Genomic DNA, 125,198 nt, shown 5'->3' with positions numbered 1-125,198 from the left:
GCAGTGGCAGTCTGGTGGACCTGAGCTTTGAACCCATCACCTTCCGATCAGTAGTTTACATTACATTTTATATTTACATTATTTGGCAGACTCCCTTATCCATTATTGCTCTCTATTATTGGAAACATTAACTCTGGTTCACTAGGTTACATACTAAGGTACCATGAGTCTAAAACAATGACTTTTTTTTTGTTTTGTTTTTTGTTTTTTATAAACATATATACCACAAACAGGGAAAAAGTGCTAGTTGAAGTGTTTCATTTATAAGTACCTCTTCAACCGTCGTTTGAAAATAGCCAGTGACTCAGCTGTCCGGACCCCTAGGGGAAGCTCATTCCACCACCTCAGTGCCAGAACAAAAAAGAGTCTTGAAGTATGCTTACCTCTTACCCTGAGAGATTGTGGAACCAGTCGAGCAGTGCTGGTAGATCTGTGCAGGGTGCAGTGCGAGGAGTGATGAGGGCTTTGAGGTAAGAGGGTAGTTCAACACCTTAACCACTGAGCTACCACATCCCTCTTCACTGTGACTAAGAGGCCCAAACCTGTTTCAGCATATCAGGAATCCTGCACTGTAAACCCAAATAAGCATGCAGTAATCCAAAAAATTGAGGCAATCACAGTAAAATCAGAATAATCAAAAATCACAATATTTATATTATAGACCAAATCCTCTGGGGTTTGTAGTAATTGCCCCTGATGAGTAAAACTAAATCAAACTACTCATTTTACCAAGTCAAATACTTGGAGTTACTGTGAAATGTAATTTTTGATTACTTTGAAATTAAATTACTTATTATGAAAACTTTTTATTAAATGCAAAGTAAAATATTCACTTCACATCACTCATTGCAATAATTTAAAAGAACTAAAAACTGAAATTATAAAAACCAAGCATTTTGTGTAAAATGCATCATGCGTAAAATGCAAAGTCCATGAAGATATAGTTTTCTGATGTTGCCATTTTTCCATAAATAATCTATTTTGCATTATAAAAGTGCACATTTCAGTTTCCTCTACATTCACTTAACCCTGCTACCTGAACACATGATTCAATCAAAGTATTCCATAAGTCACACAGTCAACAAAAAGTTGCATCATTAAAGTATTCTGAAGATCGACAAAGAAGAAAAGTACATTTTCTCATTAAGTTTTTTATATAGATTTTTCATAATTAATAATCTGATATTAACTAAAATTGGAAATTTGGAAAATAAAATTTTCAAGCATTTTAAAGGTGGATGTCACTGGACCCCCTACAGTTCGCGTATCGTCCAAACCGCTCCACAGACGATGCCATTACCACAGCCCTCCACTTAGCCCTCACCCATCTGGACAATAAAGACACTTATGTACGAATGCTGTTCATAGACTTTAGTTCAGCATTCAATACAATCATCCCTCAGCACCTGATTGGGAAGCTGAGCCTGCTGGGACTAAACACCTCCCTCTGCAACTGTATCCTGGACTTCCTGACTGGGAGACCTCAGTCAGTCCGGATCGGGAACTGCATCTCCAGCACCACCACACTGAACACTGGAGCTCCTCAAAGCTGCATGCTCAGTCCACTGCTGTTCACTCTGCTGACTCACGACTGTGCAGCAATGCACAGATCGAATCATATTATTAAGTTCACCTATGACACGACCGTGGTGGTCTCATCAACAAGAACGACGAGTCAGCATACAGTGAGGAGGTGCAACAACTAACTACCTGGTGTAGAGCCCCATCCTGACCATGTTCTACAGAGGGACCATTGAGAGCATCCTGAGCAGCTGCATCACTGTCTGGTTTGGGAACTGTACAATCTCGGATCGCAAAACCCTGCAGCAGATAGTGAGGACAGCGGAGAAGATCATTGGGGTCTCTCTTCCCTCTATCATGGACACTTACACCACACGCTGCATCCGCAAAGCCAACAGCATTGTCGATGGCCCCACACACCCCTCACACACACTCTTCACCCTCCTGCCGTCTGGAAAAAGGTACCAAAGCATTCGGGCCCTCACGACCAGACTGCATAACAGTTTCTTCCCACAAGCCATCAGACTTCTCAATAACTGAACTGTACTATACTGAGCACAACATACACACACATCATCTATGGACTGCATAGACTCTCACAAAACACACACACACTGTTTTGCACACTTTTCTGCTGTTTTTGCACATACTGTCCAACATTTCAGCTGTTTTTGCACATATTGTACAATATCTCAGCCATTACGCACACACTATACAATATTTCAGTCATTTGCTGTTTTTTGCACAACTCTATATATTATCCAAAGGACCTGCTGCTAAGAAACTGTGTTCATTCTAATGTTACTGCACGAAATATTGTTTGAACATTCAGTATTTACACTGGTCGGTCGGTGCTGTTTGTTACTGTTTATTGTCTTTTGTGTATTGCATTTTTTGTACTTTTTGGATTGTCTTGTAACTTTATGTCTGCACTGTTTTTTGTCCTGCACTGTCTTTTGTCCTGCACTGTCTTGTTTGTCTTGTCCTGCACTTTTTGCACCAGGTTGCACAGTTGCATTTTATGTGGCTAAGACTACTTACATATCCTTAGCCCTGTCTTTGTTTTATGTAGCACTTTGATCCGCGAGAAACATTGTCTCATTTCACTGTGTACTGCAACAGTTACAGTATATATGGTTGAAATGACAATAAAAGCTTCTTGACTTGACTTCGTGACTTGAAGTGCTTACACAAGTGAAACCAAACAAAAATGTTTGTCTGGCTCACAGACGTGTTTGTGAGTTTGATTTTCTTTGTACTCGTAAGTGTGTATTGATCACCCGTAACATGCTAAGTGAATGTTTTTAAGCAGTGCTTTTTTATATCCAGTGACACCCACAAAACACCATAAAAGTGCAGACTGTTGGAAGTACAAAGGCACTGAGGCGTTTGTTTACTGCTTCTGTCTTAAGAGAAAAATGATTAGTTATATTCGTCTTTTTATTTATGGGTTTGTGTTGGCTCACTTTCTTTACTTTTTTATTTCTTTTAATTAATGGCAAGAATTTAAAACAAATACTTTTTTACAAAATATTATCAATGGTACTCTTAATTCTGTGATCTAGTGAACGAGCACAAGTATATGTGATTGACCTCAAAGCATTTTTATAAGTCAGTCCGTTTATGGGAATATGCTTTAAATGCTATAAAATGTAAACTTGACATGATATCCCATGAATAAGAGTACAGTAATCCAGTAGAATGATCACATCTGAAGTATATTAAGTCATCTTTTATATTAGTTAGTTTTATAATGTCTACATTTACACCAGGGGCGGCTCTCTCTCCTTTTTAGGCGGCTCCAGCCCCCCTGTCTGTGATCTCAGCCCTAAAAATAAAAGGATAATTTTTAATTTCATAAATAAAAGTTACGTTAAAATGCAGGACATGTCGTCGATAGGAAAGAAAATTATTTATTAGTTTGATCCATTTTTTTTACTTTGCTTTTATGCACGTGTGTTGTAGTCTTTCAAAAGTGCGTCATCAGCAGTCTGCTTTATTTGAACAGAGAAGCTCAGGCACGCGCAGCGTGCACGCGCAGCCAGAGCTGGAGGCATTTATCTAAAACGCTAATCGGCGGAAAACCGCAAAGACGGCAACCAAAGGCAGTGAAATTTCACTATTCTTATTAGCAGAGTTGTAGCACAAACGAAATATTACACAAAAAAATCCATTCAATACTGAATAAAAATAGCATTTATTGATTTGGTCTTAGTCTTGTGAATATATATATTTTTTTTTATTAATGACTGCATTCATTGGACACACTGTTTGTAGAGAATGCACAGGAACTGATTCGATTCAATACTGGCATCATTACATGCATACAATTTTGGTGTCCACTTTTGCCATTTTAAACAATACCATAACTTTTGGCTTACTATGTAGTCATAAAATATATAACTCTTCTTGTTTTAAATTCTCACTGAGGGCCAAACCCTCCTAAAGATGAAATCCTAGCACCACCCCTGATTTACACGCATACACAATTACGATTCAGCAGAGTTTTCTTTTAGGGATTTTTATGAATACCTTTTTTGTCAATACTAAATAACTTAATAAATCTGTTTCATAAATAGCTTCATGAATAAGATGTATTGGATAACATTACAATGCTAGTTAACTACATTTTGAATAGTTGCTAATTCTGTGATTAAGAAGCAACCCTGTTACTTTCAACCTCTTTACAGAGCAAAGAAGTCATTGTTAGCAAAGAAACCTTGTCAAATAAAATTCTTGCCTCAGTTAACACAATTTACTTTAAGATGTCTGTGTTAGCTTCATGCTAGCTAAGATTTGATAGGTGTTAGCTAACATTTTTTTATGTTCCGTGGTTCCTTGTTGAAAGAGCTAGCTAAAATCTGTGTGAATTGTGGCAGATATATTTTTCTTTTGCAAATTTTATTTTTTTACTTTCACTTGTAAGTTTACACATTTCTACTTTAACCTCAGTGAACAATTTAAAGCTGTATTTCAACGTTTACCCAAGTAAAAAGTATACTTTCACCATCTCTGCTAAAATGATCAGTCTTCAGATTAGATTAATACAGAGCAGTTTCTGTACTCTTTGGAATATAGGTGCTGAAAAGTGTGTAAAGATGTGCAAGCGAGATGCAGAAGTGTTTTTACACATTAAAAGGCACATCCCAATAACTCAAAATATGGTCAAAACACAGCATATAAATCAGATATAAATGATGTTGTGGCAGTTGGGATGAGAATGCTAAAAGACACCAGCTGCTATGTGATATGTTTACAGTATAATACTCCATTCTTCAGGAAGAAAGAAACCACACAAAACAAAGGACTTAGATGTTTGGAACTGCTGATTGTAACGGGACTGTAGTGAATTTCTGATGCTTTCTATTGTTCAGAAAAGTACTTTGGAATTTTTTTAGTTATGTGTTTTTACAGGAAAATCCTTGTGGAACAACATTTAACATCTGAGCCTGTAAAATGGACTTGTATTTCCTAGCCATTACACAATTACACAAAGAAAGAATGAGTGGATTATAATGTAATTCCCACAGGATGACGCCCATATTGTTATTAGGCTGAAACACTTGAGTGAATGGCATGTCTGTGGCGTTTTCAAAACAACTCATCAGAGTTTAATGATTTTTGGTTTTGCTTACATAATGGTTTACATAAGTTTTGTACTGACAGAACTACTCTTTTTCAAATCTTGCAGGAAACCTTGTGATTTTTTTGAAGTCAATCTTCTTTGGTATATGCCAATGATCATTTGTAAGTTAACCCTCTTTGGTCAGCTTTGAATTTGAATGACCTGTGTTTCTGCAATCCATGTACGAATTCCATGACCTATGACAGTGGTTGGCTCTGGGATGTTGATAGGAAGGTAGGGTTTCAAGCCCCAGCACTGCCAAGCTGCCAATTTTTGGCAACTGAGCAAGGCCCTTAACCCTCCTTGTATCACAGCTTCCCCTTCACTCTGACCCCAACCTCCTCAGTTGGGATATGCGAAGAAAAGAATTCCACCTACTGTGCTGTAAGGTATATGTGATGATAATAAAGGCTTCTATGCCAAAATTTCAAGAAATGTTTTGACCCAATGAGGTTTGGCTCATAAGCAAAAGAAATAATGTGGGAATCTGTAGTAATCTGAAAAGTAAAAAGTAAATTAATCGTTTCATAAACAGCTTTGAACGAACCACTGTTTGTATCTGTCTTTGAGTTTGGACCATCAGGGGGCAGCAGTGTCATTGTGGCTTTGGACCAGACCTCATAATATTAAGGTGACTATTATAGACCAAATATTGACTCATATATATATATAGACCAAATAATCATAATCAAATGAATAGTAATTAGCATCATCGCAGTATGCATGCATGTAAAGAAAGTCCAACCTTCAAAGCATGTTAAATAAGTAGCCCTTTATTTGTAGCAGCAGTACTTTGTCGTATCACTGATCCCTTTCAACCAACAACTCTACAACACTGATTATAGCCAAGCTCTTTTATTGCCTTAATTATTAGGGGCATGTAAAGGACACATATTATAGAAAACTAGATGTTACATGCTTTTTTATCAGTTTGTTGTACCATGTTGACGTTGATATATAATATAATATATAGAAACTGAAATGCATCCTGTGTCAGCATGTGACATCACTACCATGAAGGCATTTACATATGCTAATATATACTTTTAAGAGTCACAAACAGCTGGAACCAAATTCCTTGTGTGTGTAAACACACTTGGCCAATAAACCTGATTCTGATTCTGATATAACAGAGGATGTTGGCAAACACAGAAAAACACAGCTAAACTTTTTTGTTGTTCCCTAACCTTAAAGGATCTGGAAATGAGAAAGGAGAGGGACTTTTGTTTTGAGGAACATATGTTATAAAAAAATATATACTATTTTAATCTGTTTAATAAGTTTCGTAAAATTGTAAAACTTCCTGACTTTCGTAGGACGGAGAGGTTTTACAGTTTAATCTGGGCTACTGATGTTTAAGTCTAATTTAAAGTCAATATTCACAGGCTTATCTGGACATTTCTACAACTTTGTAATAGTTGACTCTAATGGTGGCTTAAGGTGACCAATTCACTCACTTATATTTCCATAATATTTTACATGTCACAAGCAAGCCAATCAGAACAGAGGTTATTTACATATATTGGTCTAAAAGGCACAACAGCCCATTTGATAGTAAGAGACAAAAGAAGTTTGAAAATGGTTTTTAAAAAGCTTCTTAATGCAACGCTATAGTCATATATGAATTTTAAAGTGCAAATAACCACAAAACAGTATTATACATAAAAATATGTAAAACATAATTAAAAAAAACATTGATGTATTAGATTAAAACAAAAGAAAAGTACCTTTGAACAGTGGTAATGCCATAGACCCGGCACTTCAATTAAAGCTTTTGTGACATAACATCTGTCAAAACTAGTCAGACAATAGACATTAGATAGAATAGCAGTAACCTTTTTTATCAGATAAATACTATTAAACACATAATGTAGTGGCAAGGTAATTATTATTACAGACATATTGCACACCTTGTCATCTAAAGCCTTGCACACGCTTGAGATCAATCAACCATAAAGCTGCGGTAAGTAAACCGCTTGTCAGAAGACCCCTGTGTGCTCAGTAAAAAGCCGGGTTGGTGTGTTCAATCACACAGCGTCTGCGGTGGCGTCGTATCAGCCGCAGCACCTCCGCAGGCACCTCACACTCCTGTACATTGAGCATCTGCAGTTCAGGACATCCTGTAGCTAATGCCTTTAACCCTCTGCCAGTTACGCTCTCACATCCTTTTAGACTGAGCCGTCTGAGCCCAGTGCAACAACGTGCCAACACCTCAAGTCCCATGTCTGACACCAATGGGCATCGGCCCACGTCCAGCGCCCGCAGCTTAGGGCAGCCACGAGCAAGATGGTTTAGGCCCTGATCCGTGATGCCTTCACAGCCCCGAGCATTCAGGTAGCGCAGACGTGGACAGTAGCGTGCCACATAGCGCATGCCTACATCAGTGATGCGGCTGCAGTGTGCCACACTCAGATGGCGGAGCTGACCCTCCATACGGGCCACCTCACGCAAGCCGAAGTCACCCAGTAAATGGCAGTCACTCAGGCTGAGCTGGCGCAGTGCAGGGCAATGAAGAGTCAGCTGGCGCAAGGCTTCATCTGTCAGCCAGGTGCAGCGGCGCAAATAGAGATGAGTGAGGAGCGGGCAGTGAAGAGCAATGGCACGTAGGCCTTCATCCTCCAGAGATGTGCAGTCTGTCATGTCCAGATAACGCAGGCCAATCTGCTGTCCGTGGAGTGGAGAGAGAGGAAGTGAACTCTCCTGGGTCAGATTTATACATGTCACTTTAGGGCAGCCTGAGGGGAAACAGAGATATGCTGTAAGTGCTTAAACCGATTCTAATGTTCTCTTTAGTTCCTGTTTAAACACATTTTCAGTACAATTATACTATACATAAAAACAAAAAAAAACAAAAAAAGAACGAATATACAATATCAATATCATTTAATACCAACAATAAAATAAATGTAGAATATGTAAATGGAAAATAAAGCCTTACATAGAAATTATTGTGATGGCAGATATTCATGCAAAATGTGTACATGAATATAGAAATAAACAGTAACAATGAATTAATGAATTAATTTCACTTCATCTCCCCTTGCTACTTGCAGCTCAGAAGCAGCTAATCAAGTTCTTTAATACGATTTGTTTCCTGTTTTTTTTGTCTCTAATGACATACATATCTACCCTCTTCGACATACATGAGCTCACAGACTCCCACGATTGGTTAGCCACAGTGACAGACAGAAAGTATGATGTTTAAGTAAGCACCCACAAATACACATTACAAGTTGTTTTATGCGGTCACAGTATTGCTAAAGACATTCTTCTGACATTCTCAGTCGATGTTAAAATTTAGATTATTATTCAAGGACTCTAAAGATTTTTGTGGTATTTTAAAATCGACTCATGTTTTACTTTTGCTTCGAAAAAAATCCAACAGAAACATACAGAAAGGTAGGAAAACACAGGGCACCATTTAATATCAAAGGAAACATTTCGGTGTCTGTTTTCTTTCGGTTTAAATTGATATGCCATCTTTCTTTTCTCACTTTCAGCATGCATGACCACAACTAACAAAGCCTATTCTTCTGACAAAGGGTTTACTTCCGTTTCTGAATGATGCAGCAGTAGCTTTGCCCACCAAGGATTTTTTTGAGTGTGTCACTGCATTAATGTAAGCTGCAGAACGGCCCTTCTCCTTGAGGCTGAGACTCTCAGAGCTCGGCAGACCTCTCCTTCTCCCAGGGGGAACCGAAAGACTGGCAGTAATTCCCCAATTCTTTAATGCTTTTCCCAGCTTTCCGAGCAAAGCAGCACTGCGATGAATTACTCTCCCAGCAAATCCAACAGTGTACAGCGTGATGGATGATGGCAGTGATTCGGCACCATGAAATACAGATTATATGATGATAAGTTCAACGTGTCTTCTAAGCCATGTTGGTGAATCAGCTGCACCACATGCCTAACTAATACACAACATGTAGTTCCCTTTAAAACCCTTTTGCATTTTATTTTAGTCATTTATCTTCAGTAAATGATTTATCCCGATCAGACTCTGGTCAGATCCGGAGTCTGTCCAAAGGGGACTCACCACAAGGTGGGAAAACACCATGGATAGGACATTAGTCCATCCAAGGGTAACATTCACACATTTATTGTATTCAATTGACCTGTTGGCATGGTTTTTGGTGGCAGGCAGAAACAAGAGAACCTGGAAGAAACCCACATGGACATGGAAAGAACATGCAATATTCCACAATAACGCAAGCTCAGGACCAAACTGGGGACTCTGGAACTAGGAGGTGATTTGAAGAAGTAGACTTCCTGTCTGTTAATAACTACGACTCAGTTATGATCTCCATGCTGCTTTGCTTACCAGAGACATCCAGGTGCTCAAGGTTAGGACACCGGGACACAACATCAAAGACTGCCTCGTTAGAAATGTTATAACAGCCTGCCACTTCAAGGTGCCGTAACTCAGGACAACACTGAGCTAGCACGCGCAGGCCACGATCAGACAGCTTCGGGCATCTGCTCGCTACCACCATCTCCAGTGTGAGACAGACATTGGGGGTGTCCTGGCACAGACGCTGAGTGAGGACTTTCAGGGCTCTGTCGGCATGGAGTAGTTCTCCGCTTAGTCGGATGGTTCTCCAGAGACGTGGGTCCCAGGCCAGGCTGTACCAGCGGTGGCACACTCGGGCACAATGACACAGTTGTGGTGTAGACAGGTGAGCAAAGATCTGCAACAAGATGGGGTCTGGAAGAAATTCAATGTGTGCATTGGAGTGAGGTTTGGAGGCTTTTTTGCAGTTTCCTGGAGGAGCATGGACTATAGCAACAGTTTCTCTAGGAATGGTGGGAGATGGTGATGGAGATGGGGATGAGGAGGGAGACTCATATCCATTGGGAAGAGTTTGAGGAGAAAGATGAGAAGGACTCAAGTTCAGGATGACAGCAGAACTCTTGGTGCTATGTGTCCTCATGATCAGGTCTGGAGAGAGAAAGAATGGTAGAGAGAGTTGTTAACACTTCTTATAACTACTTAAGCTTTGATGAACACATGCTAATGTATTCAAATGTAATGTGATGTAAGGTTTTACTGTGAAACACAGTCTGATTAACTTATGCATAATCATTTCAGCCTGGTTTACCAGATGTCATCAAATACACAAATGAACACAACTTTTTACACTAAAGCCTTTAGCACAGATCTGGAGGGAATTTCCACAGCTATCATCTTAATGCAACTTTGTGTTGATCATGTGTCACTTTTATCTTAAATGTCTCATCAGAGTGTTCAAAGGGAAAATGTTTGACTGAATGTGTGGTGTTTTGTGATTGGTCGTTATAAACACAGAAAGTTGTACTATCAGCAGATGTGATTGATTGCAGAGGTGGAGAGCAAACATATGTAGTAACCAGTGATTGCTTGGCTGGATCTCATCAACACCAATGGCATGAGATGAGGTCTCTCAGTCTGCATTAACATTGTTCTGATTATCTGATTCTCGCTTCAGAACTGGCTCTCAAATTCAGCATGCTCTTCTCCAGTGCTATCAGAAATCCCATGAACAAGGCTTTACACTGATTCTGAACTAAAATATTTGGGAATCAGATAATAATTTTTAGTCAAAAGACACGGCAAGATGTATCTGTGTAATATTTGAGTACTAAGCTATTTTCTAAATAAGGAGCTATTCTAAATTGGGAAAATTTGTATAATCTTTTCCTGCCTTTGCATTTGATATGTTTCTCCAAGCACAAAAAAAGGAAAAAAACACTCCTAAAGTCTGACTTGTACATATACAGTACATAGTCCCTGTCTCCACAATAAACTGCTCCATTTGCACAGTTTTGGGAGATGATCCTGCTAAGGAAATGAGGGTTTAAATGTGATATGCCTTTATGTAGAGGAAGTATCTTTATTATTGCACCTGGGATCCTCAAGGTCTTTTGGTAAGGAATCAGGATCAGGAATTAGTGAGGCATCTATAACACCAAGCCCAATAGCCCATCAAATTCCCCGCTACTCTGCCATATTTTGGTTACAGGACTGCATGAGGAAAACATTCATGCAGCTGTGAACCTACCTCATGTTTCTTTTTTCAGAAAATAAATTAGTGTCAAATTTTCATGTTAAAATTTTGTAATAAGCTGTCTCATAAAAAAAAAAACTAATATTAAAGTTATTATCTCTCACAACACTGGTTGAATTCATATGTGCAAGCAAGCACTCATACACAGTTTTAAGACGGTTATGGTCTGAATGGCCGGCTTGTAGACTTATGCATCACCATGGACAGATGGATCCTCTCCTTCACATTTTAAAGCATAAATGACACACAAATCGTCCTGTTTCTCTGCCTTGTAAATCTCTGTGACTATGGTGTGTGTATGTGTATATGTGTGTGCATACAATCTTGTCGTGTAGATTTATATTCCAGACATGACCCGAGACCATGTTGATTGGTTGCCAGGTCATGATGACATACACAGATTCTCTCTCCAGGGGGGCAAAATGTCTTTGCTGGGACAGCAGACAGCAATCTGAAAACTAACAAACCATTCAACCATCTCTCAGACATGTAGAGAAAAACCAGGGATTTACTCAGTACTCTCTTGAGAGTACTACTGGACAAATGAAAACAAATTATCTGTATGTAATCCATTATTGCATGTCTGTATAATTTTAAACCCCTGATGCCAAAGCATTTTTTATTTTTACTATTTAAACGTATTTATCTCTGTGAAAAATGCACATTCAATGAAATTCATTGTAGTCTAGACGTGTCTGTCCCGTGACCATGGGGTTATTAAAAGAAAGATTAAAAAGTACATTTAAAAAATTCATTTTAACTGTTCCTCTGACAGACTTAATCATAAACTGGTTTTGGTACAATGACAATATGGCACACTCCAGTGGAAATATTTGTCTAACCTTAGCTCACTTTGCTTTATTCCTTTTAGACTAATGAAAAATGTAGAGATGACTTTGGCTAGGGACACCAGATTTTATTCAGCCATATGTTTTTGACACACACTGGGCCTTATTTTTCAACTGGATATGAATGAATTTATTAATATGTAGGTCGCAAGAGCATTTAAACAAGAATTATGGTATTCATGATAATCCAGTTAGATTGATAAAATGTATGCATCCTACGACAGCTTGTGAGTTTGTGTAAATTTATATATAAGTAGACTCGCTAATGTGAACCTCGACTGATCAGCTTCGAGTTTTATATATTTGTCATGAGTTACACAATGTCAAATTTAAACAGCTTATTTATTTCAATAAATCTCCCTTTTAATGTAATATTAATGAAACTCAGTCAATGTATGTTAACTACTTGAAAGACATCAATCCAAAAGGTATCCATAAATTGAGGCAAATAACACAGGGTGTATGTCTATGGTAGCTGATGTGCTGCGATGGCTAAGCTACATTACTGGAAGATTTTATTATTATACTGTATGCAAATTATCTGTGCTGTAAACACGCTTGGTAATTTACAGATGTTTGGCATGTATTAAGATTTACAGCGCTGTTCCATTTGCAGTTAATAGTAATAGGATTTAAAAAAATCTCAAACATAAGAAATAATGATCAGGCTTTGCTCTTGGCTTCAAAAAACAAAATAGCCTTTTTTCCCACTCACTAATTTCCAGCCATTTTCAATTGCCATTATTTACGAGAAATCCAGTGCAGAATTATTCGAGACAAGAAACAGTGGACTTAAAGTTTCAGTGTCAGCGAAGCTATTGTTGTGCTGAGTTGACTGGCTCAGCTATTTAGTGATCTATTAGATGACAGGCATGATGGCTTTGACAGTGGTATTAGGTTCACTAAATATACAAAGACATAGGAACAAGTATGAAAAAAGAAGCATTAAAGACATTTTGGTAAATTTTGTGAGAATCTTTAGTTTCACCTGCATGGATATTTCTATATGACGAACTTTCCAGAACTAAATAACTGTAGTTATTATTAGGTCCAATTGATAGCAGCATTCCAGTGAGTGAGAGTGTAAAGTCAAACTAACAATGAAGAGCTTGTGTAATTAGGAGAAATTTAAATTCAGTAGCTTCTCCTACTTTTTGACTTCTGTTCAGTAGACTGAAAAAACAAACGTGCACATCAATTTTGCCCGAAGACACAATCAGCTTCAGCATAAAAGGAAAGCTGCAGAAAAGACAGATGATTGAAACAGGAGAGAAGAGGGATTAGGTCAAACCCTGCTCAATGCTTCAGCCCCTCTCCGTCCTGGGTGGTCTCGCTATGTTGCCGTTCCCATTGGATTAGTAGCATGTATCATATTCAACACATTATACACAGCTGGAATCAACCCCCGGAGAGGCAAGTTTATTTCTAGCATTGTGCAACAAGTCCTTTCCAAGCAGCAAACTGTCAAATTTCAGAATCACTATGCATTTAAAGAACTAAATGGCAGTGGCCACATCTGCCATGGGTTTCATGCTTGTCATTCTTGCATAAAAGATTTCAAGATGGTCACTCTGTTCTACAATCCTTGGGTTTATCCTCAGTCTTTATAAATTCTGAAGCTGACTTTGGCTCATATCCAGTGTTTAAAGCCATGTACGGTCACAGCCAGTTTATTCTGCTCGGCCAAATAACATTTACATAAACACAGGTCTATATACAACACACAATATACACTGTAGCCCAACTAAATTACACAGCACAATAATGGAAGCTGACATTGAGTCTTATATGTGATTCTTTACATAGTCTGTCAAATGTGAATGCATGTTAAAATACAAACAAAAAAAAATGTAATTAAATACATGTGATGTACTTAACGATTGTGGTATTGATTTATTTGTTAGTGCTATAGTTTTGTTATTCATATGAGAAGTCAGTGGTTATGTGCTACTCTAACATCACAGCAGAAGATTACATGCGCTGTTCCAATCGCAGTTAATAGTAGTAATAGTAATGGTATTCTAAATTATCTCAAAGATAAAGGATAGTGGTCAGGCTTTGCTATTGGCTTCTAAAAACGAAAGATTAGAAATCCAGTGAAGTATGGTTGAGACTTTGGACTTAATGTTCCAGTGGCAAGACGGCTATACAAAAGATTATCCTGAGTTTCGGTAGAGACTTGACTCAACTTTGAGCATGATGGCATTGACATGGGTATTAGCATGAAAGTTAAAGCTTAAACAGCTTCACTTATTATATACAGATGAGATGGTGAGACATACGGACTAAAGGATGGTGGTGTATGTATTTACTGCATATTAATGATTATGATGATGACGATGACGATGATGATGATGATGATTGTTCAGTTCAATTTACTTCAATTATATTTATATAGAATACATATCATACACAAGAGAAAGAAACCTCGAGGATCCAGGATGGAAATGAAGGAAACCCTTCTGGATCACATCAGATAATAAATGGATATACAGTAATAACACCAGTCAGTCCCCAGATATAATATGAACTGGGGACCTTCTAGCACAATGTACAGCTGTATGAATTTAACTTCACATAAACCCGGATGGTCAGTTCTGTGCTTCATATCTAAGTGGAACTGAACACTGACATGCCAGGATGACTGCTGTAAACAAAGCTGAATGATTATTAATGAAATAGGCAACAATTATGGGGGCTTAGAGATCCTCACAAATCAGTTCTACACATAATTATTTGTCCTACACAAATCTTTCCTTCTCACCAGCATTCACTATTTCCTCCCTTATATTGAAGTGTCAGGCACCCATAGTGACACGGGACTAGGCACCCATCAGTCACTGCACACCACATGTTAATGTCACATGTCAAGTCTCATGATCACAAACACCTATGTTTGTGATCATGAAATACAATGTTTATGCAACACTAGTATTGAAGCCATGGTACAGCACTCTTTGGTGGTGGTGGTGGTGGTGGTGGGTGTGGTTATGGTATCCATGCTAGTCTACTCTGTATTTGTTACACAACCCTAGTCTTTGTTCTTGTTTTAAGGATGCAGTTATTCCACTTTAATACATAGGACTTCTTTGGTACACTGCTCAATATGTCAGAATTAGTCCTATAGTCTCTATCTTATATTTTACAGGATCAGTGATGATGATGAAACCCAAATGAAATGCTCTACTCTGCTTTGTCCCATAGTCTTTCCAAAGTAAACCCCATTAACCTTTGTGTAATTGAAGCAACTCTAATTTTTTTTTAGTAAAAGACTAATTAATTCAAATTAAGTACACTGCACCAATTGTAAACCAATGGCTCACTACTTCCTAATCAACAGAATGTACTTAAACTTGGGATCCATCCATTTAACGCAGGGTGGCCAAGAAGCAGTTTCCAAAAACACTAATTAGTCTACACGTCTCCCTGATCAGGCAATGGTCCATAGTCACTGAATCAGACAGGAGATAATTAGCCCACCTACTTGTACTCCATCTTGTATCACAGCTGGCAGAAACATTTAGATCAAGACTAACTTTGGGCTTGTTTTCTTTAGCTCTATTCTGGGACTAAGTGGCTTGTTTTTTTTTTTTTCAAAAGTTATCTTCAGCTATCAGATGAAAGTCATGCCTGAGACTTCAATTACATTCATTATAAAATGTTTCTGAATGAAATTCCTGCATTTTTAATTCATAGAGCACATGTTATAGGTGATCTACAGTTGTACCTATGTATTTGCTGCATATTAATGATGATGATGATGATGATTATGATGATGATGCAGATGATGATTGTTCAGTTCAATGTACTTCAATTATATTTATATAGAATACATATCATCAACAAGAGAAAGAAACCTCGAGGAGCCATCCAGAGGTATGTGCTTCAGGTATGTATGTGTGTGGGGTGTGTGTGTGTGTGTGTGTGTGTGTGTGTGTGTGTGTGTGTGTGTGTGTGTGTGTGTGTGTGTGGACAGCATCTATGGAACAGCATCTATGGTTGTTCACAACAAATGCGGAAAAATAAGAATGCTCTGTTTTGTGCAATGGTTGCACGCGTGCAAATTCAAAAATTATGCTGAAATGCATGGAGAAACAAATCCAGGTAAGAATTTTTATATATTTTAATATCTGGAAGGTCCCAGTTTTAGGTAAAACACTGGGACGCTTTCAGTATGGTCTCCAAAATCACCAGACCTAAAGCCCGTTAAAAATACTTATTTAAAATGCCGATATAGGCACCAACAAACTAGAGCCGTGCCCAATCAGTGGAAGAGAGGACTAAAATGTAAAAAATTAAAGACACTAGCACTGACCAGTATTGTTTTTTCAGTCAACAGCAGGCATAAGCAAGTGTTAGGAAACAAATGACACATGTGACTAATGCTTTGTCCAGAAAGATTACGTATAACCAATTATCCTTCTGGGATTAAAAATAGAGTAATACAGTTAATTTGGTGTCATATATACAGTAATCAGTGCTTTTGACATCAGAACAGAGCAACTACAGTTTAAAAAGGAAATTACAACTTCAGCTTCAGTTTCATTCGTTTATTAAATATGACTAAAACCTAACAGCGGAGAAGAACTGAATCTTTTCCCAGCATCACTCTGAAGCCAGAACATATTAAAGTTTAACTGTACCCACTGGGTTTGTAGTGTGTGGAGAATTAGATTTGGGATTTAAATCCAAGACTGATTATCTCTTTAGATGGAATCGGAAATCAAATCATAAACTTAATCTTCATACCAAAACTAATACACACTCAAGAGATAAATAGAAAAAGAAAGCCAAAGCAACTGTGAACACACATGAGGCAAAACGTGAAAGAGGAGCCAAAACATCTCAGACAAAACAGAACTGATACATAGAAGCTGGAAACCTGTGCAAATTACAGCAAGATTATCAGAATCAAGACCTGCTGCAGCATGTATGATGTTCCCAATCTAACATAACCCAATCTGAATAGCTGAATTATTCTTAATATGGATGTTGTTTACATTTAATCAGACTGCTGTTTGTGAGCATATAATGAGAGTCATATCTCTTCCAGCAGTCTGACCTGAACATGAACCGCTAGTAGCTACACATGGTCGAGGAATCCACATGTTTGAGATATCAAAGAAAAAAAACAAGTTAAACATCTGGACTTTGGTTTGGATAGAGCACATTAAAGAGGGGAAAAATACATGTGAAAGAAAACCTTCTGCATTTCAAGTGGGTAACCACAGCAAGGTATTTTGGCTGCCATTATTTGCCAGTGATTGACAAACCAGCAGGGATCAGCATTTAGGCTCAAGAACGGGTGTCCCTACAGACCGATCATTAGCTACTATATTTCAGTGATTTGAGATGCAACTCATGAAGCTGAAGATAATGGATCGCACGCCATTAATGTGTTACTGAATATGATATTAAATGGACAATGGTGGGAAAGGCAAATATGTATGCCTAATGTGTATTTCAGAAATATTAAAAGAAGCATGCATTGGAGATTTTGTGAGTTTGAAGCATATTTCACCAGCACTTTGACATTTAAATCTTATTCCCAATTCATGGGGCCAAGTTGGAGACTTAGTTCGGAAAATTAAGTTCAAGGGGTACATCAGTAGTTACTCTGACATGTTCTCCATATAGAAGTGGCTAACATAGTGCTATATTTTTAATTCAGATTTTTTTAATAAACAAATTGTGCTGTAGAGCTTAAAAAACAAATCACGAGAAGAAAAAGATTAAATCTTTTAAAACGTAAAATGTAGGTGAATAATTTAAGACTGATCAATTGTTTCATTGAATTTTGTTTCATTGATTTTTCTTTAATACATTACATAATATTGCTCTTAAATCAGTGATTATTTTAGTTTGTATTTATTTCTGAATAAATCATGAATTTGAGAGTGAAATTTTTATTGTAAAAACAAAGACTAACTTATAGGTGCTGGACTAAATACTGCCTTTTATTACAGGGTGAATCCCTGGTAAAGACCTATTTCTTTCTGAGATAAATTAATTAAAATATCATTCTGTTTTTCCTCCCTTCAGAGTTTTTAGACTGATGGTATTCTGTGACCTAGTTAACCAGTATTGATTTATTCATTGATAAAATTCACTCTGGATTAGGATGACTGCCAAATGCTGTAATTTGTAAATGGTTTAATTCTGAGCTCGGGTTAATCTCTTTATTGAGAAAACATCGCCATGGGTTTCCTCTGGGTTCTCTGACTTCCTCCTTCCTTTCAGAAACTTCAAACATTTCATTTCCAAAAATGTTGTGTGTGTATGTATTTGTGCCTCATGTCGGGGATAGAATCCAACATTTTACCAGGATATTGAAGAAGAGTAAATAAATGAATAAAATGAGACATGACTTTGGTTTGGTTGAACTCCACAAGCAAGTATTGCGTGCAACTGTCTAAGCAACTGTCCAGAAATGAATTTCAGAACTGTCAGAAATGAATTGCCTCCTCACTGTGCATGTGTTACTCAACACTCTTAAAAAAATATATAGATGTTGTCCCAGAATGCTCTTGCTTCATCTAACAGGCAATAAATTGGCTACGGAACCACTGTCAGGTCTAATTAGCACATAAGTTGAAGATGATGTACAGAGAAAGGGAGGGTGTTTTTAAAATGAAAGACCCTTTTGTACTGTCACTATGCCAGTGCACCACAGTAAACCACTGTACAGCACAGAGCAGCTGTGAGTTGAGATCAACCCCACCACCACCATCCATCCAAAATTCTCGCGTGTTGTAAGTGCAAAAGCCAGCACTCGTGCCACTAATCTATTGCAGTACTGCTTGGCTAGACAGTCAAACTCATCAGTTTCATGCCAGCTTGCTTGTGACGAATTCCTTTCCATCTGCCTTTTTTCATACATTATATTCTGTCAAGGAGTGTCCATGAGTACAAGAAGATGTGAGAAGTTTCGTGCCACGTTCTGCTGAACTCTCACTAGCAAAAAAAAAAAACCTTGGATGTCACTTCTTCACAATAAGTTACTGAAGAAATAAAATGTGAGACTGAAAAATGGTGTGACACCATGATGAAAAAACACTGTTTTCTCGGTAATGAGGCCAAAGAAACCAACTTATAAAATGTGAGGCTTTATAAGTCTGTCATAAAACTCAAGATGGAGCGTTAAATAGATCCAGAAGAAAGTAAAGAGGCAGGGGTGCCGATGAACAAATATGATACGGAAATTGCTCAGGTAAACACAATTTTGTTAGCGTTCAGCAAAACATCCGAATAGATATGTGGACACTCTGGCCATCAAGTTTATAGCTACTTACTGGCAGCCACTTTATGCAATTCAGTTTGCAACTAATACCAGAGACAATTCATGAAATTAAGGTTTAATGTTTAACATACTGGAAGTGGTTTTACAGAGTATAGAAACAGGAAAAAATTAAATAAAAATGAATAAATAAATAAATTTCAAGTTTAAAAACGAGTTGTTATACATCTCTAACATCTATCTCTATCCGTAATGAGCAAGCAGGAGGCAACAGTGGCAAGGAAAATCTCCCTGAGATGATACAAGGAAGAAACCTTGAGAGGAACCAGACTCAGAAGGGAACCCATCCTCATTTGGGTGACACTGGACAGTAAATAATGTAAATGTAAATAATGTCCTTTCTACAACAGTTTAAAATTTTGCAACCGAGAGCCCCTTAGGATCTAACAGGTCATCATAAACTCTGAGTTAACCACAGACCACTAATTCAGAAACACTAATTCCTTCCTACCAAAGTCTTCATACAGCTGAGTAATGCAAAGGTTCAAAGAAGGCATGACAGTCTCCGGACAGTCCCACAGCAACAAGACTCTAACCAGGAATAGAACATCAGGCTTGACAAAGTAGGTCTGTAAGACCTACCTAAGTTCTTTTGCAGTCTTGGGATTTGTATTCAATTAATTTCATTTTATTTGTCACAGTCACACAAAATAGTCCTGGTCATGATCACAGTGGATCTGGAGCCTATCCAGGAATCTAGGAACACCGGGTGTGAGTTGGGAATACACCCTCATTTCAGATACTATGCACACTTTCACGCTTATCAATTTGTCAATTTATCATAGACAATATATCTCCCAGTATGTTTTGGGAGGTGGGAGGACACAAGAGAACCTAGAATAAAACCACTTAAACACAACAGAGAACATGCAAAAAACTCCACCGAGGCAGTAACTCGAGCTCGAAGCGGATTTAGAGAAAACAGAGTGTAGGTTTAGATCCAAAAAAGACATTTGTCGCAAAGAAAAGCTCCCTGAGACAATATGAGGAGGAAACTTTGAGAAGAACCAGACTCGACAGGGAACATCTTCTTTATTACACCTGATAGATCTGAAGATCAGGACAACAGCAAAGAACCATAACCACTAAGACACCAAATCCCATCCACATGGAACAGACATTTTTCTACTCACAACTCAGCATCAATTTTATTATGCAAAAGGCCTAGATCACAGTGACCGCACCAAAGAGCTTTCATGCCCACTCACTGGAGAAGGAAGGACAGCATCCAAACTGAGTGTGGGCAATCACAGTCTGTCTTCTGACATCTTGTTAGAAGCCTAAAAAAACAAACCCCACAGAAAATTCCATGAAGAGTGCTGCAAAGGCTTGCACGTTGCTTCCCACATTCTCCTCTTCGTTTTGATTTCAGATGGTCTTTAACGGTTCCACAGAGTAAAACTTGATTTGGGGTTCTTATCAGCAACACCATGTCATTTTGAGACCCACATGGCAGACTTTTTACCCTAAAGCAAGATTTTACTGTTTCTAAGCCAAAGCTGATTTAGTGCCTTAGATAAATGCTCACTAGATTACAAATGAGCTTGTGTGTGTAGCCTAAAGCTGAGCAGAATGCAACGGGCTGAAAAGCTGTGACATGATTTGTTTTGAAAGTTTTATGTTAATCTACCATGCCTAGGGCACATGTACTCTTACCCCAGGTCAGCTATGTTCTGTGAGAAGCATACTGTTATTGTATTACACATTTTAAGCACATTTCTTTAGTCTCTTGTGTAAGGAAACACCCAAGCACATAAAACCATGATAACTGTGATAAAATTTGAATTGGATTTAAGTGTATTATGTAGCAAAGTCACTCTCAGAAGCCTAAAAATGTAAAATACACTTGAAAATGTGTAACATTGATTGGCTGTGGATGTTCAAAGGGTGACAGTAACACAACTCATCAAATAAAACTACACTATGTTCATGAGTGGTGTCAGTGTTGCAGTGTATATGGTCCCTGATTAGATCTTCGGGTTACTATGTTCATTGAGCTCTATAATCTAACCTTGAGCAGACCAAAGTTGTTAATGAAAATGAATGAGTAAACAAATGGATGAATAAGTGAAAATATATCACTCCATAAGCAATGCACGCACGTCATACCGCACACACTAAACACCATGTACTTGCTAATAATATGAAACAAAATGTAGTAAAACTTACAGTAAGGTCTCTTTTTGGACAGAGAAGCCCAAATTCTGAAATAGATGAGGTTTGGATATGAGTTTTATGTCACGCAGAGCTAATTTTTGACTCCCCTCTAACCATAAAGTCATTGTAAAATATTCCATGAACAGTCTTCAGGCTATCAATTTAAACTAAGTTTAAGAACCCAATAACCTTAGAAATGGCAAACACTGAACGGTCAGATGAGTCGGCTGTAAAGACTCTACAGCTTAACGGACTGATATGTAAGACAGGGCGAAGTCTTGTCAAAAGGCTTTGATTGTTGATAAGAATTTGGAGACACATCCGAGGAGCACCCAAAACACGACTCGGTCACACATCATTCTGTCAAAAAACCTGAGTGAAAAAGATGCATAGACAATTCTCATGCCATAAATACAGACAGAGTACATTTGGTCCAAGCTTGTTGGAGCCAAACCCTCACTTTCCTGCTGGGCTCTTATATTCCTCCTCCAAATGAAGTCTTTCCTGATCCATGTCCAATGGGCTTATAATATTAATGTTAAATTAGATGGCTGAGACTCAAACTGAATGAAAACAAAAAAAGCGGTAGGTGTTACTTTCTAATAGATTACTGGGGTGTTTGAAAAGGTGTGGTTCTCGACTGAGCAATATAACATCGTGTAATAATTGGATTATAGCATGCACATATGGAAATGCAGGGAAACAGTGAAATACTTCTCAGGAAACTTTGCATGGCTTGACAAATTGAGTAACAACAAAATGTTCTGTAATAGTGCCAACTAGGAAGTTCAGGGGATATGGTTATAGTATGAAATTATGTTATTGTACAAGGGAGGTATTTCACCAGGAAACTGTTTACATGAAGAGGACGTGGCCTCACACTGAACATTTAGTTCCAAAGGGATTATCCTGTTATGCTTAGGAGCATAGTAATACTTTATTACTTTTATTGTATTTTAAGTTTGCTGCATGCAATTTCTAATAGATTTTGATCATAGCCCTTTTGTGTAGAGCGGCGTATATTCAAAATGTTTAGTGACCACATTAAAGTCTCCTGTAACAGGAGTCAGTTTGCATTCACACCGTCATAAAAGAGAAGCCATCTTCCTTACAGAACTTGCTCACGGTCTTTATGCATTCTTTTTGTTTAAATGAGGTAAACCCTTTTCACTCCTGCTTTCTCTCATTTAATCGGCTGCTGGCTTTTATTTGTTTCAAACAATCTGACGTTCTTGGAGAGAAAAGGAACAGAGGAGGGTGAGAGCTCAGTGAAAGATAAGGGGGCCTTGAGAAAGGGAAGAGGAGTTGAGCTTGTTACAGGACAAGAGGAATGTATCCTTATGCTTTATAATAAGAATGCTTCGTGAAGTTAAAAAAACATGACTTTTCATATGAAATGTGTTACCTCTCATAATAAAACGAGTCTTTTTCATTCATTATATTTAGAAGCTACTGTAAGATGCATAATAAGCGTTTTATCTTGAAGACAGCTGGCAGTAGAAGCAAACGGAGTCTCTGTAAACTGAAGACTAATGCTGAAACCTGATGCTGCAGTACATGATTTTAAACTCCCACTTAGTGTTATTCTTCAAATCAAGCTTAACCCCCTAAGCTTGCTATATAAACTTTATATTTCATTTTTTTATTTATAAATTATATGAGTTAAATTTTTTGATGTGGAATGTTAAATACAAGTTAGTTACTGTTATCAACGTCAAATCAAAAGGCATTTTATTGTCATTATGACCATATATAACCATAAAAATCAAATATATAAATAAGTAATAGGCAGTGGTGGCTCAAGTGGTTAAGGCTCCATGTTGCTGATCGGAGCCTCAGGGTTCTGTCAGGATTTCTGCTTGGACATTCTCTGCCAGAACATTAGGGGGCGTTCCGGCAGTGTGTTTTCTGTCACGTTTCTTGTCATACTCACCTGTTTGTTATTGGTTTAATTATTATGTGTATTTATTTCCTCAGCATTGCGGTTAGCCTCGAGGAGCCCCCCTACTTTTGTCGGCTTTTGTGGTTCGGTTCCTGGTTCATGTGTTTTGTTAATAAATCTGTTTTTACTTTGTTATCCCTGCATTTGGGTCTGCTTTTATCCCCACGTTCCCTGACAGGTTCAAGCCCTAGCACTTCCAAGCTGCCAACACTGGGCATGCCATTACATTTATGGCATTTGGCAGATGCTCTGATCCTAACCTTCCGAATGGTAGTCAAACACCTTAACCACTAGTCTACCACATCCCCTTAACAGTCTCTCTCTGCTCCTCCAAAGTGGGGTTGTGTTAAGAAAAATATTCCACGGTGTTGTAATATAATGTGTAGAAAGCTTCTTTAATATATTCAATTCAATTCAAATTTATTAGTATAATGTTTTAAACAATGGGCTTTGTCTCAAATCAGTTTTATAGAACATAAGTTATATTTGAACTTATATTAAAATGTGTTTGCATTAACCCCAATGAGCAAGCCTGAGCTGACTGAGGTGACTATGGTGGAGAAAAACTCCCTTAGATAAAAAAGAAAGAAACCTTGAGAAGAACCAGACTCCAAAAGGGAATCCATCCTCATTTGGGTGACACTGGAGGATGTGATTTTAAATAAACAGTCTGGCAATTGTGTATTGAACAAGGATGTTGTCCTCAAAGACCACATGTAGTTGGCATCTCCTCTTAGAATATTTAGGCGGTGCAGTACATAGTGAAATGAAACAACGTTCCGCCAGGACCATGATGCTACACAGCTACAGAAGACAACACAGAACTAAGTGCATTGACATTGATTTACATAAAGTGCATGTGTGCAAACAGTGCAATGCACTATAAGGCAATATAATACACAGAGCAGTGCCAGTTAGTTCTGCATCACTTTATTATTGCAGCCAATCGTTCCCTCACCGGTCCAGATCTATTTTTCCTCTCTCTTGAAGTTAATAAGACAGAAAAAAGTCGAGCTTGTCATGTAATGGGGAAAGTACAAAACACAAATTTCCCTATCCTTAGGCTTTGCTATGATGGAAAACTTAAATTTACAACATTCACATTGACTATTACAAGCTGCTGACACTTGAGATTTCCATAAATCCGTCCATAAATGCTAAATAAACACCTCATCACAAACAGCTTTATCTAATCAATGATTAGATAAAACACTTTTAAATGTTTCCCTCCTTATTGTTAGGTATAGTTTTTTAGTTTATGTGAAGTGCTTGACATACAAATGCCTATGGACATACAGTAGTTACTATATAAACAAAAGTGCATTAGAGGAAGGGTATTAAAACTTTTGATTTGTCTTGAAACTGCCACTATCATCAGACTTATAAAATCAGACTTATAAAAATTTTGTCAACATCTTCTGATCAATCAGATTTGATCATTTACAGCACTATAGCATAAAATCTGTTAGAGTTATTCACCATTTCAGAATAAAAACTGCCCTGAGATATGTCTAAAATCCATTGCATATATATTGCTGGACAAACACGGTCTTGATTTACACTATAGATCCTTCTTGAAAATTCCAACTAGTAAAGTAAAGACTGTCATCGGGCTTTGGGCACCATAACCATTTAATCAGATGTTAAATGATTGCAGTAGTCCCAAGAAGAAACATTTGTACCATGTTGTTTAATTGGTAAGCATTTACAGTATTCTCTCAATCATTCTTCACACTGTATTTACTTAAACTTCTTCGGCCATTTGCTCTATTACAATCAGGAAGTGTGATTTGTTAGAAACGCTTGGTCTTAGAAGTTTAATCTGATGTTATTTACAGACCTCTGATAGTAATTTGCACTGTCAGGACTCTATTTAAAACTCCATTACATTCAGAGCAGTTTTTGGGGCCCTGTAAAACAAACATCCATTCAGTCCTTCATTTTTTGGCAAGGAGAAGATCAACACTGACACTATGCACCATGGATATGTTTGTACTACAAAATAAATGGATGAAAGCATGGATCGTGTTGGCAGTTGGTGCGTTTACAAGCGGTAGTATGAGAGCATTACAGTATTACAGATGTATGGAATAGTCCTGAGAGTGTTTAGACTTTGCTTTGACATGCTTGCCTCCACTGACCTCACAGTACTGAGAAAAAAACGAAAAGGACTGTACTTATTACTTACATAGAAAGGACATGGTACAGTGAGTTTAATTACTTCAGATGGAAAGCTCTTGAAGAAGGAAAGGGATATCTGTTTATAAGACAAAAAGCTGCAATTTGCTCCAGCGTAGAAGAGGAAGTTAAGAGTGTGTTGTGTGGTGACTTTAGCAACGCGTCTTTTGAAGATCATCATTTGGTGAAGTAACGAACAAATGATTTAGTGTTCTAATGATGAGTGGTTCTTCCAGCTGTGCAGACATCTCCCACAATTGGAAAGAACACTTGTAATGATAAATCAGGTTTCAAAGATGGAACAAAGGACCCTGACATTTTAAAAAAGGATGTTATGGCCAATAACTATACTTAGAAACTGCTTGTTAATACCATTTATAACTGGCCCTAAAACCTTGAGAAGGAATGTTTCATTAAATGCACATCATTATTTATCTATTATATGACATTCTGCATATAATCACTAGGACCAAGGGTTGGGTTTTTACAGCTAATCAGCAGAAGTACAGGCTCCAGATCATGTGAAGCTTCTCCTACCACAAAGTGAACAGTGAGGATTTATTTCATTTTAATTTCTCAGAGATGGGAGGAACATTTTGGATGTGGTTGAACAACAAAATCCTTTGTGCTGAGAAAATCTCCCAGCTATGATGCATTCATGCATGAAACAATTTAATGTCCATAAATCTTTAGAGGCATTCTATTCAGTTGGTGCTATCCATTACAGTAAGATGGATTCTTTATGTTCAGATAGAAAATGATGTTTTTGACCTGTGGAGAATCTGAAACATGGCATTATTCTTGTCATAGAAATACCCTATTAGTGATGCTCCATATAAGAATTGGAAAATCACTTTTAACAATCATTCCTCAATTTGCCAGGTCCAACCCAGTAGCTAGATCCCCAATACATTTACAGCATTTAGCAGACGCTGTTATCCAGAGCAACTTACATTTTTATACAACTGAGCAATTGAGGGTTAAAGGCCTTGCTCAGGGGCCCAGCAGTGGCAGCTTGGTGGACGTAGGAATCGAACTCACAACCTTCCGATTGGTAGTCCAACACCTTAACCACTAGGCTACCACATCCCAATACATGACAGGAACCAAGGAAAGAACATAACATGTCCTGTGAGCCATATGAAACAAGCTATTGTAACGTTCTGACCTTATGTTACATCATGTAGCAAAGAAATGCATTAAAGCATCCTCTTTTTCATGCATTCTCATACAGGTCATCTTTGACATTAAGAGTACATCGCCAGTTTATCTCTCTTGGACTCAGTAAATAGATTTAATAGCAAGCAACATACAAAGTACAGTGTAGAGATAGATACGCAAAACCCAGAAACCTTTGGTCAAAACTAGCAAGGAGCAGTTTGGGAGTCATCTCTTATAGGTGAGTTGACTTCAGTGCTCTGACTCACTGAAAGGGTCAGAAATTCCATCACTATGACCTATGGTTTGAATCCAGTCAAAGCAAATCTTAGGGTTTTTTTTATGGTTGTTTTTTTTAGGGTTGTAAATAAGCACTTATGAACCAAGCAGTAAGTTCATGAACGTTATACAAAAGGATGCTCAGTTATATTATGATTACAGGATATTTTATATTATTGAGCTTAGATATTATAGCATGGGTCTATTTGACCTTTAGAAAAACATTAAATACACATAAAACAACTTTGTCTCGCTTAATATGTTGCCTTTTCAATGACTATAAAATGGTTCACATAACAATAACATGAAATAACAAATAGAAAAATGGGTTATGGTGCTACAAAAAAAGGCTAATAACCCAGGACCCAGTGCAGTGAGTTCCTTCATGTACAGTACTCTCTGTGGTAAAGCATTTTAAATCCATGCCCCGCTGCCTCTATTATGCCAAAGAAAACCATCGATGACAGCTCTTCCTAGGAAAGGCCAGAATTTATAATGCTTTCATTGAACCTGGTTTCTCCCTGAGGAATGTGCAGCATAGAGCCTGGGAGAAAATCAGACAAATTCTCATTCCTAATGAACAGCAAGATGTAAATGTGTTGATTTAGGTTATTAAACAATGTGAAAACAAAACAGTCTAAATGGTAAATGTTAATATCATCAAGGGGTACGCAGTCACTGTTCAGAATTGAGCAAACTGATATTTATGGATAACTTTGTTTTTCATGTAGCGCTTGAAATACAGTTTATAATTTTTTGAATAAGTTTGGTCTATCTGCCATCTGTTCTGTCCACAAGCTAAACAATTCAAACTGAGGGTGGAGGTGTTCAAAATCTGTGCTCGCTAAAGTGACCTCCAAGACCTCAATACATCATCCAGGAGTCTATGAATCACTCAAGACTAACCCAGAATTGCATGTTTTTGATTTACACATATTTATGTCAGGAAACATGAATGTGTATGGTGTATGGGGTGTACGGTGGCGTGCCTCATTATGTAATAGGAAGTGAGTTATTTTTAAGACCTGTAATTTCCATGTAAGTTGGAACAAAATTAAAAAGCCTGTTTTTTTGAAGTGTCTTGAAGCCTTTCATGCTAGCAGATCAGAAGGTCCGTCACATAACCAACCAACATTCACATTCATGGTCACAAAAACGTTTGTCCAAGATCTCCAGAGACATTTCTAGTGACTTATGAAGATCATAGCATATGATTATACACCTGTTTTCACTCATGAACACACTCAGTGAGCCTTGTGCCCTACTGATGGGGGCAGGGTTATACATGATGAGACCACTCCCATTAAGATAGAAATGTTTCATCATAGAATAAAAGTGATGAGTCGGAAGACCTTCGTATTGATTTCACAGAGACGATTACCTCTTAGGGCGCAAACCTTGCCAGCAAAAGTAAATTCCCCATCATAGCTTAAAACAGGCACTGGTGTACCTCCAAAAACTGAGATACAGTTCTCACTGAGTACCTGGCACTTATTATTGCAATTACAACAAAAGCACAAGACGATTGGGGCAAAATACAGAGTTGGACTCGGCCTTACTGGCTGGCATAATGCCTCGGAAAACCGAGTGCCATGCCATAATGAAAACAATGCCCGCCTGGAAGGTTGTTTTGCAAAGAGCAGTATTTGTGCCCAACCACACACTGCCCTTATAACTGCACCATTACAGCCACTATCAACAAGATGGCTTTCATTAGAGGGACTGATAGTGGTATAAAAAAGAAACACTGAATTCCTTGGAAAACTTTACTTTAAGTGAGGTTGAAGGAAAAACAGAGGCTCTGCAGCTAAGGAGTTAGAAAAGCTGCATGCTAGACAACACAGAAAATGTAGACATCTGGGAAATAATGCTTTAGCATGCTTGTTATTCAATGTCTTGTTTATGTTTAGTACATGGATGGCTTAAATATTAATTTAATATAATATCTATCAATAATTTGATAACGTAATCCCTATTAGGGATGATCTCATTGACAGTATGGTACAAATAATGTGGGGAAAAATTGTCACACACATTTAAAGGCATATAAGCAAAATGATGATACTAAATTTGTGCACATTGCTTCTTGCAATGATCTTTGAAAGCCAGGGAGGCTTGTACACACAGGAAGACATATTGAAAAGAATATGTATAACACAAGATCACATCAAAATCCTAATGCAAGATACAGAACCCTGCAACAGGAATGGGTTTCTAAGGTAGACTTTCAAATAGTCTACCTTATACGTTCTCTACATTTGAACATTCGTGACCGGAGAATTTTCTGAGAATTAACAAATTATTTGTGGGCTCATTATTCTATTTTCTTTTAAAGTACAGTACTATTGCATTTAGAATAGCAAATAAAACAAGGATGTTTTTCAAACAGAATAGATGATCTACATTTACATTTGATATTGTAGCCTTATTTAGCATCATAATATTTGCAAAGGAATTAAGGAATAATTAATTTTAGTTCAGTCATAATCTCACATGCAATCTTCCTTTAAGGAGCCAATTAGGAAACAAAATAGTTTCTTGCATTCCAGTGGGTCGAAACCCTTCACTGGAAAACTTGAAAGGACTCATTAAAAAGCTTTCAAAAGAGTACACATCCAGATAAGACAGTGTAGCTATAAAGTATATGTTTTGTTTTAAATGATTTGCTGTATAAACAGCCTACAGGTGCTTCGCTTTTGTGGGAACCACGAGTTTGACAATGTTTTTGATTTTAGGTTATCCTTGGAACACAAGCAAAAAAAAAAAGCATTTCATAAGATGGAGAGTGTCGAGCAAGGAGTTTCGCACATAATGAGGACCAGATGCCTTACCTTCACTGGCAGTTACATTCCTGGGAGCTTTAGTGGGTGTATGATCGGTGCCGGAGCTCACGTCGGAAGAAATGCTGGAGCTTCCTTTACCTGTGTAACCAAAACAGAGTAGAACATAATTCATCATTGTAAATGTCTGCTTAACTGAATGGCATCATACCTACATTTACAATGTCAGGGTTTATTGTGATGCTGATGCAAGACGGTATCTGATTAAAAGAGATAAATTATATAAAGACAGGGATTAAAGTTTCCAACTGCAAGTCAATATTTTAACAGATGCCCTAAAAATGTGATCAGAGATCCAAGCCTTGATGGCCAGCCATTTTTTGAATAATTACCAGTGGCATTGTGTGTTATTTTTAATCCAATGTGAGGTTTGAGGTTTTCATGATTAAGGACTTTGAGGAAAACTCATTAGAAACGCACTGGAGATAAAGCTTTTTCACGTTTATGCCTTCCTGCCAGTGAAAGAGCAGCCAGTATCTAGCACTGGAACAAAACATGGATAAACAGTAGTTTTAGGTATGTTAGCAGCACTGCTTTTTACATATTTAAACTTTAATAAACTCTTTGAGCTTTCTGTGGCTTCTATTCTGTGAATTTAGCTATAGCACATGCAAATCAGAAGAGCAAAAAGCCGGTCATATTACTCAAAGTATACTTTAAATTTGCAGTGGTGGCTCTAATGGTTAAGGCTCTGGGTTGTTGACTAGAATACTGGGGTTCAAACCCCAGCAGTGCCAAGCTGTTCCTTTTGGGCCCCTGAACATTGCCCTTAACCCTGTCTGCTCCTGCAACCATGTACAGTATCATGGCTGACCCTATGTTCTGAACCCCAGCTTCTGTTGGGATATGCAAAGAAAGAATTTCACTGTGCTATAATGTATATGTGACAAAATAAAGGCTTCTCCTCAATAAAATACTAACATCTGTATAAGGAAATCCATATAAAATGCATTACTTATATAAATGGATTACTTGGGAAGTAACAGAAAATAGGCCTGTCTTGCTGATGAAAATTAAAATTATGAAATTAAAATCATAAATGGAGCGAATTTGCAAGCATGTCATAGTATAGTATGTATTGAATAATATACATTAATTTATTCCTCCTTAGTAACTGCTTTATCTTGGTCAAGATGTGGTGGATTGTGGACACTTGATGAAAGGCCAGTCGATTGCAGTGCACCATACACACCGTCACACACACAAGTAGATAGAGGGGAAAAAACACATGAAGCTGCACTCAGACAGTAACACAAGCTCGGGATCAAACTGGGGACACTGAAGCTGTGAGATAATTTATTTTCAATTACTTGGCAGATGCATTTATTAAATTGATTTATGTGATTCAAAGAGGAAGCTGTTGAACTGTAACAGTTGAGAATCTTTTTACAGGGCCCAGCAGATTCTCTGGCAGTCCTGCCATTTGAACTCACTAGCGTACTAATCACTAGCTCAGTGCTAAGCCTCAACTGCCCACCATTACTGCAGTTTTGTTCTCTGAAGAAATCAGACGATTTACCAGGATTACAAGAAGAAAATATTGATCTTTATTTGTCTATAAAAAAAAGGCTATTTTATGGATTAAGAATATTAAACAACATATAATGATTGGTGATTGTTTGTCTTGCAAATTGAAGAGTTAAATCAAGGCCTTTAGAAAAACTCTGGAGCCACAAATGCAAAACTGGCAAAAAAATGTGTGTTTGTGTGTGTGTGTGTATGTGTGTGTGAGGGGCCTGTTTTATGGCAGACCATAAACTCAAACCACTAGTGGCTTCGTGCAAAATCATCTTGGGCCTTTCTTCCACATAAGGCGTTCACCATGTAAACAAGCCTTTCTTCACACGCTTTCTTCAAGTGCTCATCATACCTACGCACAAACATGCAAACATTTTACATGGCTACGATGCTATGTTGCACGGGTAACATTGTGCATCACCCACATGGGGACTAGAATTAGCCTTGCTTCATTTCAAATAAGCCTCTAATATTACCACTGCTGTTGCAAAGCCCACCTTATTGGTAACACCTACACAAATGCCCCATTATAATTCAGTCATATCCAGAATGGTACTGTACACCAACCAGTGCTGTATTGTGGCTAACATGAGACAGGCTCCCTTTATCATTATCATTGTAAGGCACATGGTGAAATCACTGAACTAGCACATCTGCTTCGTTTTCCACATCAAGCCCCAAAATGTGACTCACCATGCAAGTGGATGCAATTTGCTGTCTTGTCAAATGGGCTCAATTAGTTGAAATTATGAATACCCATAGCAATTTGTTCGAGCTATCCCATTCAGCACAGCTTCATAATGTGTGGTGAAATTTATTGTGTTAAAGATATAATTATATAGTTGACTAACTATCCATCTATGAAATTAAGAAACAAAATCACAGATATCTGGCAAATTATTTTCTCTCAGTGTTACTGTCTTTGCCACATACCATGAGCTCAAATGTATAGTAAGAATAAAGCTGTAAAAAAGAGTAATACAATACAGAGCAGTAGTAGGTATATGGTCTGAGTAGTCAGCTGTTTGTTGATTGTGCTCAAAGAAATTTCATCCTTTGCATGCTGTTCTTTATTCAAGGGCACAAGACTAACCTATTGAACTCAAAGTCCTAATGATTTAGTTCACTGTATCACTCATTCCTGCTTAACTACCAGTGGTTTTCTTCCATATTGAAATGCGTAGAAAAGGAGACAGTCTATCACGCTACACTCCACGCATCCAAGAAAGTGCTTCACTCACATAATATGAATAGGAATATCATTAGTCTTTTTGCCATTACATAAAGAGCTATTTCAGATCACTGAAAAATACATTGAAAAGACACTTCTGTGCGATGATCAGTCTGAAGACCAGCTAAGCTTTCATACTTTCTCATTTAATTGGGGTTTTATCATATTTCAGACATATACAGAAATAAACAGCGGACTCAGAAGCAATCACAAGTCTAATCCGATCACCTTGATTCTTTTCCATCGACGGTTGAACCTCTTAATGGAATCTAAACCTATCAACCTGAACATTATCCTCTTAGTCTGTTTAAAACACTTAAACATTTGGCCTTTTGATCAAAAGTTTGGCCTTTTCGACTCACTTCATTAGCAAACCTTTAATAAAAGGGCTTTTTGGCAAGATCTTCCAAATGATGTGTAAAAAAAATTCACATGCACAAACAATTCCATTACTCAAGAGCTTAGCACCCAGTGACAATTATTTTCCAGTAATCAAATGTGAAAATTTGAAACAGAGACACACACAGCTTGAATTCATAAAGCATAGGTTTGACTCTGCTTCTGTACAGAGACCACAGACACACCTGACCACTTTCTACTTAGAATGTTCAGTGGTTTCTGAATTTTGTTTAATTAAAACAAAAATCATGGGATCATTGCATGCACTCGGGAATAATTCGGATCTGTTTTCACAGTCATATTTCACTGGTCTTCCTATTTAAGATGCAGAAAGCTGGGCTGCTTCCCAAAAACCACTGACAAGGATTTATTTCAGTGGAATCCTTCCTATTTTCCTATTCAACCCACTTTTCCAGCAGATACATCCATGTCACAACTGACTGAGATGTGAACGTGAGAACACCCCTGAGAGTTTAGCACTGCGGTCTCCCCCTCCATTAACTTACACTCACCACGTGCCAATGACACATTCTTAAGAAGTGGTTTGGGAAATGCTCCAGGACTGCGAGACCTGTTTGCTTACTTTTCTGGAAAACAACCTGTCAAAAACTTTCACCAGTTTCCTGCCTTGTGCTTATGTAAGGTGCAAAGAGAGCTTTGCGGAGTGTTTGTTCACTAAGTGAAATTCAAGACGAGGTCGAGCTCAAGTACAGATGCTCGTGGCACGATGGAGAGAAATGGCATTTATAAACCCTTGATGAGGTATCACGTTGTGCAGAAAAAGCACGTGCAAGCCAAGTTACTCATACAAGTCTGTAATCCTGCCCAGCTTTAAAGTCTAACCTTCCTGTAGTAACTAATTGAACTGAAATCCACTCAGGCTAACATGAAGACTGTCTTGAGAAATGTGCAAGTTGTGAGCCAGATGCTACATTTTTAAATTTGTAGATAATAAATTCTAACCATGATTGGATCCATATGATCTTCTAGCTTAAGATGAAATGGATAAATCGGATTTGCATTTTCTTCTTTTTTTTTATGACAAGCAATTGGCATTTTACATTTTGCTGAAACATTGGGTCAGCATTTCACTTTGGGTCAAACTGGAAGTTAAAAGATCTGTATTTGGATGTGATTTGTTTGCTGCCTCAGGTCAAACCTCAGGCTGCCTTACTAAATGGAGCCTAAAACTGTAATTTTTTTAAACTAGTACAAGCAGACACTCTCGATGACAAGGAAAGTTTTTCCTTCTTCACTTTATTTGGCAGGTCTGTTGTTCACATATACTTTGTTTTTGCTGATTTTCTATCAAATGCTTGTAAGTATATGTTTCATTTCCACATATTTTCTTGTTCTTTATGAGAAGATGTGTACTTATACCAAAATAATCAACATCTTGGTATAATGTTTCCTGGCATCAAATGCAATTACTGTTACTACTCTGATTCATTTCCTATTACAACATGTTCTACATTATTCATTTCACACCACAACAATTTCCGACTATTATCTTCCTTGAATAAACAGCATGTTGTACTTTTCATCCTATTAATGTTGTGGAATGTCTGTAAAACAAGTTAGTTCCTGTTATCACTTATGTCATAGCAGCTATAAACAGTCATTCTCTTACCAACCTATCTTGTTTTTCTCTTCTTATTAAGACAATAAAAACAGTTTGTTTTGTTACAGACAAATTGGAAAAAGCCCTTGCCTTAAAAGCTGACAATAGAGACTCCTTCCTTAACTCTTAACAAGCCCATTATTCGGATAGCTTTACCATATCAAGTAATATTTTTTTTTATATGACAGCAAATTGCTTAATAGTTCAATTTGTTTTCTTATATAATCTTAACACATAAGATGTACAATCCCATATATAACAAACCTGTGACTTGTGTTGCAGACTAAACAACTGTCAGATCTTCTGTTATAGACAGGTTATGCAGTATCAAGTTATGTGGCCTGTTATGTCTTTTGAGTTTCTAAGTATTTATATTGTCGTATACCTATCTATCTCTCTTGTGATTATTACTAATCAGTGTAAAATGTCCATTGTTTGCCTGAATCTGCATGGGATAGAGCGTTACAAGCATTCATGCACCTAATTTTTTTTGTAGCTGCTTCTTTTCATTTTCTGAAGGAGGACAAGATTAGGGCAAAGTGTAACATGAATAAACTGTAGGCAAATTGAGTGTAGGGCTAGATTGCTGTAGTTCATTTGAAATGGTTGAATCAGAGAATGAGAGAAAGGAAAAACGAGAGTCAGAGAGAGAGAGAGAGAGAGAGAGAGAGAGAGAGAGAGAGAGAGAGAGAGAGAGAGAGAGAGAAGAGCATTGATGTATCCCTCAGGGTTTCTCAAGGACTTGAAGCTTAAAGTTTAAGTTGGCCAGTTAATTCACTACGTCTGAGTGGTAGGTTGTGCCACAGATGTGGATGTTTGCCTTGGACTGTTGAACAGTTTAACGTTTAAGCAAGTCTCGTGGCTACTCTAGGGATCATTCTGAAAAAGGCAAATCATGACAGGAAACTAAACTGTCTTTCATTTCCAATTCACTTGCTGTGAATAATTCACATTTGGAAGTAGCTCCTGTCTTGGTTGTCTTGGATCTCAGAATGGGGAACCTGTCGGTGGCATAGAGGAAGGAACCATGCTCATGTGTACCTTTTAAAGTGACAATTATTAAAATAGTTATAAGAAGGAATAGCAATAACGTTACTCAGATATAGGCAAATAATTATGTGTGTATATGTGTGAATGTAATGACATTTAAATAATAATAATAAACTATAGGAATAGTGTTTGGGTTCTGAAAGGTTCCAAAAAATTATAGAGCACTAAAGGCACCAAAAAGAAAGCTTATTGTGGTGACACATATTAGTTTAATGTGCTTAATGTTTGAATAGTTAATACAGTATTAAGGTAATAGATCACTAGTGGATATTTCTCACTCTGTAAACAGTGCAGTGCTGCAAAAAACGCTCTTTTGACAGCAAACATCAAGCACAATACTGCAGTGTTTGTTGGGGTTTTAAATAAGGGGTGAAGCGGAGACTGTAGACGAGTCCCTAACAACTTCGACTTGTTGATGTGTCGTTTAAATGGAATATTTAATGCTTTTATAAGCCACGTACCTTCACTTCCGCACTGTTTGCCGTTATTCGCTCCCATCCTGAAGCGCGCATTGTCTATCCGAAGCACACTGCAATACGCATGACGCTTGTACACTGATACGACTAGAAATTAGAAAAAAAAATCCTAAAAAATCTAATGCATGGTTTAGAAAAAAAAATTATGCATCCATTAATGTTTTTCTTCCGACTTCACGTGCGCGATGACGTGCGTAAAGTTGTCCACAACACCGGCAGCATCCTGTGTCCCTGAACTGAGAGCCGTATTTTAAAATTACAGTGATAACTTCATTCCCTCTACCTTGAGTTCAATACACACTGACTGATGTGAGCTGAGGGACCTCGACTTCTCTCTCTCTCTCTCTCTCTCTCTCTCTCTCTCTCTCTCTCTGACAGAAGGATGTCGGGGTTGAACAGACGGCTTTTAAAGAGACCGCAAACATTAACCCTCAATAGGCACAGTTTCAATTCATCCATCTCTCCAGAATTTAATGATCTCAAATTGTTCTCTCCATTTTCCTGACCAGCTAAGCTTACATGGTGACTCTGCATACATATGTGTCTGTAATTAAAAGCTTTTTTTTTTTAGTTTTTTGGGAAATTTTCTCCTTTCTCTTATTTCATTAAAATAATCTTCTATAGCTGATTTTTTTCTTCATTTTTTAAATCTATTTTTTTTCAAATCTAAGTTTTTTTAATGGTTTATTATTATTATTATTATTATTATTATTATTATTATTAGTAGTAGTAGTAGTAGTAGTAGTAGTAGTAGTAGTAGTAGTAGTAGTAGTATCCATACTGATTTACCGTTGGACAATCCACTTATTTTTTTTTTTAATGTCAAATTTCAACAGAATCAAAATGTATACCTTATTATTATACCCACAAAGTTGGAAGCACTCAATTGTAACGGATGGATTGAAGCTCCCCAAACCTGTTCCAACCTGACCCTGTGCACAATGTCAGCTCCATGAGGACATGGTTTGTAAAGGATGAACTGGAGCACTGACTGCTCCCCAGACCTCTTCATTTGACATCATTGCATGAGCTCACTAATTCACTTGGGGCTGGATGAACACAAATCCCCACAGCCATGCTCCAAAATCCAGTGGAAAGCCTTCTCAGAAGAGTAGAGGTTATTATAGCAGGAAAGGGGGGTCTATACATCTATGGAATAGGATATTAAAAAAACACATATGAGTGTGATTGTCAGTTATCCTCATATGGTTGGCCATACAGTGTACTTAGAGTAGGTTGTGATAACTATTGTTTTGCAAAGTAAGTGACACTATAGTCATAAGAAAACAATTCAATTTAGACCTCTGTGGATGCAGGAAACTAAGCATTAAATCATTCATTCATTCAGTTTCCATATCTGTTTTATCTTGGCCAGGGTCTAGGAGGATCAAGAGCTTATATTACAGGAACATTAGGCAAAAGGCAGGGAAAGTTACCCATAATGAAATGCCAGTCTCTCATAGGACACCATGCTCACACATGGCATTTATGACTAAAAGGGAAAACCAACACAGACACAGTGTGAACATGCAAGAAAGTACACATTAACCCAAGCTCAAGATCAATCCATGGATCTTGGAGCTGTGAGGTTTTATAATAATGAGCTGTGAGGACTAATAATAGTCATAGAGTCATACATTAGGACATATTAGTGTCACTGATGTAACCCCAATGAATTGATTTTTTCATGCATTTCCACCAAAATCGAGGCCATATGTTATTTATGATGTTCCAACAGCATAAAGCAAGTTGCAGGCTTAGTTACACAGTTCATTTCTTTGACTTTGTATCTTGTGGTCACATCAACATTCAAAACCTCAGCTGTGGTACGCTATTGACGGATAGCGACAGAGTTGACTGAACAGACCACACCCTCATAAAAATAACAGCATTTTACATCTGTTGAAAGAAATACAAAAACAATTTTAAGCCTCCTCTATGTCAACTATATTTTATGCATATTTGTGATAACCTCATATATTCATAATGTTTCCCTGCCGAGGAAAGAACTGAAAACCCAGTGACTGGCTGAATGATTGAAACTCACTTAAAGCAATAATTCAGTCAGTAAAATGGGAGATCAAATAAAATCAATTCAAAACTACAATTTACTGTAAGATGAGAATCTTACGTAAGGACTAAAACACAACATGGCAAACAGTTATAATAAAAATACAACTATTGAATAGTGTGTTTTATTCCATAATGTTTAATTCATACCATTTTTCAATTTATAACTACATGACGTTTTAAATAAGTTGCTTCACGTTAACATTTATGTCGAAGGAGCTAGAAACAGTTGTTTCATTGCCAGACTCTTTTTCCTCTTTGTTGCAGAAATGTTAAATATTTCCTTATGGAAAGCTGCACAGTCAATACCCGAAAAGTGTTTCATTATTAAGCAACAGCAATTTTAAAAAAAATCTGTTTACTGTTGGTTGGAGGTTATGTAGAGTATCCACCATACATTGCCAAGCATTTTCATATTCTTGTATGACTTTATCAACATTTGCAGTGTAATTACAAAATCTTCCCAAATTAGTTGTTTCTATGTGGGGCTAATTATACAGATTAAAAGCATAAAGGTGACTAAAAGCAAAAAGGTGACTAAAAGGATAAAGGTGTTCCACAAGAAGAAGCACCTCACTGACCCGACAATTACCTTTAGCCTTTCATCATACAGTACATCATACCAAGATCTGAGTCAACTCTTCTTTCTATTCTTTCTTTGCAATGGAAACTATTGGAATTTATATCGGTGGTAATCACACATACACTGCAGAGTGAAAAACAATGAAGTATTTCTTTAAGAGCCTTAAATCTGACCAGGTAATTTATTGGGTTGACTTAGGTTTTTATAAATCCATGCATAAAAACATGTATTTGTTGCTGCTCAGTTATTAAGTGATTTAAAGACATAAATCCATCTGATTTCTGGAATTCACATCTCTAAAATAAGTCTCACATAAGTTGAGACTAAGTCAGTATTTTGGTTCAACTAAGATAAAGCCTGATATCTGGATTCTTTTTAACTAAAACTTGTGTTTTTTTGGTAAACACGTCCTAAACATTAGGTACACACACAAAAAAAGGTATTATACATGTGTCAGGAAATCCTGATGATTAAAAACAATATGCTTTGTTAAAATGCTTTTGTTTGCACTTGTCATGTGGATGGGGTACGTGATGCTTGTTTTCTCTTTTTCCTGGGGTCATAGAGTACAAATGGTGCTCTATGATCCGATTTTATTCTTCACATCAACATGAATGATGTAACAAAGGACACAGGGAGAGATGATAGATTATCCTAGATCAGCATGCTTGCACAGAGACAATTATACGCATCCAAGGTCTACAAAGTATGCTATCAACCAAGGCTTTACTGTCTGCTCTATTGTAAGTCTCTTAAACTTCCTGAACGAAATTAAAATGGATGACCTCCTTCACCGGAAACTTTATTGTACTGTGAATTGCAAAACAGGAACCTGAGCATAACAAGTATGAAACTCGTTTTTTTCACTTTCATTGTTGTTGATCACAAAAAGACAAGTCTTAATACTGGTTTAGGAAGCGTATGCTGGGGCCTCTATGCACTCAAATATAAAATGTAAATATGTAAAAACAAAATCAAGTGCTAATGAAACAAAGATACATTTCTGCTTACCTGGTTCATGGTTTTATAACTGCATGAAGTCTGTAACATTTTTAATTGTTGGCAACTTTCCTTTGTGAAGGAACATATAATATGGCCAAACCACAAAACTTCTGAACTTTATAAATGGTCTTGGACGAACACATCTAATCATTCATTACAGATCTGAACACATTCTGTGTAGCATGTCTAATGTCTGAAGAGACGGTTTGTCCAGGAGCCGATTTGAGAAAATTCTATGTAAAACTTTTTTCTAGGTACTTTTTTCTTGTCTGTTTGGCTCGCATGGTACCAATCAGTGGTGTGTTGGCTGTCTGGAACAGGGTCAAATGCCAAGCCAAAGAAACCCTTAACAGCCAAATGCCTCAACTGCATGCAACAGAAGAATGCTGTGTACTTCCTCTTTTTAAGGTCTCTTGTATACAGATTACCAGGGGGTATATCGAATGAACAAAAACATACTGTATTAAGGGAGATCTTCAGCCTCAGATATCTCTTTTTAATTAACACAACCCAAAATATTTAAATGTTATGTTTTATTTTACTATGAAGACATGGTCAATGCTACACCATACTGGTTCATTATGTGATGATCAGTCAAGCATTATTTTAGATAGAACATATGCTATGTATTTGTAAAGAAATGTGTTTAGATAAAAAAATTAATAAAAATACTTTTAGCTGTCTGGGAAAATTCCAGATTATGTGACCATTATGATCTTCCACTTAAAACATCTTTATTAATGACTTTCTTCAAACAAATAATTGACTACACATCTCTCAGACATGATCGTCTCTTTCAACTATTCTAAATCAGCTTAGCTGGAAAGCTGCTGGCCACCCAGTTTGAATAGACACCCACAGAGGCACATGGGGAACGGTTAGCAATAACATCTGTATTAGCACCATCAACTGCCGAAGCAGCAGCTACAGACATGACATAGTGGCCAGAGGTAGTGGGAAGCTTGTCCTCCTCCATTGGCTCAGGGGAGAGCACAGCAGAAGGGAGGACCACTGAAGTGTTTTCGGGAGAACGTGCCAGGATAGAGGATGAACTCTCAGGATTCTTAGCAGAATCAGATTCAAGTGGCAGTGCTGGAGGCCTCAAGCTGGTTATCCTTTTCCGTATAGCCCTTAAAGTGATGGGGATAGACATGCATCTAGAAAGAAAGGAATGGATAAGCTCATGTATAAAAGTTCTGCTCAGATTCATTTTCATTAGGGCTGAAAAACATATCAATTTTTAATCATAAGAATAATACTGGCCTGATGTTGTAAACATTCCAATGGAAATGAACACTTTCAGTTTCACTTTCAACGAACCAGTTTCAGAGAAATTAAGAGTGGAATGAAATATCGAAAACAACACTCAAAATATTGACTGTCAGCCACCATAATGTGTTTTAGTAAAATGCGACCTCTACGAGTCACCAGAACATCTCCGGTGTGCCTTGGCGCAGATCCTACAAGTCTCTGGAACTGTACTATTGGGATAAACATCATGCTTCCAAAGAAATATTCCATCAATTGGTGTTTTGGTAGTGGAGAAGAGCGTTTTCTAAGCATCACTCAAAAATCTAGGTGTTTAATTGGGTTGAAATGTGGTGGATTTGAAGGCCATATCATATAATTCAAATCCTTTTTCTTCTCATCAGTTCAAAAGTGATCAAATAGAAGATCACTTTGTAATGATCTGCAGTAACAATTCTCTCTAAAAAGTCTATTTGAATCAGTTTTAAAATTCAGTTACATTTTTATTGTTTATGTAATGCTTTTAACAAGTTCTATTGTCACAAAACCACTTTACAGATAGATATAGAGTTAAACTTTGATCCCATATAAGCAAATCAGAGGCAGCAGTGGCAATGAAAATTTTCCTGAGATGACACGAGGAAGAATCCTTGTAAAGAACCAGACCTAAAAGGGAACTTGTGCTCTTCTGGGTGACTCCGGATGGTGGGATTGTAAATCATTACACAACTGCATACTAAAAAGATAAACAGTACCAAGTGTCTGGAAAGGATCATTGGTATGAGTTTAAGTTTTTTTTTTTGCTTCAAATCTGTAGTTGTGATGTGAAGTTATTCAATGAATAAAGTATGAAACGGGTAAAGATTTTTTTCAGTAAGCACAATTTTTCAGGCAGGGGTGTTCAATCTTACCAAGAAAGGGCCTGAGTCGCTGCAAGTTTCCATTCCAACCAATCAAATGCCTCATAGTATTTTAAAATCCAAGATCAACAAATCAAAAAGGTGAAATCAGGTGTGGCTCCTGCTTGTTTGAAATGAAAACCAGCACCCATACCAGCCCTTTGAGGAGAAGATTGGACACCCCTGCATTGGGCTATAAAAGTGAAACCATCAGCTGTTTAGGGTATCCCTGGGGTACCATCAACAGCAATCTTCAGGTTATCACTGTGCTGCTAAAAACAGCAAAAGATTCTGAGCTGAATGAAGGTCAAAGAATACGTAGAATGCATCAGTCAGTTCCAGAGGTCTGCAGGAGTCAGTCACTGGCATCTCACCAGAATAATGTGTTGGGAGAAAGAGAGAGAGAGACAGAGACTCTTCCCCCAGTCAGTTTTGTGGTATTATTTTCTATTTTTCCATTATAACCTGTTGATGGATACATGATGATAATTCATTTCTATAACTGTCTTTGTTTACTCATGTGGTACATGTCTGTCTGTTTTTTTGAATTGATGATTTGTTTTTGCCCTCGCTCAAATTTATCCTTGACAGGAATCATCTGTGTGGTCTTGCATGTCCTTTAAGCTCCTCCTAACACATCGATATAAAAGCCAGCTGTGTCAAACTATTTTTTAGACAATAGATTTCATTTTCATGCATGCAATAAACCGTGTCTTATTATACCCTAGTTTTTGGTGTCTTGCTTATTCAGTCATCTTACTGTGGATGGAACTGCAGTATTTGTTATCCAGAAAGATTTATAACAGATTCTAAATTATTTCTTAATCAATGAAATATATATATATACAGTATATATATATACACACACACATACACACAGTAATTACACCTTTTATAAATCCCAGCACATTCCAGTATCTATTTCCTATCTTTCTTACTGCTTTTAACAGTTGTCATCTTTATCTGGGAATTATCTGAGGAATCATTAGCTAATCACGCTGAACAATAAGCACATGATAATTATAGCCTAGTGTTCATTAGCTTGATCTGAACTGCCTAAAATACACCAATGTGTTTGTGCTTTGAGAATTGGGGGGAATAATGAAAAAGAGGAATCATTCAGAATGTATTAATAAAATGTAAAGCTTATTTGTAATGTATTTTAGTCACATCATTTAGTCCAAATATCCATAATATTATATAAAAAGTTTTATACATGGAAACATGCGATATAGTTAATAATTTAGTTTTCTATATTGTTAAATTTAATATGTGAGATACCTGCTATACAACTATAAAAATGTCTATTTGTGTACCGTGTGAGGACTCTGGAGATGTAGTCATCTAGAGCATGATCCACTGGACCAGGCATTAGGAGCCTGCAGCTTAGATGACGACAATCCAGCACAGAAACAAGCACTGCAATACAGAGAACAAGAAGTAAGTAAAAAAACATCAAACAGGAAGGTTGTGTGTAAACCATGAAATATTGAAATCGACAAGTTTCATCCACATCAGGTTAGCACATACAAACTGCCAGTGTCTCACTGTCCAGGATGTTGAAGGTCACAGAAAAGCTGCATTCAGACTCTGGTAAGATTTCACAGCTAAGGTCAAACTCTATCTCTGCCAGAAAGATGTTCATACGTTCAGGCAAAGATACTGGAGTATAAATTCAGTTAGTTTCTACATGCGTGTGTAAAATGGTACCTGGTTGGTGCATAAGGCTAGTGATGCAGCTTCTCAGTAGGGTGTTGATGGCAGACTGATACCGGAGGAGATCTAATATAGCAGGCACGTGGGAAGGATGGGTGAACGGAATTTTGTGAATCAGGGATCCTTTCCAGACATCACACTTCCATTCAGCATCAGCAAATAAATAGCTGTGAAACTCAGCATCTGGGAGAGACTAAGAGCAATTTCCAAGGCAATTAAGGCAACTGTAACTTTAAAGATATTGTATTACTCATTCCTCAGCGATGGGCAATTCCATGGCAAATGAAAGCTGTTTCTTATTCAAACCTTAATCAAATTTCAGTAATGTCACATGACTCTCACAGCACATTGGTGGTATCATGGTGCCATGTTGCATCCAAAAAAACCTTCACATTGACAGCTTTTGACATTCACTTTTGAAAATTATATATAGTTCTTAAAATGCTTTTCTTAACTGAAATATATTTGGCTTTTGCACATATCCCAGGCTCAGCTAAGTCTGTTTCGGTTAAAATTGCTTTGAAAAATGCTATTCCGATTTCACTGACTGTCTCACCTCTAACCTAATCTATTAATAGAAAAAAGTTCTCACTCTGATTAAGCCTCTGTCTCATCACCTGTGGTAAAAATTGCAAGCGGTGTTTAAACAAGAACCACATCATTGTTCCTTCACTTGACTGATTTCCTTTCTGTGCTAATGCCAGCAATTTTTTTTCATTAATTTTCCAAAAACTAAGCCACAGAAATATTTTAAGGGTTTTCCTAGACGACCATGTATACCAGATGCTGTGAAATACTTGTAGACATTTATCCATAGATCTAGTTACATAAATCAAATCAGGAAAATACAATTGGTTTAACAAATGTACATGAACACTATTATGTTTTACATACCACAAGAAAGTGAGCATCATTTCCACCACATGATCTCTTGTCCTTTAGAGCATTTGAATGGAGCAGCTGGAAAAGTGGCTCCCCCTGCAGGTCAACATCTGGGGGAATGTCTAGAGATGATTAACATGGACCACCATGAACATCCTCAAGGACAACTTCAAGGATATGATAATGAGTGCCAAAGCAATATTTTCTTCCTAGCTACTACACTCACATAAAGTTTCAGCTTTTTCCATAGTGTATATCAATCTAAACAAACAATATTTCATTAATGTAGTGCTGATAGAGACGGTGTCTAAGATAGATTAGTGACCTGTTATTTGGCTCATCTTGTGGATAAAAGAATTGAGCATGGGCACTGGTGGCTTGAGTTTGAGCAGGAAGGAGGCTGGCAGCAACTCTGAACATGTTTCGGACAGTGGAATGAAAGCGGGAAGCCTGAAATTGATTCAACAAGTGAAACGGATATTATTAAAATCCATTACAAACAGTCATAGAGAGTAAGAACCAGGCGGAGAGAGAAAGAGAGAGAAACACAATGATGCATGGTACAATTTTTTTTTCAGTGTTCACATAGATGGACTCAAGCGTCTCTGGTTTCTTGTTGCCTCCCAAAAACATGCTGTTTTTCATTCTGTGGGTGCAAATGTTCATGTAGTATTCTGTGATGTACTGGCATGCCAAACAGTGTGTATTTCTGCCTTGTGGTCAGTGTGCCTGGGATATGGTCCATATTCACTGTGATCCATAGTCACAATTTAACAATTTCATGTCAAGACTATTTAAACCAACCAGCAATTGATTTGCAAATGTAATTCCATACTGATTAGGACCTAAAGAACCCACAGACATTCTGAACTCAGGAGTCCTAGATCTAAATACGCACCCTTGTGAGTTCACTTGAGGTGGTGTTGGAATCAGAGACTCCATCTGCAACCTGTGTGTGGTGGCACTGGCACCCACGACTAGCACGGCAGTCTGGCTACCGCTGCCCTCCCCTGACACAGGAAAAAGAAATCAGCCAAGAACCTAGCTTCTATAAACTTATTACAGAACCACATACTGGCTTAAACTCCTATAAAATTAATTTGTGATAACAACCCTGAAAAAGCAGAAGATTGTCTTGATCTTGAGGTACCTGGTTGTAACCTCTCTATCAGAGCATCTGAGGGACTGATGTAGTACTCAATGCTCATTGGGCTTCCTAGAAAGGAATGGATAGCATTACATTCCATAACCACATCCAATCATCACAGAAGCATTGACTGAACCAAAAGCACTTTACCTTCACTGCTAGGTGTAATTCTCCCGATCCTGCCATTCAGAACCATATCAACATGAGCATCACTCTCTATCAAATGCCTGAAAATTAAAACACCAATTTTTTATTTTTTACTCTGGACTGGATTTACAATAAATTTCATCTGACATACCAAAATATTGCATTCTTTACACCTTGGTAAATTGGAGATTTTCAGTAGGTCTTTCTTAAGGTGCTGAAGGGATGTGTACACCTTTAGTTTGGCATCACTGTGGGATAAATACTTATAACAAACTTAACAAATAAAATTAAGTCAGTGTTATTAATCGACGCTGTGAAATAATACCCGTCGCCTGGTATGTTGTACAGAGAAGCAAGGTCATCCATTTTATGTGAGAATTCCTGAAATTTCTTCAACCTATATTGATATAAAAAGTCAGTATACAGCCAGTGACCACTTTATTAGGAACATCGATAACACCCGTTAATTCAGGCAGTTATCAAATTGGCCAATCGTGTGGCAGCAGTGCAATGCATTAAATCGTGCAGATACAGGTCAAGAGTTTCAGTTAATGTTCAAATCAAACATCATCATATGGAAAATAATATCACATGGATAATTGGATAATTTAGTTTCTTACTAATATTGTCTTAGGGAGTGTTTCCTTGCAGCAGTTACCTCTAGCTTGCTCACTGGCGATACATTTAAAATATATAATTTGTATATTTCTTTACATCTGCTTTGTGACAATGGCCATTGCTAAAAGTGATATACAATAAACTTTTAACTGAAATGAATACATGCATGAATGAGCAGGTGTAACACTTTAAAGCTGTTGGTTAGCTTAAAAAAATAAAAATCTGCATATTGCTTACATTTTTTTTTTGGCTTACAAAACAGGAATAATTTTTGCAGAAATTTCTTACCTTAGCATCTGAAAAAGTGATGCATTTGACTAAAAAAGAAAAATAAGTCATTGGTCAAACACCAAGAACAAGCAACTTAAACCGACTTCTCGTAATACTGTACATCTGCATTCTTCATACCTCAGGAGCTTCTCCTTGCTTAGCGACTTTCACATCCTCAACCTCTCCCCCAGGCAGCAGCAGCACTTCCACATAGAACAGATCAGCTGTCAGATAGCACGCAGTCTCTGTGGGACTCAAGTGGGAGCCCAGTCTACAGAGGTCAGACGTTCAGCATGTAGTTAAAAACTTGTGTATAAACTACACATGGTGGCTAGGGGTTTGGTTTTTCTCATTTTTTCTACTAAGTATACAAAGACATTTTTATGACCTCTACAGGAATCCCAACTCAAGGCAGGCTTACACTGACTTATCTCCACAATTCATATTACTCATATACAGTTTTGATAAGGTTCGAGATAAAGTTGACATCTTTTATGCAGATGGCTGAGTTTCTTAGCCAATGTCTAAGGCTTTAAAAGTGAAGTTTGTAATTTTTTTTAAAAGCCAGAGACAAATTTGATATAATTTCATGTGCATAGAAAAACAGCGATTTGGTATATTATGGCTGACTGTTGTGTGGATATTAGCAGAAAGATGACCAAAGATGGACAGAAAGGGAACAGACTGTTGCTTGTAATATAAAAAGCACTAGATTAAGTCATTGTGCATGCTCATGTTGTGAGGACGTCTACAGTGGATTTAGAAAGTATTCAGACCCCTTTACTTTTTTCAATATTGTTATGTTGCAGCCTGATACTACTGCCGATCAAATTGATTTTTTTCCTCATCAATCTGCACTTGGTACCCAATCGTGACCCAAAAGTGAAAACTGAATTCTAGAAATATCACATGTACATAAGTATTCAGACCCTTTGCAGAAACACATAAAATTATGCGTAGATGTCTCCCATTTCTCTTGATCATTGCTGAGATGTTTCTACACCTTGATTCAAGTTCACCTGCGTTATATTATATCGATTAGACATGATTTGGAAACGCAAACACCTTTCAATAGAAAACCTCACTGCTGACAATACATACAGCAGAGCAAAAACCAAGCCATAGGGTCACTAATGTCAGCTCAGAGACATGACTATTGCAAAGCACAGATCTGGGGAGGGCTACAAAAAAAAAATTCTGCTGCTCTGAAGATACCCAAGAGCACAGCAGCCTCCAAAAAAAAACAAAAAAAAAACTTTTGAAACTTTTTCATTAAAACTTTGACAACATACGCATGGCATCTTAATTATGTAACCTAGTGAACCAGCATTAATGTATCCAATGATAGAGATTTAAGCACTTATGTATGTCGCTCTGGTTAAGAGCGTCTGCCAAATGCTGTAAATGTAAATGTAAAAAAGCACATGAAGGACTCTCAGACTGTGAGAAACAAGATTCTCTGGTTTGATGAAACCAAGATTGCACTGTTTGGCCTCAGTTACAAATGTTATGTCTGGACAAAACCAGGCACTGCATATCACCTGCCTAATACGATCCCATCAGTGAAGCATGGTGGTGGCAGCATCATTCTGTGGGGGGTGTTTTTCAGCAGCAGGGACTGGGAGACTGGTAAGTATTGAGGAAAAGCTGAATTGAGCAAAGAACAGATATAAAAACCTGCTCCACTTCTCTCAGGACCTCAGAATGTGCCAAAGGTTCATCTTTCAACATAACAATGACTCTAAGCACACAGCCAAGACAACACAGGAGTGGCTTAAGGACAACTCTGAGAATGTCCTAGAGTGGCCCAGCCAAAGCCCTGATTGAAACCCTATTGAAACCTGAAAACGGCTGTCCTCTGACAGGTCCCACTGAAACTGACAGAGCTTAAGAGGATTTGCAAAGAAGAAAGAAAAAAATCCCCCAGTCCAGGTGTGCAAAGCTTCTTGCGTCATACCCAAAATGACTCGAGGCTTGATTCGCTGCCAAAGGTGACTCAGATGAGTAAAGGGTTATGTGCTTTCATTTTTTTTCTCCCTTTTAATATATTTACAGACATTTCTAGAATTCTGTTTTCACTTTGTCATTACGGGGTATTGAGTGTATAAAAATGAGAAAAAAAAAATTAAATTGAACGATTGTAGTATCAGGCTGTAACTTTGAAAAATAACAAATTGAAAAAAAGAAGGGGGTCTGAAAACTTTGTGAACGTGAGGAGATCCATATAAAATATATCATGCTCTGGCTCCTTGAATCTCTACTGCTCGTGCTCTAGAGCCTATGGTCTTCACTGTACATCCTTTCACTTCAACAGCCTAATGCTCTTTCTTTAACAGTCTCTGCTGCTCATGCTCTGACTCCAACAGACTCTTCTAATCAAATTATATTACTCATTTTTTAGGGTGGCTTTTAATTTGACCAATTGTAATTTTACATAGTGCTTATTTTATAGTCTATTTTTGTTGCTTTAATTTTAATCTTTATATTATGTGTGTATTTTTGTTGATTTTATTTTGCTTTTGTAAAGCGCTTTGAGATGTACTTTTAAAGGCGCTATAGAAAATAAAGGTTACTATTATTATTATTATGGCTCCTACAAACTCTACTACTCTGATCTCAAGACACTGACAGGTCATTTTTGGTGTCAAAAAGCTGAAATGGGAATCAGCGACATTATGCTGACTATTTTCCAGGGACAATTGACAAGAGATGCTTGCTAATTACATTTGTCAATAACAAATCTAATTTCCAGGCAGAGAGGAGAGTGCTCTAAAATTACAAACAGCTTCACAAACCAATAATGGTAGCTGTAATTAAAAAGTTACAAACCCTTTCTGCTTGGCAATCCTCTCCAGTCTGGACACCATGGCACTCAGAGATTTCACTACAAATTAATGCAGACACAAAAAGTGCACCTCATCATGAAAAGATTCATTATTGTTAGTCCCTGAATGCATAGAAAAAGGGTTCCTTGAAAAGTTCCTAGTAGAGTATATTGTTGTATAGTATGGTAGTGTTTGTTCCTTTATGAACAAAATATACATAATAATGAGATTTTATGGTTTTAAATACAGTCTTAATATTTCCCCAAACAGACAAGAAGAAATTTTTAACGCACTATTCTTTAAACTGCATTTTTCACTATTTCAGCATGACGGATGATGTGCTGGAGATTATTACCATTCTGAGCTTCCTGGAGTTTCTGCAGACATCTCATGACTGGCTCAGAGTCCCTGCTGTGTGTTCTAGCTTTCCCCTGAAAAGGCAGAGAATATATATATACCAATATTTTAAGATACTAATCAATTTGGTATATTTTATTAAATGACCAGCAGTTATGTAGAGGTATATTATGTATATGTAGAGGTGCATATATGAGCCTTGCTAAATGAATTACAGACTTGAAGGAGAATTTCATGACCCCTCACTTTAATATTGCTCTGTTTGAGTCTGTACATTGGGAGTAATCATTTCAGGGCTTTGGCTTAGCTGTTAATTCTTTTCCTCTGGGCAGAAACTCCCAGACCATTTAATGGTTATATTCAATAAAGTCAACAGATCAAGGCCAAATTACCCAGTAGAAACTTTTGGGGGGGCGCAGTAAGGTTAATTTATAACATTCATGTGTTGTAGTTAGCATAAATCAATGATTAAGTGCTAAAAGTCTATAACACACACATACTACGGTACTCTTTATTCTTTTCTGTTCTATGAGTGACATATTCATGTTTAAGATTCAGCAATCATTTACATGAAATCATATGAAATCCAATCATAAATGCATACAGTAAATTAAGGTCACCCTGGAAGTATGACTTCATATTCTACAGCAGCTTTGAGAGAAACGCCTTTATGAGCATGCAGAAGCAATACCCTCCTCTCCCAACCTCCAGAGAAGGAAGCAGCATGTTTACGTATTAGTTTGGCACACGGCTGTTCCGGCCACAATAGTCTTACTTAAGCCCTGCATCTGGAAGACATTTGTTAGCCTGTGCATTCAACTCGCTCAACAGCACAGCAGCGGTCAGAGCACCAGGCAACACTTGTGTAACTGGTTAAGACACAGAATATCACACAGAGGAGCATATGGCTGCAGATGGTCAGTATTACTTTCAACCTTGAGCTAAATTACACCTTAAATCCTCCTGTGTCTTGCAGGTTCTTAATATTCATGTAAGAGCATAAGAATGAGTTTTTTTTTCCTACCATGCATCTGTGCACCAACTGAAAGGTCTCGCTCCATGGTTTTTCTGAATATTTGGAGCTTAATTCAGATAAATAGGTCTTCTTCATTACTAGGGGGTCAAAATGACATTAAATGAGAGCACATATCAATTTCCCCCCTTTTATTCATGTGGTTATATAAATGAATGACTTGTTTACACACAACTGCAGATACAGTATGTTCCATATGTTGCTGAATGTTTGTTCAAATCCATAAAGTGCACTTGTTTCTCTTACCATCCACTTCTGATTCCATCACAGCTTTGTTTTTGATTTCTTCTTGAGTTTTTGGCTTCTTATGAAGAGTAAGCAAACAATGCATGTGCAATTAGGAATAAATCATAAAACTTTGCTGTAATGAAACAATACACTAATGCAATAGCTGATATACTGTCTTACTCTATTGCTTTGCTCATTCTAAATTAACTAATACATTGGTAACAGAGACAGAAATGCACAATAATCACCTATCACAACCTAAGCATGGCTCACGTTAAAGCCTATTTACGCATGCGCAGACGCGTCCTATCAGCGCGACTCTACGCTTGTTTCTACAGCTTTGCTGCTTCCTGTTCGAATCCAGGGATTTTACAGTCGACTCCGCTTTCTATCGCAAAACGTTTTGAATCAATAGAGTCGATTCAAAGAGTCGGCTCCACAAAATAAATAAATAAAAATCAGCCTAAAGATGAACTCACTGAACTTCAGGTCCAATGCTGAATAAACCCCTAAAGTACTTTTGCATTAGCGACGTTATTAGAGAAATAATAAAACTTTTATTTTTGTTACGAATTATGCATTTTCTTTTTTTTTTCTTCAAAGTGTAATACTACTGATGTTAGAAGCACGTAGGAGGCATTTGTCATAATGTTTCACCCATAAACCGAATAAAAATAAATATCTGTGTGGTTTTAACTGTAGAGTTTAAGAAACGACTCTCGATTCCCAACACCGGGAATTGGAGAATCGATTCATTCACAGAATTGACTCACAGCCTTACTGCTGTCTGACCCAACCTATCCCGAGGCTGTGGCGTTTAAGCTTAAAGCTAATGACTGTCTGTTTATACATCGGATTCGTGTCAGTTCGGATAAAAACTCGGCATTGATAAGAAGGTTGTTCATCAGTTTGGATCCAGGATGTTGGGACAGTGAGTGTATGTGGGTGTAGAAACAGCAGGGACAGGAAAAGCTTCTCCTACACATATTGTCTGCTAATTTCTCTCTTTGTTAACCAGCACATAAGAAGCAAAGGTAAGTTTGAGCATTGCGGTATATAAGCTCTTACATGTGTGAAAGATGGATGTGATAAACATGGTACATAAACAGATATTAGATACAGAAGGATAACATTAGCTAGTTAGCACTACAGTCACATAAAGCTAACCGGCTAGCACAACTCATGGGCTGAATGTCAATGGGGTCTGGTCCGAGATAGACAGATAGATAGACAGATGGATGGATGGATAGATAGAGAGACAAACAGACAGACTATGTTATAGATAGATAGATAGATAGATAGATAGATAGATAGATAGATAGATAGATAGAAAGATAGAAATGAAATAAAGACTGTTCTAGATAGATAGATTAGATAGATAGAAAAGAAAGAAAGACTCTGTTATAGGTAGATAAGACAGAAAGAAAGAACTTTATTGTCATTGCATAGTAGAGGCACACAGCAACGAAATACAGAAGTGTAAAGAGTAGCAACTGTGCAAATAGACAAGTGCAGTTAAATATGTAGCATATGTACAGAATGTAATATATATATATATATATATATTTGTGTGTGTGTGTGTGTGTGTGTGTGTGTAAACATATGTACGGCATGTAATATATATGTAAACATGTACAGTATAATGTATATATGTAAACATGTACAGCATGTAACATAATAGGTATATATGTAAACGTATGTACAGGATCAGAATCAGAAAGAGCTTTTATATGCCAGGTATGTTTTCACATACGAGGAACTTATTTTAGTGACAGAAGCTCCACAGTGTAACAGAATGACAATGATTAGACACGAACACATATATAATATAGACAGTTTGTATGTACAGTGGAAAAATGTGCAATTGAAATATAAATAAGTAAGTATGTAGTATGTAAGCATGTAATGTCTATAGGTATATATGTAAAGAAGTACAGCATGTAATATATATATGTAAACATGTACAGCATGTAACATAATAGGTATATATGTAAATGTATGTACAGAATCAGAATCAGAATCAGAAAGAGCTTTTATATGCCAGGTATGCTTTCACATACGAGGAACTTGTTTTGGTGACACAAGCTCCACAGTGTAGCAGAATGACATTGACAAGACACGAACACACACACACACACACACATATATATATAAATATAGACAGTTTGTATGTACCGTGGAAAAATGTGCAATTGAAATATAAATAAGTATGTAGTATGTAAGCATGTAATGTCTATAGGTATATATGTAAACATGTACAACATGTAATATATATATATATATATATATATATATATTTATATATATTTATATATATATATATATATATCAACACAAAAAAAAGTTTTGAAAAAAATAAAAATAAATAAAATTTATCATAATACTTGTAGGTGTCTTTATGGCATCATAACCAGGTATCATAACCAGGATTTATTTCCAAACGAATTTTTGAGAAAGCTGGCGTCACAATTTCGCTAGAAACCTGTGTGTTTGGAAAAGTGTTTAGTTTTGTCACTGTCTGTGAACCCATTTTTTTTAAATACTCATTGTTGTACTGGCAGAAGTACAGTTTCCTGTTATTGAAATTATTAAGATTTTTTTATTGTCTTTTTCTTTATTCTGACCGTATCTGTTCATTACAAGTGCTTTTAAAGAGTTGAATATGAAGATGCTTAAAGCCAGAGGAAATGATTTTACTTAACACTAATTTATGTTGAAAACTCTGAAATGAAATGCCTCACGAGGAATCAACTTCAGTCACTTTTTACACATAAAATGCTACAATATTTATGAAAAATATATTATTCATTTGTTAATGTATGCTCTTTAATTTAAATTTCATTATTGATATTATGCCTCTGTCCTCCTCTTCGGTGTTCTGGGTTCAGTTACTGTCTCTGGCCTGTGGTTCTCCTCGTGCTTTGAGGGTTTCTTCTTTGTACTCTGGTTTTCTCCCCCAGTCTGACACGTGCATTTTAGGCATTTTAGTACATGATTGGCATCTCTAAATTGTCCATGGTGTGTGAGTGTGTGTGATTGTGTTTTCCCATCAAGGGTATCCCCCACTTGTGCCCTGGGATAGGCTCCAGGTTCCCCACAATCCTGTGTATGCTAAGCAGTACAGAGGATCGATGGATGGAAGGATGGATGGATGGATGGATGGATGGATGGACGGATGTCATTGACATTTCCATGTTTGCCCGATAGTGAGTTTGAATCTCGGTGTTAGGGAGCCCTTTAAGAGGGGGTTAATGTATTACATGCTCTCCCCTGTCAGTCAAAGTGAGCTATGTATGTGAGGAAGAGGGCAGATGGTGCTTTCCCCTTGAGTGTGTTACACTGGCCTATGGCACAGCGTGAGCAGCAGTTTTGCAAATATGCGCTTGGCCGGCGTGTTTATCTCCATCTCATATGTATCTCCTACCGAAAAAGCAATAGTGACTGGCTACTAGCAGGTTGTGGGGATCTGGCTTGATCAACACTGCATCTTTGTCATTTTCTTATTATCGCATACCTTTAGTTGTTGGGTCACATAACAAAATGTTAAGAGTGATAAGATTCATTTCAGACACTTTAAAAATGACTATCAGACTGTGGAACTGTAAAAGTGTGAATAAGACATTAGAAACAATTGTTTAGACTTTCTGTGGCACATGCATAGTGTTTAAGCCTTTAGTTCTGTCATCAACTTTGATTAATTAAAAACATTTTTTTGCAGGTACACATCTTGGCCCCTGCACATTATCTCCACACTTATCTTCATCACATCTGTGACTTGTACCATTTCCTTCTTCCTGATCTCTCCTCACAGCTGCTTAGCACTCTCCTGTACCTCACTTATTCCTCCTCTCTAACCCTGCCCTCCTGAGTTGCCATGGCAGCCGCCAAGCCAAAAGGGCAGAACTCTCTGGCCCTGCATAAAGTGATTATGGTCGGAAGTGGAGGTGTGGGCAAGTCAGCACTCACCTTACAATTCATGTACGATGAGGTAAGAAATAGCAAAAAAATATTTTCAGACATCAAATTCAATCAGGAAAGATTGCTTTTTATATGACTCGGATGATTTGATTTACCAGTTTATCAGATATGACTGGAGGCTTGTATTATTCTACCTATTTCCACATAACTATTTTATATGCTATGTTAGCATATCTAAGTTCGGATGATTGCATCCAAAAGTGGAAGCATTTCAGATCGCTTCCAGTCATAACAACAAAACTGTAAAATGGAATACGATGAGTGTGTTAAACTCTTTGCTGCTGCTGCTCCAACCCCAGACATGAAGCCTTCACTTTTCGTGAATTTTAACATTTGTTTTCAATAAAATGTCGATGTATTATTGAGCTGTATGTTTTCCAGCAGGGAATGAAACCACAGAAAGAATCAGATATTAGAAACTATATGGGAAAAAGTATGTAGCCATCACAATGCTCCTATGTGGTTCTTCTCTAAACAGTGGCAATGGTGGCTCAAGTGGTTAAAGCTCAGGGCTGTCGGTTGGGGTTTAATCCCTGGCACTGGCAAATGTCAGTTTAAATATATAATGTATTAAATGCAGAACAAGAAACTATCAATAGCATTTAATTGGAGTTTTTTAGATGTTAATGAGTTCCTAGCACACATGCATGAATATTATTATGAGAACCTGCTTATGCACAGCCACAAGCCCAACGCCATGCAATTATAATGAAGCTCATAACAGATTACATTATGAGGTGTACATAGTATGCATTTGTATAACATTGGTGTGATGACCATAATGCAGTAGTAAGGTTGCAAAACAAGGCCATCTTTGTGAAATATTCTGAGAGCACTTACCCCATGCGAATCGAATCATTACTCCAGATGTACTCCAGCAACATTCATTACTTAACAGACATATGTCTGGAAACCTGAACTTGCACCTGATAATACTTTAGTGTAATTTGCATTGAACAGACACTGTGTTATCAGTAGCAGTAATTTTTAAAGGTGCAATAATCAATTATTTATTTATTCACTTTTTTTTTTTTTTTTGCTTGTACAAATAATCGGAAGATACATGATATCATGATCAAAAATAGATAAAGCCATGGCCTTAACGAGAAAAGCCGTTTAGAAAACAGTCTAGAATACTTGTTTGTCTTTTGATGCACCTACTGTAAGTAAATTCGTAAACACTATATTCTGTGAACCATGTAGATTCTTCATGCATGTCGGTGAAAATGATTCAAATATTATAGATCAACTCTCAACTGTCAGAGATCTAATCTTCAAAAAAAATGATCTTTTTCCTAATTTACATTTAAATTTCTCAAAATAATAAATCGACTGAGGGTTAGACAATCTACAAAATACTTGAACAAGAAGCCTTTTTCCACTTCTTGTCTCAGTTTGTGGAGGACTATGAGCCTACAAAAGCTGACAGCTACAGGAAGAAGGTCGTCCTGGATGGAGAGGAAGTTCAGATTGACATTCTGGACACAGCAGGTCAAGAAGACTACGCAGCCATTAGGGACAACTACTTCCGTAGCGGAGAGGGCTTCCTCTGTGTCTTCTCAATCACCGAGCTGGAATCTTTTGCTGCGACTGCCGATTTCAGGTAGAGTAATGTTGTACAGTGGCATTGAATGATGGATTGATGGCACATCTGTGCTGAGCATTTCCTACACTGTGCAGAGAGCAGATCCTGCGTGTGAAGGAAGATGAGAACGTACCCTTCCTTTTGGTTGGGAATAAATCGGACCTGGAGGACAGGAGACAGGTGAGCACAGACGAGGCCAAGAGTCGAGCTGAGCAGTGGGGTGTGTGCTATGTGGAAACCTCCGCCAAAACTCGTGCCAACGTGGACAAGGTCAGTATTCTGTGAGGGAACACCGACCAAGTTTAGGGTTGTTACAGTGATTGGTTTAAAGAGAGAGCAAACCATATAGAGGTCAGTAAAGGGAAATAGTGTACAGTAATTGGTGCAAGAGAAGAGCGATCTGAAAAACTTGGTGTCCTAAAAAAATTCTTAATAAAGATAATTGGAAATACAGAGGACAGTGCAAGAATGAAATGCTTGTATAAAATATTTTTTTTTATTATTGTTTCTTTTTTTTTGCATACCTTAATTCATTGTGTCAATGTATTTGTAGACGAATCTGAAATGAGGGAAAAATCTCACCTTACACATGTTTTCTTGAAAGAAAACAAGGCCATCATTGCTTTCCATGTCATTTGACATTGTTGCTTACTGTTTGGTATCGTGGGTGTTTTTCATCAGCCTCGTCTTTTCAGGTGTTCTTCGACTTGATGAGAGAAATCCGTGCCAGGAAGATGGAGGACAGCAAGGAGAAAAATGGGAAGAAGAAGAGGAAAAGTCTGGCTAAGAGAATCCGAGAGAGATGTTGCATTTTATAGTAAAAAAAAAAGAAAAGTGCTCAAACAATCATTCCCATGCTCTTCCCTTATGTTTTAAGTATGTAAATATGTCTGTTCCATATCTCACCACAGCCAACTAATCCAGGCGTGTGTATATGTGAAGAGTTTGCAGCTTTGTGGTCACAGTGAACGTGCGTCAGAACCAGAGTTGGTTTTATTATAGCGCTTTAGAGTTTCCCCTCAGATGAAGCTACTAGGAGTGCTTTTTTCACTTTTCGTCAAGTTATCTGTTACACTATATACCGGAAATCCACAATATCTTGTGGAATGTTCTTCGCCACATGTTGGCACCAGTCACTTTTCAAATCGCTCTTAATCCATCCAGTGATTTGAACAGGTTCAGCACAAACCCTGGAATCCTGCTGCTTGATAAAATCCTAAACCGGAACCAGTGGGTCAAAAAAAAAAAAAAAAAAAAAAAGCATACCAGTCAATGGGTTAAGATCTGTTATGTCTGGGTTATTTGCTCACTATTGTTTGTGAACAATTTAAGTATATTGTTGTTACAGGCAAACATGATTGGCTGTCAGTTATGCTTAATGGTTGCTGTTTGAAATAAAAGCACAGTAACATATTTGACATTGGGTTAATAGCTAGTAAACACTGACACTTAGAAAGTATGAGCCACTAGCTGATTTATTTACTGTGATGCTTTTTGCTAAGCTTAGGAGAAATGTGAATTGGAAAAGGGAAGTTCCTGATGCCTTGATATCAAATGTGAATGTGAAGCTCTATATTTAACCATTTTTTAAATCAAGGAATTGAAAGATATCGGAGCAGTAGTTTACAGGGAAGGCCACTTGCCCTGTATAACGTTCTTTTACACTGTTAACACTATACATAGCTTTATTGTAGTTTCTAAATGTAGTGTTTTGTAAGGTGTTTTCTCTGTCATAATATCAGAGATACAATTTACAAAAAAAGCTAACGCCCTATGAAATACCATTACAGATCTGTGCGGTAAGTGAAGTGGCAGTTGTGTGCTTTTACTTTTCTTTTTTCTTTTTTTTTCCAAGACAAATACACGTCAATACACACATCCTTGGAATTAGTTTTATTGGTCATTATTATGTTTAGTTTTTGTTTATTATTTTTAATGAACGGTTTTATTACAGACATTTCTTTTTTGTAGAATATTAGTTTCACTGTACACTTTGGTTCAAAGTATATCTTATTTGTGTATTTTATTTAATATGCCTATTTTATATTGCTTCTTAACAAAATGCTCTAACATGCCAGTTGTTTACATTAACAAAACTGCCAGAATAAATTATAGTGGAGGTAAAGGCTTGATGTGTTAGCTCTCACATATAAAACACTAACAATATCCAGGCATATGTTCGGCAAACGTTGTTTAGTTGTTTTTTTTAATGGACAAGTGACCCTAAAGGTTTTAGATAACTTGACACTGTCACTGTCGGGTTTGTGAGTTTTCAGAAACCTGGGACACTTAAAAAAAATGTTTTAGATTTGATTTGTTTAAAAAAAAAAATTCTGTTGGAAATCATGTGAGATCTTTACACCTGTAACCACCACAATGCAATTTATTGTGACTCACAGTTAACGGTTAATATATCAAATGAACTGTAACTCTGCTGAAGCTTGATAAGTATGAAATACTGTATGTTGGAACAGTAGTGTGAGATAACCATGGTGGGCTTTTGTAGCAGAATTACTAAGCTGTGCTTTGCCTAATTATTTACTAATCCTGTCATGGTGCTAATTTTTGGCTTATTTGCAATGGCTCAAACGTATGAATGGTGTTCGTGTCCATAAAAATTATTGAATTAATGTAGAGACTCGTTAGAATGTTTTTCTTTGTGACATGCACTAATCTGCCCTCTATTTGGCAGAAACCATAATTTCACTCTTCACTTTGTAGCAGTAGTGAAAATAAGCTTTTTTATTGCAATTTAAAAAAAAAAAAAATCTAATTTTTTTGTTGTTTGTTTCTTTCTAATCCTATCTGTGTGCAGTTCTGTTCTTCCAGAAATCATTTCTGTCAAGTTATTGTAACAGATTGCACAGGGGGAAAAAACTTTATTTTATCAATTGCAGTTCAGTTTGTAATTTATGTAACTTCTTTTGTTATTTATTTTTTTTGACAGAATATAGGCTTTTAAAGTGACACTTCCAAATGATTTACACTTGCTGACAGTGCCCTCTTGTTAACTTCTTTTTCTGTTGAATTTTCTCTCTACTTGTCTGTTTTACTTGTGTACTGTGAGACATTGGAAAGAAAAAACTAAATTGAAGGTTATGACTTTTTTTTTTTTAGAAATAAAATCGTTATTCAGACATCGTGTTTAAATGTAGTGGCATAATTCTGATGTAAAGATCTTCGCCTATGTGCATAAATACTACTCGCATGGAAGAGTAAAGCAAATGCAGCAAGGACAAGACAGTTTTAAATAATTCCTTGTTGCACCTGTAAAATCAAATTACAGTCTAATCGTATACATTGTTGGGTCCTTTTCCAAACTGTTGCTAGAAGAGGACCAAGTCGTTCCAGCATGATGATACTTGTGCATAATGCAAGCTTCATGTAGTCATGGTTTGTAGAGTTTGAGTGTCCTACACAGAGCCCTGACCTAAACCGCACTGAACACCTTCAGGACGAACTGGAACCAACACCAAACCTTCCCCTCACCCTACATCAGTATCAGATCTCACTAATCCCCACATCCACGCTCCAACATCCAGTATAAAGACTTCCTAGAAGAGTGTAGCTTATTATAACAGCAAAGAGGGGAAGAAAATCTGAAACGACACAATCGATGAGAATCCTATGGATGTGTGGGTGAAGTTTGCAGAAACTTTTCACCTTGTATGTATATTTTTTTGTTGCTCTTTTTGTGGTTAAAACAAGATTCTTGTAGAAAATACTGTCAACATGTATTGACTGTTTTACTTTATTTCAAATATTTGATAAAACATTTGATGCTGTGGGAAAGAGAATGTGAATCACATATGTGGGTCGGACTCGTCCTCTGGTGGAAAAGGTGGTGTATTGCAATATTTACGCAGTTAAGAGAAGTTAATAAGTGCCACGGCTTTGAGTCTCTGCCATGATTGAAGGTCTTTACAGTGTACACAGAGGCCTTGTAGTAACAGGTTTCCAACGTGGGTTTCGCTACACGCACAACAAAAAAGTCGTATTATACTATTTTTTTTAAATAATTAACATAGATATTTAAATGCTTCTCGTTTATATAGGCAATGGTTTCTCTGAAAGTGGGCATTCTTTGCGTTGTTTTTAAATGTGTTTTTCAATTGTTGAATCTGCTGAAGGGGAATGTAAGATAGCCAGCGAGGCAAGCTTAGCTTTGCGTAGCTACTTCCTTGTTAGTGAGAGTCAGTAGTGTGAGGGCAAGAAGTTTCACGATCTCTGTTCTCGGCTTTGTTTTTCTTTATCACTCTTATTTCACAAGTCACTCCAGCGACCGAACACCAGCCTGTTTGACACGGAGAAACAGACAAAAGTACTAAGCCATGGGAGACGCTGTGAAGAAGGAAGCTGTTCATGCGACTGCTCGCTAAGTTAGCGGTAGCTAACCAAGCTAATCTGAGTTAGCCGGCTAACACATGCTGAAATGTTCACGACTGGATTACTAAAATACCGTGTCGGGTTTTGGGACATTTAGAGAATATATTCTAGGACAGATTGTTTGCTTACAGCACTGATGCTGTGGATCGGCTTTGGTGCAGAAGATACGAAACCCGCGGCTGGAGGTGTCTGGCTGTTTTAGCTAGCTGACTCGGCTAGCTCTATAGCTAGCATCCAGCTAGATTTGTTTCAAATGTTTTGCTTTGTTTTTACCGGGGACCGGTCACCTGGAAACAAACCTTTCAGAACGGGGGTGTTAATCTCAATGATCAATGCCTAATCCGGAGATTTCTCACGGCGGTCGGGGACGGAGCCCCTCGGCACAAAGGAACCGCAGACATGAGAGGCGGAGTAAAGCTCCCGGGAGCGGCGGCGCTAGCGTTAACGCCAACCGGAGGGAGAGGCACCGGGACGGGCCGCGGCGCTCATCGGCGTCACGGCGAAAGAGACGCAAGCACGGCAGGGAACGGGAGACGCGGCGCTCGCCTGAGAAAGCGGATGGGTACGTACACGGTCTGGCAGTGGAGTACGACGACGTGAGCTCGCAGTCGGAGCGTTTCTCGGGGAGTCCGTCACCCAGAGCGGAACAGTGGGCCATAGCAGAGCTCCGAGACGGCGACGTGACGCCGGGAAAGAAATCGCGCAGAGACCCGGACTCAGGAAGCCGACAAGATAGAGACCTGAAAGTCAAAGATCAAAAACCGAGTCGCGAAAGGGACGCGCTGTCCAAGTCACGGGAACGGCCGAGAAACCACGACAGCAACGGGAAGAAGTCATCAGCAGACAAAACACGCGAGGCCAAGCGACACAAAAGCAGAACCAAGTCGGACAAGGAGCCTCCTTCTGCGTACCGAGACACACCACACGCTTACCGGGAGGCCTACAGGAAAAGCCCGGGCTTTAATAAAGCCGAGAGCCCGTATTCATCGTACCAGTACGGCTACCAGTCTCCCAGCTACAATCAGTTTTCTAGCTACGGGAGCAAAAGGCTCTCGCCAAACGCAGCTTACTACGGACGGGACTCGGAGCCGTACAGCGGCTACAGCGCGTCCAAGTCACCGTCGACCAAACGGAAGCGCTCTCCGGGAAGCCCGTACGCGTGGCGCCGCACTCCGAGTCCGTACGAAGCGTGGGAGCACAACTCCAGTCCATACAGTCGGAAACGTTCCCGGAGCCCATACAAGAAATCAGTCAGCCCCAGTCCAGAGCAGAGGTAAAGTCTCACTCACACACACACACACACACACACACACACACACGTCTAGATATACAGTGGCTACCAGGACAGGACGCACCACATCTCTAGTCCCATATCAGTCATGAAGTCCTTATTTTCCATAGACCCAGTTCATGTAGGTGCCATAATTAATTTATGTTTCTTTTTCATAATCAGATTGGTGATTAGACATGTTCATTTGTACAGGTTCCCTCATGAGTCATATGTCCATGCAGATAAGTGTTATATTGTCTCAGTCCAAACTAAACCTGGTGTGAAAAGGATAAGTAACTCTGCTTTATTCCATAAACCCATCGCCTTTTTTTTTCTCCAAGTAAGCTTAAAACTCATGAATATTATCATGGCTGAGTAAGAGAAGCTACCATTGGATGATCTACATTCACCTCTCTGTTCAGTGGTAAATAAGTAACCACCAACCCACATGGTGTCTCTGGTTAAATGGCCTAATATGAAAGGCTTTATCGGGCATGTTGTGAAGTTTGATCACACTATTTATAATTATTTTTCTGTTAACGTGTCCAAGCTTTTAAACATTTGACCTTTATTTAAGCAACTACAGTCTAGCTAAGGTTTTCACAGGTCGTGAGACGGTTGAACTTTGGCCTAGTTGAAGATACAACCTTCTTTTTGTATGCGTGTAAAATTAATTTGCAGTGTAGTAGGATCCATTTTGTAAAATTACAAGCCATACTAGTTACTACACAAATCATCAGAACTTTTTGAATTTGTTGTTTTTGATTAAAATTCAAATGGCCTTTTTGTAGATAGAATATTTTTGTGTATGGCTCACTTTTATATGTAATTGCTTTAGTTGAAACCTGGAATATAAACGAATTGACATGACTGTATATTTTTTCCCATAACACTTTATTTATCTCAAAATGAACTTCGAAACACGCTTGAAGCCATTATATGTTGTGAGTGATTCGTCTTGATTGGTTTTGATGTAGCGATCAGTTTAAACACTAAGATTTGTTGCATTTTAAAGTGACGTGACATACGGCTAAGTACGGTGACCCATACTCAGAATTCGTTCTCTGCATTTAACCCATCCAAAGTGCACACACAGCAGTGAACACACACGCACCGTGAACACACACCCGGAGCAGTGGGCAGCCATTTATGCTGCGGCGCCCGGGGAGCAGTTGGGGGGTTCGGTGCCGCAGCATATATGGCTGCCCACTGCTTATGATGTCAAGGAACAGGGGAAATTTTATTTTTTAATATTATTATTTGAATATTATATATATTGCAGATAGAATCGATCATTTACTGTTTCATATCGTTTGTTTTGTTTAAAACCTGTCTGAAATGTAATGATTGCTGAGCTCCTCCAGATGAAAAAAACTTGCTGGTTAATTTGTTGTAGTGAAAATGAGTGATCTACTTTAAGTGTCCGATGTTTTGTGCTGTAGGCGTCCAGGGAAATCACGTTCACGCAGCCCATACACATCATCACGCCGCTCACGGTCTCGTAGCCGTCACCGTCACTCACGTTCTCGATCACGACCCTCCAGCCTTTCACCCAGTACCCTCACATTCAAGAGCAGCCTGGCTGCTGAGCTCAGCAAGCAGAAAAAGGCCAAGGCTGCTGAGGCCGCGCGCGCCAAGAGCTCCAGCAACACCTCCACGCCAACCAAGGGCTCATCTTCCTCTTCCATTGCACCCCAGCCCAGCCCTATTATCAACCACACAATGAAGAAAACACGCCCCCCATCTCCTCCTCCGGCACCTGAGAAAGGTCCCAGAAGCCCTGCGTCGAGCCAGCCACCGTCCCCCATCGACAAGATCACCAAGAGCAGTTCAGAGGTGCTTCAATCTGGCAAGGAGGGCAGGGTAAAAGAGGAGAAGAGGAAATGCCAAGCTGCTCCAGCGAAGGAGAAGGAGAAAGTGAATGCTCCAGTGTTCTCACTGTCCTCTCTGCCTTTGCCCAACCTCACAGAACACATAGATGGAACAGACAGGTCTGATCTGTTGTATTCCTAATTTTTTTTTTGTGTTGCTTGTTTATTTCTGAATGTATATGTATTATTTATAAGCAACTTATTTTTGTCCGTTATATAGCTTGAAGAACTCTACACACTCAGGGAAGAAGAAACCAGAAAAGAAAACCCGCCACCTCCTCACTGACCTCCCCCTCCCTCCTGAACTTCCTGGCAGTACGCTCGGCTCGCCTCAAAGCCCTACAGAAGACAAAAAATCTGCCATGTTAAGAAGACGACCAAAGTATGTTATCTCACAGTTTTGGTGCAAAAACTCATGCTTTGTATTTACATGTTTGGGTCATAAGCTTTCGCCATATACTTCATCACGTCGGAGTTTTGTAGTCTTGCAGCATTTACAAATCCCTTTAGAAAATAGTGACCATCTTAAACTTGTGCTCTGAATTTAGAAAATCTGATTGCCTCTCATCTGGGGATAAACATTTAAACAAACAACTTTGGTGTTAAATTTTATACCTTTTGTTATGCGACTCATTCAAGCAGAAAAGGACAAATTGTTTTCTCACTACATAAGCTGGACAGATAGATAAAGGAAAAAAACTTTCATTTTAAAATGTGTATTAGTAACTGAACCAGGATGTGAATACGACCTCGCTGGTTTAATATTGTTAATTGTGTTGACTCACAGGCAGAAATCTGGGAATACCAGAGTGCTGTAGCTGTTTGTGTTACTTTTTTAAGAATATCTTTTCAACACCTCATTACACAGAAAGCGTCGACATTTTCCAAGATTGATTGGACTTTTTTCTTTTCCCCACCCACGATCAGTGTCTAATGAGTCATGTTTGGCTAACAGACATTTTCACAGCCTCCCAGTCAAAATACGTACATTTGCAACTAACCTCCACGAGCCTACGCAATGTGCCGAATAATATATATTTAACACAGCCATACCATCATTAGTGATTAGTTAGTTAACCTACCATTTTTGTTTTGTATAAAGATACAAAGGGCAGTTGTTTGGTCCTTGTTCACCTTCATATGTACGCTCTTTTAAGATGACCTGCCCATAAAGTGATTATTTTACTCAGCAGAATATAAAGCTCATACAAACAAATTTTTACTTGTCGTTAAATCGCAAATGTAACTTATATTTCTTGTGTGTGTGTTTAGAATATGTGGCCCACGTTTTGGAGAGATCAAGGAAACGGAGATAGATTGGGGAAAGCGATGTGTAGATAAATTTGAAATCATTGGGATCACTGGAGAAGGTACCTATGGACAAGTGTACAAGGCTAAGGATAAAGACACGGGTAAGATTCTCAATAACGGAGTTACGCTGTAGGTGCACCTCAAATCTCAATTTAGAAATGTCTTTTAAATTGGCCCCCGTTGTGTTTGTTTATTTTCAACATTTAAAAAATTCACTGTCTTCTGCTAAAGCTAGCAATGTTTGTTACGTGCTTTTCATTTTCTACCGCTTATCTGATTGTATTATTTCAGTTGATGTATAATATCGGTTTAAATGTAATAGTTTAATGCAATAAATACCTCTGTAGCACCATCTTATGTCAAGAGTACTTATAGTGCTTCTTCTTCATGTAATACATGACCATCACTGCAGTGATTAGCATTTGAAATCCATAACTTTCTAATCTCCCTCTCTTTAATTCAGCTGAGATGGTGGCTCTGAAGAAAGTGCGATTAGACAATGAGAAAGAAGGCTTTCCCATCACTGCTATCAGGGAGATCAAGATCCTACGGCAGCTCAACCACAAGAGCATCATCAATATGAAGGAGATCGTCACGGATAAGGAGGATGCTCTGGACTTCAAGAACGATAAAGGTACGGTTAGCAATAATCTTATTCACAAACAGCAACAGATATCAGCAAGATGCTTAGCTCTTAAACTTTTGTCTCTTGACCCTGATGTTGTGGGTTCTTTGTTGAATGTTTAAAAAGGAGCATGTTTTATTTGAATACTGAAGCAGCTGTTATGCATGATATTTATATTTAAACAGTTTTATATCACATCACAGTCGAGTGCTCGTTTCTGATCGGTCAGAAGGTGTGTGTTATTTTTGTATAACAGCATGGCTTGTCAGTAGATTCTGGTTGTAACATGAACGACAGGTTAATATTAACGCGCTCACAATGGTACCGTTTCTTTAGTGACAGCTTATATACATGGACTTACACAAAAGATGCTCCATATAAAATAAAAACCGATACTAAACAGTGTGTGTGGTGCATATGAGCTAGAAAAACATAGTAGATATCCATCAATCTATACTTCTGTTTTCACTGTGTGTAATGACTGTAAACTTTGTGTGTCAGGGGCATTTTACTTGGTGTTTGAGTACATGGACCATGACTTGATGGGGCTTTTGGAGTCTGGCCTAGTCCATTTCAACGAGAGTCACATCAAATCCTTCATGCGGCAGTTGCTGGAGGGTCTGGACTACTGCCACAAGAAGAACTTTCTGCACAGAGACATCAAGTGCTCCAACATTCTGCTCAATAATAAGTCAGTGTACTTCAGAAAGTCTATGAAAAAAAAAAAACCCGGCAGCAACCAAGCAGTTTTTTTTTTTTTTTTTAATTGTTTAATTTTTTAAAAAATTTCTATCCCCTCTTTCTTTAGGGGTCAGATAAAGCTGGCAGATTTTGGATTGGCTCGACTCTACAACAGTGAAGAAAGGTCAGTGTTCACATATTAAGCTTAATATAAACTTAATAGCTGACCTTAAAACATTTATGCCTTTTAATTGCGTTATTTTTTATTAATTTTTTTCTTCCCCAGCCGGCCCTACACCAATAAGGTGATCACTTTATGGTATCGTCCACCTGAGCTTCTGCTTGGGGAAGAGCGGTACACACCTGCCATCGATGTGTGGAGCTGCGGGTAAGAGATAAATGCTATCCCGAAGATCTATATCGAGGCGGTCCTGATCATTTCCAGCGTTTATATTTCTTGCTTGCTGTGCTTGATTCTTTTCTAGGTGCATTCTGGGTGAACTTTTTACCAAGAAACCTATTTTCCAAGCCAACCAAGAACTGGCACAGTTAGAGTTAATTAGGTAAACGGGTTTTCGTAACAGATGAAGATGTATCCGTCACACTGTGGCTCGGTGTTGCGTGCTTTTATGAACTAGCGCCATGTTGTTGTTTTGTCTGCAGTCGTATTTGTGGCAGCCCCTGTCCTGCCGTGTGGCCCGACGTCATCAAACTGCCATACTTCAACACCATGAAACCAAAGAAACAGTACAGACGCAGGCTCCGTGAGGAGTTCGCTTTGTGAGTAACAGCAAGACGATTTTAATACAGGGAATAGAATACATTATTATAAGGCGTTGCGCTGCATCATTTAAACCGTAATGCACTTCAATATCCATAATAGTGGTGCAAAATGTTTGGCTTCTGACTATCTGTAAACTTCCTAACTTGTAAACCCTAAGTAAGTAAGTAAATAAATAAATGTCTCCTCACAGCAGCTACACACATTTGGATTCAATCAAAACTTATCCACAATAGAAGCCCCTGTGAATTAGCTGACCAATCAGAAATGAGAAGTCAACCGTGCTGCGTTATCAGCAGAACCCTTATTAACCCCTGATGTAAAGTGGCACTTTGATTTTTTAATACCATTTGACCGAAACAATCTGCCTTAGTTTAATTACCTCTTGTCAATTATTTGTCAATATGAGTTTGGATTTCTAGAAAAAGTGTATTATTGTATATAGAGAGCACATAAAATGTCCATTATGGAAAACCCAAACGTTGGTATAATCCATTTCTGCTCGAGAACTCACCAGTTTCTCATCCACAGCAGAGTGTTTGTGATCGGACATCTGTTTTGTCTCCTTGTAGTACAACTGAATTTATGCGTTCAGTAATGTGTTGAAATAAAATGGATTTTGTTTATCTCAGAATTTATAATTTCTAGTTATAAAAGCTGTTTAACTAAATAGATCATATCAAGCACTTAACTGTTCTTTTGGTGGGCTTTTGTCATCTTAATGCCCTTCTGTTTTGTAGTATTCCTCCGACAGCCCTGGACCTGTTTGATCACATGCTGGCTTTGGACCCAAATAAGCGCTGTACTGCCGAACAGGCTCTCAGCAGCGACTTCCTCAGAGATGTGGATCCGACTAAGATGCCTCCACCAGAGTAAGAGTGCCATCTCCCGTATCATTTTTGTTCTTTTTTGCCTGTTTGCACTACAGCATTTCCCTGTAATTTAAATACAGAGGTGTATGATTAAAAGGAGGGACAAATCCATATAAAAGCTCCAGAATGCTGCCTGTGATTTGGTTGCTCAGAAACCCCATTGTTGAGCCTGAAAAGTCAGATCACTTTAGTGTGTTAATACAAATTGAGGGAAACACATGAGTACTGGATCAGCACCCGCTTGTAGAAAAGATTTTAATGTAAACTTTTTTTAAATGTACGAACATGCGAGGGGAAAAAAATCAAGGTGTTGGCCAACAGCTGTAAGTTCTGGTATTTCTGGTATTCTGTCACATGTAAAAGATATCATTTGAGCTCAGCTGGTGTTTTTAATTTTCTCTCAAATTGTTTACCTTCTGAGTGACGCGTACTTATCGTAGCAAAGTTAACTGTGATTTTCACCTCTGCTTCCATATGAATCCACATCGTACAAACAGTTCCACCTTTAACCAGATCGTTCCACAGGCATTTGTGTAGCAGAGCAGGTGGACATCTGAATGAGTGTCATGTGTGCTAGTTATTACAGATTTGTCCATCCTTGATTATAGACTACATGTGTACAAGACTACTCTCTCTCTCTCTTTCTCTTTTTTAACCGTTTCTCACACACTTCTTATCCTTCTCTGTCTCCAGTCTTCCTCTGTGGCAGGATTGTCATGAGCTGTGGAGTAAAAAACGACGGAGGCAGAAGCAGATGCCGGAAGAACTAGCCGCTCCAAAAGTTCCACGGAAAGAGCTGGGACTGGACGACAGCCGCAGTAACACGCCTCAGGGTTTCCCTTCTGCTGGAGGACACAAAGGGCCCAGTGCCACTTCTGCTGCCATGCTGGGTAACATAACACCCCCTTTGCTCTGCTTTCTGACTGGAGCACACCATTAATATATCTATATATCACTTAGACACAAACAAGAAGACAGATGCATCCCCGATTTTGTGTATATACCAAATATTTGTAAATTTGTTCCTAGCTCTGTACACATAGCCTTGTCGAGTATGTATTTAGTGTTAAATATTCTTTGTCTTGCACTTAAGTAATCAAGTCTAAACTCTTGCTTTGAAATCTATAAATCTGCTATTTAAAACAGATGCAATATATTTACCTTTTGTGTACTAAGAAACCTATTATGTCTCTGTCAGACCTCAAAGGTCCTAATTCTCAGCTGACTCAGGAGCAGCTGGCTGTACTTCTGAACTTGCTCCAGTCTAAAAGTGCCCCAGCAGGTTCTGCACAGCTTGCCCAGGCCATGGGCTTTAAAATAAACCCTGATACACTGCAAGTAGCCAAGGCTCTTCTCCCAGCGGCAGCTGAACCTGAGAGGCAACCGGAGCCTCCTGCCCAGGCACAGTCCAAAGCTCCCAAACCCCCACAAGCTGTGGCAGCGGTGGGTGGAGCCCCCCGAACACCACCCCTGCCCAAGCCTCCATCGCCCTCCACTTCACAGCAGCAGGGCAAAAATGACGGAGAAATCTCTGCCACAGCCACGCAAACAGCAGTCACGATGCTGCTCGCTCAGTTTCTCAAGGTTCAGCAGAATGCAGAAGTGCTAGGGACAGATGGGGCAGATACAACCATTTCTACAGCACCGGGGGCGGCTTCTGCACCCCCTCTCCCTGCAGAAATAAAACAGCCACCAGAGCCCAGTCCTGTCTCACCAGGTATAGCAATCTCTTTTTCAAGGGACATTTTGTCTGTATAAAACATTCAAGTCAACAGCTTTCATTATCACAAAAATATTTTATTTTTCTGAATCAGTGGTATGTGTCATTGCTTGTAACTGCTTGTATCCCATATGGCTCATATTATGCTCGAGTTTGTAGCCTGCAAGAAAGTGTCCAACTTTTGAGAATATTTACAGATGATTAATTAGACGAAGTACAAATACAACAGAACACAAGTATCCACTATGAGAGGCCATTAACTGGTCAGTGGACATTTGGACCGTAGTCTGTTCTTACCTGGTGATGAAATAATGTTTTATGGCTCTTGTCTTTTTAGCAACTGAGGGGAGCGGAGCGTCCTCCCGAGCTCCTGAGCCGCTCTCTATCCTGCCTCCTGATCAGAGGCCCCCAGAGCCCCCAGAGCCCCCTCCATGTGCAGACCTAGACTACCGGCAGGCCCCTGAGAACCAGCCTCTCCTCCCCTCTTCCTGTTCCACCTCTGCAGGACTAGGAGAAGCAGCACGGCCACCCGAGCCTGATTTTCCTCCTCTTCCTCCACCAAGAAGTCACTTGCCCCCTCCACCTTTTCCCCCTGCAGGCTTCGGAGAAAGCTACCTCAGCCACATGATGGGAGGAGGAATACCCCCTCATGCACATGCTCATTCCACATCGTCTGCCACGGTGCCCTTCCCTCATGGAGCAGCAACAGGTGGCAGCACTAGTGGAGTTTCTGCAGGAGCCAGTGGCAGTATGGTGTTTAGCGGAGATAAGGACCATCGCTTTGAGTACAATCACAGTCCCATACCTGTGGAGGGCACTTCCCATCCTTCTAGCATACATCTCTACAACCCTGCAATTGGCCAGAAGGACGGAGGAGCACCACCCCCTTCTATTCCACCACCTCCTCCAGGCCAAGTTTGGGGCTCCCCATCCCAGTCTGGACCTCCGCCCCTTCCTCTTGGGTACGTCCCCCATTTAAACAATGCAGCACTAAGGGGGAGAGGACTCCCGTACTGATTAGGAGTGACAGCACGGTGACAGACTTACACCTCAGAAAAGGACGACTGTAAATGAGAGAAGCAGTTGCGATCGATCAAGCCAGCACTGAGTGCACTACAGAGGCACGCCTAATTTGTAATAATCCTAATTATGGATGCGGGCAGGCATTTCAGTAGAGTATTCTGGCTTGCGCCACAACTAGAGGGGTGTGAGATGAGAGGGATTACTTTCCTCTTCACCCCTTTTTTTTATTAGTTACCCCTCTCTATGATTTGGTAATCTCTCAAACTGCTGTCTTTTTAAATAAAATTTCACCTTTTTTGAGTGTGCATTTACCAGCCTGGTAAGTGTTTTTATTATCTGTACCTTAGTGGCACCTTTAATTGCATAAGGACAGACTAGTATTACAATGTTTTGCACTACTGAGTAAAGTAGGTGGAAACAATTTAAGATATGAAATGATTTCGATGTGCTGCATCTGCACAAGATGAACGACCAGTAATGTAGATTTTCTTTTCCCCCTTAATGACTTAACATGGGTGGGCTTGGTCTGTTTTTCACTGGAGGAGCTTTTCTAAAAAGCATTTGGCTCCAGTGAGATTGGCAGCACTTGGGTGACTACGCTCCTTTAAATCGGTTTGTCTACTTAACTAAATGAAACAAAGCTGTATTTTCTCGCCAGTTCCACCAGCCATTGTCTACAGCCATTGTAAAATGGAACAAAGAAAGCAGTTTCAAAAAGGAGAGGAGCAGCAATGTCTTTTTTTACTAAATGTTTTTGTTCTTTTGGCAAATGTTTATTAAAGAAATGCCAACCATGTATGTCCTGTTGTCTGTGTAGCCTGTTCTTTTAGCATCGGTAAGGCAAACTCTTTATTTTCTGAACTTGTCTTACCATTGAATGTATCCTAAGTTTATCACTTTTTTTCTCTTTTGTACTCTCTGTAACAGCTGCTTCAATTCTGCAGGCTAAACATAAGAGCCGAATTAGGGCAAACAGCTGCACACACAGGTTGGCGTAGGTGACACTGTCACACCTGCGCCAGCTTCTCTTGGTTCAGTTATGGCTGGTTTTTTTTCTTTTATAATTCAAATATAAGAAGGTAAGAAGTGCATTTTGAGAAAATAGCGTTTCAGGCTTCTGAGCATTAATAGACTCCTTTTATCCAGAGTGACTTGAAATGATTTGTAGTCTTTCAAGTCTAGAAGCTTATGGTCATTTCAACCATTTACTGTATAGCTCCAGGACCACAGTGCTACATGGAACAACACAGAGCTAAGGACTTAAGTAAGTTAGTCCTAGCAACATAAAGTGCATCTGTGCAAACGGTGCAAGGCACTGCAATATCTTTGTGTTGGTACAACTGGGGATGTTCCAGGAATACTACACCGGTAAGTAAGTACAATGTACAGCAAAGCAAATAGTACAAGTTTAAAATGATTTAGACTGTCATTTAAGTGCTTGGTTCACATCTAGGTCTTCAGTCATTTGCAGCAGAAGTTCATCCCACTACCATTGTGCCAGTATAGAGAATATCTTGAAGGATCAAGTAAATCCACAGTAGAGGTTCAAATCAAAAGCGGTAGAGTGGTTTTATTAGTGCTTTCAGGTAAGTGTCTGTTTTTGGATTTCAGAGGTATGGTGAGTTTCAAAATTTTGAAAAGAAATCAAGCAGTTTTCTTATGACCCACAAGGAAACCTCTTCCAGGAGCAAAGCTTGAGTTGACAAGCAATTAAACCAGCACTTGAGTGACCTCTGTTGAAATGACCGTCTTTCTGATGTTCAGGAGTAACCTGCACAATAGGAAGGTTACAATAGGAGGAGAATAGGATCATTGGTTGTCCAGACCAACCCCAAGATTTTGTGCACAGTCAGGTTTGAGACAAATATCAATTTTTTGAAAACCAATTTTTTTTTGACTTGGGGTTGTTGTATATCTCCAGGGATATAAAGCAGGTCTGTATTTTAGTTTTATTTAGTTTTTTAGTATTGGTATTTAGATATTTATCATGAAGTTCTGTGTACTATAAGAAGTTTGCCACATCATGAAATCTGCAGAAACATTAGTCCTTACTGGTTAGGGGTGGTTTTTCAGAAGCAAAACTGCCATGCTGTCCCATTAACACACTGGATAACACCCCCTCCCCCACCGCCACCACCACCCACACACACACCCTCCTATGTGGTGACAATAAGCCAATAAAAAGAAATCACTGAGCCAACTGCTGTGTTCTAGAAATATTCTGTCTGGTTTCTGTTAATAAAATGTTTTTACAATATACCAGTATTTGATTTGATAGCCTCCAGTCTATACATGGCCATGACTCTGGTCTAGAGTTAATTTTTGAATGAGGGTGAATTAGAAAAGGACAATTTTAAGATCTAGAGTAATAGCCAAATCACTTTGCTAGGCCTCTTACACATCAGTATATGTAGTCATTTGTTTTTACACACCAGTTTTCTGTCATTTTCTTAGTAATGGCTTTATAACCAACTGTAAGACATTAAAAAAAAGTTTATGATTATCTTTTAAATATGAAAGATTTCAAATTCATCTCATGTTCCAATTGTACACCTTTCCTTTTACTACTGTGTGTGTATGTGTGTTTTTGTGTGCGTATGTGTTTAGCTAATGACTCCATTAGGTGAAAGTTTAGTTTGTCGATTTGAATACAATTGTCAGAAGGTCAGTGTGAGACAAAAGGTCATGCTATAGTTCAATATTCAGGTCAGAAATTCCGTTTTACAAATAAACCTGAAACCAGGTCATCACGTATTGCGCATGCGCGAGTCTAACCTGTTGAAGTTGTCTGACGCATGCGCAAAGTCTTCAGTTCAGCAACGTTGTGTAACGCCCCTACTTTCTCTACGATTATACATTTAAAGTCTAGTTTATCCTTGTGTGGTGTTTCTGTGCGTTCATACCCCAAAACACATGCACTTCACTTTTATTAATAAATATATTACAGAAGCTTCAGTTCTACATTGGGACAAATGTTATATTAGCGCTTGTCTCTTTGCCTCCCTCTAGTGGACAACTTGCCCCACTACACTTTATTTGTGCACAATTATTAAATACAAATTTACTTTTAAAAATCTTTTTGATTCAACAATTGCTTCATGCTCATCAACTTTGCAAGACTGTAGAAAAGTTTCCATCTCACATCAGCTCAATGCTAAATAATCCTTATTAATAAATAAAGACAATGTTTTTAAGAGTCGGTTTTAATAAATAATTTCCAAACAGCATGGCAATAGAACATGTTAAAAAGGCACTTGTAAATTAAAAGACTAGCTAGGATTTGAGTCATCTTGGGTAATATAATACTGCATTATACATCAAATATCAAGAATTTTCCAGTTTTATGTCTTGGTAGTTGCAGAAAATATGTCAAAATGGCATTATCTTCATTTTAAAAGTAAGCACATAATTTTAAACATTAAAACAGAATAAAATGTTTAACCACATAACCATGTACCATGAAGGCGTTCACAAACCTAACAGTTTTTTTCTTGTTTTTTTAAAAAAAAAAGTCATCAGTGGTTTAAATATTTAAGTAGAATACATAATAACCTCATAACATTGTGTGTCACTGTATCAGAGAAAATGATACTTATCCTTGTATAAGTATGCAAAGATTTATACTTATGTAGATCAGAAAGTAATGACAGATTTGTGTTGCCAGAGAAATGACACTGCCAATCATAATGCAGTCTGACATACCCACAATTTACTGATCAAATGGAAAATAGGAGTTTTCCTATAATTATATATTTCAACTTTAATTAAATAGCAGGTTAGGATGGAATTCCTGACTCTTTTTCACTGACAGATTTTTCTTTTGCTAGGGGCTTTAATGACAGACATCATTCTGATTTTAGGATTGCATACAAAAGTATATGATCTTTAACAAGAAACAGGTTGATGTCAGATATATAACATCCTTTGTAGTACAGAATTAGAATAAGAAAGAAAATCTGACCAAAGCCATGTGCGTTTATGAGTGAAATGCCCCTAAAGCGTCTGTGGATGTGGCATAAAATCGCCGTAGATTATGTTCTGAAATCGGAAAAATGTTTTAAATCTCTGAAATATAACATAACAGCAAATAACATACGCCTGTAACATGACTTCACTACATGCTAAGCAAGTATCTCTAAATTCATTAGCATAATAAAAAGACACCAAGACAAATAAACAATATTCCTTATTCCTGATTGTCATGTCAGATGTTACACGTTCACAATGCTGCTGTTGCATGATGCTTTTTAGTTGTCTCTAACAGAAATGTAGATTGAGTGGATATTTATGAACTGCCATAATAAAGGTTTACTTCATACCTTATGCATCGCTTTTGAAAGATTAAAAGGAGTCTAGAGTATCATGGAGAACGTTCAGTAAATGTGTGGAACCAAGGGAAATAATAAAAAGTATCCTAAACAAGAGCTTCAGATGCTGATAAAGTCTTTACAAACTGTACAGGTTTTGCAATAAAACAGAGGAGGCACAAAAGGTTGTGTCCTCACAATAGAAATGCATAGTTCTACAAAATAAAATGAAAAGAACTTGAAATGGGAGAAATAAATTCAAAAATGAAATGAAAGTATATGGCCCTATGCACAGGGGAGGTGTGCATTATTTGCCCTCGTATTTGGGATTGATGACGGTCGTAACGGCGCTCTTGTAGATCGGATTTTCGCCCTGTAAAAAGTAGAAATACGAACATGTGAAAACAGGCAGAGCAACAGGATTTTGAAGATTTAGTAGTTTTAAGTTCTGCCAAAAAGCAGAAAACCAAAGTCATTTGTTAAAGATCTGAATATAAGAGTGAATAGATGCAATAAGACAAGCTTCAGTAAGATGATTAGTTCGTAAAAACACAAACACACACAATGCAGCGGTGAGTGAGGTGTCAAAAATACATCTCAGTATATATAATAATACTTTCATTATAGACAATATGCATCACAATATTTGGTTTTGAAAAAAGTATCAAAATTGAAAAAAGCAAGAAGCAATTCGGATTACAGTTTTTCCAACAATGTGTCAAAAAAAAAAAAAAGAATAGAAAACGTATAAAGAAAATAAATGATTATGCTGATGTGCCAAAAATCCCCCCATTAAAAACAGAGAAGAGAGAAAAATTGTTGTTGCTAATTGATGGACAACAACAGGAGAGCAAAAAACCCTTAAATTTAAATAAAAAAAATAGAATAAAAAAGAAGATATGCATAATATATTGATTTTTTTTGCAGATGTTTGCCAAAAAGATCTTAAAAAAAGAAAAAGGGAAGAATGTTAAACACTTTTCCATTAACATGGAAATTTCCAACAACACAAAAAAATCAATCAAATTAAAAAAAAAATATATATATATATATATTTTAAGCTTACTGTGGTACAGTTTACTGCATCAACATCATATTGTGATATCATCCAACCTATACACCCCTATAGACTAACATTGAATTTAATTGAATTTAACAAGACGTTTACAATCACAAAAAGAATAATCCAATTCCAATAAAAAAAAAAGAGTGAGATTTTAATAATGAAATAATCACAAGTTATTCACAATAATTTGAGATCAATGCAGTTTTAAAATCACAAGCCATAGATCAGTAACACTAATCTCTCACACACGAGAAAGAAACAATGACCATGCAGAAATGAGCGGAAAATAATACACACTTAAAGAGCTGCAGTTTTTTGTCCATAGTTTGGATTCTGGAACTTATTAACAGGACTCTTGTAAATTGGATTCTCTTGCTAAGGAAGGAAAAAGGCACAGAAAGAATTTGCCAAGATGGCAAGATGAAAAAAGGGCAAAGGAGATGAAGAACACATAGCAAAAGAAAGAAGAATGATGATGAGGCTCGAAGAGGAACAGGAAAGAATTTACTGGAAGGAGGACCTTATTTGAAATTCAGTATTTCACAAAATTATTAATGCGACTGGTCTTTATAAGGTGGAAAATCTAACACCTAAAGGATGACTAGGAAATATTCTCATGATATGAGTTCATCTTGCTGTACTAACTCCACCATAACAGGATTTTAGTTGAATAATATTATTTGTATTAAAAGAGTCTGAACCCCTGAACTCGTCCTGAGCATGACAATGTCTTTGATGTCTATTATGAAGTATTTCTGTTAGTCACTCAGCATAAGGGCATCTGCCAAACTACCAGTCCTACTGTAGGAACTACTACATTCAACAAACTCAACAGAAAAAACAAAGCTTTCATGTCATCCCTCACTAGTGGCTCACTAGAGTGTAGTATATAGCACACTGCCTGCATTTTTGCATTTTTGACTGACCATCAGGAAGGTCAGGATAGCAATCATCAACACACACCAATGTTTCTCTATCTATCTATCTATCTATCTATCTATCTATCTATCTATCTATCTATCTATCTATCTATCTATCTATCTATCTAGGTAAAAATTATCCTGAGGAGTTGTTTGTAAGTATCTGACCTTCTATGCTTGTGACTGGTTGATGTTTGTGACTAGAAATTGTTATTACCGGTGATTGTTTTTATGGAATATGACAGGGACAGAAGGAACTGGAGACGAGTTGGTGAGACTCATAAACAGCTTCTAGTAGACTTTGGTAAGGATAAGATTAGCCTGATCAGGAGGTAAGCAGGTGTTGTGCTAAGCCAATGATTAATGGTGTTTTCCCCTTACATGTTTTCTTTTTTGAATCATGCCTATAAAATCTTGATGTAATCAATGATCAGGCCCCCGGCCTCACTCAGCCTTCCAGCAAGTGTGCTTAAGTGGAGATGGAAGTTGTCAGGAGTTGGAAATAGAAATACAGAATGTTGGAATCAGAGGCCAGTGATTGGTTAGAAGGAAGGTTAATCCTGGAAGACATCCTATCCGAACAAACCACATTCAGACCTTTGACGTTTTAAGTATGCAATCAGTGAGTGTGAGTTATAGAGTTAAAGGTTTTATGTATGTTTCTTAGTCATCTGTTGATTTGCCAAGTCAAATGACTGCTTCACTAATTTATTAGTTCCTATTTAACTTTCTACTGCAGTGTGGGATTAATGAGATTTACACCTTTTACTACATTTAGTTTTGAGCCCGACTTCGATTCTGGATCAGGAAACAAACCCAGCCATCACGAGAGAACTAAAAGCCGGCCCAGGCCCGAATAAAATGCTAGGGTAGTGTTAGGAAGGGCATTTAATCAAAATATGCAGGTCGGATGATTCGCTGTTGTGACGATCTATAGAGCTAGTGCTAGGAAGATTCAGTGCTAATGCTAGTTTCCTAATGTTATCTGAAATGATATTTTATAGGTAAGAGCAAATATTATTTTTGGAATAAAAAAGAAAGATTAGAAATTTTAAAATATATCAATAAATAGAAACAACTACAAAGGTGTCCAGGAACAAAACGACAACTTAAAACATGACGAAAACCAGAGCACTCAATATAATTGTCTGAAATTTCATGACTAGCCACACATAGCCTTTGAAGACGGTTTAATCACAGGCCCTGACAGACAAAGTGGCTGAACTGTAACTGACACCATGGCCTTTCCATTGCTATTATTAGAGCTTTCTGAATTTTTCTGCCCTGCCCATGGCACTCAGAAACACTCCTACATTAAAGAGGAGCTTTGATGAATTGAGATGCTAACGCTCAAGATACTGGACATTCTTGAGAAAAAAACAAAACAATAACAACAGCTTCTGACAGTTTAAACATATTGGTGGTAGTCCATACTTATTCAAGCATAACTTTTATTTTTTTAAAAAGCTTTTTTGTAGTTTAAAAGCAAAAAGTATAAGACAGCAGGAGATTTTCTGACCAGCAGAGGGCAGCACTGAGTAACCAAACCTCACACATATATTCCATTCAGACCACACCTTAGTGACCCAAACTCTCCAAATCCAAAATGGCTGTGTTCTGTTTTCCAGCTGTTAGAAGGATTAACCCAAAAATATATTCAAAGCCAGCTGGCCTTTAAATAACTTTCCCATGAATTAAAGAAAGAAGAATGGGTTGAGATATGAAGTGGGGAAAAGAGAAGTAGTTTTAGGCACATTGTAACCCTGCTATCTTTATATCTACAGAAACAACCCAATTGGGTAAAGCAACAAGCTTTATTAGAACAAGGGACTGCAGTGTTTTAAGGCTAAACTGAATACTAATATGTTAAACAATGACAAGTCTCAGAATCAATTTGATCCAATAATATCTAAGATGAAAACCCAAAAGCATAGACGTTTTCTTACCATATCCCATTTGGCATTAATTTTCTCTTTCTCAAACTTGGCAAACTCGCGGCGGTCGTGAATGATCATGAGCAATTTCCAGATTAACAGAAGGGCTAGTCCAATCAGCACAATTCCTGCAACCACTCCAGCCACGATGGGGATGATATCAGGACCAGCTGGGCATTCTGAGAAATAAAGTATTATGGGAAAAATGATGCAACAGATTTCTACTTCTAAAACACATTTCAGTTCTAGTAAACATACCAACATTCACAATATATACACAAACTGTATATTTGCTAAGTGATTTTCAATTTAAAATCCATTGCCAGCCAGAAGTGTTTAAAAATGTGGCACTCTTTTTACATTTTATTGCCGTTACTGTGGTAATAAAATGCAAAAAGAGTGCCACATTTTTAAACACACACACACACACACACACACACACACACACACACACACACACACACACACACACACACGCATAAAATTCATCCTCTTTCAGATTGCAATCAGTATTATTATAAGCAATTGCACTAAGTTACTTTTAGACAATGTTTGTCATACAAATAGATCTCCATTCTTCAGTTTATTTGTTATATCTTTATACATAGTATTAAAATATTAATACAGGGTTCTCAAAAACCTGCCAGTGTTAATTTCTTAGGTGCTGAACTTTTTGCTTTTTATGTTAATCTTGGCAAATTGTCCTATTTTACATTTTCAAAATGTACCTAAAGTATCGACGACATGGACCTCGGTGTGGTTCGTGACGGAGTAGGTGTAGTAGAACCAGCAGTCATTAGCATCTCTTTCCTTGCAGTGCATGAGTGGGAAGGCTTGTACAGGCTGAGGCAGGTTATCTGTATTTTTCACTTTAATCAGAGTGAAGTAGCTGCAGTCTCTTTCACAAGTGTCCTTCTTTTCTCCTGTACCAAAAGCTCGGCATTGCACACACGCCCTGTGAAACAACATGCTGGTTGTTATATGTCTGACTGTGATTAACTTTCATTCATTCATTATTTCATTCATTCATTTATTTAATCATTCTTGTTCCACTTCACGTGGAACAAGAATGATTAAGAATGAAGCTTGGTGGCTTGTGGCACCAAGCTGAGAAGTTCTTTATCCTCCAACACAGATCCCAGCTATTTCTGGGGATCGCTAGGCTCCTCAACCTAACACATAAACTAAGCTATCATTCTATCATTAACTCGCCACCATCATAAGAGAACTTTGTCTACAATCTGAGTCCCTGCTTCAGCACCACAGACTGCCACAGTCACTGTAATGCTGCTACAACTTATCTGATCTTACATTCTTTTTTTCAGGAGCAGGAAATAGATCCATTTGTATACTGTATAAGAATGACGATCTATCAATTATTGAATGCGAAGCTGAAAATAGTGCTGGAGGTAACATAAATGCTTTATATAAATGTGCTTGTTCTAATACAGTAACAATGAAAAGTGGAAGATCTAGAACATTTCTTGGATAACCAACACATCATGAAAAATGCAACCTGAAGAACAAACCATCCACATGAAACGCAAAAAAACACAAACATACCACAGACACAGACGACCTGACATTAAGCCATTTGTGCGGAAAATGTATTTTTACATCAGATAAATATGTAATATTTTTCTGTTTAATCAGTAAAAATGTTATCTTGCAGTAATTTTGTATCAGTGTCTATTCTTTTATCTGTCAGATTTTCTAATTGGTCTGTCCTTGAATTTTTTTTTCTTTCACAATCCAAAGCAAATAATGTGCTTTGGATAAAAGCATTTCTTTTAAATATGTTAGGATTACAACTATTAAGAGCCTGATGGAGGTTTTCCACACATACTTGTGTTCAGTGCAGACTCCAGGGCAGGTGGGGCAGATCTCACATGTGGGTCCCTGGAATTTAGGATCAGTGCACCTACAGGTTCCACATTCACACATGCCTCTGCCATTACAGATCTGATTATTGGAGGCCAAACATGTCGACATATCCAAGGAGCAGTCGCATGCACTTCCTGTGTAGTTAGCATCACAAACGCAGACTCGGCATTCACAGTGGCCATGGCCTGGCATCAGACAGGGACAGACAATAACAGATTAATTCATACAGTCCAGGTAAATCCTCATTATCTTTCATTACTCCAAGTGGTCTCAGAGAGCAGTTAATACCTCCACAGAGCTTGTTATTTGAGCGGTCACAATTGAAGTTGTCACACTCGCAGTACTCGCCGCTGTAGTACTCCTCTGGGTTGTCCCTCTTCTTACATTCACATTTGCCACACACACACTCGCCGTTGTTGCTGCAGAGATCAGTACCGTTATCTCTACGGCAGGTCTTTTCCAGGTCTTCGCTGGACACTTCGTCTTTCCAGCACTCACACTCTCGGCCAATACGATCCTTATTGCACCTAGAGACAAAAAAAGAATCTCAACATTAAGCAGATGTTTGTAAGTTATTGCATTTAATGGTGCGATCTTATGATCAGGCATTTTAATTTATTTCTGTTTAAATTGCTCTAAAGTGCCTTTTGCAGCTCAGAGGTCAATCTAATCTATCTATACATCTATATGCACTTCCAGTCACTGTAACAGGAAGACCTGTACACTTGCTCATTATGCAGCACAATGCATACAATCATACAAGTGCACTAGATGCATTTCCTGTAAAACATATCTTTATGCAGATATTCTAGGTTATATGTAAATTATTGGTGTTAATGGACCGTTACCTGCAGGCGCCACATTCGAAGGTGCCGTTGCCATTATGGCAGAGGTCACTGTTCACAATACCTTTCTTCTGGCACTCACAGTCACAGATAAAGCTCAGTTTGATCTCCACTTCCTCAGTGAAGCCCAGAGGTCTGATCTTTAGGATCTGAGGTTTGCCTTGTTTGGGGCAGCCATTAACTGTAATGTTTATGCTGAAGGAGACCTGTAGTAGTACACACGGTAAAAATATAGAACCTATTTAGTTGCCCGTTTTCTTCCCATTTTTTTATTTTGATGACAGCATGCACTTGAGCATGGACTCCAAAGTCAGTCCAAAAACTCATTCATTTCATCCATTTGAGATCAATCCACATGCTTCAAGAGAAAGTCACTGACGTAATCGTTACTGCCCTACAATAGATTTTTTTAGAGTCTTACCTCATCTCCAATTGAGATGTTGGAGCATTTGCGTCCCTCCTCTCCAACACTTACTACTCCATTCTTGCACCGGGATTGATATGTGATGGTAACTCCTTCAGGCAGCTTGCTGTTCTCTAGAATCACCTCTGAAGACAGAGACTGAAGGAGAAAGATAACATTCAATTACATAAAAAGGAAAAAAGGTCAAAGAGTGCTTAACTGCTGAATAAAGAAGCAATTCAGAATAGGTAAGTTGATATACTTACATTGTACGCATCGATAATAAGGTTGATCACGTTGCTGGAGTTTGCCGACAATGTTCCCACTGCAGACTTTGGAATGAGGTTTTTCAATTCCTGTGGAGGACAAAAAAAACCCTCTCAAAAATGTGTTTGGGAGTGAACCACAAAATGGAGACAGATATAAAACACTGCAGTCTAGGACTGACTGAAGAAAAGAGTTTGTATTATAAATGACACCTTCACGTTCTAGGCAGAAAGTCTACATTTTGTAACACAACAGAAGCCAAGTCTCAATGTGGAAACTATTTTCAGAGTTAAAGCTATCCAAAAAATATAGAGTGAGAGGAGGTTTCTCTGTGAGAATTCAGTTCTCTCTCTCTCACTCACTCTCACTCTCTCTCTCTCTATATACATATATATATTTCTCATGATAGATGTTTTTATGTTTTTTTTTCTAATATTTTACATATATTAAACCATGTTAAAGGTGGTGTCTCCATTGTTTGAAAGCCAATGTTGACATTTGAAATCACCAAAACAAACACGCCTCTAACCCAAATGGGTCCCACCCCAGTTTTGATAGCTCCACCCCACACATACACCAGACAAGTATAACCCAATTATAAACCAGACAAGTATTATGGCGGAACCTGATGGGGCAGCTGACTGAGGGTGTATTTTTATCGATGTATGAACTAAATAAGTAAAACTATGGTAATACAAATGTGTTTTTGTAGTACTGTGTGTTGTACCGTGAAAGGTTTATCTCCGTTAGACGCTGAAGGAGACAGCCAACACCTAGAACCTGAGGCAGCGCTAACGTTAGAGGCAGGGGTCATAACGTTGCTGCCGATAACATGGAAACAGAAGACTTGGAGCGTGTGTGCATGTTTCAGGCACAAAGACTTGCAGTAACGCAAGTAAGTGTATTGATTGATTTAATATTCTGAACTTTAATTGATAGAAAGCCATATTCTGTTAGCCCTACTTCTTGCCTCATCGTAAGCCTTTCTTCGCTTTCTTTCTTTGTTTTTACCCGCTGGTCAATGTTAAAACCGCTTTCTGCTACTGTCAAACATGTGCACTGAACACCCTGAACACCTGAGCCCATATTGACAAGACACGCCCCTTTCTGCTCATTGGCTACACGTTAGTTTTGTTTTTGTTTTGTTTGGCGGCCCAACGCAGTTTTCTGAAGCATTTCTCAAACAATGAAGACCCTACCTTTTACAGCATGAAGTAACAAATTTAAAGTTCGTTTAATTCAAAATTCTTAAAAAGTTGGAAAATGAAGTCCAAAGTAAAGCAAATTAGCGGTAACTAACTCATTTCAGGCTCAGTGAATTGAATAATGAATGAATGAATAACCCTGATGAATTCTGATTCATATAGGGATTTGGTTTATCTGGTTATTGTAGGCTTAATTTTAGTCAGTAATGTAGTAAACATTGGCTGGCATGTCTGGTTTATTAAAAAACACAATTACAAGTGACAAGTTTTACTTATGTTAATGTTACCTATTGTATATTAATACTGAAGTACAATGTTTTCTAATGTTGTGTTAAATAATGCCACTAAATGTAACCTTAATATAACATACAATACTAGAGTATCATTTAATCATAATTTTGTTAGATTCTGTAAAAAACGCATCAGAGAAAGTCATAAGAACATGAGAACAGAGGCAGAGGTCATAAGAATGTGTTTCGAAACTTCAAAAAGATGGACTTTTACTAACCCAGTGAGAAATAGAGAAGTAAAATAAACCATAATCAAACATATGCAAAGTATATCCATGCAGACACACACACACACACACACACACACACACACACACACACACACACATACACACTGAGCTAAGTGAAGGAAAAAAGCCTACTTTATAAACAGGCTGAAATTCCTCTGTTACAGCAAAGATGGTCTGGATGTTATTTTCACTTAGTTTCTGCACCAGATGTGCTATTGATGGGTAATCCTGTCAAATAGATTTATAAAGCAATAAATCCATGAACAAATACACAATCATTTGAATATCACTAAGCATGGAATGTATATTCCACAAACTACATACATAATAGTGGCTCATGGTGTACATGTTGTTTTCAAGGTGACATTTGCCATCATTAGGAAGCACAATTCCACCCAGTTTTCCATCTCCGGCAAAATGGAAACCTGCATCTGTAGAAAACACCAGCAAACGAGTGACGTTTCTCCAGCCAATGTGCTCCTGAGAAAGAAAGAAAGAAAGAAAGAAAGAAAGAAAGAAAGAAAGAAAGAGAGAAAGAAAGAGAGAAAGAGAGAAAGAAAGAAAGAAAGAAAGAAAGAAAATATATTATAAAATGTGCTTTGTATTAATCATATTCACACAAAAATCAAATACAGTTTCCTCTCCCAAAACCAACAGACCGGCTATCATTCTTTCACATCATGTTGGAAATAGGAGACCAAGCAAAACATTCTCTATTATATCAAATTTACTCTGCACATTAATGAACAGATTTTTTTTACCCACTTTTAGTAATTAAATAAAGAAATATCGTGTTTGTGTTTTGTGAATTGTGTTCCATCAAATATTTCTATATGGTACATTACATATCTAATTTATAAGGGACTATTTAAAGTGATCTAAATTTAATCAACTAAATAAACATCCACAAACACTATATTGTACGTATTAATAAAATGTTTTTAATTCTAGAGTATTTCATTGGAGTTCTTTTTTTTTAACTTATAATTTCACTAAAAATGTTAAATCCCTTGTCTGGCATTGTAACTATTTAGAATAAAAATAACTGAAAGAATCCAGACAAAAAAAAGTTGTTAAATTGTGTACACTTACCCCGCACACAGCGACTTGCATTATAGCATCAAAACCACCCTCTGGAGAGTCCAGATTGCCTGAGATTTGCTGCTGACCCACCAGTGTGTTGAACTGCTCACCATTACTGGTGAGTTTCAGCACGTTCTTGTAGCTGAAGGGACTCGTGCAGTTCTGGTCCCCGGTGCAGGGGTTCAGAAGCTTGGCAGGGGTGGTGCTGATGTAGGGCATGACTGTCTTCTCGACAAACGAACCAAAACCTGACAAATAAAATGAAACATTTAGCATACACATACATCATATACAAGCATATATATATTTTTAAAAATGTTGTACATTTTTGTTAAAAAATTTATTTAATTTGTGAAAGTGAACATTGAATCTTTGTATTTGGAATAAAATGGAAAGGAAGAGATATGGATCATTCTAATAAGGCACTTGTAGCACACAATATGCATTTATCTAAGAGTTGGTATGGAAACTGTCTAATTTAAATATACAGTAAGCTCCAATAATACACTAATTAATGCTCTCACTTATAGTATAATTCAAAAGTTATGGTGATTGATAAAACAGATTTATTATATTTAATATTTGATTCTGAATAGTGGGTAAACTGTAATAAAACCTAAAAGACTCTACATGTGCAAAAACTGACAGTGTGGGCAGCATAACATCAGAAAAAAACAAAACAAAAAAAACAACTAAAAAAAAAAACAAAACCCAAAATTTGTTTAGTGCCCAAATTAAGAAAAATAACACTAAGCCTAATTAACACATTTAGGGAAGTCTTTATTTAAAAAAAAATATATATAGATCTGGGCATACATTCATTAACATTATACTGCAAATAAGTAGCAGTGATTTAATGTCTTATTGCAAAATAGGGCCAAATGTTGTGTTTATTTTTGCTCCTGAAATATATCCCAGTGTTTCCAGTAAAATTGTCTTCATTTACCTGAAAAGTATAGTTTGCCATGTCCACTGATGTTATCATTAACATTATTGTAGTAACTAAACTAAGGAGTAAAACTTTACTTGACAAACATATACAAATATCCCAGTGTGGTTTTAGGAAATACAAACATTCTTGGAAAGCCACTCAACCAATCAAATTAGTGGACCAGAACTAAATGTTGTATAATAAATAATACATATAAGTAAGTGAAGTTTTATGGAGTTAAGTAAGTTTCTGGTTAATCCTGGTCAAAGCACTGATTTTTTACTACATAAAAAATGTAGTTGGTGACAAGTATTCGATCATGTATTAAATGACATTTAGCTTCTTTGTGATTCAAAGACCTTGAATAACAAAAGGTTTAGTGAAACACCACGGATTTGCATGTTTGCTAAGAGAAACCTCTTGTGAGGTTTCTTCAGCACTTACCATGTGTTCGTAAGGTAAGGTGTCTTTGTGTTTATTCACTTGCATGCTATTAGTAGATTATCTGCTAAACTAACTGCTCAAAGAACAGGTGGTCACTACAATGGCAATAATCAGTGCTTTTTTTACTACAGTACATGCAAGCCTATACATTTGTATTATATGCTAACAGTTAATTATAGTCTACTGTATATATCAGAGACCAAAAAATCCACAATGTACATAGATGGATTTTATATTATAAGATCAATACTTTTTTCCATTCTAAGAAATCAGAAGTCTTCCTATTTTCTGTTTTCCTGCTTCTCCCCTACTTCACATCAGTTTATATTCGATCCTCTTTAGAGTCCTGTTAGACTGTTTCATTCATAATGAAGAGCCCAAGCTCTTGCTTTTTTCCTGGTTTTCCTGAATCAAGTTTCAACTGTCTCGTAATTCTCCAAGTGTATTTTGTGGTCTGGATTTGTACTGCTTTGGAAAGTAAATTAATAAATTGCCTCCCTGTATTATGACTCAAGTGTGGGATCTTTTCACTGATAGCTAGAAATGGCAAAACAGGTATCCTTATCAATTACTTGTTTTCACCAGCTAAAAATGTAAAAAAAAAAAAAAAAAGTAGCTGTTTCATTTCCTTTTGTCAACTGGCTGACCTATGTCATCAATTTTGGCACAAAAAAAAAAAAAAAAGCTTTACAAAATATTACAGAAAAAATAGCTTGACGTCACCCTACTTAATGATCATTTTCTCCAAAAGCAGTTAAACATTTTAAAAGCAACAAGACTCAAACTTTAATACACACCAATTCTGAAGTCTGACGTGATTGCAGACATCTCCACCATCAGGCTGGTGCCCAGGTTTTTGACATTTTCCAGATCATCTTTCATGGAATAGGACAAGTCCATAAGGTAGTACAGGTCAATGGGATAGTCCTCTGCCCTTTTAAACTTTAGATTAATTGTTTGTGGCTCTCCTACACAAAGAAACATTCAAACACACAAATATTCACCATTTATACTGTACTTTATTATATGTGTGAGCCATAACTACAGAATTATTGATTTATATGATCTGAATTGTAGTTGAAACACTCACCAGATCTTAGGCTGACTGCAAGTTTCTGGGGCTGAATTTGGGTGATGTCCTCGGGTTTGAGTTTCTCGCCTCCTTTCTTGCGGTGGGTCACAGGTTTGTTTTTGAGGATTTTCAGGCTCCCTTGAGGGTTTTCAATCAAGGACACTGAACAGCCTCTTTTCTTCAAGGACTCAAGTTCATCACAGCGTGCCGACGTAGGCTCTCCCTGCTTCAGGAAGTCCTGAAAAAGCCAAAATCATTAGTAAACAAATGTAAAAGAAGGCTAACCGATCTGGTCTGACCCTACAGGAGATCCATTGGAGCACAAATAGCAAAATTGCAATGCTGACTGTGACAGAGAGGCACTTCACAACACACAGTGCATTGTTTGTTGTCTATGGGGCTGCATAGCTGCAAACCAAGCATCAGAACTGGAGCCATGAAATAATATGAACTGGCCTGATGAAACACCTTTACATAATGTCATTGGCCAGGTGTGTGTGAGCCAAGTATCTGGGGAATGATAAGAAGGCATGCCGGGTGAAGGAAGTGTGATGCTTTGGGCATTGTTCTGCTGGGAACCCTTGAATCCTGGCATTCATGCGGATGTTACTTTGACAGGTACCTAAACATTGCTGCAGACAAAGAACGCTCTGTTATGCTGCGGGCTGCAGTATCCCCTAATGGCAATGGCTTCTTTCAGCAGGATAATGTAAAACATTACAAAGAGTTCTAGGTTTAGACCTGGCCTCCATTCCACAGATTTCAATCCATCTGTGGGAAGTGTTGGACAAACAAGTCAGATCCAAAGAGGCCTCACCTCACAACTTACTCTGCTGCTAATGTCTTGCTGCAATACACAGCAGACCTTCAGAGGTCTTGTGGTGCCCATATATTTATTATATAATTATTTATTATTTACGTACATACATGTTTGTCATGCATGTAATATATGTAAATGAAAGCTATCAAGGACCTTGACAAAATATAGCTAAAAAGAAGAAATGTAGCTAATCTCATTTTTGCTGTTTCATGCTAATAACAATTGTAGCTGTATATCTTACTAGCTTCCCTGCTCTGAAATGTGAACCAGACACAATGTCTGGTACAGTGACTTGTTGGCCCAGCTCAGAGCACAATTTTTTCATTAAGTGTAGCAGACGTGGAAAGCACAAGTAGCTGTGCTTGGCATTCTCAATTCTGGCCTTAAACTGCATAAGACTTAAATGATACTGGAACATTCATTCAACTACAAAACACCTGAAGAATAAAGCCGGATTGAGAAAAAAAATCCACTTTAGACACTGAGATCAACTGTTAATAAAATCAACATTGTGCAGTCATAATATGTTCCCTGATTTATTCACTGACAGGAATAAGCAGGATGTGGAGATGATTTGTGTGTGTCTATGTGACATAGTTAAGTCATGAAGATGCTTTGTGCATAATCAAACAAGAATTTCTGTTTCCCCTAACGGTTCTCTAACTTCTGTGACAAATGAATGAGTCAGATAAGCTGAACATTTGAGCAATACTTACTGTATCTGTGCACCACCCACACTTGGCCCCTACTTGGATGCAATCACCACAGGATTCAGCATTAGCCTTGATGCACTCATTCCCCTCTGCGGAAAACAAAAGTTCTCTGGCATTGAGCACTGCTTCTCTCACGTCATTTCATTCAGAACTCTGAGGTCCTCAGTAATTAGAGCTAGAGAGGGACTGGGATGTCTTTCCTTTACTTTATGATATTTTGGTTTCTTTGGAACATGATGTTTAAAGGCATTTAAAGGCATGCACTCTTACAGAGAGGGAGAAACAGTGGGAGAGGCAGATTGTGAGTGATCATTTTAAACTACAGGTTAATCACCTTGTCAGAGTTAAACTAAGTCAGATGAAAAAGTATGTTACATAATTTCAGTAACTTTAATCTCCACACTTCATTACCACCAATTTATTAAGAGTTAAGAGTTACCTGGCTGGGCGCTACTGTAGCATATGATTCCTAACAACACTGATATAAAAAGTAGTTTAAGGTCCATCTGAAACAAATGGAGAAAAATAAAAATATCATTACATAGCAGCCACAATTACCTTGGTGAAATAATAATGATGGATGGATGGAAGGAAGGGCAAAAAAGTAGGGTTACAGTAGCTGAAAAACCCAGGACATAAAATACACAGAGAAAAATACACCTAAATACACACAAAAACACACAGGGCAACAAGATCAATGCAGAAAGGCATCCTGAATGAAACATATGACTGAAACATTAATGTACAGTGTGTAGGATGTGAAGTTGTTGGTTAATACAACATGCTCTTGAACATTTCTACTATTGTATTATTTTCTTATATTCCCTCAGTAATACAGCAAGTAATGCATGTCAATGTAAAATGACTAAAGAACACAATCAAATAACTGATCTTTGTTTAACTGCTAACGTTAATGATAAAAAGTAAATAAAAAAAGAAACACTTATAGACTTTGTTCCTGCAGTTCATTTTATCAATTAATTCATTTTCTATGAGTATGAATATATGAAATTGCTCTGGCATTAGGGATAATTTTACATTTATAATTCTATATCCTGTAATGCTGCTTTGTGACCATTCTTAAAAGCCATATACAAATAAAATTGAACTGCATTAAAACAAGACATTCAAATTTCTAAACAGAGGGAAGTGATAATGTTAAAGGTGAATGTTGTTCCATAGTTTCCTTTAGCTATAAATTTATAGTTTTTTTCATTTCGAGTCTACATTATTATTTTTCAACACTTTAAAAGTTAGGCTATTTGGCACAATTTCTAAATGCCAAACATGTTTCTGTGAGCAATTACTGTCATCGACAATGCACACAGTGGTGGTGTTATTCCTCATGTTTACCTTCTGCTCTATGTTTCTGTTCTGTAAAGCTGCTTTGAGACAATGTCTATTGTAAAAAGCGCTATACAAATAATCTTGAATTGAATCATTTATTTTTTCTTTACATAATGTTGTAATGTTAAATAAAAAAGCATTAATTTAATGCCCTGGTATTAGTATTGGACGAAAATATGTACTGTAAGTGTTTCAATCAAAGAAATACTTGTAGTCCAATGCATGATATAAAACATGTTATATGTTTTATATTATAACATATGTATATAGCAAAACTATGTCAAATGATAACACGAACCAATCTACCATAACAACAGCAAGAACCATAGCTATTTACAATATTATTAACTCAGAGTTTCCATGCAAAATGGGAGGACAAGTGGGCTCATGGCATTGCTATTATCAAACAGAGCTATGAAACAACTGATGTTTTAAAAAGACCACACCTACAAGTTTCCATCTGTTAATTGTGTACAAGTGAAGAACTCTGACCCAAGACTCAAACCAGAACTAAGTCCGGTTTTCCCCTTGACTCTTTACATTGTTACAATGTGATCACAGGTCTCAATTGACAGTAGAAGTGTAATTTATGTGCAGTGTTTAGAACAGAATTGAAATGAGTTGTTCACTGCAGGCTCACTCACTAAACAAAAGTAACAATGAAATGCAAGCAAACTTACATTTTGAAAATCTTGAACATCAAATCTTTGAACTAACGGCATCATTGAACTGTAGTGTGCATAAGTTATCTAATTCACAGATAATAATCTGTATGAGAACATATCATAAATAGCTTCTCCACAAACCACATGACACTTTGCTTCCAGGTCAGATGTGAGTTAAACAGTGTAATAAATATAAGTCACTCTTTGAAACCTCCACCTAGCAGTGTTGCTTTTCTATTTCACAGGAACCAGTTTCACAGGAACCAGTACTGGTTTCACTGCTTCCTTTTTTACACTGCATTTCAGCCAAGAGCTTGCAGTTCTTTCCTTAGCCTAAAATAGTTCACTCTTTTTTAGCACAGACATGTCACTATGGCATAAAAGACGTGTTACTGCGACAACGTTATGTGGCTGAAGTTTTCTGTTTTGCAGATTTTTTCACCACAGATTACATAAGCATGTGACTTAATACAGAATGATATAACATTCTGAAAACTACACAGAAAACTAATTGCTGTTTATTGCAAAACAGCAATTCTGTTATGTTTACAAAATTCAAACCTGCTTTAAATATCTGAAATCACACTACCATCACATGACCTTTACACATTCTGAATTAAACCAATCAAAATTTTAGGACAAAATGGTTGCACATCCTTTATGTTGAAAAAAGTGCTCAACACAGAACACAAAAAACTACAGGGTCTGTGGTACAGAGAAGCCTGAAATGGTAATTGGCTCAAATTCACATGCACTTTGTCTAATCTTTTACACACCTGACACACCATAAACAATGCTGCTTTCTGTCAAATGGTTCTTTACAAGAGCCACTTATGTTGGTGAAATGCTATGATTCTACAGTACATCTATTGTAGTTAAAAGCATGTCAAAAATATTAAATTCTAAAAATCACTGCCACTGATAAAAATATTAAGAGCCAAAAGCTTTTGTATAGTAGCATTACTGATAATTTAATTTAACCAAGTTTTATTTGTATAGTATGTGAATTTAGGGGAATAAATGTATCCCTGCTTGAACATCTAAGTTGATTAATTCCCAATAACTCTTTATTTCACTCACATCATATCAATAATTCAATGTTTTAAACATATTCTCTTATTAAAAAAATAAACAAATAAATTTTTGTTGATCAATTATCAATAATCAATTATGTCAAGGACATATACAATACAGTACTTAGAAGTTCTTGAAAATCAAATCCTCAGCACAAATCCTCAGCTTAAATGAATGCCAAATTTTATTGCATTTCTTTTTTCCAACAGGGTTTCAACTTCACAGAATTCTAAAAGTCAGTGGAAATTTTACACTAATTTTATTCTACCAACTAATATATGATAATCTTCTAAATTGACAAATATGTTCCTGAGCAACCTAAAAATATTTTGCTATGTGTCTTGTCTGTCATTGCAAACTTTTTATCAATTATTGTATTTTTTATAATACAATTTGTTATATAGCAGTATTGTTGAATTAATATACAATTATATGATTTTTCTTATATACAGGTTACACGTGGGGCCCCAATCAGTATAGATGGCCACTCCGGTATATGTGTCCCATTTTAGAAACCCTTCACACTTTGGTTATAAAAAGGTATTGAAGAGGGAGAGGAGAGAAGTGAGCAGATCAGAGCAGACATGACGGATACCAAAAAAGAACAGACAAAGCTGATGAAGCTTCTCTTTTCTTGCTAATTGTTCGTGGGTTGTTTTACGCTCTAAAAATGTGGTTGGAACAACTATGATCTTTATATATAAAACACCTACACCCATTTCTACTCTTCATAACATTACTCATATCTATTGGCCCTACACTTCTGATGTGTGTGAAACACTGCTAGAAATGTGCCAAAGTCAAGTGCCTTAAGTTTCATTTTAGCATGCAATGTGTAATGTACAGTAGAAAATCCTATTAGTCCTGTCCTGACCTCAAAACACTTAACTGGACATAGGAACATGTTCCTGTGCCATAAATAATTTAGACATATGTGGATCAGGGACATCTGCTTACCATTATGTCCTCCCCCTACACGAATTCTGCTCAGCAGCCATCTCTCAGATGGCGCTGGCAGTCAGACAGGCTGAGAGTTTAATACACAATTGGCTCTGCTTTCAGGTAAAGGATTATCGATTTCTGCTGCATACGGGACACAGCGATGACTCAGGCTGATTCATTTGCTGTTTTAGGCTTCTTAGATATAAGTTATATATATATTACACTGGTTTCCCCTCCAGAAGCCTCAGAAAACACTTTGCTTAGACATCTGTCTACATGAAGTCATGCAAATACAAGCAAACAGTTTCAGATCTTGTTTACATCACACATCAGAATGAGGAAAATCAATTGAGATTTCTGTGAATTTGACCGTGGTTAATTGGTGTTATACAGGCTGGTTTGAGTATTTTAGAAGCTAATAATCTTCTATGATTTTCACACATACACACAGCAGTCATTAGCTATTATACAGATTGGTGCAGCCTACCTTTAACTCAAATAACCATTCTTTGTAATCATGGTGGTAAGGTGTTGGACTACCAATCGGAAGGTTCGATTCTAACATCCACTAAACTGCCACTGTTGGGCCCCTGAGCAAGGCCCTTAACCGTCAATTGCTCAGTTGTGTAAAAATAAGATAAAATGTAAGTCGCTCTGGATAAGGGCGTCTGCTAAATGCTGTAAATGTAAAAGAAAAGCATTTCAGAATGTGAGTACACACTCACTGAAACTCCACATTTGATAACTGAAAAAAGCCCAGGCAATGTTGTACTGAATAGACTTTACAAATTTTAACCTCAGTACAATTTAGCTTTCTAGGTAATAAACTGTTAACAATAATTTTGTTGACGTATTATACATATACGTGATAATATACGTGTAATACTGTAATATGTGTAATACTGAATCTCACTCTTCCATAACAGGGCAACTTTATACTTTTCACACATCTAACCTTACTCAATATTCAGCAACGGAAATTTGAAAAAAAACTTTCAGAAAATATGAACTCCATCAGCACAGCATTTTACCACTAAAACCACTGAAACTCTCTTTGAACTCTCACCATTTAACAAGAGCAGAAATCCATATTTATATTAATATGGAGTGTAAACAAAAAAGCATGCCTGTGCTACCGTAAATTAGAAGGCATGAAGCTGGAACAAAGCAAAACATGGCAGTTAGGGCTGAGTGAAGAGCAGGAGCTCAGAGTCTGGGAGGAGTGTGTGGGGTCAGACTGGAAACACTCCTCCCCTACTGAACACAACACATGTGGTTCACATTAACACTCAATGGGTAGAGGTGAGGCAGCTCTGGAGGAATTTTACTCACCGCAATCATGGACAAGCGAGTTACTGTTTTCAGCATTGCTGCTACAGAGGGTGTCTTTTTTACAAGCTCACAGGCAAAACAACTGTGTTTCACTGTTGACAAAAATTAGCTGAAGCTGAGGGAAATGAATGCTATTGTGAGCTTCTTGTGGAAATGTATTTCAGTACTGTGTTGCTCTGATTAATCTAAAGCCTGTGGATTAATTCAATTTTATGCACCGAATAACACGGACACCACTGGCATACTAATATACAATAAAGTAGGGAACAATGTGGTTTGGGATGTGGCCTAATTATTTGAGAGTCTGAGGATAAGCTTTATCTTTTTGTTATCCTTGTCCCTTCAGATTCATTGCATGGACAAGCATTGTTAGCCATGAACATGTTGGCTAAAACAGAGCACAAAATCAAGACAAAAACAAACCCATTAGTGTTTAGCTAGTGAGCTAGTTAAAATATGTAAAATATTTCACACAACTCCCTTTCACCTGATTTAAACATGTTTTAAATGCATAAAGTATAGAAAAATAGACCAAGAACCCATTTTAGCGGCTATCTTGTGTTGGCATTCTATAGCTAAAACAGGCTAGAAGATACACATACATACAGTAGACACAAATCTCTCAAAATGACACATAATGTGAGTAAACAGAAGTGTCGATCGAGGTGTTGTTTCCCAATTTAACATAGTTTGGCATTCAAAACTACACATAACTCATTAAACGCAATTATAATAATAATCATTAGCCACTAGCATGAGTTCATTTGCTACTTCTAGCATGGAGTTCAGAACCATATACTAATAAAACATGTATTATTTAATTTGTATGTCTGTGTGTATATTTATATATTTATTTGAGTCTTAGGTTGATCCATTGCTCAGAGACCATTGCACACCAAGGGCAGACAGTGTGTCGGTCAGTAAGACCAGATTAGCTCAGGTCTCTATAGCATTGCTGTAAAAGGACATTACCCTGTTGCTATTCTCATCAGCTTTCAAAAATACACTGTAACACTGTTTTATCCCAGTAAATATAAAATATATCCCCATGACTGCATTTCAAATTTGTCCTTCGTCCTTAATGAAACACAGTATTGCTGATAACAATTTGATCATTCTGTAATTTCTGTATCATGCAGGCTGAATTTTCATTAATTATCTGCAGGAAACAAACATGCACTAGAAGTACACTTTATAAATTAATATATTAATATTGGGGAACTATTGTGGAAATATTCTAAACAATACAGAACAAAACAGAATTTTGTATAGTGATAAGCTAAACTAACAACCTTTAACTTCTATTGACTGTTTTTACCCCGAAAAGCAGGTCATGTCTGTTAACTCCACAGCTGAACATAGCCATGTAAACATCAGTTTATTAAGACCGACCCTAAAACCCACCAACTCTGGGGTTCTGAATTAAGTGCTTTAATGTCAGCTATGCCTGTAAAACACCAGGAGAGCAACAATTTTAGGAAAAAAAAGGTTTTTGTGTGGCTTAGCAGCTGGAGAGAGGAAAGAATGCGGTGGAAATTCTCCCCTGAGAACATCGTTTATCTATCCAGCTATCCATCAACAAGGTATAAAATGCATAATAGTCAAGAGTCTTTCTGAGCCTGGCATGGCTAAAAACATTTATACAACAAAATGCAAACATTTTTTGGAATGTCTATGCTTAGTGTCATTTCTACTTTAAAATGTAACCTACATGATTATAAAATTGTAACGAATATATTTTTATTCTTTAGGAAAAATTAAAAAACTTTAAAAAAGAATTTTTAGTTTAATACTAAATGTTTTTGAATGTGTGGAGGTTTGCAGGTTTATGACTGACAAATTAAAGACTTGTTTGGTAAAGCATTATGGTCACCGTACTTAGCTGTAAGTCACGTCACTAATGTAAAACTATATGTTAAAGAAAGCCTAAATTTGTCTTACAGTGAGACAGTGTTAGTATCGACTTTACAGGGCTGTGAAAACGAATTCTTAATAATTTCTTCATATAACAACTTAACCCTAACCCACGTTCTGTCTAGTTCCATTTTGTGTCCAACTTCCATTTTCTAATTCTATAGTATTTGATCTTTAAAACGTTTGGGTTAAAGTCAATCCATTTCATTAAGATTAAGTAACAACATTATTACAGAAACTTGGACATTGCATGCAGCTTCTAATTTTATTTAGTCTTTTGACCTAAAGTAAGAATCTTTACCCTTTAAAAAGAAGCAATTACCATCACATTTTAATGTGTAATCTCTAGGAAGAATTCAGTAATTGAGATCACTAACAATTATTCTCTAAAACAGAACCAATGAGATGGGTTTAAATAATAAAAAGAAGAAATTAAGCCCTTAAGATTATACTTTATTACAGTGACAAGACAGCATTGAGATTTCCCCTTACTCAGCAGCACAGTCCATATCCAAATCTACAGTAATTAACTTGGACAGCGTCATGGAATAAGCAGAGATGAGGGCCAGATGCTCAGCCTGAGGAAAGACTGCACAGTATGGAAAGAAGGAACAGAAGAAAAAAAAAGGGGAAAGAACAGGAAAAGGCAGCCTTTTTACTCAAGGACACTGAAATCAAACCCTTCTATTCAGGAGAAAATTAAACACTGTTTAAGCAGTAACCTCTCTGACACAGAGACTGAGAAAGAAGAACCAGATAAGCTACACAAACACCCTGTTCATCCTCTAGCTTGAACAGAGGGCCAACACAAGCATGACATAAAACTCACTTTAAACTGGGGGAGTTTGGTACAATGTCCATGAAAAAAAGAAAAACCAAAAAAAAAAAAAAAAAACATCCAGAGACTCAAAATACAGTCTTTCCTCTCTCTAACTCCTTCAGAGCATCTGTTTCCATGATGTGCCTTTCTAATATGTGACTTTTCAGGAATGAGAATAAGAATAATCAAATTTAAAAAGAGTTGGATACTCAAATACAAGCCACATGTCATGTCTTTGTTTCTGCACACCCCTAGCTCCTGTATGCGTGACTAATCTGAAAAGAGTCAAACGGCCAGTCAATCGGCCTGCAATAATTAACTAATTATTTTAACAACATCAGTGATAATCCATAGTTGGTCAATACATGATCACCTGTGTAATATTATTAAAAAAAATACATCATATTTTTTTTCATAATATACATCATCTCTCTGTATACATTGGAAACAGTGGTTTGTAGAGTGAAAGGTTTAAACCAAGACCTGACCTAGGTAAGGGGTTACCAGGACAGGAATAAACACTACCTAAACTAACAGCTGCTTGAAAGCCATTGTAAATACTTTATGTAGAGCTAAGCAGCAGACAAAAGACCATCATGTGTTTAAATAAATCCGGAGACAGAGAAAATCCAGCTGGTCTGTTAAAAGGGAATTACATTTTTGGCACATGTCCTTATCCAGAGCGACTTACATTTTCTCATTATTTTTTGTACAATTGAGAGGTAACTGCCTTGCTCAGGGAGCCAGCAGTGGCAACTTGGTATTGAAACTCACAACCTTCTGATCAATAGTCCAATGCCTAAACCATTGAGCTACCACATTAGCTTAACACATTACCATATTAGTTACATGAATTCATGTAACATGAATTAACAATCTGTTTTATTATCAAAAGAATCTACAAGCATAGCGTGGGCAAAATCAGCACAAATACGATTAATGTATGGAACTGATGACTTGATTCACCTACTGGCAGATTACAAGGATGCGCACAAGTGCACAAGCAACACAATTTATTACTAGTGGTACAGTATATTCCAACTGTGTGCAACACAGAGTACTACTAGTGAAGTGTGCATTAAACAGACATTTAGTCACCCTACTGTTCACTATTGAACCTTCACTCAGAATGTCAGAAAAAAATGTGTGTTGACAATCAAAGGATTAATTTCTCAGCTCACATAACTATCATAACTCATCATTATCATAGCTCATAACTATGGCCAGAATAAAGCTTGTTTGATTTATCTTAATGTGAACAAATAAATGAATGAATGAATACTCTCTTTATCATATAGCAAAATAGAAACACATGGGAAAAATTTATTTATGGCTCATTTAATCATTAACAAAATTATCTTTAAAAAAATGCAAGCCGGCCTTCTCCCTTGTTCAGAACAGACTGTGTAATCATGGATATGTGCTGTAGCTCTGACACTGCTGAGTTGACTTTTTTCGCTGGTTCACAGATGAGAGCAACTCACATGCTGACTAACAGCCAGAGCTCTTCTCTGTGAGGTTCAGGGCTGAATGTTAATTTAAAATGCAGCCCTTTTCTCCTCCACCATCTATAACCATCTAACCATTTGGATTGATGATACTGCTAGACAACAAATAAAAAAGAAAACATGGTAAAGGGGTGTTTGTGATTAGAATCTAGATCTGAATAAATCTGATATGTGAATGTAGCTGTGTAAGGTGGCTTTTAGATTTACGGTCTGGAAAAATACGAAAGACACAGCTACACACCCATCCGTCCCTTTTATAATGCTGGTTCACTGATTTATACCGCTGCAGACAGGAGAGGACATGGAAAGAGATATCCCCCACACTTTGAGAGGAAATTTAACATGGCATGAGAACCAAGCATGCTGTAAATAATATGTTTCGAAGTGATTTAAGTGAAACATTGAAACTGTGAGGTCATCTAAAACTTAGCCATATCTTCACTCATCTAAGAGCTGTATGTAAGGCAGGAAATGAAACAAATGAATTGAAATGACTTTTAATTCAATTGTTCTATCAAAAGAACGGGTTGGTGCACTGACTGGTAACTGCTAAAAGGAATAACAGAATACTTTAAAGGTTTTGTCAAAGTAGCACTTGTCAGGGTTTTTGTTTAATGCAACAAATAACACTGAACATTATTCTGCATGTTAATTTAATACGAGTCCTAAGCAAGACTCTAAATGACTATTATAATGTTCTTTAATTGGTTTGATGCCAAAAAATGAATGCTAAAAAATATAAATACAAGTCTCTTTTAACAAATAAGTACATTTTGATCCTCTAGTTTGTGTTCGTAACTGGTTTGTTTAATAAGTGCTAAGCTTTTGTGGAAATTAGTCCCATCTATCCTTCTTCCCTGGGCCCATGAGGAGCTCATTTAAGACACCCTTCAGCCAATCGTGTTTAGACGAAAGTCACACAAACCTGCCTGCTGTAATGATAATAAGTCTCAGCTGTTTCAGACCAAAAGACACAGATACATTTTAGGCCTTCATTAAAGTAGTGCAGCACATTTTATAGTTATTTAATTAGCACACTAGGATAGATACAGTGTTTATATAGCATGTTTTTATGGAGATTACAGTAAACAACAAGGTCTCTGTTACTCGCTGCATCGAAACCTTGCTATGCATGGTATTTGGGTGAGGGCAGCATTTCAAATATGAATGTGGACAACAGAGCACTGACCACATGCCAGACCAATACAAACCAATTTTATGCTGTTCCATTTGGGATGTGCTTCTGGCCTGCGCGAACACAAGCCACATTGTGAACAACACAGTGACTGGTCTTTTCTGCATGTGTGTAGAATGCAGTATTTTTTTCCCACGAATTTTTCTGAAGCTTCATTTCAGTGTGAGAAGTAGAAGAGGAAATCTGGGATAACACAGCCCCTGTGAAAATATCCATTTCCGGGATATTTTCACTCGTGTATGGGTAGAAAGCTTCCTAAATATCATTGGTAAACTTTGGTAAACTTACTAAGCAATGTTTGCTCAGTCTATTTTTGTGGTATCTGTAGAGATAAAACAGCTAGGGTGAGCAGCAAAAGGAGATTTTGTAATATTAGTATTTTTGCTGAAACCATTCTATTGGCTAGCAAAAATGACAAAATGTATAAAAATTTAAGAAAATTTACCAAAACATCAGTATTCTTAGAAACTGTTTCAACTTATAATGTTGGTCAGAGACGCAAAGAAAAAACCAGAACTATTAAGGTTTGTTGTAAACAATACTACACGATGCAAGCATACTGAGTTGAATATCTTTAAGTGTTTCCAGAACTTCCAGAGAATGTTGTTTACAAACGTATTCCAAAAGAAGTACATCATAATTCAAGCAAGAAAGCAGAAAAACAAACCAGAACCACAAAAATTAAGATCGTTCCAGACTAAAAGACTTTGCAGCCGGCGTCAGCTGGCTCGAAAGGTTTTAAATGTTTTTAAATTAGAAACAGAACTAGAATGTACATTTCCTGAAGAAAATGTGAATGGTGCTTGCACGTGGCAAGTTCCCCTCATCGGGCTGAGTGTTTTGATATATTACATGTCCATGTTGTGCTAACTTTTTGATTTTGCTTATTTTGGGGCGGGGTTACACGTGACATCTCGTGAATACCCGGTGTGGTGCCAATAGTCTTGTCTTGACTTTTGGACAAAAGTTGCTACTGAAATAAAACTTAAAAAGTTTTCAAAAATAAAAAATAAAACCAGAGTAAGGTCCTAAAGGAGCTGGTCGAGTTTGGTGTAAATCGCTCGAAAACTTGACGAGTTATAAACCTCCAAAATTTATAATGGAAGTCTATGGGAAAAAAGCCCATTTGAGCTTCCGTACCAGGAATTCCGGAATTCCGATCGATTATAAAAGTCATAGTACACCTCTCCTCAATGAGCCGATCAATTTGACACCTTATTCATGGGTCTAGGACAAAAGCTGCGGGACAAGTTAAGTTTTGTCCGGCACAATAACAAGAATGTTGCTTTGCAAGCACCATTAATTATTATAAAATGGACACTCTGACTCAGTGGTTTTAAACATAGACAAACAGCTCAGTCTATTTTTGGAATATTATTTAACTATCATGTACCAAGCAAAATATGTTCATTTTATTATGTTTATATGGTGATTATATCTAGCACAGAACCTCGACAAAACTTTCACCTGAACATTTGTGAGTGTATCTATACTGTATTTTTATATTATATATTTTTATATACATTTAATTCACATCAATTCGTACATCCATCATTACAAAGCATTATTGTGGAATCAGACATTTCTCTCAACATGTCAAAAGTAAACCTAGATTCGTTTCTGAATAAAGCTTAAATCTGGATTTACATTGAAAAACAGATTCGAGGATTTGGTTATCTTTGAAACACAGTTTCTGTTCTCCTGACTATAACAGTAGTATCCAATTCAGTGGAAATGCGCTGACTAAAAAAGACATTTATAAGAAACTCCATACTTAGATGCCCAAATGAGCATGTTTTGCTTGTAGTTGCTGCTGTGAACTGTGGCATAAAACAGGAATTATTTCTCATTTATGCAACATCACTGAACTTGGTAGAAAGCTGAGTTCAAAAGTTCCTGTAAAACTCTTTTGCATTGTTTCACAACTTACAAATTTCACAACAGAGTCGGGTCTATATTTGGACTCCTAAATGGTGCACAAGTCTACACTCGATGATCAAGACTGCATGACCTCTGTGGCAAATCAGAAGTTTAACAGATAAATCTGTATTTATTTCTCTTGCTAATCAAAGCATAGGTTCTTAAAACCATAATAGGAATTCTATAATCTCATGGACCTCACTGTATGAATCAGTATATCCAATTCTAGCTACCTGTGTATGTGTGTGTGTGTGTGTATGTGTGTTGGCCACATATAAATCAGAGACTACTAAATCGTATCGTCGTAGAATCAGTCATATTGTCAGATATAATGAATTGTTGCTTATTTATAAAAATCACATAGTATTGTGTGGAAGGCTGAGGTTTAAACCCTAATGAAAACAAAGCAGGTTGATAGCTATCATGCCACATAGAAGGTTTGGCTGGTGAGTGTGGACTGGCAATAACGTTAATTGGAATAATCCTGGAGATAATCATCTATCATTGCTTTTCATCTTAGCCTGGGAGGAAGGTTACGGTTATATGCTAAAGACTGGCAAATTATGACTTGAATCTCACTATAGTCTCATTGATCAAGACCCTCAACTCACAAGCCGTGAAGTAGATTCCACACCTGCATAAACTGAACAGAACTTACATTTCTCAGTCTCACATATTTATAAGCCTAAAAGACCCATTGAATGCCCTGAGATTGGCTTCAAACACAAGCAAACCAGTGACATCTTTTAAAACTAGTAACACCTGTAGCTTTTAACACCAACAAGTTACTGACAAAGAACAAACACAAGCAAATTTGTAAACACACACATGCACGCACGCACGCGCGCACACACACACACACACACACACACACACACACACACACACACACACACACACACAAACAAACAAAAAAAATAACACTTGTGTGCAAGCAGATGTCCCCATGAAAATAACTCTAAACATCAGGCTTCTGTGCAGCAGCTGGAGTTTCAATCGGTGAGCTGGCAAACACAAGACACACACACACACACACACACACACACACACACACACTCACACACACACACACACTTTCCTACAATTATGTATACCACAGAGGCTACACACTCTCTTGATTAAAAATATGGATCTGCACTAGCACTGCCCACCATCTCCAGACCTCCCTCTCCACCCCACCCCCTCTGTATTTACTGTCACGACCAGATTAAAGTGAACTCCATCAGCTGCTATGAAGGCCACCGAGGACATCCAGACATCATACTCAAGGCTAAAATGGTGCTTGATAACTGCTCATTTCCTAATTCAAGTTCCTGTCCCTGAATCTCTACCCCTACTGCATCCTTGGATCAATGCCATTTAGGAAATAATTTGGCTATGAAGCTTACTGAATGTTTTTTTTAATACTCCAACCATAAACTATGTTTCTTTATAAGAAAACATAGATGGAGCTAAAAAAAATCACTATTTTGTGTGTATACTTTAATTCAGCAGTCTTACATTTAATTCAGGAAGAACAAAATAATACAATGGCCATGGCGTCAGGATTTCTTCAACAACCTTAACATCAACCCTTCTAGATAGCTAGATTTGCTAATGTAAGTTTTTCCTAGCTCCATTTAAGTAAACAGTGGTCACTACCAGCCTGTTAAACATATATGTGTGTGTGTATATATAAGATATTACAAGATATTCTTAGCAGATTCCAGTACAAGGAATTTCTTGGTCTCAGGAATATATTAGTTATACCACCTGAAGTGACGTTCAATTAATTATAGCATGAGAGAGTCAGTGGAACATCCTGAACTACAATTAGCATCTATCTAACATCTATCTAGACAGTCATATCACCACACCATTTGGGTTGTCACACCTGAAATCTCATAAACAATGTGATATCATAAAATTATCTCTTTAAGTGTTAGCTTTTATTTACATTCACAGCAGAGTAAGACAACTGGTCTAAAAAACAGTATAAAATGTCTCAGCTGATACAGTCTGATCTGTTGAACCCTAAGGGCTTCATGTATTTTGTGGCTGCTATGCTGCATTAAAGTTATTCCTCTCTGAGATCTTCAATGACCTCTGTAATTATGTATATATTCTTTTTACACATTTGTGTGTATGTTCTGTTTGATCTTTCAATCTTTCCTCAGAAGTGAGAGCATCATTTTCAAAATAAGCTCAACAAATTTCTATGAATTTTTGCTTATCTAGCAAAACGGGTGAAAAGGGAAAAAACAGAATACAACAGCTAGACATCTAGACCAATAGCTAAACACACAAAAAAAATCAAATGTACATTTATGTTTGTTAACTTATTTACAGTATTATGCTGTATAATGATAAAAAAAAAAAAAACAATCAAAACTACTTGTGTAGTATTCACAAGTAGTGACTTCTTGTTGGTTGCAAGATTCTAGCCCCTTTGAGAGATTTCCCAGAGATTTCCAATTTCTTCTGGAGAAATCAGGAGTCCAGGTGGTACAAGCAAATAACACACTGTCAAATTTAAACTATTCACCCCAGCCTCTGGGTGGGACAAAACTGTTAAAAGCCTCTTGTCCAATGAGAGTTAATTTAGGTCATGTTAAACACTTGAACCACCACAGAAGCCCACAGAACTTGTGTATTCTTATCAGATCTGTGTCTGCAGTTTCAAAGGAGATTTTCATACAGTCTGCACTGTTCTGAGAAAACAGTTTGTGCTGAATGATTGAGCAGCATGATACCACACTGATACTTTTGATAATTTGACTCTCAAAAATATCTGATATAATATAGAAACATTACTGCAATTCATACAAGAACATTTCATTGTCACATTTTAATACAACTTTACGGGATGCTTTGCTGCCTAGCGAGTCTATGCTGCATAATGACAGGAAAATCCTGAAGTGATAACAATTTTCCGCCAAATAAATAGAGAGTATTGTATTCAAATTTATAGTCATAGAGTTATAAAGAGTAGTGTATTTGTATTTAAAGTCATTTGAACATAAGGAGTATTGTTTATTTGATTATAGCAACTTTCTAACCTCTTTCAATTAGTAATTCAGCTGGCAAATGTAAGTGAAGCAAAATATTTTAGTTTCCTTAATATAGATTTCTTGACATTACTGTTACCTGTAAATTAATATGATTAATATACATTTATTAATTATGGCATTATGTAGCACTCTGTTGTCAGTTTTCTTTCAGTTTTGTTTAATATGTATAGTTATTGTCAATGTGTGTGTGTGTGTGTGTGTGTGTGTGTGTGTGTGTGTGTGTGTGTGTATGTGTGTGTATACCCTGCGATGGGTTGGCACTCCATCCAAAATGTATCCTGCCTTGATGCCCGATGACGCCTGAGATAGGCACAGGCTCCCCGTGACCCAAGGTAGTTCAGATAAGCGGTAGAAAATGAGTGAGTGAGTGATCATTACCAAGCTCTTAGAAGCTTCAGTTCATACAATGAAGACCTAATTAGTGAAATTGAGCCTGACAATGGCCTTAAGGCCAAAATCTTCTAAACACCTCAAACTCAACTCATTGGAAAATGATTTAAAGTTTTTTATGTCAAGCACACTAAATGTATTACTCTGAGTGAAGTTTATGAGGCAATGCTACAGCAATACCTAGTGTCCACATTGTTATTTCAGACTTAACACTGTCAAAAGTTAATTTAACCTATTCAGTCATGCAACAAACAAGCGGACAGTGTTTATGTTTTGAATCCTAGTTTCTTTTTCATGTGTGTTCCCTGTAAACAGAAATGGATAACAATCTTACTTTCAGAATCGCCATAAACACAGAGAGACAACTCAATGATCACTTACATTACTCCAATGCCATGCTACAGTCTGTTTCATTCTTTTTCCCTCTAACATGCCAATATTTAAAACAAATCACCAAAATCTGTGCTAATGTTTCATACATATCACCAATAATGTGGTGGGCTTCATCGGTTATGTAATGTGGATGACTTTTTGGAGCTTCAGTACAAAATTGTTTAAACAATCTTACTATGCAGTTACAACATAATTCATGTTTGACTGGTGCAGATGGGTTTTCTTTTTTATTTAGACAGGAGAGCTTTAACTATAAAATAAGATTACACATACACCATCCACAAATATTTTATCAATTTAACTGCTTAAATATGAGGCTTATTATATAAATGTGTACAATAACAGTCTGTCTATGTATTACAGACATAGTGCTTTTTATTTATAAACTTTCCAGTGACAGAATACATTAGGTACAAGTTATCAAGGTTTGGCACCCATTTAAACCCATTTGATTCAAGTGAGCAGCCATACGGGCCAATAACTGTAAGAACTCAATCATAAATATAATAACTTTGACATTGTGGGTTATTTTTTACCCCAGTGTAACTAAATTGAAATCACAGTCCCCCATGTTGACAACCACGGCTCTAACTTGCCTACATTTAGAGAAACACACAGGAAAGAAGACCTGTTATTTTTTCTCCCTGAAACTAGAGAAGGTTTGGACATGGAGTTTTTTTCCTCCTAGCTTTTTATATCCATACCACAGTATTCGAGTGTTGTAAATGCTACCATCTCTGTTCCTTACTAGCCGGGTTCTAAAAGTAACACACACACGCACACACGCACACATACACAAACGCACAGTAGTAGCGGCTTGCGACCACTGTGAGGACCTACCCCTGACATATGCAGTTCATTAATACTAGGCATACATCTTCATCAGAAGTAACCAACTTGCCTTTTTTAGTTTTTGATCAAAAAACAACAAATAAACAAAGAATACATCAACGAACACACACACAAAGTCCCCACAAGTCAAACCTGCCAGATATCTTTATGGGACATTTGGTCTCCATAATAATGCTTTAGACAGACAGACAGACACACACACACACAGACACACACACAGACACACACACACACACACACAGTAGTATTGGCTTGCTATTATGAGGACCTACCACTGACATAGGCAGTTCATTATGCGTTCATCTTAACCAAAAGTAACCAATTTGCCCGGATTAGTTTGAATAGAAAAAAAATATTATAATAAAAAAAATTAACAAAACAAAAAATACATCAACAAACAGTTTCCTGTTTGTCAAGTGAAGCCTGTCAGATATCATTGTTACATTAAGTCCTCAAAAAGCTTTAAACAAACACACACGCACGCACACACACACACACACACACACACACACGCGCGCGCGCGCTTTCTTAATGACGGTCAACCAAAAGAAAACAATATAAATTAGAGAAAACAACTAAAAATAAAAGTATAAAATCAGACAGAAGTGACAAAAGCACTTCACCTCTAAAATGTACTGTACTCTTCACTTTCGAGGCCTCATACGCGATTCCTCTCCGTTTTTGCGGACTGTGAATGTAACGCAGGCTGAAATCTCTCTGCTCTCCGACCAGCCGAGTCGAGTCGAGCTGAGCTTCTTCACATCAGTGTTCACACTGAGGTCTGATTAGTCCACTGATACCAAATCACACTCCTATAGATGTAACACTGTTCACACTCATCCACAACTCGACATAAATGTGTGTGCTGATCCAGTGCCCCAGAGAGAAAGAGCGAGAGAGAGAGAGACAGAGAAAGAGAGAGAGAGAGTCACTCACAGAAGTGAGGACTGAAGCAGTCAGAACGGCGCCTCCTACTGGATTTAGAGTGGAGTTCACAAGCCTGACACCATATTGGAAAGCTGGATTTTTTTTTTTTTTTTTTTTATTTAATTTGGACATTATGAGAATGTTTTAGAATTAAAAAAATATTTTTTTGATAATATTCAAGATTCTGCACTATTTCCTGGTCCCTAATTAAAATGTAAGGTTTTGCCCAAGCTTCATGTTCATGATAGCTCGAGTGAGTGCACACTGCCATTAAAGGTGACTTTAAATTCTAAGAAACTATATATAGTTTCTTATATTCTACTTTTCACTGCAGCTGTCGTCAATAAAATTATTATTATTATTAATATAATAATATCTTCTGCATCCTTTCACCCACTAGCTTCATATCCACATTAATTACATCTGTGCACTAACCTCCCTCCTCTATTCTTCAACCAACAGTAGCCCAATTGCAACTGGCGCCCTGTAGGTCAACGGCACCGACGGCAGTCATTGTTAACCCAGGCCTCGACCGATCCGGTATGAAATTCATACTGACGATTTGCATGGTTAAATTTGGCAATGTTTTATGCCGGATGCCCTTCCTGACGCAACCCTCTCTATTTATCTGGTCTTGGGACCAGCACAGAAGTCACTGGACTGTGACCCCCATGGCTAGATTAATAATAATAATAATAATAATAATAACAGTAATAATAATAATAACATTAAGCAGCATGGTGCTGTACAACCTCAGAGGTCCTGGGTTTGATCGTGAGTTGGGGTTAATGTCTGTACAGAGTTGTGTGTGTTCTCCTTGTGTTTCTGTGGGTTTTCTTAGGGCTCTCTAGGTTTCCTCCCAATGTTTAAACAAAATGAATGAAACAAACAAAGACACACCAATGGGTGGCTTGGCTGTGCTAAATTACCCCTGTATATGAATGTCTGTATATTGTACCCTACAATATACAGATACCCTATCCAGGGTAAATTCTCCCACAATGTGCCCAATTCTGCAACTTTATTAGGATAAAGCGCTACTGGATGTGAGTGAGTGCATGAGTAAGTGAGTGAGTGAGTGAGTGAGTGATTATGTGAGCACACCTGTTTTTAAGATAATATTTTTCTTCTTTTGTTTCTTGTTATGAATGTTGTAATACTGACATTATTATTATTATTATTATTATTATTATTATTATTATTATTATTATTATTATCATTATTAATAATGATGATGATAATAATAATAATAATAATAACAACAACAACAACAACAACAACAATAATAATAATAATAATAATATTAGTAGTAGTAGTAGTACTCATGGTGCTAACAACAACAACAACAACAACAACAACAACAACAACAACAATGTAATAATGTTTTACATTCAGGAGATGGAGAGAAACCAGAGAACATGAAGAGAACATGAACTGGAGACCCTGGAGCTGTAAGGTACCAACACTACCCACTGCACCACCCAAACTAACAATAATTAATGTTTACTTACATTTTGGTCAATTCCATTTCATTTTAAACAAAAAGCTCTCTGGCTAATTAGGCAAAATAAACAAAAAATGTGTACATATTTAAATAATTAGCTTAAATTCTGAATATATAAATAAAAGGTTACAGCTGCTGTGTATGGTCCAAAACAGGAATCAATGCATTTAGCAGAGACCTGCTGTTCAACCAAACTGACCCACTTTAATGTTTAATGTGCACATCTTTATAATTCTCTTTTGTTTTCTTGAAGTCAGTTATCTCTCTTATGATCTTTCTTGTTGTAATTATACATTTAGCTCTAAAGTTCATATTAGATTTTTGCAACTAATCTAAGTAAAATTCTGTCTTCCATCAGTCACAGTGTTACCAAATTGACATTTGTCCCAACAAAAATCATTGTTTTATAATCTGGCGCCCCCTACTGGCGTTACAGTTGTCAGTACATGCGAGAAACTTACAGGGTTAAAACATTTTAAAGAAGCACCTATATGTCTGTGTTTTGCTGGTTTCCCTGGTTTCACATAAATAGTAGATGGATAGTAAATCGAGAAATTCTACTGGTTTCGTTGCAGACCAAAGAATGAACGAAGCCACAATTAACAAAAAAACATCCAAATACTCCAAAAGAACTGACAATGTCATGTGGAAGGCAATAAAAATATCAAATAAAATCTCTCAGCTTAATTTCCACAACCTGCTCAGGCATAAGCAATATGGGTGATTCCATTACAGTGGATTTAATGTTCTTAAACATTGTTGCAGACCAAGTACACTTAATCCTGGCCACAGTATTCTCTAATGCTCTCTGCCACAATGGAATAGATTGAGTAACATGACAAAGAGTTCAAGGTGTTGACTTGGCCTCCAAATTCAAGCATCTGTAGGATGTGCTAATCAAGCCTTGTACCCTCAATCAGCATGCAATACAAAACATTTTATTTTTCAAACTTTACATTTCAAAACACTTCAATCATTCACTGTCAAATTGTAATGCACTTTTTTTAAAGGTACAGTATGTGCACTTGTGCAGTCATTATAAAACCGTCATGACAGAAGGCCGAAGGTGGATGCAAGTGTTTGCAGAATAGAATTTATTTATAAGAAACAAAGCACAGAAACAAAGCAAATCCAGGCTGTGGCATAAACACTCAGTGATGAAATCAGCTGCAAGACAACAACATGGTGAAACAATGGGGCTTAATTGATGGCATAAATCTGGGATGGAACTGAAAACAGGTGAAAACAATCATAACAATCCGGGAACAACCACTGACAAGAATGTTGGGGGGTGGGGGGAGGAGGTGGAGACACATGAATTAAAACAATTAAAACACATGCAGGATAAACACAAACAAACAAATAATTGTTGTACAGTTGATATAAGACATTATTATTTTGATAACAGATTTTTACCATAAACTGTATAACAAATCTTGGCTTACAATAACTTACTGTTACAAATATTTGGTAACGTCCCTGCCATCAACTGCAAGAGAAATACTGTATATTTTATGTGCAACAACATGTCACCCATGTCAGCCTGTTAACTCAGGGTACTCAAAATCTTTCACCTAATGTCTCAAAAACATAGACCTTAATGTGGTGAGGGACGATGTAAGTGTAGTGAACCAGAAGCTGTTAGCATCTTTCTCCTTGTGTTGTGTGAGTGGAAAAGATTGTATACGCTGAGGCAGGTCACTCTGACATTTCACCTTAATCAGAGTGAAGTACCACACAAACTTATTCATTCATTCATTTAAATATTTACTGATTCATTCATTCTCATTTCCCTTATCCTGGACTGGATCAGATGGTATTCCAGGCTGAGATGGCCAAGATTCTAGCTCCAACTGGGTATCCTCAGACTCCTAAAACAGTCAAAGAATCTAAGCTGTCATAAACCATAGGCAAAAATGTATTTCCATCACCTTTATTTATAATTTTATTCTATCCATTAAGCTGCTGCCACTGATCTGAGCTGTCAGTCTCAATCTATTCACTCTCACTATCACTCAAAAAAGATCTCAAGATGTGTAACTTCCTCCACCAAGTGCATGTCATTGTAAATTAAAATGAGTATGTACAGTAGTCTGTGGTTTGGTTAGAATTCCTTCAACACTGGAACCTGTGATGTGGATTAATATCATGTAACAGCATAACCCTATAAACAGTCCTGTGATTTAACATCACTTGTTCTAATGCAGTAACATTTCTACAGTAACAGCACATTCAAATAGACTAATAATAGATAGATATAATGTGGTAGCACTTTTTTAGCTGCCAGTAAATGAAAGTCTTCAGCACTGAGGACTTTTGGCTTTCCAGTTATTCTGTAATTTGAAAGCTCTTATCCCTGATTCTTCTAAAAAGAGAGATTAATATGATGGAGAACCAACTTTCATTTAAAAAAAAAAATAAAGAAAGAAAAAAAGAAAAAATCAAAAAAGCAAAAGGATTCACAAATATCTGAAGCCATCAAAGAGTTCGTGAACAAGCTGAAGAATAAGCAAACAAATGAAAAAAAAAACACCTAAACCTACTTTTGTTCAAAGATTCGTATAAAAAAAATCATCTCCAAGAAGAATATTAGCAAAAATCGAACATAGCATTAACACATGCAGTGCTGATAAATCCTGTTAAGTATTTTTCATTACTCGAAATAGTGTGAGAAAACATTTATCCACTCCACAGGTCTTCTTGTTGGAGCTGCCGAAGTTGTCACACTCGAAGTACTCTAGTACTCCTTAGGGTTGTTCCTCTTTGTCCATTTTCACCTGTCACACATACAGTCGCTGTTGTTGATGTACAGATCAGTGTTGCTGTCCTTGCGGCAGGTCCTTTCTCACAATTTTGGCCAATTGCTCCCAGAGACAGGAAAAGAATCAGTCAGTCAGGATTCTTATAAAGCTATGTGTAAGTTAAGTCTCTGTCATTCTCTCTCTCTACCTGTTTAGTGCATTTCTGTTCAGTGCAGATTTACAGAAATGTGCTTTATAACCCAGCTACAGTAAGTATAAAATAAATGACGAGTTTACAAATGATACATTATTTTATATATACCGCATATCTTATATATATCTTATACATATAAAAAAGTACAAATATATATTATATGAAAGGCAATTAGACATATTTATTTAATTGATTGACATTACAGTTTATGTATCTTCCAGCTCTTCCAATGGAAACATGTAAACTTGCCAAACTGACGCAGTGCCAAATTGGAGCTCGATTAGTCTATAATTGCATGCTCTAATTTTCTCGTTATGTTTATTACTTTTTACTCATTCATCTTTAGCAGTTGCATTATTTTGCTCAGGGTCACAGTGGTCCGGTGCATGAATAAAGCATGTATGAGACTTCTTTTGACAGTTTGTTGTTAATGCTGATATTTATATGCATGCTATGCTCTTTAACTGAGTAATTTCTCAACAAAGTATGTCTTTGTCCTACTTTGTACAGCTCTACATTTAATGAGGCGCTTTATTTTACAGCTCTTACTTCAGCTTTATAGCAGGAATAAGTAGATGGAGGTTTGTTTAATGATTATTAATCAGTTCAAATCACTGTGAGCTTCAAGTGAGGCAGATCAGTGATGCTCATTTTTGTTTTTTTATTTTATTTATTTATGATCATCCAATGCAGACTTGCATGTAAATGTAAATATACAAAAGAGTGATAATACGGATAATAATTACAGGTGATGCAAGTGAAAGAAAAGTGAACATGAGCGCCCTCTGGTGTTTAAGAGAAGTATTAACTTCTAGGAATATTTTCAAATTTATATGAATTAAAACAAAATATGAAATAAAAATGTTTCTATTTACACAATATTTAATTTCTTGTCCTTTTAAGTATCTTCATAATCTCCACAAAGTAATCATTTCATTAATCTCATGTTTTCTTTCATTTACTTTAAAGCACCTTATGTGCTAATGGTTATTACTGGGCTTGTTAATGAACTTAACAGTAAACACTACTTAATAGAATAGGTCTGTAATTATTATGTTTTGCATGTGACCTGTTATTGTAGCATGCAAATGAGTTTATAAATAGTATCATAGCATCATTCAAGGACTCTTATTCACAGTATGGTCATGCTGACCACCCTTTCAACATCCTATACAGTACTTGTTCATCTTTAATACACCTGTACGCTGTAATGGTTTATAATCCTACTCTCTAGTGTCACAGACACAGGATGAATTTCCTTCTATGTCTGGTTCCTCTTATAAGTTCTTCCACATGTCATTTCAGGGAGTTTTTCGTTGCCAACGTTGCCTCTGGCTCTCTCATTATATCCACATCTGGGTTTCTTTTAAGCTACTTTGCGGCAATGTCAGATGCTGAAAGCGCTATACAAATGATATCGGACAGTCTGTTCATAGCCTGAATCCTTCCCTTTCTAAATCTTTGATTTTGGCTCTGTCTTTGCCCCAACACTCTCACTCACATACTCACTCACTTACACTTTTGGCTCTGTCTTTGTGTGTCCTGCCAATAAATGTATATTTGCTCCATATTCATGTCAGACCACATAAACAGCTGATATATAATATAAGGAACGGGAGTGCTTAAGGCTACTGTGTAAGGTTACTGTGTATAGAAGTGTTCAATATTTAGACATTATTTATAGAAATTAATAAAGCATCCGTATCCAAAATGTCTTAGGAAAACTTTTATTGGATCTGAATCTTTGGAATGTACGTTGAGCTAAGTCGATGAGAGACATTAGACATTTGTGATTTTCTATTCATAATGCAGAATGATGAAATACAAAACATTGATTGACTGTTTTTTTAAGGCCTTGCTGTTTTATTCAGGTTCTTCTTCCTACAACAGCAATTACAGAATCAGTATTGAAAATAAAAGTTTCTCCCCTTCTTCTTGTGTAAAAAAAATAAAATAAAATAATAATAAGACAAAACAAATTAGCACAAATTTGGAATGACAATACAAAACCAAAGATAATCAATCAGGTAAATGGGAACTTTACTATATTAAATTTGTATACCTTTTTCAATAATGAAAACATCTCAATAACCATATTTTTCAGAATTAATTTACATATTCTGAAACTATAAAAAAATGAACACTGTCCTTTTTTTATGAAGATTTTGTTTTTTACAAATGAATGCTATAAACACATAAACCTCTTTAAATATATCTATCAGTGCAAGATTCTTTTTTTTCTTGATGCTACAGTATGCTTTCTTCATTAAACCTTACTGAAGCTAGTCCGCCTTTAGCTAACCCTCATGTAGCATTGAGAAACGGGGTCATGGCATTGCAAACTACTGGAGATAAATGAATAGAGAACGTGTTTGTCACAGAACACAGCACAGCACAGAAACATACCAAGAAATCTTTAAAATATGAGTCAGTTTAGGTGTGTGTGTGTGTGTGTGTGAGAGAGAAAGGGAATGAGGTGGAGTGCTCTAGGTTATACTACATGTGATATGAAGCTCTTAGGTTTTATATCATTGCATGATGTTGAATGACAAGCCAGTATTACATGTTTTATATATTGAGTCAGTCCTTCATATGCTGTTCTTTTTTTATTAAGTCCAGTGCCTTATACAAAGCTGAGCTGATGCACATGCTCTGTTCGATGTACGCGGCCTTGTGTGATTTGACGCAACAGTCCTTTGGTACAGACGCAAGGGCCAGAGTGATGATTCCTGTATTAAATGTCATGCTTATGTGATGATATCGTTACACCAATCAACCATGTGTGACATCAACGAGGATGAGGAGGATGAGTGCAGTTCAGAAAACAGGGCTAGAGATGTGCTAGGATGGTTCGCCAAACACAAAACTGAGAGCACTATTCTTAAACACATCCCATAACACCAGTTTAGCGACAAAGATGGGGGCAAAGTGCATTCAAGGTGATTTTAAATGCAGGAGAAATGGCTGAGACGATGATGATGAAGATGATGGTGATATTGAAGATTTGTTCTTTTCTGACATGATGGCAAACAGAAAGAAGAAGTCATGTTACACCTGATTTTTTTAGCCTTAAGATCTAAAGTAATGATCCCGTGTGGCTGACGTGCACAAACGTGGACAGATATAAATTGGAAATGTCTGTAAAATCTTAGTGAAGTGTAAGCACTATGGAACCTCATCGATGATCACTGAAGCGTGTGATTTGTCGGAGAATGCAGTGAGAGTGTCTGTGTGTGTGTTTGTATATGCGTTTATGTGTGTGAACCATCAGTGTTTAACACATTAGCTGCATTTCTGGGAAATGGGATAAAGTAACCGAACATGACGGAAAAGCACACGTTTTCACCTTCACGAAACAGTCAGACGATTGTATTTACAACACCAAAGAAAAAAGGGATACTGCAGCTTCTTTTTTTGTCCTTTTTACTCATTTTCTTTTAAAAGGGCAATTAAAATATATTAAAACTTACTGTATGTACAATATGTGGGCTCTCGACATTAAAGCGCAATGAATAAACGGGATCATGTTTGCAGGGTCATGTGACCAACATGTTTTTTTTTTTTCCTTTTTCTTCCTTTGTTTGTATGTATTTGTCTTTGCTTGTTCCAGAACTAAGGGGATTAAAGAAAATTTTACAAATCAACAAATGAGGCCAAGAAAGATGTACCAAAGGCACTGACTGAACCACACCCTCAGATACGTGTCCCATTATGGGTTAACAGACATGGTTCATTTTGGATTTTTTTTTAACACATCTCCTTTAAACACAAAAAGAAAAATGAAAAATGTTTTTTTTTTCCTTCCAGAAAAAAAAGATAAATACGTATAACATTTTCATATATTGGTCTCAACACCAGCATCCGATTGTAAAAATGAGCAACTAAAAATAATAAAAAATAATAAAATAAAAAAATTAAAATAATCATCTAAATCCTCTGTACATATTCTTTTTTGTTTGTTTGTTTGTTTTTTCATGTCCTTCAACCTCAAATTTAATTTTTTTGTACACAGTGTCCCCTACTGGTAGGTTATGTTCACTGCAGCTCCTGAGAAAAGCACGGCTCGGTCCCAGTTCTCCTCCCATTGGTTCTCTGAACCTCAGAGGTTTATCCTCATCCAATGGTAGAGTGCCGTCAGTCTGTTTTTTTTTTTAACCCGCCTCCCCAAGGAGAGGTGTCCTCTAATAGATTGGTGCCTCATGCTTCTGAGTACGAGTTCTGTGAATTGAGCTTGTCCTTCTTTAGCTTGACACCATCCACCAGCTCAAAGTTATAGTTCTCCAGGGCGGATAAGTTCCTGTCGGCCATGGAGCCGTGTGAGCAGGCGCAGTAAAGCACCACTCCACAGATGGCACCTAGGAAGACGCCCAGCGCGCTCATGGCGATGATGGTAATCAGGATGGGATCCAGAGTATTCAGCATGTTTCCTGTTCCACTGATCTCTTTGTTCTCGACAATCTTCGGGAAGTTGGTGATGTCCACAGCTAGAAAAGGGAGATGAATGGTACAGTATTATTTACAGACAAACAAGACTGCTTTGGTAGAGAAGCAATAACTGACAACTAGAGCTAATGATCTGGGAATTAAGTCATACTTTGATTAAATAAAATTAAAAAATAGAATTAAAGCTGCTATAAGTTATTTCTGTGTTGAAAACATCTTGGGTAAAACATCTTGATAGCTATATGAAACAGATGATAAATGCATTTGTGACTGTGCCAGACTCTGTAATCAGTATCTGAGCATCTGTGCACAATACTGCTTTATTCACCAGACAAGAAATGTCAACGCAAACAGGCAAGACTTCCCCTCCTGTCAATTCTTTTTTACATGCATGGACATTCCATATAGGGCTATGTGATAAATAAACAAAATGTGAGTTGCTAATGAAATGTGAGTAGGAGTAGGAGACAATAGGAGGGGTATATAAGTACGAAGCAACTGGAGAAAATGAAATGCCTGTGAGACCTTATCGATGTAAAGGGCTTGAAAATTAGTGTGTGTGCGTATCAATAAACGGTGGAAGTGACATGTTACAGCAGCTTCTTTGTACTTTCAAAGATAACACTTTAAAAAATTAATATAATAATAATTTTTAAAACAGGATACTTACGGAATTTACTGAAGTCTTCAGGTAGCATGGGCTCTGTAGGGACGTCTGGGTCTAAACACACACAACAGAATAAAGTTATATTCACTGACATGGTACTACATGCTTCCAAACTTGCCACTTCAATGAAAACCATTAAAGCTCAACTCTGAACAGATCAACATGCAAGCTGCTTACTGATTTTTGTGAGCTTCCTGGCTGACTCACCTTTGCAGTCTGCTGTGTTGATTTCTAAGATTTTAATGTCGTCCACAGCGATGTCTCCCAAGCTCTGTCCTTCTACTTCACCTTCTATCACCACCTGATTAACACAAAGCATTTGAGATGCTTTTCAGCACTTCTGTCGAAGTATCTTAATAGTCTCGCTAACTGGTGCAAAACAACTGCCTCAGTGTGAACCATATTTCTTACACATATGATCTGTTATGATTTTTGGTGTTGATTAATCCACTCTCTTATACACACACCTGGAACGGTTTGCTTGAATGTGGGATCAGCACACGAGCCTCCCTCCAGCGATTGCCCTGATGTCCGGTGACGGTCCAGAGAAGCACATCTGCTGTTTCACTGCCGCTCTTATGACGCTGCTTGATGTGCAGTGTACCAATATGTGAGCCAAACATGTGATACCAGAAGGATAGGCACAGATCTGACTCCTGACCCAAAACTGCCGGACTGACAAGCTTTGCCACTTCATTCTTTTGTGCTCCAGTTGCTAGGGTGTAGATGAAGTTTCCAGAGCCACCTGAGGAGAAGTAATAAGATTTAAGGAATATGATTTCAAATCTTTGCTAAAGTTTCAGCTAAATTGTTTTGTTCTTTGTTAATTGTGAGTGTCAGTGCATGTTACCTGTGTGATCCATGTTGGGACCTGTATTTAGTGTGGGCGTGCCACTCGACTGAATCTGCCACCGATAGCTGCCGGCCTCAGACGTCCAGCCACAGAACGAGGGGTTGTTCGCCCAGCCAAAGTCACACGCAAACCACAAGAAAGCTACAAACACACAGACACTGCTGGTAAGAATTACCATAACAACCTTAAATCATCCGTTCAGATATTGATTTGCTTTAGTTATATTTATAGGTTTACTTTAGTACTCTTTAGTAATTTCTTTTACTCATAACTTTTAATACAGCTGAATAACAGACAGCTTTCTGCAGTATTGAAAGCTGCACCATTAGGGGGCAGTAGAATTCCCTGCTTGAAATGAGACAAAATAATACAATTAAACTGATTATTATAAAAAAAATTCTTTAAATAATGCAGAAAGCTGTCACTGATTATGCAGATGCAAGATCTTGTGAGTGATATTTATATGTGCATAATATTGATGAAACAGGCAGAAGGTGTGAAATTGAGGCTGTTTAATACAGGGCACACTCTTCTGTATGACAGGAGAGAAGACAGGAAGACAAGAGAACAGAGGAGTGTAAAATTCAGGCAAGAGAAAAATAGACAGTTAAAAGACAAACAATGTCATTGCCTTCCTTTCTCTAGACAGTATGAAATGCAATAACGTGAGGATTCAGAGTGGCTTCTGCAGAGTATTTGCCCAGTGAAGAGGAAAAAAATTTCCATTAAAAGCCACAGCTAAGGCATTCTGCCACTGTTCCCGAAAAATACCGCTATCCAATTAAAAGTTATTTCTCTTTTTCCATCTCGAGAGGATTTCGACTGTGGCACAGGAAGGCATTGGGCATAAACAAGTTTTACCAGAACTTTCTAAATCCTTTGCACTGCAAATAAACCACATTCAAATTGGAATAGACAGACCTGTTCAATATTAACACATACAGACCACACACATGCTTTCAGTGCTTCGTTTTATGGGGAAAATATTTTCCATGTGGGGACCAGAAAAGAATTCCTACAGGGTTAAAGCTTTCAGGTATTTGTGAGGACATTTAGTCTCAACAACAACAAGAACCAACCAACCACCCAAAAATAAATAAATAAATAAATAAATAAATAAATAAATAAATAAATAAATAACACAACAAAAACAAAAACGTTCCACCCACATCTGATCAAAACAACCAACCTGATACACACACACACACACACACACACACACACACACACACACACACACACACACACACACACACACACACACACACACACAAACACACACAACCTAATTAGTGAGAGCTAGATTGTTCTGTCCTCCCACTCAGTTATTGTCCATTAGCATGCAGTTTTATCTGTGTTAATGCTGAACAAGCTGAATTAGAACAGCACTCATTAACAATTATGCAACTCAGAAAAGCACTTCTGTAAGTCGTTCTGGATAAGTTTGTCTGCCAAATCCAGTAAATGTTCATGTCTACTTACAGTTACTTAAGATAAAAGAAAGAAAAAGTGTACCATGTAATCTATGGTCAGAAACAAATAAAGTGAAAGCCCATATAACTGCTAAGCTGTCTCACCTGGTAATGGGCTCATATCTGTAGTGGTCTCAGGAACAGTAGTGCCACCTGTGCCAGGGACAAAGTGAATTCAGACACACAGCTCGATATGCACCCAATTCACATTCAGCAACTTGCATAGCTTAAATTGTTAGTCACATAAGTGGTCAATTTCTATTAGAGGATTAAAGGAGCAGTATGTTATTTTAGAGTCCTCTGCAATCACGGTGAAAAGATTCACAGTCATTATTCTTCACCCAAACATCCATACTCCATCTTTTGAAATTATGTTTGCTCAATGAGTTTGACAAAAACGCACAATGCTTTACTGGGGTGGGGCTACGTTACAGGCTGAAAAATTTACACAGAAGCCTGAAACAAACAAATGCATCACTTTGGATTGTAGTGATATTAGAAATAACATATTTCCAGTGTAGTATTGAAATTTCATGCTTGTCATTGGTCTAGGTGATGTAAAATATGAGACAGATCTGGACCGCAATGTTGTGTTGAAATGAATGAAAACAACAGACAACATTAATTTGATAAATGCTTTTTAGTTTAATGCTAACAATGTAACTTCAAAGAAATCTGCCATCCTTTAATATCTTAGGCTGCACAAAGATGTTAACATTGTGAAGCTGCTGAAAAGGGCAGAGATGGCATTTAAAAATCAACTGAAATCACATACAAGTGTCTAAAATTATAGGTTATGATGTAATTTACCATCAGGGATGATAGTTTGAGTTAGTTACCATTAGAGATGGGTGATATAATAGAAGCAATGACCCATGAACATGCTCAAGTAAGCCTGCGTGCAAAGGAAAATGTGAACAGGGCAACATGCTTTGTGGAATTAGCTAAGGCAGAATGTGTAAGTATAGATAGGTGTAATTTTCAAAGGTAGATAAGTATTTGGAGTTAGTTTGAAAGGTTGTAGTAAGGAAGTGTGCAGGCTCTGCTGTTAGCACCTGTATGTTCGTAGTCATCACCTGTTCCACTGTGACAGTTGGCATCATCATCACACTCGTCGGATGGTGTGGTCGGAGGGACGGGCAGAGTGGGAGGCACCGTTGGTGCTAAAGAAAAAAAAAAGAAAAGGATTATGAAATAAAGAAAAATCATGACATCATGAAAGATACAAATCATACACTAGCTACTGAGTGCAACAACAGCAGAAGCCTTTCCCGAGCCGTGCGTGCATGTGTGTGGCGTGTGTCTGGGTGCTGAGGTTTGGCTCTGCTCCTGTGGGTCCTGGCAGTCTGAGCAGCTCCACCCAAGGCTCAATCTGCATGTGAGTGTAAGGCATACTCGGGTCTCTCATTAGTCAGACGCGTGTCCTGCTGCCTGTGGCTCTGCCTGCTTATACTCACAGCCGGATTCCCTCCGTTTACTCACAACTTATAATGAGAGGCTCCTGAGCCTGCCAGTCTTTCAGCAAGTTATATAGAGAGAGTGAGAGACCATGAAGTGAGCGTAGAGAGGAGCAACAAACAAAGCGAAGATTTTCACAATCCACACACCACTACAATATTTGAAGGACTCATACTTCTCTGCCTAATTATCTTTAAATGCCATTTTGATTAGCAACTTTCTTTTAACATGTAGTCACTTCACTAATCAGACACTATGAACCTATAAAAGCTACATAAATAAGTCACTTGAGTCACTGGAACTATGGCCTTTTTCGCATACATTAATTGTTTCTGCTACAGTATGTTCTGCAAGCTTGTTTTTCTGCAGCTGATGCAGTATGTAGATAGATTTTTACATTTCAGTGTGTAAAACTATCATATACTCAAACGGTCTTTCAACTGCTTAATGACTTCCTATTTGCTATATATGCTCACTACATGTGTTCACTACATAGGGTGTGTAACCAAGGAAGCTTTCAAAAGAAAAAAAAAACCCAAAAAACTGATAAAATAAATGCCTTTTACATGAAGCTAGTCCCTTTTTATTTCTTTAGATTTAAAAGTTGACTAAAAGTGGTGCATGGAATACCATATGTATTATATTATATTACAGTTGCATATAATCACAGAGTTTTGTAGAATATTTAAGCACATCAATCTAACCACTTTGGATACATTCTAGCACCCCTCTGTTATTTTTACAGGTACATATAGCACCCGTGTGTGTGTGTATTTCATATGTTATAATCTCACTATGTGTCTGAGACTCAGAGGGAATGAGTGAGCATATATAAACTGTTGTGAATTGTCCGTATGTGTGTGTGCTGCGTGCGCGTGTGTATTGGCTTTGCCAGTGAAAATAAGCTATCATCCAGCTAAAACTCACAGTGGGATTCCGTAGCTTACATAAGCCAGCTTCAGTGATTCTAAGTGAGCCAATATGTAAATCCACTTAATGCTGTTTCAACAGAGAATGTTCTCCTAACAAACCTAAATGAGCTCAAAAAGCGAAAGGGAAAAAGTGTAGAGTAACAGAAATAAAGGGGAGAAACTTGAAGGGTAAGAGCAGATAAGTACAAGGACAGATTTGTATATAACCTTAATTCCTTGCAAATGAAAAATCTTTTTATTATTATTGATTATCCTGGAATCTTGAGGGGCATCTAAGATTTGTTATATTGTAATGATATTCTCAGTTGACTATTGTCTTTGCTCCTTTGCATTTTCACGTCGGCTAATACTTACATTACTGGTAATACTGTTTAACTGTTTTCACTGAGAATTAGGTTTTGCTCCAACTCTACCAAAAGATAACAATGCAGAAGCGCTTTAGTAATTCGGATTGTTCAGCTTCCTTACTTCCTCATATGTAGAATTTTCTCAGACCTACAAGTAATCAAAGCTTCAATATTCATACTAACACCACAACATTGTCAACGTAGAGTCTCTTCTGTATCCCAAAGTAACTTCCTTGTACAGCTGCATTGCATTCTGGGTCTACCATTTGCTGCTTCCCTTTCTTCTACATTGGATTTGTCAATAAAACGACATTGAAATGACTAAGAAATGGAAAAGGGGAAAAAAATCATTTCTCTATATTTTGTTGACCGTTGTCACTAGTGCATGGTCATGGGAATAACAAATGCAGCAACTAAACATGTTATATATATTTCAACATAAACACATATCATGTCCTCCTAGGTGGAGTTTTCTTGTAAAACATAAGGATGAGATTTGCAGAGGATGGACTGTATATCGTCTTTGCTCTTCAGAGGGTCCCTGTCATTAGAGAGGTCTATACACTGATGCTTATTTAGGCAAAAGAAACCCTTTGATGGTGCATGTGTGGCACAACTGCACAAATCCTGAAGAAAGCTGAACCCTGGGGCTTCATGTTTAACCTATCAAGTTCAGCCAAGCAGCATCTGTATTTATTCCTGCTTGACGAGGGACCACACAGTGTGATTTTCAGCTGTTTTTATTTCTTTATAAATCCCTTTAGTTTAGTTTTTATCCCTTTAGTTTACCAATGATTTGTTGATAGAACGTAGTACATTATGAAGGAAAATAAGAGAGTATCATAGACAACTAAAAAATGAGAGCAAGAGAGAGAGAGAGAGAGAGAGAGAGAGAGAGAGAGAGAGAGAGAGAGAGAGAGAGAGAGAGAGAGAGAGACCTACCTTTAAACTCGCAGCCTAGGAGCTCTAGTCTCAGCCCCATGCCTACTGGTGTACCTCTGTCTGGATAAACTCTTATAAAGCGTGTCAAGATGGGCTCCACTGTCCTCAATACTGGTGTATCGTAGTTCAAATTTCCCTCGAAAAGCTGCACGAGGACAGAAGGAAAAAGCACAAGATAGTCATTAATAGATTATATGTGTGAATTCAGCCATTCAGTTCAAGCACTTTCTTTATCGCTGTGAAAAGAAGAAGCAGTGGAACAGAACTGTGAATAACAACCAAAAGCCTTAATCCAGCCAGTGATTGACATCTGAAGGGAACATTAAAGCAAGAGCTTGCTAGCTACCAATGCAGCAGGGTGCCTCGCTTAGAGAAATCTCCCATTGCCTTTCACTTCGGTTTCAGCAAACTCCTTCTCCGCAGTGGAATACCACAGGAGAAGGAAAACCAGAGGGAGAGAATTAAAGAGAAGGAGAGACGCATGCTCCGGTAATGAGAAAGGTCCACAACAGTAACGGCATGAAAGAGAATTAATGGGCTTCACTGTTAACTTTTCCTGTCTCCTTCAAGCTCGTGTAGAAGGACAGAGTAGAGGATGAGAGAGAATAGAAAGGAGGTACTGTATAACTAGGACTTTTAAATCAGCTACAGAAGCCCTTGTGCTAGATGTCTGCTGGTGTATTCTGACAGGCATGAGGTGTTTCTTCTCTTCGCTCTTCCTGAGGGCAGCGTGGCTGAACTGCATGCACAATGCATACCAATGAGGCATTAACACATTTATAGTCAGTTGCAGCAAATCCTTCTTCCTCATCTCCCCCCCCCATCCATCCTTCTTATCAGAACTGCAATGCATTTTCTGCAAAGTCTACAGTGAGTGGAACAGAAGGAAGGGTTGAAGGTAATTTAAGTCAACGTACCATAATGTATTTTTTGTATTTTGAATACTAAGATTCAAACCCTATGGAATCAATGGTCTGAACTGAAAAGGCCAGTTCACATGAATAATTAGAATTTTTAAGAAGACTAAAATGTACTGCATGGGAAAATCTCAAAGCGTCTGCAGACATTACACAGGGGTGCCAATAATTTAGCAACTACTGTTTGAAAAAACTGCACTCCTTGATGAGCCTTTTCTGTTTGGAAAAGAACTGTCTTACAATGAATCTTTACAACGTCCTCATATGTTTATGGCAGGAAGAAAAGTAATGAAGTGAAAATAAAATGGATAGTTTTTGAAGAAAAGAAAAAAATAAAAGAAAATAAGATTTTAGCATGACTATTCTTGTAATAGAGGAAGCAGTGACTGTTTTTACAGCTCTAACACCTGGCTATACTCACAATGATTATATATTACAAGAGTAATACATTGCAAGGTCTTACAAGATAATTGTGATCTTATATGATAATTGTGAGATTTTTGTCATCAGAATAAACTAATAATAACCAAGATATGTTTTTTTATATCACTAAACCCCATCAGCTTTTCTTCTTACCTTGGGTTTGTTGCTGTTGGCTTCCATCACCATCTTCCAGTCAGAGCTGTTGTTGCTGTAGGCCAGACGGAACTTCT

The 125,198-nt window shown here is 37.4% G+C and overlaps 6 protein-coding genes across 22 annotated transcripts in view; 2 read left to right on the top strand and 4 right to left on the bottom strand.

Annotated features, from left to right (window-relative positions):
- Positions 1-5,899: 5,899 nt before the first annotated feature.
- Positions 5,900-36,549, bottom strand: si:dkey-192l18.9 (F-box/LRR-repeat protein 7). 3 transcript variants are annotated; one of them, XM_047811513.1, is made up of 5 exons: positions 36,170-36,549; positions 29,881-29,970; positions 11,511-11,648; positions 9,468-10,085; positions 5,900-7,881 (listed from the first exon to the last, which is right to left on the bottom strand). In XM_047811513.1, the coding sequence occupies exons 1-5, from the start codon at positions 36,204-36,206 to the stop codon at positions 7,145-7,147; spliced, it is 1,620 nt and encodes a 539-aa protein (XP_047667469.1). In that variant the 5' UTR covers positions 36,207-36,549; the 3' UTR covers positions 5,900-7,144. The 3 variants fall into 3 exon arrangements, with proteins under 3 accessions (XP_047667469.1, XP_027005514.1, XP_027005515.1); XM_027149713.2 differs by lacking the exon at positions 11,511-11,648 and having other exon boundaries at positions 36,170-36,547; XM_027149714.2 differs by lacking the exon at positions 36,170-36,549 and having other exon boundaries at positions 11,511-11,668.
- Positions 36,550-40,450: 3,901 nt separating this feature from the next.
- Positions 40,451-51,612, bottom strand: zgc:111976 (uncharacterized protein LOC553663 homolog). Of its 11 annotated transcripts, none has more exons than XM_027148833.2 (18): positions 51,458-51,612; positions 51,228-51,285; positions 50,973-51,061; positions 49,947-50,022; positions 49,596-49,650; positions 46,905-47,037; positions 46,785-46,813; positions 46,204-46,275; positions 46,052-46,126; positions 45,882-45,958; positions 45,735-45,800; positions 45,483-45,594; positions 44,910-45,034; positions 44,597-44,706; positions 43,697-43,895; positions 43,517-43,612; positions 43,303-43,405; positions 40,451-40,996 (listed from the first exon to the last, which is right to left on the bottom strand). In XM_027148833.2, the coding sequence occupies exons 2-18, from the start codon at positions 51,244-51,246 to the stop codon at positions 40,645-40,647; spliced, it is 1,788 nt and encodes a 595-aa protein (XP_027004634.2). In that variant the 5' UTR covers positions 51,247-51,285; positions 51,458-51,612; the 3' UTR covers positions 40,451-40,644. The 11 variants fall into 11 exon arrangements, with proteins under 11 accessions (XP_027004634.2, XP_047666668.1, XP_047666669.1 ...); XM_047810712.1 differs by having other exon boundaries at positions 51,228-51,282; positions 51,458-51,547; XM_047810713.1 differs by lacking the exon at positions 51,458-51,612 and adding an exon at positions 51,390-51,446.
- ralaa (v-ral simian leukemia viral oncogene homolog Aa (ras related)) lies at positions 50,731-59,909 on the top strand. Of its 3 annotated transcripts, none has more exons than XM_047810719.1 (5): positions 50,731-50,865; positions 54,928-55,197; positions 56,582-56,790; positions 56,868-57,042; positions 57,468-59,909. In XM_047810719.1, exons 2-5 carry the CDS (start codon positions 55,084-55,086, stop codon positions 57,588-57,590), a joined length of 621 nt encoding a protein of 206 aa, XP_047666675.1. In that variant the 5' UTR covers positions 50,731-50,865; positions 54,928-55,083; the 3' UTR covers positions 57,591-59,909. The 3 variants fall into 3 exon arrangements, with proteins under 3 accessions (XP_047666675.1, XP_027004815.1, XP_027004814.1); XM_027149014.2 differs by lacking the exon at positions 50,731-50,865 and adding an exon at positions 51,958-52,243 and having other exon boundaries at positions 55,021-55,197; XM_027149013.2 differs by lacking the exon at positions 50,731-50,865 and adding an exon at positions 51,958-52,243.
- A 776-nt stretch (positions 59,910-60,685) lies between these two features.
- cdk13 (cyclin-dependent kinase 13) lies at positions 60,686-72,110 on the top strand. The gene is made up of 14 exons (XM_027149012.2): positions 60,686-62,431; positions 63,871-64,419; positions 64,520-64,681; positions 65,572-65,711; positions 66,074-66,244; positions 66,737-66,926; positions 67,044-67,100; positions 67,203-67,304; positions 67,402-67,479; positions 67,580-67,696; positions 68,438-68,569; positions 69,263-69,459; positions 69,768-70,286; positions 70,627-72,110. Exons 1-14 carry the CDS (start codon positions 61,491-61,493, stop codon positions 71,304-71,306), a joined length of 4,035 nt encoding a protein of 1,344 aa, XP_027004813.1. The 5' UTR covers positions 60,686-61,490; the 3' UTR covers positions 71,307-72,110.
- Positions 72,111-74,499: 2,389 nt separating this feature from the next.
- On the bottom strand, positions 74,500-108,064 carry itgb1a (integrin, beta 1a). 2 transcript variants are annotated; one of them, XM_047811468.1, is made up of 17 exons: positions 107,752-108,064; positions 90,166-90,232; positions 89,730-89,815; positions 88,212-88,431; positions 87,919-88,089; positions 85,756-85,994; positions 84,988-85,143; positions 84,796-84,891; positions 82,938-83,027; positions 82,690-82,830; positions 82,272-82,474; positions 81,712-81,950; positions 81,386-81,608; positions 80,268-80,494; positions 79,552-79,718; positions 76,983-77,060; positions 74,500-75,992 (listed from the first exon to the last, which is right to left on the bottom strand). In XM_047811468.1, the coding sequence occupies exons 2-16, from the start codon at positions 90,230-90,232 to the stop codon at positions 76,983-76,985; spliced, it is 2,403 nt and encodes an 800-aa protein (XP_047667424.1). In that variant the 5' UTR covers positions 107,752-108,064; the 3' UTR covers positions 74,500-75,992. The 2 variants fall into 2 exon arrangements, with proteins under 2 accessions (XP_047667424.1, XP_047667425.1); XM_047811469.1 differs by lacking the exon at positions 76,983-77,060 and having other exon boundaries at positions 107,752-108,063.
- A 6,163-nt stretch (positions 108,065-114,227) lies between these two features.
- nrp1a (neuropilin 1a) overlaps positions 114,228-125,198 on the bottom strand; it is a 65,496-nt gene continuing 54,525 nt past the window's right edge. The window contains exons 9-17 of one of the 2 annotated variants that reach the window (XM_027149021.2): positions 125,122-125,198; positions 123,629-123,773; positions 121,005-121,112; positions 120,055-120,102; positions 118,475-118,618; positions 118,092-118,369; positions 117,832-117,925; positions 117,628-117,678; positions 114,228-116,998 (exon numbers count right to left, since the gene is read on the bottom strand). The exon at positions 125,122-125,198 is cut by the window's right edge and continues 255 nt beyond it. In XM_027149021.2, coding sequence (XP_027004822.1) covers positions 116,712-116,998; positions 117,628-117,678; positions 117,832-117,925; positions 118,092-118,369; positions 118,475-118,618; positions 120,055-120,102; positions 121,005-121,112; positions 123,629-123,773; positions 125,122-125,198 — 1,232 coding nt within the window. In that variant the 3' untranslated portion in view covers positions 114,228-116,711. The remainder of the gene's footprint in view (positions 116,999-117,627; positions 117,679-117,831; positions 117,926-118,091; positions 118,370-118,474; positions 118,619-120,054; positions 120,103-121,004; positions 121,113-123,628; positions 123,774-125,121) is intronic. The other variant, XM_027149022.2, reaches the window with a different exon arrangement.

This window comes from Tachysurus fulvidraco, chromosome 3 (assembly GCF_022655615.1).
Source record: "Tachysurus fulvidraco isolate hzauxx_2018 chromosome 3, HZAU_PFXX_2.0, whole genome shotgun sequence".
In the NCBI taxonomy this organism is placed as follows: domain Eukaryota; kingdom Metazoa; phylum Chordata; class Actinopteri; order Siluriformes; family Bagridae; genus Tachysurus; species Tachysurus fulvidraco.
Note: the sequence above shows the minus strand (reverse complement) of the source record. Positions and strands in the feature narration are given on the sequence as shown.

Bases quoted from the DNA above. Each gene is read 5' to 3' on its own strand.
- si:dkey-192l18.9 (XM_047811513.1), bottom strand. From the start codon at position 36,206: ATGGGAGCGAATAACGGCAAACAGTGCGGAAGTGAAG. The intron at 29,971-36,169 runs GTACGTGGCTTA...TTGGTTACACAG, and splicing joins CAAACAGTGCGGAAGTGAAG to GTAAAGGAAGCTCCAGCATT. The intron at 10,086-11,510 runs GTATGCACACAC...TTCTCTCTCCAG, and splicing joins TAAATCTACACGACAAGATT to ACCTGATCATGAGGACACAT.
- cdk13 (XM_027149012.2), top strand. From the start codon at position 61,491: ATGCCTAATCCGGAGATTTCTCACGGCGGTCGGGGACGGAGCCCCTCG. The intron at 66,927-67,043 runs GTCAGTGTACTT...CTCTTTCTTTAG, and splicing joins AACATTCTGCTCAATAATAA to GGGTCAGATAAAGCTGGCAG. The intron at 67,480-67,579 runs GTAAACGGGTTT...TTTTGTCTGCAG, and splicing joins GCACAGTTAGAGTTAATTAG to TCGTATTTGTGGCAGCCCCT.
- ralaa (XM_047810719.1), top strand. From the start codon at position 55,084: ATGGCAGCCGCCAAGCCAAAAGGGCAGAACTCTCTGGCCCTGCATAAA. The intron at 55,198-56,581 runs GTAAGAAATAGC...TTCTTGTCTCAG, and splicing joins TACAATTCATGTACGATGAG to TTTGTGGAGGACTATGAGCC. The intron at 56,791-56,867 runs GTAGAGTAATGT...TACACTGTGCAG, and splicing joins GCTGCGACTGCCGATTTCAG to AGAGCAGATCCTGCGTGTGA.
- zgc:111976 (XM_047810709.1), bottom strand. From the start codon at position 51,312: ATGCATTGTTTGCTTACTCTTCATAAGAAGCCAAAAACTCAAGAAGAA. The intron at 46,814-46,904 runs GTATGAAGAATG...TTTCTTTTTTAG, and splicing joins AGCAAGGAGAAGCTCCTGAG to TCAAATGCATCACTTTTTCA. The intron at 45,959-46,051 runs GTGTAAAGAATG...TTTAATTTTCAG, and splicing joins AAAATCTCCAATTTACCAAG to GCATTTGATAGAGAGTGATG.
- itgb1a (XM_047811468.1), bottom strand. From the start codon at position 90,232: ATGGACCTTAAACTACTTTTTATATCAGTGTTGTTAGGAATCATATGC. The intron at 82,831-82,937 runs GTAAGTATATCA...TTTCTCCTTCAG, and splicing joins TTATTATCGATGCGTACAAT to TCTCTGTCTTCAGAGGTGAT. The intron at 82,475-82,689 runs GTAAGACTCTAA...GTACTACTACAG, and splicing joins ACATCTCAATTGGAGATGAG to GTCTCCTTCAGCATAAACAT.